Source organism: Camelus bactrianus, chromosome 33, assembly GCF_048773025.1.
Source record: "Camelus bactrianus isolate YW-2024 breed Bactrian camel chromosome 33, ASM4877302v1, whole genome shotgun sequence".
Classification (NCBI taxonomy): Eukaryota; Metazoa; Chordata; class Mammalia; order Artiodactyla; family Camelidae; genus Camelus; species Camelus bactrianus.
The window spans coordinates 4012817-4156995 of NC_133571.1; the positions used below are offsets into that span (position 1 = coordinate 4012817).

Sequence of the window (144179 nt, forward strand, 5' to 3'; positions counted from 1 at the left end):
ACTTGTTTTCCATTGGATTCACCAAGGGGGAATATATTTGATCATATAATCACCCGACATTGTGATAAATGTAGTATATATTTTCACTTGGTTAATGAGGTAAAATAACTTACTATGAGCAAAATGAAGGTTTAATAACGAATACTCTTTCAAAATTTATCGACTAGAAATATTCCAGTGTGAAAAGCCCTTTACCTATCCACAGGTGATCGTCAGAAATTGTTTTCTTTAAATGGTGCGTGAAGAAATGGATAACAAATAACATTTTAAGCAAAGCAACAGGCTTCAAATACAAGAAGGGTAATGAGATGTCCACAGAAAGTGTGACAAGCTCCAGCAGATTCCTGGGGAGCTAGTGGGATATGCAAATGCATAGGTCTGTGCATTCACCCCTGGCTCTGCTTGTGCTAAGAATGATGTAAGAAGCGCTTATGTTCTCACCACTGGCTGACCTTAAGACTCTGCACAGGTAGGAGAGGAAGGGAAAGGCAGAGATGACGGCATGCCTCAACGGCCACACAGAGCCCCTCAGCAAAGACTGTGGGTGCTTACTGATTACTGGCCTTTAAGGAAAGAAGAATTATTTCAAAAACTAATGGCTGAACACTTCTCATATTTACTAAAATTTCTTAGTCTACACATCCAATAAGTTCAGTGAACTCCACATAGGCAAAACTCAGGATTCTGCATGAAATATTCAAGAAACAGTCTGGACTGAAACTGAAGGGAAGCGACTCATCATATATAAGGGATGCTCAATAAGATGAACAGGTGGTTTCTCATCAGCAGTGGTGGAGATCAAAGGCAGAGAGATAACATACTCAAAGTGCTGAAATGAATGGGCTGCAAACGAGAAAACATTTGCCAAATTAAGTATCTAGGTAAATGGTAAGAATCAAAATATTGTCTGCATTCAGAGTTCTTTCTGAGAATCCACTTTAAAGAAACTGGAACTGGAAATTGTGGCTGATCATTTCCTTTGCAGTGCAGAAACATTGATGCAGTCCCATTTTTTAATTTTTATTTTTGTTTCCCTTGCCTAAGTAAACATATCTCAAAATTGTTACTTACATCAATGGAAAAGAGCACACTGCCTATGTTTACTTCTAGAAGTTGTATGGTTTCAGGTCCTACATTTAAGTTTTAGATCAATTTATAATTTATTTTTCTTAATGGAGTGAGAAAATCCAATTTGGTTCTTTTGCATGTAGCTGTCCCGTTTTCTCAAAGTTCCCAACACCATATATTGAAGAGGCTATCCTTTCCCCATTGTATATTCTTGCCTCCTTTGTTGTAGATTTATTGCCCATGTAAGTGTGAACTTATTTCTGGGCTCTGTGTTCTGTTCCATTGATCTCTGCATCTGTTTTTGTACAAGTGCCATACTGTTTTGATAACTATAGCTTTGTGATTTAGTTTGAAATCAGGGTGCATGGTACCCTCAGGTTTCTTCTTCTTTCTCAAGATTGTTTTGGCTATTGAGGGGCTTATGTTTCCATATAAATTTTAGAATTATTTGTTCTGAATATTACTCTTGGTAATTCGATAGATATTACATTAAATCTGTAGGATGTCTTCCATATTATGGTCATTTAAAAATATTAATTCTTCCAGTCCATGAATATGGTGTATCTTTTCATCTGTTTCCATCATCTTCAGTTTCTTTCATCAGTAACTTACCGTTTTCCAAGTAGAGTACTTTCACCTCCGTATTTACATTTATGAGGCTTTGAGGATATAAATCCTCCCACTTATAAATAGTTAAAACACTTTAATTTGGACTCTAAAGATGGATTCAAATTTACTAGAAATGTGTGGAGAAATTGTGTTAAAAAATTGTTTTAACACAAATTAAATCCTGTCTGGCAACGTCAGGTACTTAACACTGTGTTCGTTATTTGTCAGTTCCATGAAGTCACGAACCACGTGTGTCTCCCTTGCTGACTACTGAATCCTGAGCTTGCCCTTATCCTAGAGACAGTAAATATTTGGTGAAAAAAAAGTATAACTGCTGTGCTAATTAATCTCACTTTTACATATACAGTTATGTATGTGTTGTATACATGTTATACATAGTAAAATATATGCTAAATAAAGTGTAGGTGTCAAAAATTGTGAAGTGTTTACCCCATTTGCAAATTAAAAACTTAGCCTGCTACAGTCTCAAGGGCGCTGGTAGAAAATAGGGGCATGCAGGATCAGAGATGAAGGACAGAATACTACCGACAACAGAGTGTCTGCACATGTGCCAGTTCCCCAAGCCTCAGTTCCCTTCGAGTAACAGGGAGAGAGCCAGGTGACGCTTAAACACACAGTGAAGATACATGCTAAGATAGGAACCCCAAACTTGGGGAACAAGAATCTTTTGAAAAGGAGGTAAACATGACTGACACTTTGTTTGTAGAGAGACACTATCTGTGTCTACCATAGCTGATATATGTGTGTGTGTGTGTCTGTGTATATATATATAATATATATATGTGTGTGTGTGTATATATTATATGTATAAGATGTATGTCTATATTTATCAATTTAAAGTTTTAAAGAGCTGGAGTTGTCTTATTCCATTATCTGATTTTTTTTATAGGTAAGAAGACTGAGGCTCAAATTGGGTCATTGACTTCAAATCAATGTTAAAAACTAGTGTGCAACTAATTTGTCATTAGATTTAAGCTCCCCTGATACATAGTTAGCGTTCTTTTCAGGGTACACTGTACATCTGACTATTCCGTACTGATGAGTAAAATACATGTATAGGTAGAGCTGAGACTAGAGCACAGTATTGAATTAGGGTTGGTAGTCTCTTGAAAAGAAACCATAAATTAAAACAGTTGCCCCTGTTGTAAGTATGTTTTGACTGAGAAGTTCTTAATATTGATATATTATTTGCCTTTATGGGAAATATTATCTTGAAAGACATCATATTACACACTTGCATTTGCCTGAAAATTTGTAGCTTGATAAATTGATAAGATAACTGGGTCATATGTTAAGATTTTGAAAAACCAACTCAAACGTAGATCCTAATAAAAGAATGTGATACATTTCCATTTAAAATCTAAGAAAGTATTTCTCAGAACACTTAAATTACCATATTCTAATACCAAGGGAAAATAAAATCTGAACTTAGAGTCTTGTTTGTATTTTAGAGGGTCTTCTGAACAGAAAGGCAGTCTTGATGCAATGCAGTAAGCCACAGAAACACTGGGGCATTGCGGGTGAAAAATCTGCAGATGTGAGCCTTCACCACAATGTTTTACAACTGTATGCTGGAGTATTGCCTGTACAGAAACATGTTTGGGTTAACAAAGTTTCCCAAGCGTAGATCACATTAAAATGTTATAAAGTCCTGATTAACTGAATTTGTAAATTTGTAGTTTCGCAACTAGCTCCAAAATTTTAAGATATTTTAATTTTTTGGTAGGATTTCTATTATGTGAAGATGTACAGAAGCTTTTCTTTTCCTTCTTCAAAATCAACTAAAAAGCAAATACCTATAAAAATACTATTATAAGCTAAAATATTTGAAATTAAATACATATCTGTATTTCATGTTATTAGTAAATTTCGATTTTTACTTTGAATTAGACACAAAAAACTGACAAATGCCATTATCAGAATATATTTTACTTTTAATTGACTATTGAAAATCAGTTCTCCTGTATGTTCTGTTTGAAGAATTTGTTTTTTCCTGTTATCATGATAAATAACTGATTGAAATAAATTTTCTTCATGCTTAAAATGACACTTAAGTCCAGTCACAATCATAAATAGAAAACAGTCTTCTTTATTTATTAAGGCAAAGCTGGTGTTTTTGCATGTACGTTTTTAATGTTTATATTGCTGTAATTTTATCTTAATGTGTATATTAATACATAGATACACATTTATCTTAATTTCCATAATAATATGGAAAAAATTATCCTAATTTATGTAATGATATAATGTATATATACATTGCATCTTTCTGTCATGTATCAATCCACTATTTTATGCTCAATTCTCACATTCTATGTTCTAACTCTCCGCATACCTACGCTCTTCCAGTCATTAATTAAAAATTATTTCCTATCTCTTACTTTACAATTGGTTTCCCCAAGGGGGATTACATTTGATCTTATCATCACCTTGACATTGTGAGAATTGTAGTATACATTTTCACATGGTTAATGAGGTAATTAACTTTCTAATAACAAAATGAAGGTTTCATAACAATTACTCTTTTAAAGTTATCAACTATGAATGTTCCTGTGTGAAAAGCCCTTTACCTATCCACAGGTGTATGTAAAATCTGTTTTCTTTAAATGGTGCCTGAAGAATTGGATAAGAAATAAACTTTTAAAGAAAGCAACAAACTTCAAAGGCAAAGCAGGGTATTGAGATGTCCACACACATTGTGAAATGCTCTAGCAGATTCCTGGTGAGCTAGTGGGATATGCAAATGCATAGGTCTGTACATTCACCCCTGGCTCTGCGTGTGCTAAGAATGAAGTAAGAAGGGCTTATGTTCTCACCACTGGCTGACCTTAAGACTCTGCACAGGTAGGAGAGGAAGGCTAAGGCAGAGATGAGCGTATAGCTCAACGGCCACACAGAGCCCCTCAGCAAAGACTGTGGGTGCTTACTGATTCCAGGCCTTTAAGGAAATAAAAATTATTTCAAAAACGAATGGCTGAACATTTCTAAAATTTACTAAATATAGTAGTCTACACAGCCAATAAGTTCAGTGAACTCCACATAGGCAAAACTCAGATTTCTTCATGAAATAGTCAAGAAACAGTCTTGACTGAAACTAGAGAGAAGCGACTCATCATATATAAGGGATGCTCAATAAGATGAACAGGTGGTTTCTCATCAGCAGTGTTGGAGACCAAAGGCAGAGAGATAACATACTCAAAGTGTTGAAAGGAATGGGCTGCCAACGAGAAAAAAGTTGTGAAATTAAGCATCTAGGTAAATGGTAAGAATCAAAATATTGTCTGCATACAGGGTTCTTTCTAAGAATCCACTTTAAAGAAACTGGAACTGGAAATTGTGGCTGATCATTTCCTTTGCAGTGCAGAAACATTGATGCAGTCCCATTTTTTAATTTTTCCTTGTGTTTCCCTTGCCTAAGTAAACATATCTCAAAAATATTAGTAAGATCAATGGAAAAGAGCACACCTCCTATGTTTACTTCTAAAAGCTGTATTTTTTCAGTTCTCACATTTAAGTTTTTGATCCATTTTTAATTTATTTTGCTTAATGGAGTGAGAAAATCCAATTTGGTTCTTTTGCATGTAGCTGTCCTGTTTTCTCAAAGTTCCCAGCACCATATATGGAAGAGGCTATCCTTTCCCCATTGTATATTCTTGCCTCCTTTGTTGTAGATTTATTGCCCATGTAAGTGTGAACTTATTTCTGGGCTCTGTATTCTGTTCCATTGATCTCTGCATCTGTTTTTGTACAAGTGCCATACCGTTTTGATAACTATAGCTTTGTGATTTAGTTTGAAATCAGGGTAAATGATACCCTCAGCATCTTCATTTTTCTCAAGATAGTTTTGGCTTTTGAGGGTCTTTTATTTCAACATAAATTTTTGAACTTTGTGTTCTGAATATTGTTTCTGTACAGGCAATACTCTAGCAAATGTTTGTAATACCTTGTGTTGAATGCTCATATCTTCAGATTTTTCACCTGCAATGCCCCAGTGTTTCTGTGGCTTACTGCATTGCTTCAAGACTGCCTTACTATTTGGAAGAACCTATAAGTACAAACAAGACTCTATGTTCAGATTTTGTTTTCGCTTGGTACTAGAATATGGTAATTTAAGGGTCGTGAGAAATACTCTTTTAGCCTTTAAAATGAAATGTATAACATTACTTAATTAGGATCTATATTTGAGTTGGTGTTTAAAAATGTTATCTTACAACACAGTTATATTATCAATTTAACAAGCTACAAATTTTCAGGCAAATGCAGGTGTGTAATATGATGTCTTTCAAGATAATATTTCCCATTAAGTCAAATAATATATCAATATTAAGAACTTCTGAGTCAAAACATACTTACAGCAGAGGCAATTCTTCTAATTTATGGTTTCTTTTCAAGAGACTACAAACCCAAATTCAATAGCGTGATCTAGTCTCAGTTGTACCTATTCAAGTATTTTACTCATCAGTATGGAATAGTCAGATATACACTGTACACTGTAAAGAATGCTAACTAGGTATCAGGGGAGCTTAAATCTAATGTCAAATTAGTTGCACACTAGTTTTTAAACTTGAATTGAAGCCAAAGACCCAATTTGAGCCTCGCACTTCTTAGCTATATAAAATTCATATGATGGAATAAGACAACTCCAGCGCTTTAAAATTTTAAAGTGATAAAGATATATATATAATATATATACACACTCACATATATATATTATATATATACAAACACCCTCACACATATACACACATATCTCAGCTATGGAAGACACAGATAGTGTCTCTCTACAAACAAAGTGGCAGGCATGTTTACCTCAATTCAAAAGATTCATGTTCCCTAGTTTGGGGTTCCTTCCTTAGAATGAATCTCACCGTGTGTTTAAGTGTCACCTGGCTCTCTTCCTGTTACTCGAATGGAACTGAGGCTTGGGGAACTGGCACATGTGCAGACACTCTGTTGTCGGTAATATTCTGTCCTTCATCTCTGATCCTGCATGCCCCTATTTTCTACCAGCATCCATGAGACTGTAGCAGGCTAAGTTGTTAACTTGCAAATCGGTTATACAATTCACAATTTTAGACACCTACACTTTATTTAGTATATATTTTACTATGTATCACATATACAACACATATATATCCGTATATGTAAAAGTGAGATTAATTAGCCCAGCAATTATACTTTATTTTTCACCAAATATTTATTGTTTCGAGGAAAAGGGCAAGCATAGGATACAGCGGTCAGCAAGGGAGATACACGTGTTTTGTGACTTCTTGGAACTGACAAATAACGAACACAGTGTTAAGTACCTGACTTTGCCAGACACGATTTAAACTGTGTTAAAACAATTTTTTTAACACAATTAATCTGCACATTTCTAGTAAATATGAATCCATCTTTAGAGTCCAAATTAATGTGATTTAACTATTTATATGTTGGAGGATTGATTTTTTTCAAAGCCTGATAAATGTAAATAAGGAGGTGAAAGATGTTTACTCGGAAAACGGTAAGTTACTGATGAAAGAAACTGAAGATGATGGAAACAGATGAAAAGATATACCATATTCATGGACTGGAAGAATTAATATTTTTCAATGACCATAATGTACAAGACAACCTACAGATTCAATGTAATATCTATGAAATTACCAAGAGCAATACTCAGAACACATAATTCAAAAATTTATATGGAAACAAAAGACCCTCAATAGCCAAAACTATCTTGAGAAAAAAGAAGAAAGCTGAGGGTATCATGTACCCAGATTTCAAACTAAATCACAAAGCTATAGTTATCAAAACAGTATGGCACTTGTACAAAAACAGATGCAGAGATCAATGGAACAGAACACAGAGCCCAGAAATAAGTTCACACTTACATGGGCAATAAATCTACAACAAAGGAGGCAAGAATATACAATGGGGAAAGGATAGCCTCTTCAATATATGGTGTTGGGAACTTTGAGAAAACGGGACAGCTACATGCAAAAGAACCAAATTGGATTTTCTCACTCCATTAAGAAAAATAAATTAAAAATGGATCAAAAACTTAAATGTAAGACCTGAAACCGTACAACTTCTAGAAGTAAACATAGGCGGTGTGCTCTTTTCCATTGATCTTACTAATAATTTTGAGATATGTTTACTTAGGCAAGGGAAACAAAAATAAAAATTAAAAAATGGGACTGCATCAATGTTTCTGCACTGCAAAGGAAATGATCAGCCACAATTTCCAGTTCCAGTTTCTTTAAAGTGGATTCTCAGAAAGAACTCTGAATGCAGACAATATTTTGATTCTTACCATTTACCTAGATACTTAATTTGGCAAATTTTTTCTCATTTGCAGCCCATTCTTTTCAGCACTTTGAGTATGTTATCTCTCTGCCTTTGGTCTCCAACACTGCTAATGAGAAACCACCTGTTCATCTTATTGAGCATCCCTTATATATGATGAGTCACTTCCTTCTAGTTTCAGCCCAGACTGTTTCTTGAATATTTCATGCAGAATCCTGAGTTTTGCCTATGTGGAGTTCACTGAACTTATTGGATGTGTAGACTAAGAAATTTTAGTAAATATGAGAAGTGTTCAGCCATTCGTTTTTGAAATAATTTTTATTTCCTTAAAGGCCTGGAATCAGTAAGCACCCACAGTCTTTGCTGAGGGGCTCTGTGTGGCCGTTGAGGCATGCCGTCATCTCTGCCTTTCCCTTCCTCTCCTACCTGTGCAGAGTCTTAAGGTCAGCCAGTGGTGAGAACATAAGCGCTTCTTACATCATTCTTAGCACAAGCAGAGCCAGGGGTGAATGCACAGACCTATGCATTTGCATATCCCACTAGCTCCCCAGGAATCAGCTGGAGCTTTTCAGACTGTTTGTGGACATTTCAATACCTTGCTTTTCCTTTGAAGTTTGTTGCTTCACTTAAAAGTTAATTTTTTTATCCAATGCTTCAGGCACCATCTAAAGAATGTAATTTCGGACATACAACCGTGGATAGGTAAAGGGCTTTTCACCCTGGAATATTCCTAGTTGATAACTTTTGAAAGAGTAATTGTTATGAAACCTTCATTTTGTTAAAAGAAAGTAATTTTATCTCATTAACCAAGTAAAAATGTATACTACATTTATCAAAATGTTAAGGTAATAATACGATCAAATACATTCCCCCTTGGGGAATCCAATGGAAAAGCCAGAGATAGGTGAAAGGTTTTTAATTGATGACTGGAATAGATTAGTTATGCTGAAAGTTAGAACATAGAATGTGAGGATTGAGCATAAAATAATGGACTGATAGATGACAGAAAAATGCAAAGCATATATACATTATAAGAATATAAATTAGGATAATTTATTCCATATTATTACCGAACATATGATAAATGTGTATCTATATATTAATATACACATTAAGATAAAATTACAGCAATATAAACATTAAAACCGTACATGCAGAAACAACATCTTTGCCTTAATTAATAAACAAGACTGTATCCTACTTACAATTGTGATTGGACTTAAATGTCTTTTAAGCATGAAGAAAATTTATTCCAATCAGTTATTTATCATTATAAGAGGAAAAAAAAATTCTTCATACAGAACAACTGATTTTCAATAGTCAATTAAAAGTAAAATATATTCTGATAATGGCATTTGTCAGTTCTTTCTGTCTAATTCAAAGTAAAAATCAAAATTTACTAATAACATGAAATACAGATACGTATACAATTTGAAATATTTCAGCTTATAGTACTATTTTTATAGGTATTTGCTTTTTAGTTGATTTTGAAGTAGTAAAAGAAAAGCTTCTATACGTCTTCAACCAATAGAAATCATACCAAAAATGAAAAAAAAAAACGTTAAAATATTGGAACCACTTGAGAAACTACAAATTTACACATACAGGAAATCATGATTTTATAACATTTTAATTTGATCTAGTCTTCGGAACCATATTTAAACTACCCTTATTTCTGTACAGGAAATATTCCAGCAAACAGTTATAATACATTGTGGTGAAGGCTTATATCTGCAGATTTATCACCTGCAATGCCCCAATGTTACTGTGGATTACTGCATTGCATCAAGACTGCCTTTGTGTTCGGAAGACCCTATAAGTACAAACAAGACTCTACGTTCAGATATCATTTTCCCTTGGTACTAGAATATGGTAATTTAAGGGTCCTGAGAAATACTCTTTTAGCCTTTAAAATGAAATGTATAACATTACTTAATTAGGATCTATATTTGAGTTGGTGTTTGAAAATATTAACTTATGACACAATTATATTATCAATTTAACAAGCTACAAATTTTCAGGCAAATGCAGATGTGTAATATGATGTCTTTCAAGATAATATTTCCCATAAAGGCAAATAATATATCAATATTAAGAACTTCTGAGTCAATACATACTTACAGCAGACGAAACTCTTCTAATTTATGGTGTCTTTTCAAGAGAATACAAACCCTAATTCAATAGCGTGATCTAGTCTCAGTTCTACGTATTCAAGTATTTTACTCATAATTATGGAATAGTCAGATATACACTGTACACTGTAAAGAATGCTAACTAGTTATCAGGTGAGCTTAAATCTAATTTCAAATTAGTTGCACACTAGTTTTTAAACTTGCGTTGAAACCAAAGCCCCAATTTGAACTTCGCACTTTTTAGCTATATAAAATTCATATGATGGAATAAGACAACTCCAGCTCTTTAAAACTTTAAAGTGATAAACATAGATATATATATATACACACACACATATATATATTATATATATACAAACACCCTCACACATATACACACATATCTCAGCTATGGAAGACACAGATAATGTCTCTTTACAAACAAATTGGCAGGCATGTTTACCTGAATTCAAAAGATTCATGTTCCCTAGTTTGGGGTTCTTTCCTTAGAATGAATCTCACTGTATGTTTAAGTGTCACCTGGCTCCTTTCCTCTTACTCGAAGGGAACTGAGGCTTGGGGAACTGGCACATGTGCAGACACTCTATTTTAGGTAATACTCTGTCCTTCATCTCTGATACAGAATGCCCCTATTTTCTACAGGGTCCATGAGACTGTAGCAGGCTAAGTTGTTAACTTGCAAATCGGTTATACAATTCACAATTTTAGACACCTACACTTTATTTAGTATATATTTTACTATGTATCAATTATACAACACATATATAACCGTATATGTAAAAGTGAGATTAATTAGCCCAGCAATTATATTTAATTTTCACCAAATATTTATTGTTTCGAGGAAAAGGGCAAGCATAGGATACAGCGGTCAGCAAGGGAGACACACGTGTTTTGTGACTTCATGGAACTGACAAATAACGAACACAGTTGTAAGTACCTGACGTTGCCAGACACGATTTAAACTGTGTTAAAACAATTTTTTTAACACAATTACTCTGCACATTTCTAGTAAATATGAATCCATCTTTAGAGTCCAAATTAATATGATTTAACTATTAATATGTTGGAGGATGGATTTTTTGAAAACCTAGTAAATGTAAATAAGGAGGTGAAAGATCTCTACTCAGAAAATGGTAAGTTACTCATGAAACAAACTGAAGATGATGGAAACAGATGAAAAGATATACCATATTCATGGACTGGAAGAATTAATATTTTTCAATGACCATAATGTACAAGACAACCTACAGATTCAATGTAATATCTATGAAATTACCAAGAGCAATACTCAGAACACATAATTCAAAAATTTATATGGAAACAAAAGACCCTCAATAGCCAAAACTATCTTGAGAAAAAAGAAGAAAGCTGAGGGTATCATGTACCCTGATTTCAAACTAAATCACAAAGCTATAGTTAAGAAAACAGTATGGCACTGGTAGAAAAACAGACGCAGAGATCAATGGAACACAAAACAGAGCCCAGAAATAAGTTCACACTTACATGGGCAATAAATCTACAACAAAGGAGGCAAGAATATACAATGGGAAAAGGATAGCCTCTTCAATAAATGCTGCGGGGAACTTTGAGAAAATTAGATATCTACATGCAAAAGAATCAAATTGGATTTTGTCACTTTATTCAGAAAAATAAATTATACATGCATCAAAAACTTGGTGTATATCTCCTTGTTGGCCGGCTCCCTGGAGGAGGGCGAGGTGCGCTCAGGGGTCCTTCTATGGGGCGGAGGCGGGGTGTCTGCAGAGAGTGAGGCAGCGAGAGGCGGGGGCTGCGCAGGTAAGCTTTGGATTCCTCCTGTGTCCCCCTCAGCCTGCTCCTTGGGCCCCCTCTTCTACCCCAGGTTCACGGGGTGCACTTGCACGTGTTGGCCGGCTCCTTAGATGCCGGCGCGGTATTCACAGGGGGCGGGGGCGGGTGAGGGGGCGGGGCGGCTGCTGACAGGGCAGCAGCAAAGGATGGGGGCTGCCCGCGGAAGCCTGTGCATTTCATCCACTGCCCCCCTCAGCCTGTTCCGGGGGGCTCCCTCTGCTACCCCAGCTTCACTGGGTGCAGTTCCCCATGTCGGCTGGCTCCCAGGATGCTGGCGTGGTATGCCCATGGGGCGGGAGCGGGGGAGGGGGTCTGCTCAGATAAGATTTGTATTCCTCACGTGCCCCCCTTAGCCTGCTCTGGGGGCGCCCTCTGCTACCGCAGTTTCACTGGGTGCACTTCCCCGTGATGGCTGGCTCCCAGGATACTGGAGCGGTAAGCCCAGGGGGCGGGGCCGGGGGAGGGGGCGGGGCGTCTGCAGACAGGGCAGCAGCAATGGATGGGGGCAGCCCAGGCAAGCCTGTGGATTTCTTCCCTTGTGCACCTCAGCCTGCTCTGGGGCGCCCACTGCTACCCCAGGTTCACTTGGTGAACATCTCCTTGTTGGCTGGCTCCCTGTAGGCGGGTGCGGTTGCGCTCAGTGGGCGGTGAAATGCTTGGGACGGGGCTGTCAGAGAGAGGGCGCCAGCTGGGGGCCAAGGCTGCCCAGGAAAGCCTGTGGGTTTCCTCCCGTGTCCCCTTCAGCCTGCTCTGTGGGCGCCATATGCAGCCTGAGGTTCATTGGGTGCACATCTCCTTGATGGCTGGCTCCCCGGAGGAGGGCGCGGTGCGCTCAGGGGTCCTTCTATGGCGCGGGGGCGGGGCGGCTACAGAGAGTGCGGCAGCGGGGGACGGAGGCGGCTCAGGTAAGCTTTGGATTTCCTCCAGTGTCACCCTCAGCCTGCTCTGACGGCGCCCTCTGCTACCCCAGGTTCACTGGTTGCACTTCCCCGTGCAGGCTGGCTCCCAGGATGCTGGTGCGGTATGCCCAGGGATCGGGAGCGGGGTAGGGGGTGGGTCGGCTGCAGAGAGGGCGGGAGCGGGGGAGTGGTTCTGCTCAGGTAAGATTTGGATTCCTACCGTGTCCCCCTTAGGCTGCTCTGGGGGCAACGTCTTCTACCCCAGGTTCACTGGGTGCACTTCCCCGTGTTGGCGGGCTCCCGGGATGCTGGCAAGGTATGCCCAGGGGGCGGGTTCGGGGGAGCGGGCATGGCGGCTGCAGACAGGGCAGCAGGGAAGGATGAGGGCAGCCCACGGAAGCCTGTGTATTTCCTGCCTTGTCCCCCTCAGCCTGCTCTGGGAGCGCCCTCTGCTACACCAGATTCACTGGGTGCACTTCTCCTTGTTATCTTCCTCCCTAGAGGTGGGCTCCTTGTACCCTGATGGCAGTGGAAGGTGCAGGGGCTGGGCGGCTACAGGGGGGGCTGCAGCGAGGGGCGGTGGCTGCCCAGGAAAGCCTTTGGGTTACTTCCCCTGCTCCCCTGAGCCTTCTTTGAGGACGCCATCTGCTACCCCAGGTTCACTGAGTGCACTTCTCCGTGCACTCCGTGCCGGCTGCAGGGATGATGGCGCGCTATGCCCAGGGGGCGGGGCGGCTGCAGACAGGGCAGCAGCGAAGACGGGGCCTCCCAGGAAAGCCTGAGGATTTCCTCCCGAGTCCCCCTCAGCCTGCTCTCTGGGATCCTTCTACTGCCTCAAGGTGGCATTTGACATCCCTCCAGGTCAGTCGAGTCCTGGGAGGCTTCGTCCAATACACAGAGAGACACACATATAAATAGAGAGGCAGACACACTAGTCTCTTCATTCGTTTATTAACAAATAGATATACTAACCTCCTCCTCCTCCTCCTCCTCCATTGGGTAGGTACACGCATACATACATAGAAAGACAGACTCTCTCTCACACACACACACACACACACACACACACACACACACACACACACACACACACACAGAAGCCTCTTTCTACTCCTCCATTAGGTAGGTAGATCGACACACTAATCTCCTCCTCCATTAGATAGATCGTCAGACATATACACACACACACCTGCCTCCTATTCCTCCTCAATAAGGTATGTAAGTAGATAGACAAGGTAACTTCCTCCTCAAACACACGGATAGATGAAAAGACACACTACCCTGCTCGTATGCCTCCACCTGGTAGGTAGATAGATAGGTAGATAGATAACAGCGACAGACAGACTACCCTCCACCTCCTACTACAATAGCTTAAATAGATAGGCACACTAGCCTCCTCCTCCTCTAGTAGATAAAGAAACAATTAGACAGACTGAGAGACAGACACACGCAACTCCTTCAATAGAGAGACAGACGAACTCACTAGCGTCCTCCTACTTCATTAGATGCATCTGCAGACAGACAGACAGACAGAAAGTCACGCTAGCTTCCTCCACCTCCTCCTCCATTAGATAGAAAGTATAGAAATGGACAGACACACACACACACACACACGCTACCCTCCCCCTCCTCCTCAATTATGCAGATAGAGAAACACACTAGCCTCCTCTGCCTCCTTCGTTGCATAGATAGATTGACAGAGATGTAGGTAGGCAGAGAGAGAGACCGACATTCTAGCCTCCTCCTCCTCCATTAGATAGACACACAGAAACACGCAGACATGGACTAGCCTCTCCCCTCCTATAATGGATAGATAGACTGTCAGGCAAGCAGGCAGACAGACAGACAGACACAATACAGGTGGAGTGCCGCCAGGGGAACGGTGTCAGGGACAGCGTGAGGGGACTGGGGTGCCCCTGGAGAGCCAGAGGTTTTTCTCCCATGTCCTCAACGGCCTAGCCTGGGGGCGACCTCCGCTCTCCCACGTTCGCCAGACTCAAGCCGTTTAATCAGCCTGCTCTTGGGAGCGGGCGTGGTGCTCTCAGTGAAAGAGGATAGAGGTGGAGGGTGCGGAGGCACTGCAGCTAAGGGGGCTGCCCTGGCGAGTTGGTAATGTTCCTCCCACCTCCCCTTCTCCTGCCCTCGGGACGGCCTCTGCTACCCCAGGTTTGCGGGATTGAAGTCTCCTTGTCAGCCAGGTCATGGGAGGCTGGCGAGGTTCCGTCAGGGGCTGCCGTGGAAAGGCGGGGCTCCCCACTAAACCTGAATATTTGCTCCCATGTCCCTCTTGGCCCGACCTGGGTTCTGCGTCTCATACCCCAGGTTCACTGGCTGCACATCCAAGTGCTGGCTGGCTCCCTCTAGGCGGGCGCTGTGCCCTCAAGGGCGGTGGCGCTAGCGAGGGCGGGGAGGCTGTAGAGATTCCGGCAACGGGGGGCGGGGACTGCCCAGGGAAGCCTGTGGGTTTCCTCCCGTCTGCCCCTCAACCTGCTCTGAGTGAGGTGTCTGCTGCCCCAGGGTCCCTGGAGACTTGTCCTCAGGTGTCTGCTCCTGAGAGGTGGGCGTGGTGCAGTCAGTTATCTGGGGCGGGGGCAGCGACAGGGACAGAGACAGCGACAGCGGGAAATGTGAGGAAGTCCCCCGTCTAGCAGCATGGAGCAGCCCCAATCCTGCCATGTCCAGCGCTGCTGCTGCCACTGCCGCAACCCCGCCCCCCTGGCGACAGCCGGCCTGCCTCCCAGGGGCAGGCTGAAAGGGGGGACACTGCTTACAGGAAGGTCTGGCAGCAGAGGCCAGGCGGCGGGGGAGGTGAGAGCAAGTGGACTGGCTCTCCCAGGGCTGCCGCCCTCCACCTCCGCCGCCGCCGTCGCCACCGCCACTACTGCCACTGCTGCCCGCTGTCCATCCCGGGGGCCAAGGGCCGGGCTACGGGGAGGGCTGCACCCTCCCTTCCCGCAGCAGCATCAAGCAGCCAAGGCCCACTGGCGAGCGGTGTGTAGCTCAGGACCACCTGACCCATGGGTTCAGAGGAAGCAGTGGGCTTGGAGGTGGGGTAGGGGGAGGGATGGGGGCGTGGGGGTGGGGCAGAGAACTGGAATGGCCTCAAGCCCTGCCCACCCGCCCGCAGGGGCCCGTCACCTGGGACCCAGGGCTGTGTGCCTGCAGTGGGCCCCGGGGATCCCTGTCTGGCGGCTGTCGCCGCGGTGATCGAAGCCCGGACCGCCCTGCTCCTGCGAGGAGAGGGCTGAGGGGGTCATCTCGGGTAGGGGTGCATTCCGGGTGTGGGGCGATCTGGCGGTGAGGGCGGACAGGCTGAGAGGGAGGGGTTGCTGGGAGCGGAAGTGACCCAGCTGAAAGGTGGGGGGTCATTCCGAGGTGAAGGGTTAGGGGAGTATCTCCAGAAGGTGGGGGAACCTGGGGTGAGGCATGTGGGGTGAGCCTGGTTTGCAGGGGCTGTAGCGTAGGACCTAGTGGGGCGCAGAGCTGGGGCGGGACTTGGGTGTGAGGATAAGTAACTTTGTGTTGGAGGTGCAGTGGATCGGGGACAGGGCGTGAAAGGGGGTGGGGAGGCATTGACTGGGTGGGGGTCGGCGAGCAGGGGTAGTGGGGCTGGTGGGGTGTGACCTGGCCCCTGGGCCCGTGGTGGTCCTACTTGGGTGCCGGGACTCTGGAGGGGGCGTGGCGGGGCGCGTTAGGGTTGGGGACCTGGCCAGCCCTGTTCGCGGGTTGGGCGCGCCCCACCGCCCCAAGCTCCACCGGCCCACCGCCCGGCCCTACTCGCAGCATCCCTACTGCTGGAGTCCCAGCCAAGCGTCTGTGCTGCGGGCAGGGGGATGGGAGGGGGGGGCGCTCACCGCCGCTCGTGCGCAAGGGCGCCGGGACGCCGGGGCGTGCCCAGAACGTGAGGAAGCTGGGCGGGAGCTGGGTGCTCCTGGACCAGCTCCCGGAGCAGGAAGGCTTCCTGGGGTCTCGGCCTCCCGCCGCTTGCTGTCGCCTGTGCTGCCTTCGCTAGACAGGTAAGGGGGCGCGCGGGTAGGGGAGTCATCGGGTGAGGCCTGGGCTGTGCAGTTGGGGAGGCGCCCAGGGTGGGGGGAGGGGTGCGTCGGTGGGGTCCAGGCCGTGCATCCAGGTTGGGACCCTGAGGCGGGTCCCGGGGCCCCCCGCCCTGGTTGGGGTGCCTACCTCCCCCTCTATTGGCTGAGCCCCGCGGCTTTCTTGGCCGCCGCTCATAGGCGGGTTTGTCAAAGTGGGAGCAGCCCAGGGAGATGGGAAGGTGCTGGACGGCCCCGGACTAGCTGAGACTGGCCCTCAGGCGTTGCGTGGCCTTCCCGCGCGGGTGGCCCTGCCCTGGGAGTGGAGGCCGCCCCGGACCCTGTGGGGCACAGGCGAGCTGGGGCAGAAGCAGGGGCAAGGCCGGGCGTTTGGGAGCTTGTTAGCCTGCCCCCGAGATCCAAAGCTTCTGACCAGTGTATTTTCTGTCTGTCGAGGTCTCTCCCTCCTGTTTTGCACAGTGCCTTCACCAAACGACATTCCCACCGACAGTGTAGGAGGGGTCCCTTTTCTCAGCCTCTGTAGCATTGATCCTTTGTGGGCTTTGGAATGATGGCCACTCTAACTGGGGTGAGATGCCACCTCATTGTAGTTTTGACTTGTATTCCTCGGATAATTAGCAACATGGAGCGTGTTTTTTCTTGTGCCTCTCATTGGTGGCTGGTATGTCTTCGCTGGAGAATTGCTTCCTGAGGTCGTCTTCTGCCCATTTTCGGATTGGGTTGTCTTCTGTCCGTTCAGTTGGATGAGCTGTTTCTATATTGTGGAAATTAACCCCTAGTCAGTCTCGTGTTTGGCAAATATTGTCTCCTAGTTTGTAGGTCGTCGTTTTGTTCTGCTTCTGGTTTCCGTTGCTGTGCCAAAGCTGATGAATTCAGTTTGGTCCCGTTTGTGTGTCTATTTTGGGTCAGTTTTCTGTTGCTTGGGTAGACTGCCCTAGGAGAACATGGCTGAGGTGTACGTGGGATACTGTTTGGCCTATGTTTTCTTCCGAGAGTTGTGTGTTGTCTTGTCTTATGTTTAAGTCTTTAAGCCATTTTGGATTTATTTCTGCGTATGGCGTGAGGGAGTATTCTAACTTGATTACTTTACATGCAGCTGTCCGGTTCTCCCTACATCGTTTGGGGAAGAGACTGTCTTTACTGCGCTGTACGTTCTTGCCTCCTTTGTCGAAGATTAATTGACCCAAAGTTTGCGGGTGTGTTTTTGGGCTCTTATTCTGTTCCACTTATCCCTTGGTCCGTTTGTGTTTTCCTCCTCTTCCACAGTTGTTGGTCAGAAGTACTACAGCTGTGTTGCACGTACACAGTATATTGCATGTAGTTATATACTTACAGTATATTGCACATATTTTTTAAGTTTCCACGTATTTACTACTTGCTGATTCTAGGAAGAGCTTAGGTTTCTCAGCTTACATTGTTATCAGAGGAATAAAGCCAGCTACAAAATGAGAATCCACTGAAGGTGGCAATCCAGTCATAAAGGACAGTCAGATATGCTTATACATGTTCAAGAAATCAAAGTGACAGTTAGTCCTTTGGTGGCCTTATCATGTTTGTTACTAGTTTTTAGAGTCCTAGTGTAGTTTTCTTTCTCTTTCCCGTCCGCCTCCGTTAGAATGACAACCTTCAGGTCCGTCCATATCACCGCAGATGGCATTATTTTCTTCTTTTTGTGTGGCTGAGTAGTGTTCCGTTGTGTATATGTACCACGTCATCTTTATGCGGTCACCTGGCGATGGACATTTGGGTTGTTCCCGTGTCTTGGGTGTGGCAAATAGTGGTGCCTTGAGCCCTGGTGTGCATGTGTTATTTTGAATTTTATTTTCCTCGGGATATATGCCCAGGAGTGGGATTGGTGGATCGCATGGTAAGTCCATTTTCAGTTTTTGAAGGAACCTCCGTACTGTCCTCCATCGTGGCTGCACCCGTCTATGCTCCCACCAGCAGCGCGTGTGTGTGTGCAGGGGGGGGGATTCCCTTTTCTCCACACCCCCTCCATCATCTATCATTTGTAGACTTGTCAATGGTGGCCATTCTGGCTGGTGTAAGGTGCTATCCCATTGCAGTTTTGATCTGCACGTCTCTCGACAAGTGGCGATGCTGAGCATTTTTTCCTGTGCCTATTGGCCATTTGTGTGTCTTCCTTGGAGAATGCCTTGTGTAGGTCTTGTGCCCAGTTTTGGATTGGGTTGCTTGTTTCCTTGGTATGAGGGTGTATGAGCTGTCTGTATGTATTGGAAATGAGTCTCCCATCCGTCACATCATTTGCAAAGATTTTCTCCCATCGTGTAGGTTGTCTCTTCATTGTGTTGATGGTATCCTTAGTTGTGCAAAAGCTTGTGAGATTAATTGGATCCCGTTTGTTGATTTTTGCTTTGATTTCCTATATTCCAGGTGCTGGTTCAGAAAATACACTGCTGTAATGTCCGCCCTCGACTGTCATGCCTATGTTTTTTCCTCTAGGAGTTTTACGGTATCTGGTCTTACGTTGAGGTCTCTCGTCCGTGTTGAGTTGAGTTTCGTTGTGTACGTGCTGTCAGAGAATGTTCTAATTTCAGTCTGTTACAAGGTAGCCATCCAGTTTTCCCAGCACCACTTACTGAAGAGACTGTCTTTCCTCCATTGCATATTCTTGCCTCCTTTGTCATCGACTGATTGAGCATGCGTGCGTGGGTTTATTTCCGGACTTTGTGTCCTGTTCCATTGATCCCGTGTGTCTGTTTTTGGACCAATACCGTGCTGTTTTGCCTGTAGCCCTGTAGTATCGTGTGAGGTCTGGGAGGGGTATTCGTCCAGCTTCGGTCTTTTTCTTCAGGAATGCTTTGGTCATTCTGGGACTTTTGTGATTCCACGTGAAGTTTAGGATGCTTTGCTGTAGTTCTGTGAAGAATGGGGTGGGTAATTTGATAGGGATCGTATTAAATCTGTAGCTTGCTTTGGGCAGTGTGGCCGTTGGAACATGACGAATTCTTCCAGTGCAAGAACGTGGGCTGTCTTTCCACTTCCTCAAGTCCTCTTGAATTTCCTCTGCCAGGGTTTTGTAGGTCCTCTGCATAGAAGTCTTTCACTTCCTGGGTCCGATGTACTCCTAAGCATTGTCTTGTTTTGGATGCCATTTTAAAAGGGATTATTAGTTTCGTGTCAAGAAATGCCACTAATTCCTGTACGTTGTTGTTGTGTCCTGCTGCCTTGCCAAATTCTTTTCTCAGCTCTAGTCATTTTTGTATGTGGAGCCTGCAGGGTTTTCTGTCTATTGGATTGTGTCATCCAGATAGAATGAGTTCTCCCTCTTCTTTTCCACTTTTCTTGTTCTTGTTCAGTTGCTCTACGAGGACTTCCAATACCCTGTTGAGTAGAAGTAGTGCGCGTGGGCATCGTTGTCTTGTTCCCCATTTTAGCAGACAGGCTTCCGGCTTTTCTCGGTGGAGTATTGTGCTGGCTGTAGGTTTATCACAAATCGCTTTGATTCTGTTGGGGATCTGTTAACTCTATAGCCAGTTTGGTAAGACGGCGGGCTGAGTGTGGTCAGGGGGCTTGGGAGGATGGTGGCGGTAGGAGCAGCTGCGGGAGAAGGGGGGCTGCCCCTTGGGAGCCATGCGTTTGTTCCCATCTCCCCCACAGCGTGACCTGGTGGTGGCCTCTGCCACCCCAGTTTGACTGGACCCACGTCTTTAGGTCAGGCGGCTCCCAGGAGGCTGGCATGGTTGGGTCAGGGCCCAGGGCGGTGGTGGGGTGGTGGGAGTGAGGCTGCCCTGTGCAAGCCGTCGCATTGACTCCCATCTCGCCATCGGCCTGGATTGGGGGCAGCGTCTGGTGCCCCAGGTTTGCAGGACTCACGTGTTGAGGTCAGCCTCCTTCCTGGAGGCCTGCGCGATTCGGCCAGGGAGCAAGCAGCAGGGAAGACCACAGCGGCGGCAGCTGATGCGGCGGTGGCGGCGGCAGGGGCGGTGGGAGAAGAGGGCGCTGCCCTGGGCCAGCCTGTGGCTTTGCTCCCATCTCCCCCTCTCCTGGCCTGGGGGCAGCCTCTACTATCCCAGGTTTGCGGGATTTAAGTCTCCTCAGCCAGGTCCTGAGATGTTGTTGAGGTGAGATCAGGGGATAGGGCCGTCTTGGGTAGCGAACTGACTCGGGTGAGTCAATCAGTTTGCTCCCATGTCCACAAATGCCTGGCCTCAGGGTGGCCTGGCCTGCCCTAGGTTGATAGTATGCGTGTTTCCAGGGGTGACGGCCCCCTGGAGGCGGGTCGGTAAGGTCAGGGGCTGCAGTGAAGAGGTGGGGCTGCCCCAGTGAGCCCCTGTATTTGCTCCCATCTCCCCCTTGGCCAGGTCTGGGGTCGGCCTTTGCTACCCCAGATTCACGGGGTGCACATCTCCATGTCGGCCGGCTCCCGGGAGGCGGGCCCAGTGTGGTCAGGAGGCAGGGGCAGCTGCAAATCTATGTTGTCAAAGATTATCTTTTTAAATATTAATCATGAAATTCTTTGTTTTTTATTGTCCTTAAACAGCTGGTGACTGTAAATGAGGGCCAGATCTAGCCTTTTGTTTGTTGTCTACTGTCTCAGGGGCAAGTGCTGTTCTGTGTTGTGTCTGTGTGACTAGCGCAGTCACTGGGTGTGACAGCATTCTCCACACTGGGACCCTTGCCTCTGCACAATAGGATTTGACACTTCTCATGGTGTAATGTTGGAAAAAAATAGGAAGGTTTTTACTTGTAATAAGATACAAAATAATTACACAGTATCTTCTCTTTTTAATATAAAAGGCAGAGAAGTCAGACCTTTACTTTTCTCTCTATAAAGTGCATGAATAAATTTAACATACATGTCCCTGGAATTATTTTTAATATCCGTTGGGTTAATGACTCAAATTAGTAGAAACATACCTTTCTCCTGCTCTGTCGTCTAAGCAGCCCATGATGCCTCTCTGTCTTCCATTTCTGATTTCTGACTTTTAGGTCATTTGCTTTTCTGCATGTTTGCTCTGCTGTTGCTTTAAGCCAGAAACCCTTCTTTCTGACACCTCTCAGCTGTTGCATTAGGTTGAGTGTTCAGTACTGCTGTGCTATTTACCATTGGGATCATTTCCTTTATCCATATTAAGCGATAGTTACACCCACTGGTATTTCTGTAGAGAAGAAAAAATCACTTTGTGCCTTTTTCCTTTCTTCATAAAATCAGTTCTCTCCTTCAGTCAGGCTACTCTGAGTCTGATAGACGGTTTAGGGGCAGGCAAGCTCTTTTCCCTCAAGTCCTACTGAATATCCCTGCCACCTAATTAGTGATTCTGCTCTGATATTCCCTACTTTTTTGTTTTTAGTTTATTTAAGCAACTCTATTCCTTTTGGGGCATGCTTCAAATGCTTCAAGTGGTGACCTTGTTAATGAGTCCAAACTCATTCTGCTCGCTGCACGACAGGTCAATAAATCAGGAGATGAAGTGTTGGGGGCAAGGAATAGCGGCTTTATTCAGAAAGCTGGCAGACTGAGAGGATGGCCAACTAATGTCTTGAACCATCCTGCTCCAGTCAGAGTGCAGGCTCCTTTTACACACACACACAACCAGAGGTGGCGTTGTGGTTGGTAGGTGCAAACTTCTTGCTGCAGGAATTCTTTGTTCCTGCAGCTGTCCATGTGTGTCAGGCCATGGTGTCCCTGTAAACATCCAACAAAACAAAGGTTATTTTCTATTTTGCAACTTGCCATCTCTACATAAGTGCAGAAGTGCTGACATCCTTAAAGGTCAGAGCCCCGAGAATTGGCTCTACTGTGTATTTCAGGCTAAAGGCAACATTGTTTCACAAAATGTGCAGAGCTGGCAAGACTGAGCCTAGAAAACAGGGCACAGGGTTAAAGCCACAGGAACAGAGCTAATATGGTGTCAGATTTGTTCTCCTCTATTACAACCTGAAGCATTAGTTAGAAAGATAGCCCATTGTAAGGCATTCTTACATAGTCATATGTAGAACTTGGCTACTTCTTACATTTAGAGTTGAAAATTGTCCCTCAGAATTTTATACTACACAATTTACAGATTATACAGAGGAAGAGGAGGCTGTATATACTATTTTCTTTTTAGGTATTAATCACTTAGTCATGGGTATCAAGAGAAAAGGAGACTGGTCACCTTGTTTCTCTCCTTTTTTTCCCACTCTTCTATGACACTTTTATTCTTTTCTCCAACTTTGAAAATTCCACTGTTAGTAATGAAAGTTACAAAATCAGTTAAGAAAATACTTATGAAAATCTTAGATCATTATTGCCATTAGATCCTTTGAATTCTTTCTTCCAGAGTTTATTTCTTGATGGGAAGAGGAGGAGTTTAATAGGGAAGGACGAGTGAACAGTGACATCAGGTTTTCTATTGTGGATGACTGGGTGAGTAATCATGCCACAGACAAAACAGCAGATCCTGGGAGTAGAACTGGTTTTGTTGGGGAATATAATTAATTCATTTGAGGTTGTGTTAGATGTGATTTACATATAGACCAGTCTGAATGTCTATTTGGGAGTTTAATATTCAGAAAAGAATTAAGGACAAAAGACATAGATCTGCAAATCACATGCATATAGGTAATAATTAAGCAAAGGATCTTGATGAAATTATCCAGCCCTCCCCCCTAAAAAGAGAGGTTTTTAAAAGAGGGCTAAAGATGGAGTCCTGAGGTGAGCAATGTACCATAAAAGATGGAGAAGTATCCATCAGAGTGGTGGGGAGAGGAGGGCGCTTAGGGAAGAAACAGTTCCCAGGAAAGGGGCCATGTCAGATGTCTCACAGAGCGAAGAACATTATAACAGTGGAAGAAATTTAAAGGCTGGATTTGGCCACTAGAAAATTACTTTTTTGTTACAGCAGCTTTAGCAGGATATTGGAACACATATTGGATGGCAACGCTAGAGTGAATGTCAGTGGAAGAAACACAGAAGATGAGATGCTTAGTGGGACTGGGAGGCAGAGAGAGAGAGAGAGAAAGAGAGGCAGAGGAGAAACAGAATCCTTGCAAAATAATGTCACTCTGAGAAATTTAGGAGTAGTTGTATCCAGTGCAGAGACTGATTATGGATGGTGGGAAGAGACAGTAACTAGTGGAGTGAGATCTTACAACCACGTCAGGACACGTCTCTGCCTGCTGACAGTGGTTAGCGCCTGTTGTGATTTCATGCTGGTGGCCACGTGCTACCAAGGTGTGTGTTTCACTCTGTCTTTATCTCATCATATTGTCCCACAGCCTTGTTCACCATTTCTGGTAGGCTAAGGGATGACAGGTAGGCTAAGGGATGACATTAGTGTTTTATATTTTCATGTATTTGTGTGGTCATGCTAGAGATGACATTTATTTCAAAGATATTTCTTACAGACAGGAGCAGCAGTGACATTGAAGCTCTACATCAGGCTTTTGTCATGCAGCCCTTTGGAAGATGCAGATGAACAAGGAACTGAGAGTGATGCAGGGGGAAATACCAAGAGCTCAGCAAAAGGTAATCCTCAGGAAGGAGGTCCTCTAAAAACATCTACACTACGGAATCTGGTAAAAGCGTCTTCATGTGAGACCCTCTCTGAACAGTTTGCAGTGTGGCGTAATTTAAATATAATTTACTGTAGGGATTGTTTCTCAATCTGTTATTTATAGGGTTTGTTTAAATGGAATCTGGGAATCATTGGCTTAACTATAAAGTTAGAGCTGAACATAGGATAAAACTTTAATTCCTCCTATAGTATGTCTTCCCAAATTAAGAAATCACTTAGTATTTTCACATTATTTATGCTTTTCCCTGAACATATGCTAAAGTTATTTTTTAAATAGAGACGGTATTTGGGATCATCTAAATATTTAGTGTGTGTGTGTGCACGCGCGCGTGTGCGTGTGTACACCCATACTTGTATATTTGATGTATGTAGAGGGGACGGAGAGAAAATGTATAGACATATAGTTCAAATGTAAATACCTAAGAAGATCTTATGCAAGCAGGTTTACAGTGGGAAGCTGGGGTGATTATATGTGCCATTTTGTTACCTGTGTCAATTGGAGACAGTGTCATTTTGGTGGTATTAGACATTAAATTAGGCAATTTACATAACATTTTTGGTTGCTGTTTTAGCTTTCCTCCCCTCTTGGATCTGCCCATGGCAGAGGAGCTGATGAAACCTGTCAGAATAGATTCCTTTGGGGCTGGTGGTTTTGATTTACAGCTTGTCAGGTGTGAGCTTTTTGGAATGGACTGTGCAGGGTGTTTATTTGTCACTGGGAACTTTTGGCATCATTTGTTCTGTGTAGCCATCCCTGGTGAACGATTAACGGGTAGCTAGTATGAGTTTATCTGTGAGACACTCCCCTCTTCCTTTAATAATAGTCTTTATCAACTGGTTTATCAAAATTCTTCTAGTGCTAAATTTTTTTTTAAAAAAGATACTATTAAAAATGTTAGTACCATTGGGTATGTAATCTTAAAGCTTTTCACTGGAAAAATAAAATCTCATCAGCTTTAAATAGCTCAGGGACAGTTAATTCAAATGGTGAGAGAGAACATGAATTTTATTCTGTATATGAGTCATCCATTTGCTTCTTTTTAAACCAGTTAGTTTTGCACTTAGTCACAGGCCAGCCATCGTCTCCCAGGGTGAGTTCTTTGGTCACAAGAGAAACGGGCTTTGTGAAAACATTCTGGCTACAGTAGCTTTTAATGGAAGCTTGTGGGACCTTGCTGTCATTCACCAGCACAGAGTAGCATGTCAAAATAACCTTGTCGCAGGACAAGTGTCACATCCATTGTCTCATGAGATCCACATAATAAGTAGGTCAGGCATCTTTATCCCCGTCATTCAAGTGATGAAACTTGAGATGAACCAACTTAGTGGCAGGGCTCTCACAAGAACCAGATGATGACAGCTAACATTTTTACCCCTCGCTTACTGTGGCTTGATATTATGCAAGGTTCTTTAAATATTAGATTTCATTTAATCTTACAGCAGCCCCATGAGGTATATTCCATTATCATCTTTCATAGATAAGACATCTAGGCTTAAAGAGGTTAAATAAATTATTCAAATCACATGGCCATAACCCAGCAATGCACATGGATTGTCAGGTCTTTGATCTCCGTGAAATATTTTTGTGAAAAGCCTGTCATCCATTCTTGTATCATTTGTTCATTTGTGTTTTCAACAGGCAGGTTTCTGAGCCCCTCCTTGAACCCCAAGCTCATCATGAAATCTGCCTGCAGTGATTCCCTGGCCTTGTTTGTGCTGCGTGTGCTAGCTGAAAGGGACGCACTGTGGCTCACTGAGCCCCGCCTGCCTGACCGCGAGCCTCGCACTCTCCCCTGGTCTGCGGTGCTGGGGAGGGTTTCACGGGGCTGAGTGGGCTCCCTTGTCACTGCTGCTTGGGGCTACACTTGGGTCACTGAAGGGATTTTTCTACACATCTTGTGTCTTTGTTGGCATAGCTGACACCATTTTAGTAATGTGAGTTCTAAATAGAGATGTTTACATTTGTGTTTAAAAGCCGAAACAAGTATACTTACATTAAAGGCATAACAATAATTATAGGAATGTCAGTAGTAGAAAGTTGAGTACGCGTATCCAAAACCTCTTTAGTAAACCATAGGGTAAGTAACCCTAGCTGCTGTTAACAAACAATCCTTCAACTTTTAGTAGTTTAACATCATCAGCAATTTCTGTCTTACTCACATCCTAATTCCATGTGTCTCAGTGGAGTTGGGGGTGGGACTCTGCTCCACATAGTCATTAGGGACCCAGGTGGCTTTCTGTCATCAACACATGGCTTGATATCAGTTGATAAGGAAAGGAAATAGATGGTTAGCATGCTTCCTTTTAACAGCCGAATCACAGGTGTGTTACCTCCCTTCAGCCCACAGTGTGTGGGTAAGAACCAACACATCCAGCTCAACTAGGTCCAAGAGGGCTAGGAGGTGTGGTTTGCTCGCGTGCCCAGAAAGAAAAGTAAATGCATTTGGAGGCATCTAGTCAGTCTCTGCCAGAATCTCCCTTTCTAACAGCCAGATATCCTTTCCACTCTTCCTCGAACAGAGACCTGCTCAGCCCCTCCCCAAAGCAAACAGCCCAGAGTCCCGTTCAGAACGGTATCCACCTGAAAGGCCAGGATTTCCAGTTGAAGCACAGTTCTTTGTCAGGCTTCAGTGTAGCTCCTCATTGTCTACTAATCCGTGAATTGAAAGATGTTACCTCCTCACCTCACCCCAGTATGATGGTGAATCTGTAAGACTAATCCTGTTCAGAAAGGAAAAGAATGAGGAAACTGTAGCAATCAGTAGTGCAGCTTGGAGAGCCATTGAATGCCCTTACGAAGACCCCCTACCTTCAAGTTGGGCATTTTCCTATAATTAGGACATTATTCTGATCTTAAGGAGGAACTGCTTTATAAATATATTGTTCTGTGGAGCTCCGGGTTCCAGTGGTCTTGTGTCTCTTCACCATTGGCTTCAACTGATGTGGGTTTCGGGGGAGGGGATGCCCATCTTTGAGGATGCACTCTTTTCTCCACCCGCTTTCTGCCTGCAGGTAGGTGGTTCTAAGGCTGCCAGACAAGTCTCTAGCCTTTCTTTTTTTTTTTTTTTTTTTTTAAAGTAGAGCTGTGGTTTCTTTGTCATCTTTGTCATTACAGCTCTTTCAACAATTTTTTAGGATTCTGACCTATTTGGTTCCAGTTAGTCCATGTGCCAGTAACTACAATTACAGAGCATTAGGTTTTGGGTTTTTTTCTTTTCTTAGTTTAATTGCAGCTGTCTGGTTATTATGAGGAGCAATAATTTTAAGTTTGAAGATGACACCTCTAATGTGATGTTTGCTGAGGGACTGAGTCACTCTTTTCAACCAAGAATTCTCGTGAAATCTTGCTGCTTCATAGCATTTTTCAGTGCCACCCACTGAAACTATTTAAGCATCACGTAATTGATAACATACTAGACATCTCCACTTTGAGCCTTAACATGAGCAGGGTCCTCTCAGAGACCCTTTGTCCCCACCACTTCTGTCTCCTGGGTTGCAGGACCCTGGTGGGACACTGAGTAGTGGATTTTTTTTTATCTTTTGCTCATCTCCTTTCTCCCTACCCTTTTAAAAAATTCCTATTATCTTTTCTTTTCAAGTTGAACTATAGTTGGTTTACAAGGTCTTAATTTCTGGTGTACAGCTTAGTGATTCAGTTACACATACATATATACATGTTCCTATTCATACTCTTTTTCATTATAGGCTGTTACAAGGGATCGAATGCAGTTCCCTGTGGTGTGCAGTAGGACCTTGTTGTTTATCTCTGTTATATGTAGTAGTTAGTAAGTTTCTTTCTACCACCTCATTTTTTCTCTTCCGAGTTTCTTCTCCCCTGCAAATTGCATTCTTTCCACGTAAACTTCTGTACGTTTAGAACTTCCTGTTTGGTTTCTGCTGCTCTCATAAAGAAGAGGAATAGAAAACGCTTCACAAGTCTAGCAAATCAATAGTATTTTAATAGCCAGGACCTCTCTGAGTGTCTGCACAGCAGCAGATGGGCCACTATCTGCCACCTCTGCTCGCTGCCCTGCACTTCCCAATTTGGTGGTTTAGGTACTTTTCTACTTAGGTGGATGATGCCGCTTTTGCCAAATTCAGCACGATCATTGGACAATTTCTTGGAGCCCAAAGCCAGCTCCACTACACTTCTGCTTGGTGAGGCTTGGTGGCCTTGGCGTGGGGCAGGAGTTGTTGATTCATTGGGCCTTAAACTGATGATAAATCTGGAAGTTGGGCAGTAGGTCTAGGCTGCCTGCATAGAGCCGTTGCGGGGTGTGGGTGGCCCCAACACTTACGGGAAACCTACAAAAAGGGTGTTCCGTAAACTCACGTTGGGAGAGGCTCCAGAAGAATGCGGGGCAGCAGGAACGCTGAGGTCCGTGTGAGCTGGCTTCAGCAAGACCTCTGAACACTAGACACAGAACCCGGCAACCTGCAGAGTGCTTCTGCTTCTCAAGACACCCATTTCCTGCTTGTCCTTTCATCCTAAAGGTCTAATGTGTTGCATCGTCAGCGTTTTTTGAGACGATTCACCCCCCACGAGACCGTGGCAGAGCCCTTCTGCGGCGATGCACTCCGTCACTCTGATTGTGCAGGTTTCATTCTCGCACCTTTATGCAATCCTGCATCTATATATTTTTTCAATGATAATAAGATTTTAATTGTAATTTCATCTCCCTTCAGCAGGCTATAAAATGCTCCAAGAGGGCTACCAAAGGCAGCTTTGACACATCTTCCACGGAGAGTTGTCTTAGAATAGATGAGCCCAAGTTTCAAATGAAGATTCCAGGGTCAGGAGAGCCCCCCACCTGCAACGGACTGATTTTTGTCTGAGACAGAAGATAAAGGAATCTAGGAGGGAGCTTTTCAGTTCAGCCACACTTCTTTCGACCGGTTCCCTCAAAGACAGTGTGGTGTGTTCCACACAAAAAATATAATAGTCTAGTGATAATAACCATTTTCTGTGTAACATCTTTTTTTAATTAAATAAGTTATATATTTATAATAGATGACATTTAAGTTGGAGTGTGGTCACAGTAAATCTCCAGACCTACACAGGCATATTTGGATTTGAGATAATGGTGTCTTGTCTGTTATCCCTCAAGCTAAGATAAACCCAGGTCCCAGCTAGAATGTACATCCGTTAAGGCATCTTAAAAACAAACAAACAAAAAACCATGTTCTTCATGCTCAAAAGACGGAAAGGGAAATAAGTGGGAAAAAAGTCCCAAAAGAGGTGCATTTAATTCTCCCTAATTTAAATTTAAGTGGTACATCTTTAAGGCCATAACGATATCCCCCCCCCCATCAGAAACGCTTCCATCAGTGAATCTCCTTAATGTTGATGCTGGTTGTTGCAGTTCGAAGGAATCTGTATTTAATCAGAAAATGCTTCAGTAGAATGACCTACCAGACGGGCCCCAAAAACAAAGCACAGAGGCATCAAGCCACCACAGACATTTGGTGCTTAGAATAATAAAAAGACTATAAAATTAGATTAGTTGAGTCTAATTTGGAATTGGTATATTCCCCATGCACCCTCGCCGCTCTTGGGCAGGTAAAGCCTTGCGATTTAGCACTGTGTCAGAGTAGAAGGCTGCAACTTCCAGTAAAAGGGAGCCAGGGAGACAGACAGAGGGGGGAAAGAAGCATTCTGGGAGGTCACGGAGGGCAGAGCAGGGACCTCCAATGATGTACAGGCCTTCGGCTTTAAAGAAATTGTTTCAGTGGCATGACGGTAACAGCTCGTAATGAATTCGATGTCCTAATGTAATGAGATGACTCTCTTCTGCCCCCCCCTCCAAAAACACAATTAATATTTACTGAGACCTGACAGCCTTAGGAGCACTTGTCTGTGTGGCTCCCCCAGTTAGGGCACAGAGGCGAGCAGCGTGGCAGGCAGGCTGGCTCTGCATGAGCTCCTGGTGGGGACAAGCAGAACCGGGCACTCGGGGGACCGTGGCCGGCTGGCTCCTTGGTGCTGCCCTGTGCAGCCTTCATGCTCTCCCTTTGCTTTCCTGCAGGCAGCTGGACAACCACTGCATTGGCTGCATTGAAGATGGAGCCTTCAGAGCGCTGCGCGATCTGGAGATCCTGTGAGTGCCTTTTGTGATCCCTGCCTCGTGTGCGTGCACGAGTGTGTCCAGGTGAGGAGGGGAGAGGGGGAGTGTGTGTGCCGGGGGGGTCCGTGTGGACACATTTCTGTGTCTTCTGCTGCAGAGCTATTAAAACTGGGAACCGGGGAGATCCCTCCGGCTCGCCTTGGCCGAAGTGTTTGTGGACAGCAAAGTGTGGTTTCTCACCTCCCACGGTCTAGGGTTCCTGCTAACTAAGTCTCAGTTGAGTCCTTTCTCCCCCAATGCTCCCGTGGTATTTGTTACTGGGTGAAACAGATGGGCTGGAGTGAGACCACCAGCGCCTGCCAGAGCATTCAGGGAGAGTCTGCATGTGGGCTTGCAGAGAGACAGGTTACAGGTCTGGGAGATGAGAAAGGGGTTGCACCAAGGGTTCAGCTGGAATCATCCAGAATCAGAAAGAGACTTTGGCACAGGACCAGGGGGAATGCCAAGCAGCCTGGGAAAGTCCAGTCATTGCCACTGTTCTGGGGATCTCATCTCAGGTTTAAAACCAAAGTTTAAGCAGTAACCTTAAAGTGACGGGGGTGTGGGGGAGGATGAGAGGTGACGGACGCCTTCCCAGAAGACCACCCTGTGTACCTCATCTGGGAAAAATGTGTAGCTACCTTTCTGTGTTCTGGATTTTCTTTTTTTTTTTAACTTTTTTTATTGAGTTATAGTCATTTTACAATGTTGTGTCAATTTCCAGTGTAAAGCATAATTTTTCAGTTATACATGAACATATATTCATTGTCACCTTTTGTTTTCTGTGAGCTACCACAAGATCCTGTATATATTTCCCTGTGCTACACAGTACAATCTTGTTTATCTGTTCAACACTTTGAAATCCCAGTCCCTTTCCACCCCCCATCCCCCTGGGAACCACAACTTTGTATTCTATGTTTATGAGTCTGTCTGTTTTGTATTTTTGTTTTTTGGTTTTGTTTTGTTTTTTAGATTCCCCATATAAGCAATCTCATATGGTATTTTTCTTTCTCTTTCTGGCTTACTTCACTTCGAATGACATTCTCCAGGAGCATCCACGTTGCTGCAAATGGCATTATGTTGTCAGCTTTTATGGCTGAATAGTATTCCACTGTATAAATGTATGACTTCTTCTTTATCCAGTCATCTGTTGATGGACATTAAGGCTGTATCCACGTCTTGGCTGTTGTAAATAGTGCTGCTATGAACACTGGGGTGTAGTGTCTTTTTGAAGTAGGGTTCCTTCTGGATATATGCCCAGGAGTGGAATTACTGCACCATATGTAAGTGTATTCCTAGTCTTTTGAGGAATCTCCATACTGTTTTTCTTAATGGTTGCACCAAACTGCATTCCCACCAGCAGTGTAGGAGAGTTCCCTTTTCTCCACAGCCTCTCCAGCATTAGTCATTTGTGGACTTTTGAATGATGGCCATTCTGACTGGTGTGAGGTGATACCTCACTGTAGTTCTGATTTGCATTTCTCTGATAATTAGTGCTACTGAGCATTTTTTCATGTGCCTATTGATCATTCATATGTCTTCACTGTAGAATTGCTTGTTTAGGTCTTCTGCCCATTTTTGGATTGGGCTTTTTTTTCTTATTAAGTCTTATGAGCTGCTTATATATTCTGGAGATCAGGCCTTTGTCAGTTTCATCTTTTACAAAAATTTTCTCTCATTCCATAGGTTGTCATTTTGTTTCGCTTATGGTTTCCTTTGCTGTGCAAAAGCTTGTAAGTTTAATTAGGTCTCATTTGTTTATTCTTGGTTTTATCTCTATTGCTTGGGTAGACTTCCCTAGGAGAACATTGCTGAGATGTATGTGAGATAATGTTTGACTTATTTCACTGGGCATAATGCCCTCAAGATCTACCTATATTGTCACAAATGGCATGATTTCCTTCTTCATGATTGAATAATATACTCTATTGCAAATGTACATTCAGAGATTCAATATATAAAATATCAGTGGTATATATATGTATAATCTAGTCATCTTTACATGGACACATAGTCACATGGCCATTGTGAATAATTTCCTTTTCCTTCCAGTATACACCCAGAAGTGAGAGTGCTGACCATATGGTGGTTCTACTGGTAATCTGTAAGGAATCTCTACCTCCATACTGTTTTCTATAGTGGCTATACCAATTTAGATTCCCACCAGATAATTTTAAAAACACCAGATTCCCAACAACCAGATAATTTAAAAAAAAGAGTGCACAAGGGTGCTCTCTCCCCACATTCTCTACAAAAGTTTGTTATCACTTGTCTTTTTGACCACAGTCATTCTACCAGGTATAAAGTGATACCTACTTGTGGGTTTGATTTGCATTTCCTTGATGATTAGTGATGCTGAGCAACTTTTCTTGTACCTGTTGGCTGTCTGTATGTCTTCTTTGGAAAAATGCCTATTCAGGTCCTCTGCCCATTTTTTAACCCAACTGTTTGCTTTCTGCTATTGAGTGTATGAGTTTTTAATAAATTTTGGATATTAACTCCTTATCAAATAGATGGGTTTTGCCTTTCATTTAAAAAATGAAAACAAATATATGTATCTGTATGCATGACTGGGACATTGTGCTGTGCACTAGAAATTAACAAATTGTAATTGACTGTATTTCAATTTTTAAAAAAAGATGTATGGTTTGCAAACATTTTCTCCCATTCCATAGGTTGCCTCACATATACAGTCAGCTAATATTTGCTAAGGGAGCCAAGAACACTGAATGAGGGAAGAATAATCTCTTCAATAAATGGTGTTGGGTAAACTAGTAATCACACACAGAACACTGAAACTAGACCCCTATCTGATACCACTCAAAAATTAACTCAGAATATATTAAAGACTTAAAACATAAGACCTGAAATCTTTAAAACCCTAGAAGAAAACATAGGGAAAAATTTCTTTGACATTGGTCTTGGCAAAGATTTTTTTGGGTATGACATCAAAAACAAAAGCAACAAAAGTAATGTTGTTTTGCAAACTAGCCCCTGTACATGGAGAGCAAAGGGAGACCAAGGGAAAAGGCAGACCACTCCAGATTGGTAGGTGGCAGTTTTAATGAGCAAGGGAACTTACATAAGAGGCTTGGGCTTGGATGGACACAAGATGAGTAGATCTCTGCATCTGCTTACCAGAACCTTAAAAGTTTATACAGAAGCCTTAACTGGGTTCAGTCATGTACTTAGTTCAGGTCTAAACAACACCTTACTCTTCCAGTGCTATGTCCTTGAAACAGCTCCTAGTGTGGGAACAGTGGGTGGAACACACATTCCAAGGAAGTGAAGAGGTAAGGAGCCTCCAATTGCATGGGTCACTGATCTGTCACGTCCTCTCAATGACCTCTTCCAATAAGCAAAAATAGACAAGTGGGACTACATCAAACTAAAAAGCTTCTGCACAGCAAAAGAAACAACCAGATAATTTAAAAATTTCAATAAATGGATAAGACTTAGATAAAAACCTTGGTAAAAATGACCATAACAGATAGAAGGAAAGATGAACAGAGACAGAAAAATTTGGTAAGCTGGTATGAAATAAGGATATATAGATGGCATAAATTATGGTAACACCAAATAATATCCACAAACTTTGAAAATAATGTTTTTAGTTTGTTATTAAATAAAGAATGAAATCACAACAATTAATTATCCAAGGGGCACAAAAAGTAGAAAGTAATGGTTAAAATACATAAGGCTTCACAGAGAAATTGGGCATGTATCTTCAGCAACATTCTCCTGAGTACCAGATTGTATGTGAAACTAAAAGCCACACCTTCTAAGTGCTGCCAGCTTCACCATACAGTGAAAAATTGCTTTTAACTTCCCACCCACTCCCCTTCACCTGTCAGTTCCTTTAATAGAAGTTTAGCTTCCACATACATTCCCACACATTAAAAAATCAATGGAAAAACATTTTAACTAGCAATCTAATTGCAATCAATTCAGTCCAAATGTGTCGGGGGGAAAAAAAAAAACTTGCCAAGACTGGAAGACTTGACTCTAACAATTCTTTCAAATTTGAACCAAACTGTAAATTGAAATTAAAATTCTGGGGAGTTGAAACAAATATAATTTTTCAAACGTGCTTCCTTTTTTGCTCTCAGCTTTTCATAACCAACTATATTTTAAGGAAGATGACTGTCAATCTAATATGGTCTACATATAGATATTTTGGTCACATAAATGATAAATACCATTAAAATACTCTCAGTATCTCATCCCTGGGTTCCCTTACATTTTGCACTTTAAGAGACCAAACTAAAATTAAATATAGTAATTGTACAACCACCTAGAAAGAGGAAACTAGCTATGGCAAGTGATATTAATGTAACAGTATTGAAGCTTCTGTCAATAAACAATAATTAATATTACTGAACATATGTAGATAATCTTTAAAGTAAATTAAATTTTACTTTTAGGAACTCTTCCAGCTGCATAGGGCTCATTGATCTTTTTCTCCCCCCAATAACTACTTTATTTAGGTATTTCTAGAGAGAAATTATGACACAAACTGACTAAAACAGTAAGGACTGCCTCTAATCTCACATAACACAGATTCCAAGGTAAGGTTAATACAGGATTGGTTAATCTGAGGACTCAAAGACACAGTTGAAAACCAAAGTTTTATCCTGAATGGTCAGACTGCCTGTCATCATCACAAGATTCAGAAGTTTAAAGCATTATATTTGGACACAACATTACTTTAAAGAAGCTGTTTCACCTTGTATGTCTGATTTTAGATGTGAGTAAATTATTCACCAAATACCTCCCACCTGCTGGACAATTTTCTCATTAATTATTAACCAAAATTTTACCACAGCCACTTTTAAATATAATTTAATTCAAAAAGCTAATTCAAGATTAAAACTTAGCCCTGATGTAGGAGTAAAGTCAACTTCGTCCCAGCAGAGTTTCTATTAAGAAAAAACAAGAAAATATTTAAATAAAAAGTAGTATGTTTTCACCTATGGCGATTCATAAAGTTTCTAAAAATATCCAATATCATATTAAAAATCACTAACTTTAATTTCTTCTGAAGAATTAAAAAAAAATTAAAAGGATTCTGACATGGTGCCAGAAGATTTCATCCAGGATCTGCCATTCCCCAGTCACATAACCTTGATAAGGTTTTAATGTTTCTTGAAACTTATTTGCATATTTGTAAAATGAGAATAAAATTAGTAGCTCTATATAGTCTTTAGATGTTGAGGGTGGAACAGATAAGGTATTTCAATGCACTTTATAAATTATAGTATATTACATTGAAAGGTTAATTATAATCATTATTTAAGCTTTACAAACAGCAGCATTATCAGTTTTCACTGCCAGTAAAGAAACAAGTTGGCACTGGCAAAGCAGTGAAGAGTAGGCTATTCAACAGCATGTATTCAGGCAACAGAATATTATAGAATTTTTTTTTCTTTGTACCTACCTAATTGCACTGATTTCAACCCTAGGATGTGTTATCATATAAATATACTTAGCTATATCATATAAATATACTTAGCAATAATAGCACTAGTTGTTGTTACTTGTGCTTGTTGTCAGTAAATACACAAACACAGATGGAAAAACAGCATAAGTACATAGTATGTGTAAGCAGCATGTTACACGTATCCTGTGTACCTAAAGATAAAATTAATAGATACAAAAATCCGCTACGACTTACAAGAAATTTTGCAATATATTTGAAGAGAACCACGGATACATAGAATGCTTATGAAGTTAAGCACACGGAGTCAGGAAGAGCTAGATTCATGTTCCAGCTCTGGCAAAGGTGTGTTTTTAACCTTGGACAATGTATTCTGTACTTATAAGCTTTCACAATCTTTTTAATATACCACATGCTGCTCTCAAACTTGATTCCTTTTTCTTTATTCAGAATTAAGAAACTGACACATTAATATAATAAAACAGCTTGGATAAAAGAAACTATAATATATGACTTGTCAAATCATGAGTTGTTTACAAGATTCTGTATGAGTTTATAGCACTTTGGGGGAAAAAAGAACAAAATCTGTAGGAAATGGCTCTACGCATGGGCTTTCTACAATAAATAAAATTATCCATTAAAGAGCGAATAAATTCAAACTACTATCAGTATAAAACCTAAACAGTTTAATCAAATCATATATAATTAAATGTATCAACCTAAATATGTTTTAGCTTTCCTTTTGTCTTCTAAGAAATGGAAATACATGTTCACTTTTTATAGCACCTATACAAAATCTAATCATCTGCTTTAGGCTTCTTAAGCATCATTAAGTAGAGAGCTGAGATAAGAACCATTTAATGTTACTCTAACCCTGAAGCTATATAAAACTTTGTACCTTTAGTTATTTAAAAAATATATGAAAAACGTAACTATAGTACATAGCTTCCATATTGTCACTGTACAGAAAGGAAAATATATGAAACTTTACAAATTCAGTAAGATAAAGGAAAGGAAAAGGAAGCAAAGCAATTTGTGGTAATTATAAAGCATAAAATAACATTAAAGTCATACATCAAAATATATTAGTAGAATCAAAAATATAAATAGATTAAAATCATTTTTAAAAACAGCCTTAGATTAAACAAACAAGTAAAACAACTCAGCAAGCAAAAAGCAGAAATAACTAATACAGATACATACTGCTAACAAAGGATCCACAAAACAAAACTACACAAAAAATTTGAAAATAAAGAGGTGACAAAAACTATGCAAAGCAAATTACTCATCAAAGCAGCTAGCAGAGCAAAAATAATATTTCATTACATGGAATTTAAGAGAAGCAGCATTAATAAGAATAATGAGAAACCATTAAGAAAAAGTGAATAGAAAGAACTTAAATTATAAATTCTGTGTGTTCCAATAAGCATCAAAAATGGTTACTGGGTTATTGAGCCAGAGTTCAGTTTTCAAGGAAGTGATAGTCTATGAAAGATCAATAAATTGACAGTCAACTTAAAGACAGTATAAGTATTTATTTCTAAACGACTTTGGGAGAGCACAGAGTGGTACCCAATTCAGTCTTATGAGAAGGGTCAAAGAAAGCTCCTGAAGGTAATGTATTTTAAGTAGAGGAAAACACCCAAATTGAATTTAAACAAAGACTAGTCCATGCAGAAATGAAGAGGAAACAACCTTGAAAAAGGCTTGGAGAAATGGGAAAGAAAGCATAAAGCCCTCGGGCACCGTCAAGCACAACTATAGCATCTACTACAAATGGAGAAAGCTCGGAGGAGAGGAGTGACAATGAATCAGAAAAAGAGACTGAGTAGATAATGAATCCATTTATACTGAATTTGGACTTTTTTCTGAGAAAATAAAAAAAAAATTGAAGACATTTACACAGGAAGGACACAGCCACAAAGTACTGTAGAAAGGATTCTCTGGTTACAGAGTGGAAAACAAGAAGAAGGAAGCAGAGTTGTGTAACACATGTAAGAGATTAAGATGACCTAAATCAATCTTATAATTCTGCGTGTTCCATATGAAAGTGGAGTTCAGAAAACACTAAGTTCAATCTCTCATGGCAACAAAACTGAGAAGTTTATATATTCATAATTTCAAGAGTTTCCATTTCTTATCACTTGTATGCATGGCTGTCTCTAACAGAGAGCTTTCTCATTCAGAGAGATGCTTGAGACATTTCTTCTTGATAAGACTTAATGTGCCTGCAATATCTTGGCAGGTTTTCCATTTCCTCGATTAGTTAGTACATGAAAAAGTAGGAAAGCATGCATTTACCGAAGATACTAGTCAATCAGAAGGTAATGCATAAAGGGAGTAAAATACGGTATTCATATTTTTAAAAATTCATTGCTTCATGCAAATATTGTACACACATAAGTACTTAGGAAAAAAAACCCTGCTGATAACTTCTGTATCATGAAAATTATATATACATATACATGTACACATGTATGAATAACAATATAGTGAAATACAATGAATAACAATATAGTGAAATATAATGATAAGTTCTGAACACGGAATTTCATGATACATTACTTTATGGCTAAGACTTATTGAATGTCAGTGTACATTATAAAAATAGCACGACTGAGAAAAGACACTAATAAACATGATAGAATTCTAGAAAAAGCTAAATCAATATTGACACTGAGATCAAGAGGTATTAATAATGAAGAAGCATGTCAAAGATAGCAAAATAAATAATTCAGAGAACTCCAAGATAATCTTTGTACCAGTTCCCAAACAGAAAAAAAAAAACCTTTATTATTTAACAACCAGTACAATGTAACACACAATCTTACAAATTATCTGTGTTTTAGGAAGTGAAGACCAGGACTTTTTTGAAGATATATTCCCAAAAATAAAGGTAAGATAAAATAATATACAAAGCAGTATCTTGCTTACATCTGCTTTACTTCATTTTCACTCTCATTATTACCCTAATCAAGGCCAACTTAACTCTTACCCAGACACCTAAAACAGCCTTCTCAATTAAATGATTCCATCATTACTCCAAGGATAAAATCTAAATTGCTTAAAACAACTTGAAAGGCCCTTCATAATATTTTGTATGCTTTAAAAAAATCATTTCAGTTTTGCTTTTGTATCAGTATTCTATTGTAGTATAACTGATATACAATACAGTGCATATTTAAAGTAAACAACTTGATCAGTTCTGAAACACATATACTTATTTGAAACCATAACCATCCTAAAGACAATGAAATCTGCTACTCCCCAAAGTTTCCCTGTTCCTCTCCTTATCAACTCTCCTCGTAAGATCTCCCCAGTCCTTATGCAACTACTGATCTGTTTTCTGTCGCTACAGATTAGTTGGCAGTGTTTAAATTTTTAATAAATAGAATCATGTAGTATTTATTTTGTTTTGTCTTGCATCTTATACTTATCCTAGAAAATTTTTTAACATTTTTTGAGTTATAGTCATTTTACAATGTTGTGTCAATTTCCAATGTACAGCACAATTTTTGAGTTATACATGAACATACATACATTAAAAGTTTTGAGATTCAGCTATGTAGTTGAATCTATCAATAATTTGTTTACTTTTATTGCTGAGTATCAGTCTATTGTATGAAAGTACCATAATATGTTTATGCATTCACCTGTTTATGCATATTTAAATTGTTTCCTATTTTTTTCTATTTTGGCTATTTTGAATAAAGCTTCTATAAGTATTTGTTTAAAAAGCTTTGTGTAGGTGCATGTTTTCATTTCTCTTGAGTAAATACGTACGAGTGGAATGGCTGTGTCATGTGGTTGACGTATATTTAACATTTTAAGAAACCGCCAAACTGTTTTCCAAAATTGTCGTACCAGTTCATACTCCAACGAACCACCACTTCAGTTGCTCCCCATGAGTTTCCCAGGCACTTCAAAAACAAAGACAAAGACAAAATATCAAGTATACAATAAAGGTATTTCTTTTTCTATAACTCAGCTGAAGCTCTACAGATTTCAGCACAACTCTTTTTCACAGAGTAACAGCTATTGCCTCAAGATAACTCTGCTTTGTAACTCTGGTCTAGGCTGAGCCTGGTGTAGATAAACACCTCACGTTCATTCTTAGAACTGTGGATACTGGCCACGTATACTAGGTGTATATTTCACACCATCCTCATAATGCAGCTATTAAACAAACAGCACAAACAAACCTAAATCTCTTTTTCCCAAAATTCAATTTGTAGCTTTTGAATATATGTGGTTTCTGCCTAACAGCAGAAAGCAAATAATCTATTTTCAAAGACACTTAGTCAAATCCATTTAGATACTATTTTAGGTTTAAATTAATAAGGTGACAATAAATTCAATTATAATTACTCAGAAATCATGTTTCCAGTTACGCCATTTATGAATGAGTTATGAAAAACTTACATATGAGGAATTTTCACTTTCATTACATCACATAGTAGTTATTACTTTCAGTGAGGTAGGTATCACTCTGTTTTAAAGACAGAGAAATTGAAACTTAGAAAAGTACACTATGTTTTCTATGGTTATCCACTGAATCAGTGGTAGAACCAAGAGGCCTTTCAGCTATACCAGGCCCCCTTTTTCTTGTCAGGCTCTAGTTATTATAATTTAGATGACACACATTTGGCCCTGTCCCTTTTGGAAATTAGGAGAATTTTAAATCTATGCTCAGGAAACCAGAATTATAGAGTCTTGAGCAACTTGCCTAACTGACCTGTGCTTCAGCTCCTCTTTTAGAAGATAACCTGGAAAGCTAATGTAATATTTAAATGGCCTTCCAACTCAACATTCTAAGATTCTATTTTAGCAAAAGGAAAACATTAGCAAATGAGAGCAAAGCAGGAAGACATTTTATTCTATATATTTTCATCTAACAGTATTTACAAATTAGTTTCTAATAAAGATGAATATAAATGAAGAGACAATTATTTAAAAAAATAAAAGATATATGATTGACAATCATGTATGTCTACTTCAATATAGTTTAAAAGTGTGAAAAGAGGGAAACTGTAAGACTTACATGGTAAAAGGTAAGAAACAGTTTTGCCACTATTTCAAAACCAAGGAAGAAGAAGAGGCCCACATGAATACTTCCCTTAGTAAAGTGAGATTTCAATTTTTTTTTAATTGGGGGAGAGGAAAGGCATAGAGCTGAAAATACAAAGGCTTTAAATTTGGGAAAAGAGGATGTCAGAGAAGAAATGCAGGCAAATATCAGCAGTGGAGATCAGGGGACAAAAATGTCAGTCAGCGTCAGTCAGCAATCAGGAAGCTTAAGAAAAATTGGAAAATTGTTATAGGCAGTAATCTTAGCATTTTAAGAATCTGTGGGAGGCAACACTTTGCCTGACCCATATACCATGAAGTAAGGAAGACTTGGATGACACATACAACTTTTAAAAGTGAAATCTTTAATGAAAGGGGATTTTCTAAGTGCAGAGGTGAACGGTTGTATAAACTACTGTTTACAATGTGGTTCTACATTTTAAATTTGAAAATGATTCTCATTACTGAGTCATAAGATTGGTTTCTCAGAGTTGCTTACTTGTTTGTTGCATGCTAGGAGAAAGTCAAAGGAAAGAAAACCTTCAACAGTGCTCTCTAGTTTTTATAGTTACGTTTAAAATGTATTTAATTAAGGTTGTTACTGCTTCTTGATTTCTTTCTGTCAGGGGCATGAGAGAAAATGAATAGTACAATTACAAAAGGAAGAATATGAAACTATTTTCTCAATGGAAAACAGATTATCCAAGATATTAAAGTGCAGAATTTGCTGGCCTTTCCATAAGCATTCAGTTGTGTACAGTATTCCCCCAATGAAGACTTACGATAAAAGCACAAATCACGCAACACTTACGATGCCAAAATATTTATTTTTAAAAAAAATATGCAATGCAAAGATTCTCTGATTTTGTTCCCAAACTCCGAGGACTACAATCCCTGAAGAGAAGGTCAACAGAGGAGAGTAATGTTTTCTATTTCTAAGAAAATCCTTTGTGGGTAATATGTCACTATTTCAGATGTCAAGTTTTCCCCTTATCCATGAAAAATGTACAGATGTTTATACATATACATACACACATACATACCAGTTTTATGTTTACTGAACATGAAAATTTACATGTTTAGAGATATATAAAGTAGAAATACAAAGCCTCAGTTTTCAAAGGTTTCCCTAAGATGAATGAAAATATAAGAGCATATTTTGGAGAAAATGAGGCACTGAAATGACAATAATCATTAAAATTGTTTTAAAATGATGTTTGGCATCATCTTAGGAGTCCCAGAGATGCCTGCATGTCAGCACATGGAAGGAAATAACAGAGGGAACAGGAATTATTCTTAACTATCCCCTATCTCTGATTTAAAAAGCTTGCTTTAAATGTTTATATATAATGGTTCTGCAAAAGACTGGATTGATAAAAGGCCTCAAAAAACCAAAAGTTTGAAATTCACTTAACTGGATCATTTCCTTTGTTTTTTCCAACATTTGTTATTATAAAAAACTTCAAATATATAGAAAAATTGGAAGAAGTTTATGGGAAATACTCGTATGCCCTCCACCTACATTCTGTAAGGAAAACTACTACACATGCTTCGCACACATCTCTCCAGCTATCCATCCTTGTATCAACCCATTCATTTTTTTAAATTTCATTTTTCCCATTTCAAATTAAGTTGTAAACATCAGAACACTTACAAATGTAGTAGTTTAGATCCAAAGTTTACTTTGTAGGAAGTATTTAATATGTTCAATTTATTTATTAGACATAAGAACAATAGATTTTTTTTCACCCAGTGTCAGTTTGTTAAGCTATATAGGACAAGGAACTTTTCCACTTCATCTAAGTTGTCAAGTTCTCATGAAATAAAGTTGTTAATAATGTTTCCTTATTATCCTTTTGAGAATCTTTAGCGATAATCTCTTTTGTTCTTGATACTGGTAATTTGTATCTTCTTTCCTTTACCATGATGAATCAAAGTTTAGGCTTTATCGTTTTTATAAATATCTTCTCAAAGAATGAAAGTTTGGTTCTGTTAAGTTTTTTTTTAAGTTTATATATTCTCTCTTTCATTATTGTCTCTGACTTTATTCTTGTATTCTTTCTACTTACGTTAAATTTGATTTTCTAAACTACTTAGGATAGAACTCTAGGCCACTGACTTTAGACATTTCTTCCTTTCCAATTTAAGCATCTACAGCTATAAATTATCTTCTGGGCACTGCTTTAACTGTATTCCACAAAGTATGATACACTGTTTTTTAATTATTACTTGTTTCAAGATTTTAAAAATTTCTCTTTGGGTTTCAGATTTGAGCCATGGATTACTTAAAAGTATTTTTCAATTGTCCATTTTGGGGTGATTTTTCCAGAATTATTATTGATTTCCAGTTTATTTCTGTTATGATTATAAAACATACTTTAAATAATTTTAATAACCTTTTAAAATTTATTAAGACTTGTATTATGGCCAGCAGATGTTTCATATTGTTGAAAATGCACATATGCATATTGTGAACATGAAGATAACATAAATTCTACATTTGGTCTCCAAATATCAATTAGAGATAGAGGGATTCATAGTACTCTTCAAATATTCCATTTTTTTCTGATTGTTTGACAAATTTTTCTATCAGTTGCTCTGAAATGGGTACTAAATCCTCCAACTATGATTGTGGGATTGTCTATTTCTCCCTTTAATTCTAAAAATATTTGCTTCCCATGTTTGAAGCTCTGTAATGAGGTGCATAAAAATTATAAGTGACATATCTTTCTCCTAAATTGTTCACTATCATTATGTAATTTCTCTCATTATCTTTGGTAATTATTTTTCTCATGTCTATTTTGTCTGATTGTAATATAGTTACTCTAACATTCTTATGCATATTATTTCTTTTTACATACACTTAATTTCAGCCCAGATTATCACATTATCACTAATCTGACCGTCCATTGACATTAGAATAATTATTATATTATAGAGCAGTGAAAAACCTTATTGCAAATATGTTAAGTGTGTAGATAAAATAAATCAGTAATATAATAAAAATCTAAAAATATGAAAGTGATCATATTGTTATTACTTTTATCATCATTATTATCATTATCATCATTTTAAAACTATTCACTGTTAGATTTCAAACTGTTATTGACATTCAAATGAACTTAATTAAATTTTCTAATTGAACTACAGATCAGTAACAAAGGCAACTGGGCTAGAAGACTATCATCCTAGCTATTTCTTATTCTGCATGAGTGGTTCATTTCTGCCAGCACTGTCTTACAGATTTTGTTTTGGTGGCAATGGTCTACAGCTGTGCTGTTCACTGTGTTAGCCATTAGTCTGATGACTACCAAGGCACTGAGCACTTGGAATGTGGCTAGCATGACCAAGGAACTGAACTTTTTATTTTAATAAGTATTAACAGACTCAACATTAAACAGTCACATTTAAACTGGTTGATGTGGAAACTATTGTAGAAGCCCTATTTTCCTAACTTGACATTTTATACTCTTGCTTTGAGACCGGCATAGTTTCATTTCTTTTCTGCTTTTACTCTCTTCATCTCAGCATCTCTAGCAACCCTCAAACTTGCACTGGCCAAACAGCCAATCTTTGAGTAATTATAGGTATTTATTATCAACTCGAGCATCTGTCAAATAAATTATCTTTACTCCAACTCCAAATCACCTGGAATGTTACTGTGAAGGTCCGATGATATGGTAAGAGGGTTATTCAAACAAAATGGTGCACAGATGACACATCATAAATTCAGAAATCCTAAGATTGTCAAATAACCATGCATATCACAGAACTCCTGAAAAGAGTGCAGAATGGGAAGAACTGAGACTTCCATCATAGTGAAAAACATGAGTACTTTGATTTTCCTCGTATTCTACTAACTCTGTCTTTAAGTCTAGGTAATTCATATTTATTATATTAGTATATCACAGTTTAGAAGATTAAAACACAAATAACTTTCAGGTATTGTTATCATATAAACACAAATATGTATTCCACCCAAAAGTAAACTTCCTATTCAATAGTAGTACAACATGAAACTACAGGATAAACTCATTAACTTCTTAGCATGACGTTCTTAAACTTCACTGATAATCAAGTCATCTGGAAAACATATTACAAAACAAATCTTGGTGACATACCACATGCCAAATGAATTAGAAGAAGTTTATAATATTGATAATGATAGTGATAATAAGAAGGGTAGAAAATTGGTGACATCAATATGATACTATCTACTCAGAAACCTGTTTAAAAGTATTTTCTTAACCTAACATATTATATACTTTCTTACATTTGGAAAATAATTGTGTGAAAGGTGAACAGGCAATTCCAACATTAAAACACTGATTGTGGCCCTCAAGTTCCTGTCTTCCAGTATCAGTATTAACGGTAATTGCTGCCCCAAATAATATGCTCTAGTCTCTTCTTACAAGGTACTGATGATACCAGTTCACATTATCAATGTTGTTTTGAGTTTATGATTTTGTAAAATTCACAAAAAGCACCAAAAGCTGCTTTTGGCTTTTGTCTACTGAGTGTGTGTGTGTGTGTGTGTGTGTGTGTGTGTGTGCGTGCGTGCGTGCATGTGTGTACTGCACTACATCACATTCACATACTTACATGAGTAGCATAAAAACTCCAACTCTTTATTATTTCAAACATTCTTCAGAAAATACCTGACAATGCAGGAAAAAGTCCTGATAAAAATATCAGAGCAAAATATAAAATATACATTCTATTCCATATTCTGTTCCTAATATAATCCAAATTCCCCCAAGTTTTCCTATGTTATTTCCTGGTCATAAAGCAATTATTTCTATTGTAAAAGAAGCTTCTGGTAACTTAAAAAACAACAGCATAAAGATCTGTAGGACTCATAACAGTCTCAAACAGATCAAACATCTCCTGAGGCTTTTTATCTCTTGAGTGACAGCTAGAATGAGAAGACTTTTTAACAGCAGGATTCCATGCTCTTGTGGCTGTTAATAGGTAAGTGTTGCTGTGATGACTCAATATTCAAGTAACTCTTCTTATTAAGGAAAAGTCTGCCACACTCATTTTTCCACAAAGTGAAAAGGAAGAGGAGGGATAGTGAGGAAAAGAGAATGTAAGATAAACCAAAAAACCTTCAGAACAAAATCAGCATCTTTTTAGACAGCAGAATGGAATTGTGTGTTGGGATATGCCCCAAATTCTTGTATTCATTGTGTGGTTATGTTAGAAACACATACTTATTACCAAAGACATTATTCACCTATCTCCCATCTAACATGAACAATTAATTTATTCAGCTACATGATTAAGAGCAAAACAAAAGGTCTTATTTCTAGACGTGCTAACATTTTTTGGATGGAGATCTCAATTAAGAAAACAAATGCTGTTTTCAGTAACTACACATCTAAGCAGAAGAATCCTGCTATTATACTCAGAACAATCACATGTAAGGGAAAAACCTGCTGATAAAAGCTGAAAATTACCTCAAAGTGATGACAGATGTCTTTATATTTTTACCTCTCTCTTTTCTGTAAATTTATGCACAATTTGTTTAAAGAAGTAGAAAGTGCTGCAAAATATCTAAAAAGCATGTCTGATAATAGTTGAACTTACACTAATAAACTATATTAATCATGTTAATTTTAACACTTGAAACGGCTGTATAATAGTGGTGAAAACAAGACCTCACACTTCTATAATAATGCTTCACAGTATACAAGGCCTCACATATGCATTATCTATTTTTATCCTCCAAACAAGATGTGAGGCAAGTATTAACTCCATCTTAGAGTAGCTATAAATTTGGGATCAGCCAGTTATTTTGTAAATAGCCCATGGTTTCTCTCTCATTTAAGTGACAAAGTCTCAATACTAGTGATTTTTCCATTGTGCTTACAATATATTTTGTTGATATTTTAACTGAATACATGGCAATGGAAACTTGGTGGATATAAAATATTCAGAATTTTTTAAAGTAATAACATGTAACTATTAAACTATTGTATTTTACATAAATTTTACTGTTGGAACATTAGACTTATAGCACAGGACTATTCCCTATTGTTATAGATGCAGTATTTTGTTATTTAAGGAACTGGACTAAAAATTTCTGAGTATTTTGACTGCTTCCCCTGCTCTTTTGAAATGAAACTCTTCCATATTAACTGAAAATAAATACAGGACACACTTAACTTTAGGAGTGAGCAAGTGTAATCTTTCTCCAAAAATAAAAAATTGAGTATCTGAAAGTATTATTAATGCCTACCACAAACTCTTTAGGAATTTTAAGCAAATTTATGCATTAAACATAAGCATCTAAATTTTCTCTTCAAGTATCTTCAAATTTTCATTTAAAACAGATGGAGGTAAAATCATTAGGTAAATACAATGAGTATCATCTAATAAAATTAATTTTCTCATCTTTGCATACATTTGTTTTTCTTATGGTGTATGTGCCCCCCAAAACAGTTTTGAGTAAAATGCTTACATAGATGCAACCCTCTCCTTAAAAATGTGATTTTCAACAAGCCGTAGGTCTTGTAAAATCTTCATTTGTAAAAGCTAAGTTGCAGATAATGGAACATTGCCTTTTTTTAACTCAAAAAGAGTTTAACTATATTATATAGTTATATATATACACTATATTATATATTATCATATAATTATAGATAATTAATTATATAATATATACTATATTATATATATAACATATATAAACATATGTATTAACCATAATAGTTATTGCATATTTGTTTTTTACTGTTAGAAGCAGAGAAACATGTGACACTGAAAGTGAAAGGAATAAAGATGCTGTGCCCCATGTGGCCACATTAAGAACACAGAGTGGACATGCTACCAATTTTAAGAGAAAAATCATCTGATTGGAGAAAATTCACATTAAGGTATACATGACTGACATTATCTCAGCCTGTAAGATTTACTTTCATTCTTACAGGAAGATTCCTTTTAATACAAATTTATTATTAATTAGTTGGGTTTTCTCCCAAGTAATTTTTAATTTTTCAAGTTATAATTTTTAAGGTAATTTGAGAGGAAAAATATATTGGGGGTTTATGAGTTTGAAACAAGAAAGTATGTTTCTTCCTATGAGTAAAATTTTGACATCAACTGTCTGGCTCTTCCAAATTTCAGGGTTTCCTTTTTCTTTGTTTTTGACAACACACAGTTATCTTAAGATCACTGAGATTTTCCACAGTTCTCAGCATAGTAATAACTCACTTTGGCACAGGTGAGATCAGGTAGAAAACTATTTCTAAGTATAATTGCTTGTAAGTTACTCAGCTTGTATGTTGGAGCTAGGTCTTAGTGAAACGGCCACTGTCACTCAATATTTAAAGATTGATATAACTCCACTGAACAGGAGTTTCTGCCTCTGTTAATAAAGAAAATATGACAAATCTACTTTACAGGAATAGACCACATTAAATGTACTTATCACTTTTTTGAAATGTGTCCATAATTCACATATAGTCTTTGTGCAATATAAGGAACATTTATTTTCTGTAACAACTGAGTGATTTGAAATGTTAACTACAAAACAAAGCAAAAAGCATGACTCTTCCAAGAAATACCTTCAGGAAGCTCAATGGTTCACAAATAATTAACACTGTTTGATTTAGAAGAGGTCAGGGACCCTACAATTTGATATAAGCATTTTCATGAAGGTTTATCAGAAAAATTTATGTGAAATTACTGGAGGGGTCTTCAATGTTGTAGAGTTATTTTGGTGAAAATATTTCTTCTTATGACAAATATTTCCGATGGTAATGTTTTTAAAACAACGCCATTGATTGTGTAAACTAAGTGTCTCTTTATCCTGCAACATATCCTGTTTATGCATTTTGTGGGAGATTTGGATTTTGAAAAATATCATATTACATTAATTAATATGGGATTATTCAACAGAGAAAAATTCTCACTGATATGTGCAGTTGTTCTACAGCATTAAAATTAGGTGACATTCAAATACAATAACAAGAATTGTTTTAGTTATTTGACACCACAGGGATAATAAAATATTTAAAAATAATGTATACCTCTTAACTGATTCCAATGAATTTAAACCATCGTGATTGAAGCTTTATTTCTTCGTAATTGCCGTGAACTAAAGCCAAGGGCTTGGCTGTAAGGTATTGTCAATGTAGACAATCAATTGTTTTATATTAGCAATATGTTATATAAAAATGCAAATTAACTTTTTTTGAGGATTAAACAATTACTCTACTGACTCTTTTCATCTTTATCTTTTGTTGCTGTTGTTGGGCTCAGATAACATGTTAATGCAGGCTCTTGGCACAACTTCAAAAGAAGCAAGCCAATATGCCATTGAAATCTAAATTATAGAAAATGTCTTTAAAATTAAGCAAATCTTTCATTCCTTATGAATTTTTATTAACAGGATTCTCAAATTTTTTTCATATCTAGCATCGTTTTTGAGTAGGAATGTGGTCACAATCAGCAATACTATTATTCTTACACTAGTTGTGTGTGTGTATGTGTGCATGTCTTTGTGGTCCTGGCATAAGAATGCATCAATATTAAGGAAAACACTAAATTTTGTATAACAATTTTGCAATGGTATAAATTATAAGACTTGTACTGGTGACTACTATATATTAATCATGTTACATCAACTATTGGTAGTGTATGTAACAATATTAAAGCCATTCTAAGTTTGTAAACAGGTACTATTGAATATTTTCCAATACTAAAACATCTGATAAGATGTTTACTTTCTCCAAACTGTGCCTGAAGAAAAAGAAGCTCATCAAATGACTTCATCAATCTTAGCTTATGAAATCAGTACCTCAAAAAAAAATTCTGGGTATCTTGTGTCAGTGACTAAAAATGATTTAAGGAAAATTTCTGATCCACAAGAAGTTTTTGGAACCTCAATGTGTGACCAAACAAAATGCTAAGACCACTAGACCTGGGAGAGGGGAAGGAAAGCCAATTTATTGCTTGTCAGGCAAGGCAATGCTGCATCACCCAAAAGAGTTAACTGAAATTCTCAGAATTACAAGTGAAAAGGCTTAACGTAGTTTTAAAAAGAGGAAGTTTAGGGAAAGGACAGTAAATTCATCTTTGGGACTGGATGTTCTAGTGCTTTATGCCACAAAAGTGCATAGTTCTCACCAGGTCTGGAATGAGGTATTTAATACTCATGGTCACATAGGAGGCACAGTCTTACAAGCAGGCCTGAACATAGAAGGAATTTTCTCTAACAGACTTCTCATTTCTCATGCAGACAAATATAATTCCATACTCAAGGAAAAGGAGGCTGAAAATAAAAGAAGACCTGCAAAGTGATTTTCTTTTTTGTAATACACACGAAGAAGAGTGCACAAAGCATGAGTGTGCACTGCTTGGGAAATTTTTATGAGGTAGATGGCTCCATGTAACATCCTCTGAATCAAGAAATGGAGTATCTACCAACACCTTAAAATCTATCCTTATGTCACTCCACATCTGTAATACCTAAAAGGTAACTACTATTATGAGTGCTATCATCACAGACAAATTTTGCCTATTCTTAAGCTTCGTATAAGCAGAATTATAAAAGATATACTTTTGTATCAGGCTTGTTTTGCTCAAAAATGTCTCTAAGACTTGTCCACGTTGTTGCATATAGCCATAGTTAATTGTTTTGCATTGCTGTTCAGTATTTCTCTGTATAAATTCATCACAATCACTTTATCCATCTTTGCCTATTCACAAGGACATAAAAATACCTTCTAGATTTTCTTCTAAAATGCATACTATTTTATGCTTTATGCTTTGTATAAAATTGATATTTTTATATATTGGAGGGCCAACATTCACTTCTGTAAGCAAAATTCTACCACGGTTTCTCTATAAAATTCTTACAAAGTTAGGCAGACAATAAATGATTTCATAGCCTGTAACATATTAATTATATTAGTAATTCTGAAATTTTGTTGTTTGGTATCTGGTCATAACTTTTATTACCATAACTTATCAGAGGACAGAACTGGGAACATTGTGAAGCCTTGTGTCCTCTGGTCCTCCTACCTTGAGTGCTCAACCAGAAATCACATACTGCAGAAAGTTAACTGGTACATAATGCTACCCAACATACAGGAAAAAAATAAGTACTACAAAACTCGAAACAAGGAGCAGTCTCCTTGAGTGCTGAGAATCTAATGTTGGAAAATAAGGGTCTAGAAAAGAAATTTAAGAATTTTTGAGGTGTCAACAGCCATGCTGTGAACAAAGATGAATTAAAAGCTAACAAAGACAAGAGTGCTAAAGCTGTATATTGGACTGTCACCTTGCATTTCTTCATTCCTGTGACAAATTTATGGAGATATTTTTTTTCTTTTCCTTCCCTTTAGTAGATAAGAAGTAGAGGACATTCCAAAAAAGCTCATTTTGGAAGAATACAGCAGTGAGATAGCCGGATTTTTCAATTAACTAAAAACATTAATAGGAATATATCCTTGATGATACATACATTATATCTCCTGAAATGTTATAAGGTAAAGTAATTTTATGGAGGCCCCTCTGAGACGTAGAAATCTGCAAGTGAATTTATTATTATATGACTAAGAGAAGACAATATTCTCAACAACAAAAGAATATTCCAAACAAAAGAATGTAGAAATCTGTATGTGTGCACGCGTGTGTGTGTATGTATAAATTTACTATTTAAGTTCTCTATTTGTATAGTTATTTGTTACACATTCTGTAAATCACAACATTAATTATATATTTGACCATCATTTTATATCTTTCCAAGTGTAAGAAGACTTGATCCTAAGATATTTTAATTCTGGGTTATTCTAAGTTAAAGTACCGAGAACTATGTCAGACAGTTCTCAGACAATGGTAAAAAAAATAGATGTATCTCTAATGTATCTCATGCAAAATACTGCTTACAGAGACTACAAGCCTAAGAAAAACTTTTCAAGACTGAGGAAATTGAGTTTATACTCATATTGACATAGTACAAAAATTTAAGTGTTTAGTGATTTAAATAAACTGCATACACTAATTTGGATGTTATTTTTCTTTTTAGAAAACTAAACTGCTAGAAATCATGGTAGAAACTGGTGATGACAGACTATGAAAAACCATCAATAAAATAATGCCACCAAAAGCTAAGAAAACTCAAATGTTCATACAAACATCTCATCAACTCCATACCTGAAAGGATTACAGGAAGAGGTTTTACAGATCTTGGTGATTTTAAGTTCTCATGGAGTTAATTACTACCTTGTCCTCACTTTTCCTGAGGGGGTTTTAGTTTCTCTGACCATATTTAATCAAGTAATGATGTCAGAGTTTTTGTGCTTCAGAGATATGAGCCCATGGGAACATAAAAATAACCCTGGATCGAGTCCTACCGAAACATTTTATTCCAGATGGCCAAACGGAGAGTTTTTCCTATCATCATCAGAGAATAATGTTATACCTCCAAAAAACACTCTACCATCTTGCTGGAATGTTATCCATGCCCTAATTTCATTGAAATAATATATTTTTTGGCCCACCCAAACATTTTGTTACTTCCATTAGTTCTATTATGGCATTCACTGCATTGTTTCAAGATAGCAATAACTTCATTCTCTCTCCACTCTACACCTTCAGGGAAGCAAAGATGACTTATTTTTATTTATTTATTTTTTTTACTTCTGTATTCGCAATGGTATCTTATTTTTGAAAAATGAATGTTTTGGATCAATAAATTTCTAATTAATGAATAAATGGAAGTTTTTCTAAAATACTTAAATATGCTGGTTATCTAAAATCCAGAAAGATATAATCCTTGCTTAAGGAAATTAAAATTTACAAGAAGCAAGGGAGATGGAGAACTCATTTCAAACAAACTCTTACATAAAAAGATTAAATAACTGAACAGAAAAAAATGAGCAAAAAGAAAAACCAAATATGCAATTCCCTTAAAAACCACATTTAATAACAGCAAATGTTTATAATGTGTTTATTATACCATAAAAGTATTATAAATGATTTACATATTTTACCCTCTTTATTCCTCACAATAACAAGAAGTAAATAATATCACTATCATTCTACTTAATATAGGAGAAAAGTGCGGTGCAGGGAAGTTACTAGTCATGTTAATAGTCATGCTGCTATTTTATGGTGGAGTTGAGATTCAGACAATCTAACTTCAAAGCCTAAACACTGAACCATTTATTCAACGTTTTTCTAAGAACAATGAATACAAGAAAAGGTTGACCACATTTCCACAATGAAAAATGTGAAGTAAACAAAAATAGGTACCACAATTCAACTCAAACTAACACAGTTGCAAAGGCTGACAGATAGATACTGCATACAATGTAAGCAGGAGTGTAAACAGAAGGCCAGTTTGGCAAGATCAATCCAATGCACTCTCTATGTGTGCAAAGAGACATATACCAAGGAGTTCAAGACAGAACTGTTTATAAAAGGAAAAAACTACAAATCAACCTAAAAGGAAAAAGACCTAGTTATATACATGCTAGTATATTCAAAGAAATAATGTGCAGCTGTTAAAAATACCAACAGAGGTGTGTGTATACTGACACGGAAAGGCCCTTGATATAATCTCAACCAAAAATAAGACCCAGCAAATTGTTGAAAAGAGTATGTTTTAAAATTTTATCTTAGTGGTGGTAAATGTTAATTTATTAATATATTAAATACGCCTAGAAAACCTCTGGAAAGATACACTTTAAAATATTAAGTGGTTATGTCCATATAATTGGCTGGTATGCTGAGGAAAGATGGATTTGGCAGAGTTTCACTTTTTGAAATGTACCTTTCTATTCTGAATTTATTGTAATGAGTGTGCATCACTCATTTCAATCATGAAATAACATAAACCTCTTACCTTTTATAAATACTAAAGTAATACACATAATGATCAGCATCCACTGCCCAAAATAAACATAGCAGCATCCTCACTTGCAAGTAAGATCCAGATCCAAGCTGCCCATCTCCAGCAAAGCACATATAATCAGAAAACGGAGTCTGGTAACCAGTAACTATATTGGCCCCACATAGCTTTTGCGACAGAATTCCACCTGGCAAACAAACTCGGGTGTTATCAGTCTTAGAAACAGTTCCTCGGGGCTTTTCTTTTTGTTAGTTGGCATGGTAATTTGACAAAATCACAGAATAAAAGTTTCTGAAACTGCTATTAGCTTCCAGAGTGTGGGAGCTCAGGTGGCATTTTCTTTCCTTGTCTCCTGGTTCTGCACATTAATGCAGTATCTAGCTTCCCTGGAGGACCATCATAGACCTACTATCTCTTTCTTATAAACTTAAATTGATTGACCACGTGCCATCAGACCCTCAACCCACAATACCGTATTCCCCATTCATGTCAGTAGAATTTAGTGCCCACAAGAAAGACACAGATGACGAAGTGTTTACTATTCCAGCCAAATGGTACCCTCCCCACCCTTTTATCAAGGGAAACCTCATAATTCCTATACTAAGAGAAATACTTTCCTCCAACAAGGGGAAGTCAGAAGACTAGGACTTGGACCACAAAAAAATATTTAATATCTAAAATAAGCAAAAAGGTCTTTTGTTTTTCTTTGCCTTAATTTTCTGAAAAAGTTAAATTCATTAAAAGTTTCAGCAGCAGTATATACAGCAAGTACTAAAAGGATGGCAATGCAACACAATTTTTAGACACAGAGATGAAGAACAGGCACTGAAAATATAGATGTTCATAATTTTAATACGTGCTGTTATGTGTTTATTATAAAAGAGTTTAAGGTTGAATCTATTGTTGAATAGTTGAGAAATAGAGTGACTACCTACATAAGTTATCTCCCAAAACAGAAAATTATAGGGGAAATGGGGCTCCTATTGGTAATTATTACAGGATGACAGGCGTAAACTGGGACCCTCCCAGGGAAAACAACATGAGATCACCCTGTCAAAAAGACAGCCTAACCTGGTAGAATGTATTGGCCTTGATGTTAAGAAGACTTGTATTTGAATTCCAATACCCTTGTTATACAGCAGAATGTTTACATGGGCCTCAAAGTCCTTTTTTAATCATACTGACTTAATATTGACATCTTGAAAGTGGGGAAATATTAATGTACCACACAAAGAAGACATGGTGTATATATACACTGTAATATTACTCAGCTATAAAAGAGTGAAATCTTGTCATTATGCAACAACATGAATGACCTAGAGTATTATGCTTAGTGAAATAAGTCAGACAGAGAAAGACAATTACCATATAATTTCACTTATATGTGGAATCTAAAAAACAAAACAAACCTGAAACAGACCCATAGATACAGAGAGCAAACCGGTGGCTGCCAGAGGGCAGAGTGTAGGGGATGGAAAAAGTGTCTAAAGGATTAAGGAGGACAAACTTCCAATTATCAAATAAGTAAGTCACAGAAACGTCAGGCACAGCACAAGGAATATAGTCGATAATGTTGTTGAAGCTTTGTATGGTGACAAGATAGTAGATTTAATGTGGTGATCAGTTTGTAACGTATATACATGCCAAATCACTATGTTGTACATCTGAAACAAAGATAAGATTGTATGTCAACTATACTCTCATAAAAAATGTAGAAAAATAATGATTATTTTTTAAAAAGATGAATAAGATTTATCAAACCACATTTGTTTTAAAGAATAACTCTTCTGGTGTCACTGATTCTTTTGAATCAACAAGGGCCGTGTTAAATGATATGCCTCATACTGCATGAGTTCTGTGGTTCACATGAGAATGCACAGAAGAATCTGATCAAAACACCAACCTTGTCTATGAAGACCAAATGCACTGTTTCAGAGGAGAGAATTTTCCAGCTGCCGAAAATACTCATTTTCACATTATCTGATAAAAACCTTAGATGTAGCACATAATTCTGCCTTAGTAAATAGACTATATCAAGTATAATTCAACTTTTACTGATGACTCATACTAAATTTAAATATCAACTAGGTATATGATTAGAAGACATGCAAGCCTTATGACCCAATTTTTAAAAAGTGTTTGCCTTTCGTAGATTTGTTCCTTTAGAATCATAACCTTTTGGACACAAATGGAAATGTATTTTAATTTAATTTTAATTACACGTTTCCCTCACTATCCAAAAGTAGAGCAGACAGAGCATTCCTATAAAATCTTTCTTAAGCCAAAATGGCATGAAGCAAAAAAGTAATTGCCTGTTTTTATAAAACTGAAAATCCTCTTTGGATTTCTTTCAATTAGTGAAAATAGGTACTAATATAGTTCCTTTGTAAAAGCGAAGAGGTAGAAAGCAAGCTTTCAGCAAGCAGGGGATACCTGTATTTCTCAAACATATCTCAATACAATTTTGTTTTACTCAACTAAAGTAAATTCATAGTATATCCATATTTGCAAATGGCAATTTACAACACTGTTACAAATTTCTACCCTTGAAACAGGAAGAAAATTATATAAATGCTATATAGCAAAGTGCGGACTGCTAGCAAGTAATGATCCCACGAATCAATGAGAAAATGTATTCACGGTAGGCCTTAGGAGCAGCCAAGAGAACTTCACCCAGAGAAAACAGGCAATGAGGCAAAAGAGATAAAGGACCAAAGATGTTTACTGTGCTTTCAGAGGAAAAATTGGGAGGTGCATGTAAAAGAGAATTACTTCTATAAAAGAGTGCTATTAATAGAGAAAAATTAATAAATATGCAAAATGTTTTCATGAAATTTAACTGTTGGACTTTCACAGATTTTTGCTTAAATAATAATTTGAAACATTTAATAACTAAAAAATATATACTATTGTTGTAAGAATTTTGGTTCTACTCAACCAAGGTAAATTCAAAATGAAATGCTAATACCTTTCTAGACATGCCATATAAACCTCATTGTCCATAAAACTTAATTGTCAGGAGAAATATGTTTATTTGTTGGAAACTTCACAAAATGTAAAAATAAAATTACTTTATCAACTGGCGATCAAGATGACAGAAAGATGAACATAGAACTTACCTCCTCCCACAAACACATCAAAAATAAATCTACATGCAGAATTTTCTGCCTGAACACAGGCAGAAGATCTCATACAACCAAAGCTGCAAGAAAGAGCATGATGTAACCAGGTAGGATGATAGGAACAACAACAAAAGGAATCAGGATGGGACTTGCACCCCTGGGGAAAGAGGGAGCTGTGAAAGTGGAAAGGTTTCCTCACCCTGGGAACCCCCTTCACTGACTGAGAGGTCAGCCAGTACAGACAAGGAGGCTCAGAGGAGGGTGCAGCAACCAATATGCAGCAGGTAGGACAGAGACAGAATAGCACAGTCTGTTCCACCTCGCTCCATTTCCCAACCCCAGACAAGCACCTGATGGTGTGCCCAGTAGCTGGTTGCTGAAACTTGGGTTTCAGTGGACAATGGGTAGATCTATTTGTTAACATGCACACTAAGGAAGAGGTGTCACCCTACCATAGCAGCCGCATTCTCCCACTGCTCTTAGTAGGCATAGCTCAGCCACTGTGAGCTCTGGGAATATTCCAGTGCTGGTGGGTTGCCCACATGCTGAGTCAGGCTAAAATCTGGGCCAATTCCCAGCAGGTGCCCAACTTCAGCTAATTTACATGTATGGCAGTGCCTGGGGGAATGTCAAGCTGATTACTGGTGATCCTACAGCTAAGGCTGGCCTGGTGCCAGCAGCAACAGGTTTTCTGAGCACTCAGATGCAGAAGCAAGGCTGAAATTTGAGCTGATTACAGGTGCCTCCACAGCAGAAGTGTGTCCAAGGGCAGTGCAACAGATTCACAAAACCATAAAGAAGACAACACAAGCATAATATAAAAGACAACCACCAAATCACAAAAAGAAAAAAAAAAGCGAAAGAAAGGAACAAAGAGGAAATACAAAATCAACTGGAAAACAAGGTGTAAAATGGCAATAAACACACACCCATCAATAATTACCTTAAATGTCAATGGACCAAGTGACTCAATCAAAAGATGTAAGAGTGGCAGACTGGAAATTAAAACAAGAGCCTACAATATGCTACCTACAGGAGACCACTTTAGGGCAAAGGACACCCACAGAATGATGAGGATTGAAAAAGATATTTTATGAAAACAGAAATAACAAGAAACGGGTAGTAATAATCATACTAGACAAAATAAACTTTAAAACAAAGGCCTTAAAAGAAAGGCAAAGAAGGACACATTATATAATGATAAAAGGATCAATACAAGAAAAAGATATATTTGTTAACATATAAGCACCCAATATAGAAGAAACTAAATACATAAAACAAATCCTAACAGACATAAAAGGAGAGAATGATGGGAATATAAAAATACCAGATTTTAACATCCCACTGACATCAATGGACAGATCTTCCAGAAACAAAAGCAATAAGACAACAGAAATCCTAAATGACACAATAAAACAGGTAGAGTTAATTGATATTTCCAGGACATTACAGCGAAAAGAAAAGAAAAAAAAAAAGAATACATTCTTTTCAAGCACACACGGAACATTCTCTAGGACAACCACATTCTAGGACACAAAACAATCTGCAATAAATTTAAGAGGATAGAAATTATTTCAAGCATCTGTTCTGACCACAATGGCATAAAACTAGAAATCAATCACAGAAAGAAAAGCAAGGGGAAAAAAATTACATGGAGACTAAACAACATGCCATGGGGGGGGGGGGGTCAATGATTAAATCAAACAGGAAATTTAAAAATATCTTGAGACAAATGACAATCACAACACAACCATATAAAATCTATGGAATGCAGCAAAAGCAGTCTTAAGAATGAAGTTCATAGTGATACAGGCTTTCACAGAGAAATTATATCTAACATACAAAGAACTCATACCGATCCTTCTCAAACACTTCCAATAGACTGAGGAGGACAGAACATTCCCAAAGTCATTCTATGAAGCCACTATCACCCTGTTACCAAAACCAGACAAATATCAAAAAAGAAAGCTACAGGCCTGTATCTCAGATGAATATAGATGCAAAAATATTCAACAAAACATTAGCAAACTGAATTCAACAAAGCATAAAAAAGAGCTGGACTCATCCCAGAATCACAAAGATGGTTTAACATATGCAAATCAATGTGATACACCACATCAACAAAAGACAAAAAACACATGATCATCTCAATAGATGGAGAACAAATATTTGATAAAATTCGACATCCATTCATGATAAAAACTGTCACCAAAGGGAACATATCTCAACATAATAAAAGCTATTTATGGCCAACCCACACTCAACATAATACTCAATGGTAAAAAGCTGAAATCCTTCTTGCTAAAACCTAGCACAAGGATGACTACTCTCACCATCTCTATTCAACAGAGTACTGGAACTCCTAGCCACAGCAACCAAACAAAGAAAAGAAATAAAAGGGATCCAAACAGGAAAGAAGAGTTAAATTGTCATTATATGCAGATGACATGATATTCTATACAGAAAACCCTACAGACTCCACACAAAATCTATTAGAACTGATAAATTCAGCAGGGTAGCAGGATACAAGGTTAACATAGAAATCTGTTTCATTTCTTTACACTAACAATGAAATGTTAGAAAGAGAAAGTAGAAGAAGAGAAAAAAAAAACTTTTAAAATCACATCCAAAAAAAAAAAAAAAGTATCTGGGAATTCAACTGACCAAGGGGATAAAAGACTTATATGTTGAAAACCATAAAACATTGATAAAGGAAAATAAAGGTGATTCAAAGAAAGGGAAAGATACCCTATATGTAGACTGGAATAATTAACACTGTTAAAATGACCATATTACACAAAGCAATCTAGAGATTTAATGCAATCCCTATCTAATTACCCAAGACATTTTTCACAGAACTAGAAAAAATAATCTTAAAATTTATATGAAACCATGAGATATAAAATTGCCAAGGCAATCATAAGAAAAGAGAACAAAGTTGGAGGCATAAACCTCCCAGACTTCAGACAATACTACAAAGCTACAGTAATCAAAACATCATGGTATTAGAACAACAACAGACTTATCAATCAATTGAACAGAATAGAGAGCACAGAAATAAACCTATATACCTATAGTCAATTAATCTTCAAAAAAAAGAGGCAAGATTATGCAATGGAGAAGACAGTCTCTTCAGCAATTGGTATTGGGAAAGCTAGACAGCCGCATACAAACAATGAAGTTAGAACACTCCCTCAACACCATACCCAAAAATAAACTCAAAATGGCCTAAAAAGACTTAAATATAAGACATGACACCATAAAACTCATAGAAAAGAAGATAGGCAAAACATTCTGTGACATAAATCCTAGGAATGTCTTCTTAGGTCAGTTCCCAAGGCAAAAGAAATAAAAGCAAAATAAACAAATGGGACCTAATCAAACTTATAATTAAAGGAAGTCATAAATAAAAGGAAAAGACAACCTACAGACTGCGGGAAAATATTTGCACACAATACAACAAAGTGCTTAATTTCCAAAATTTCAAACTAAGTATCAAAAAACAAACAAACAAAGAAACAAACAACCTAATCAAAAATGGGCAGAAGACCTAAATAGACATTTCTTTAAGAAGACCTACAGACGGCCAATAGGCACATGACAAAATGCTCAACTCTGCTAATTATCAGAGAAATGTAAATCAAATCTACAATGAGAAATCACCTCATGCTGGACAGAATGGATATCATCAAAAAGTCTACAAATAAGAAATTTTGGAGAGGGTGTGGAGAAAAAGGAACCCTTGCACACTGTTGGTGGGAATGTTAATTTGTGCAGCCACTATGGAAAACAGTATGAAGGTTCCTTAAAAGATTGAAAATAGAGTTACTATAAGATCCAGCAATCCCACTCCTAGGAAAGACAAAAACTCTAATTTGAAAAGATACATGCCACCCCAATGTTCACAGCAGCGCTATTTACAACAGCCAAGATATGGAAGCAACCTTAATGTCCGTATGTCCATTGACAGATGAACAGATAAAGATGTGGGTGTGTGTGTGTGTGTGTGTGTGTGTGTGTGTGTGTGTGTACGTACACAAAATTACTCAACCATAAAAAAACAATGAAATAATGCCATTTGTAACAACAAGGATGGACCTAGAGACTATCATATTAAGTGAATTAAGTCAGAGAAAGAAATATCTTAAGACACAACATTTATTTGTGGAATCTAAAAAAGTGATACAAATGAACTTATTTACAGAACAGAAACAGACTCACAAGCATAGAAACAGTCTTATGGTTACCAAAGGGGAAGGGGCAGGAGCGATATATTAGGAATTTGAGATTAACAGATACACATTAATATATATATATAGAATAGGTAAACAACAAGAATCTACCATAAAGCACATGGAACTATATTCAATATCTTGTAATAATTTATAATGGAAAAGAATCTGAAAACAATATATATACATATATATGTACAAACACATGTATTTATAAAAAGCTGAATCACTTTGCTGTTCACCTAAAACTAACATTTTAAATCAACTATACTTGAATAAAAAAAGTTTTAAAGAAAATTATATTTTATTAGTTATAAATAAATAGCAATCTTGCAAAAAGTCTGTTCATAATTAATGGTCTGGAGACCTCTGTAGTATCTAATACTCAGTTGCAATGAAAGACATACAAAACAATGAACTTGATTTATTCGTTTGATTTTTCAAAAACATTTCTTATTGCCTTCCACCCTACACTTATCCATTATCATCAAAATAATTTCATAAATACCTAAGAATATCATCTGAGTACCAATATTTCTACAGAATGTTTAAAATAAAATTCTATAATTTTTATAAAATAAATTTGTTATGTGCCTGTAATCACTGCAACATATAAAACTATTAATCATATTTTATAAGTTCAACTAATATTTTTTATTACAGTATTTACTTTAATGGAGCTGTTTGTGGTTAAAATATAATATATAAAAATCAAAATTCATAAATTACATTGTATTTTTAAAAATTCAAAACACAAATCCTCAAAATGTAAGTAGAAGCCTTAAAAGAAAAAATACTAGTATCTGAACTTAAAAAGTCATCTTCATTGCAGCATATTAATTTTTTTAACCTGACCTTAAGGACATTCCACAGTCATATGGGCCCCATTAAATATACAGCAGGTGTTCAGAGATTCGACTCTTCATGATATAAAGAACAAGAAGTACCTGAGCCAAATAAGCCATGGGACTTCACTCTCTCCCTGACCATATGAGAATTTCCCCCATGGCCAAATTTGCCTTTTGCAGCAAAAGTGACCCTGAACCGAACCTTTTCAAATACACAGGCTTGGATAAACCACTAACTAAATTAAGAATCCAAAACAAATTGAGCTGCAGTTCTACTGAGGAGAACTCATGCCTGGCTTCTGATGATTATATTATAGGATGATCGGCTAATTCCTTTTGTGTATGTTTATTAAAGCCATGTCCCTTGGGAGTCCATACTGCCATCTTCCCTGTGACAAGACTTAATATGGCAGGGAGGAGAGGGCAGTTACAAGACTGCTCTGGTGGCTACCAGTTTCCCACAACCACCTCAACACAGTGCTCGCTTCGGCAGCACATATACCACAACCACCTCAACACATGACTTAGCCAGGGCCGAGCAAGTGCTCCGACCTCTTTCATTTCAAGCCATAGTGTAGCACTGAATCTGAGGTAGCCTTAACCAGGGAGAAAAGTCAACCCTGGAATGCGGAGGTCACCATGTCCTGGAGCAGAGCATGGCTGGGATGGTGGTGGCCACTGTTGGTGCTTACTCAAGCAATACATCAAAAGCAGCCCAGATCTCTGACAGTGGCCACTCCACCACAGCCAACAAGGCTGGGGTCAGTAATCAGCTGTAAGGGACAGAGGGGACTTGCACCTGAGGCCGCATCAGAGCAGAGCCAGGGAAACAACTGCAAGCACCTGCACAGGCAGCACACTGAAGACAGCTCAGACTTCTCTCTGAGGCCAGCAGGAGCTGAGAGCGCACTTGCTTCAGCACTCTCTGACTCTGGGGCAAGGGTCCCAGTGCTGAAAGAAAGGAAAACATGCACTTAAAGAGAACAGATCCAGCGTGGCCTAGTCCTGAAAACTTCTGCTGTAGCAACTTGGGGTCAGTTGCTCCCCTGATAAGGCAGGGAAAGCCAATGTGCATAGGGGGAAAACATGCCTTAAACATGGCTCCAGCTCTAACCTCTCCATCTCTAGGCTCATCTCCCACCAAGGTAACAGTTGGTAGCACACCCTAAGGAAAGACGTAACACAAAGAACTGGAAAGATACTCTGTGCTCTTGGATTGGAAAAATTAATATGGTTAAAGTGGCCAGACAACCCAAATCAGTCTACGAATTTAATGCAATCCCTATCAAAATACCCATGACATTTTTCACAGAAGTAGAAAAAATAATCCTAAAATTTACACCACAAAAGACCCAGAATTGCCAAAACAATCCTGAGAAAAAAGAAAAAAGCTGGAGGGATCACCCTCGCAGACTTCAGACTATAATACAAAGCTACAGTAATCAAAACAGCAGGTACTGGCACAAAAACAGACACAAATCAATGAAATAAAATACAGAGCCCACAAATTAACCCACACACCGGTGTTCAATTAATCTATGACAAAGGTGGCAAGAACATACAATGGAGAAAAAGTCTCTTTAATAAGTTGTGCTGGGAAAACTGGACAGCTACATGTAAAGAATGTGATTAGAACATTTCTTCACATGATATTAAACTCAAAAACTCAATAATAAAACCCAAAATGGATTAAAGATTTAAATTTAACACCTGAAACCATATAACTCCTAGAAGAGAATGTAGGCAGACACTGTTTGACGTAAATGGTAGCAATATTTACTTGGATCTGTCTCCTAAGGCAAAAGAAATAAAAGCAGTAACAAAAAAATGTAATCTAACTAAACTTAAAAGCTTTTGAACAGCAAAATATGTGATTTCCATTGATGAAATAAAAAGAAAACCCACAGAATGGGAGAAAATAGTTACAAATGATATGACCAACATGGATTAATATCCAAAACATATATATACAACTCAACATCCAAAAACAAACAAATCACCCAATCAAAAAATGGGCAGAAGACCTGAATAGACACTTTTTTAAGAGACATACAGATTGCCGACTGGCACATGAAAAGATGCTCATCATTGCTAGTCATCAGGGAAATTCAAATCCAAACCACAATGAGGTATCACCTCACACCAGTAAAAATGGCTATCATCAAAAAGTCTACAAAAAAACAAATGTTGACAAACATGTCGAGAAAAGGGAACCCTTGTACACTGTTGCAGGTAATGTAAATTGGTTCTGCCACTATGGAAAGCAGTATGGAGGGTGCCACTATGGAAAGCAGTATGGAGGGTCCTCAAAAAATTGAAAGTAGGTCTATCATATGATCTAACAATTCCATTCCTGGTTATATATCCAGGAGGAAAAAAAAAAACAAAACTAAAAGTGATTTGAAAAGATATATGCATCCCAATATTCATAGCAGCACTATATACAACAGTCATCCCAAGTTGGAAGCAACTCAAGTGTCCATCAACAGATGAATGAAGATGTAGTACATATACAGACAATTACTCAGCCATGAAAAAAAAAAGGGAAAACTTTGCCATTTGCAGCTAGACAGATGGACCTAGAGAATACTATGCTTAGTGAAATAAGGCAGAGAAAGACAAATACTGTATGCTATCACTTCTTTGTGGAATCTAAAAAAAAAGATACTAACAAATGTATATAACAAAAGAGAAACAGACTGAGAAATACAGAAAACAGACTAGTGGACACCAGTTGGGAGAGGAAAAGTGGAGCAGCAAGATATGTGAAGGGGATTAGGAGATACAAACTACTATGTATAAAATAGATAAGCAATCAAGATGAATTGTACAGTGCACAGAATAACAGCCGTTATCTTCTAATAGCTTTTAACGGAATACAATCTGTAAAATTACTAGATCACTATGCTGTACACCTGAAACTAATATAATGCTGTAAATCAATTATACTTCAATAAAAAAAAAACTTGGCAGGGGAAATGGCCAAAATTTAACAGAAAAAAAAGTGTATAGATAACTCATAAAATAAGATAAAATGTCCCTTATTGTTAAAAAAATATATATTTAATTATACTCACAATTTGAACTAAACCTACACAGTGTGTGATTCTCATCTCAAAAACTGGCAAAAACAATAATACTCTGATAATGTAATCTGTTGTCTAGGTAAAAACAAATCCTCCTACATATTGCTGGTGGAAATGCAAACCAGTGCAAAAACTTGGAGTACAATTTGGCAAAATTTATCAAAACTACATATCCACTTGCTTTTTAATTCAGCTATCCTACATTTAATAACTTACCCAAATATATATATACACAAGTTCATTCACTGCAGCACTGTATGTAACTCTAACATACTGGAGACAACCACAACAATGCCCAAACATAGCAGTGTGGTTGAATAAAAGATAGTAACTATACATTATAAAAAAAAAAAAGTGTGCAGTTTAAAACAAAAAGGAAAGAAAGGAAGATAATCTCTGAACTGACAGGAATTGATTTCAGGTTTAATTATTACAGGAAGGAAGGAAAGGAAAAATATTTTAATGCAAGAAATAAGGGGAAATAATAAATGTACATGCATCTGCTTATTTGTGCAAACAGAAACATAGGACGGTTAAATCAGAAATTAATGAAATGAAGTTTATATGGCAAGGGATCTGTAAGGGTCTACAGGGGTGTGCTTAGCAACTGGGTGGAGAGAATTAGAGAATAAAACAGGTTAGATGGAATCACAGGAAGCATACTGACACTACCCTAAATAAGTCTTTTTATGCATTTCTGACTCTTACAACTATGTTAATATTATACAAATTCAAATAAATAAATATATAAAATCAACAAGGATGGAGTTTAGAGGCCAACATGGAACAAAAAGAAAGAAATGAACCCAGCTGTACTGTAGATGAATAATATAACTCATTGAAGGGGCAGGGGGAGAATCAATGTAAATAACCTTGGAAAACAATATTTTGAATATGCTCTCAAAGGCTAAGCATAAAAAAGAACTACACACAAATACTGTACTCTAGTTGGTAGGTTTTTTATTACAGGGACATGGGTTAGCAATTTTGAAGCTACTTTATGTATATTTTAGGTTGAGCAAACACATACAAATGTAATACACAATAAAGGCCATATTTCTCAGTATTATAAAAAAAGAATTGTAAGAAAAAAACTATTATTGGGAGAATGTGCTCCTCAAATTGAATGAATAAAAAGATACATCTGGGATATAGAAATTCAACACAGATGTGACTCTAGGAAAATCACAGGGATACAGGGAAGGAGAAACACAAGGGTGAGAATTGTACACGAGGCTGAGTGATGGACCAGTGCAGACAGGAAAAGAAGGGCTCCAGGACTCCAGGAAAGATGTCTGCAAGAAAAAAATGGACATGTTGGATTATCTTATTGAGAGGAGTTTTAATCTCTAGTAAAAAGATGTGAACAAATTATTATTAGAGACATAGAGAACAAAACATATGAAAAATGAGGCTGTTTTTAACTCCAGTAAAGTCAAAAGGACACAATGAAAAGGACAAATACTCATAATTTTGACATTATGTTTCTCAATAGCAATTTAGGATGCAATATGATCATGAAACATAATTTTTAAAAAATAAAAGGAAAAAAACTTCAAACCTACAACTTCATGTCCAGCTGAATTATTATTTAAAACTCAAGGCATAATAAAAGTACTTCCATGCATTCATGGTTTCAGAGGATTAGTCTCATAAAGATCCACAGTGAAGACACTTTTAGATGAAGTTCCCAGATAAGGGAAACAAATTGAGAAGATATGGGAAAAGACAAGGTATGTAATAGTAAACAATAAGCAATGACTTTTCAATTAAGGACAATTATCATAAAATTGAAGAGTATACAATTTTAAGTTAGCAGAATAAAATTTCATCTATTCAATAGTAAGCAGAAATAAACAATAACGGAAAAGTTCAGTAAGTAGAAAATTGACAAAAAGATGACAAAAATAAGTTCTAATATAAAAGTAATTACTATCTGTGTCTATCTCTCTATCCATCAAACTCACCCACTAAAATCTAGAGGTTTCCGTCAGAAAATAAAATGAAATAATATTAAGCTGAAAAAAAGAAAAAAATATTGAATTGTATGTGGTTTCAAGAGACACATATTAAAAACAAAGATAGAACTGAAAAACAAAAGAGATGCAAAAATAAAAGAAAAAAGACATAGGCAAGAAGGAGCCAAAATCACGCCAGAATAGAAATCTTAATACCTAAAAAATGATGTAACACTGTAAGAGACAAAGACAGACATCATATGCTTCTTACAGGAACAACAGGGCAAATTGATAAAACCACCATAATTATATCTAAGTAACTAAAAATTCAGCCTCAAAATATATCAAGCAATAGCTGATATAGTGGGAAGATTTTAATAAATCTCGACCAAAGTTTGGCAAACCATGTACCACGAGCCAAATCCTGCCAGCCGCATATTTCTGTAAATAATGCTCCGGTGGGACACAGTCACATGCATATTCACATGTTGTTTATGGATGCTATAGCACTACAACAGAGTTGAGAAGGTGTAACAAGGATTTGGCCTATAAAGTCAAAAACACTTATTGTCTGGTTCTTTACAGAAAAAGTCTGCCAACCTCTGAAATAAACAATTCAAATATTAACTTTAAGCTCATAGATATTTATAGAATTCCATACCCAACAGCCAGAGAACACACATTCTTTCGAAGCACATAAAGAACATCAACAAAAAGAGACCATACTCTAAGTCACAAAAAAAACCTTGAAAAAAAGCAAAAAAAAAAAAATTTCAGTATCAGAAATTTAAATTATTCTTTTTAACATAATAACAAAAAAACACTCTGTGTGAAACCAAATAACGTACTATAAAATAACTTCAAGGTTACAAAAAAAAGGAATAAATAATTAAATAGAAACTAGTAGTGATTGAAGTTCAATATATCTGTGGCAATAAATGAAGACAAAACCAATTAAGAACAAAAAAAGGTGACTATTCAGAAATTGCTATAGCAAAAGAATCAGCTACCATATCAATTTTGTAAAGATTTCAAATGTATTGACTCAAAATTGTTCATAGTACATCTTATTTTCAAAAACTTATTCTATCTGAAATTTTGCTTTATTTTTCCATATGATTGCTGCTAAATTATGTCTTGCCTTTTCTCTCTTAATCAGTGTTCCCGAAGTTTTGTTTATATCATTAGCCTCTAAAAAAAAAAAAATTTTTTTTTTTAATTACTGATGCTATCTACTCTTTTTCTGTCATTAATTTTTGTTATGTTTTTATTTTTACTCTTCTACTTTCTTGGGTTTATTCTGCTGGATTTTTTTCTCTTCAAAATTCTTGTTACATGTTTAGCTTGTTAATTTTTCATATTTTCTTTTAAAGTGCATATTATTTAAATTTTCTTCAAGATTGCAGATTTTACAGAGTAAGATGGTAACAAATAAAATAAAGTAGCCTCTTCATTTCTGTGCCGAACCAGATGCAGCATTTTTGTACTTTATTATAAAGTTTTTTTTTTTTTTAAATCCATTCTCTTTTTATGGACATTCTGTAGCCTTGGGAAGGTTCCAGAGCATCATTACACCAGTTTCTCATAAAAGTACACAGCCAGTAGGTAATATAAATTAGTACTCCATACCCACATTTGAGGTAACAATTTTTCATTAATGTGATATTTTGAATCTTTATCAGAATTTTCTTAAAGGATCCTTAAAATGAAAATAACAAAGAAAGAAAAAAACAGAATCAGATAATTCAAAAACAAGAAGGAATTTTCTGACCAGCTTCTTTGCTTCTTATTTTGAAATATGGACAGTTAAGATCATCTGAGAAATACACAGAAAAGTAGGCCCGCTGAACAGAAGTGCAGTTCAGAGCAGGAAGACAGAGCCGTATTCTACCGTTACAGGCTTCTTGATTTGAAATAATGACTATCTCTTATTAGCTGTGTTACCTTTTCAGTCAGTCACTACGGTTCTCAAAGGCTCAGTTTTATAATAAAAATTATCATATTTCCTAGCTCATTGTTTTAAGGATTAAATTAATCCATATAAAACATTTGTTTGAGTATTTGGCAGAGGGTATCAGTCAATAAGTGGTAATTATTATTATTTTTATCACCCCATATTAGTACAAATAAATCTATATAGACCAAGCTGACAGTAATTTCTCATCTTTTAGAATTTCTTGAGTGGCCTTATCTATCCTATATTTATAGGTAGGAAGGCAGTGGTGAAGATTTTGGACAAAACTACACAACTAACTTCCTGCTTATAAATTCACAGTATTCACTATCCCAATAGTCACACGTGCCTACTGAAATTTAAATTAATGAAGTTACGTAAAATTTCAAATTCTTCTCTCTAGTTACACTTGCCACATTTCACATGCTTGACAGTCATGTGTGGTTGATCATTACCCCACTGGATCTTATCAAAGCCTCCATGGGCAGTCCTAAGAGAGGGAGGCACAATGTTAAGCTGAGCCAATCACATTCTCATGGGAGACTGACTTTTGAGTGAAGGAATATCGAGCCTGGAAGCAGTCAGGGACAAGCCCCACTGTTACCAATACCTTAGAAAGAGTGCACAAACTTCTGATGCTAGGTGTGAGTTGTCCATTTTAGCCTGCCTTTCCAAAGTATGGGTGTAGAGCAATTTCCTAAATTCTTCAATGTTCTCTGATAAGTAATAAGGCAAAGGAACTCTACTTAAGTTGAAAGGTCTTTCAATGTGTTGTTTTACTTTTAATGTTGCTTATGATGCTTTTCAGCTGAAAAAAAATTCTGATCTTTTTATTAAGTGAAATCTATTATTTTATCACTTCTGAGATTAATAGTATGCTTAGGAAATCCTACCCACTTTCACAGTTGTAAAATTTCTTCTAGTCCTGGTGGAGGCTCACATTGTTTATGTTTGTCTTACTTCTATAAGATTAATTTCCCATGGTACTGCTGAGAGTGTGTGTTTATGTTATTGTCTTAACATACAAATAACGGTAAATAACTTAAACCATGTAGAAAGCTACAAAATGGCAATAAAGTTCCCTGACACCCCAAACCACAGTCCTGCAGTTTCCTTCCCTAGAGGAAAACACACTTATCAGTTCTGTGTGGCATACTTCCCAGAGATAATTGCTTCTTTTTTTGGTATTAAGTTTAGATTTCTAATCAATTTCTAATTTATTCTATTTAGTTTAAGGCAGAGTTGCTTTTTTTCCCAAATAGACAGCCAATTATCTTAACTTCATTTATCTACATAATAGCCCATTATTTCCGTAAGGATTTGTAAATGCCAACATTTTCATATTCCAACTCCCTATTTACATCTAAGCCATTTTTAGTCTTCTCTTCCATACCACTGACCAATCTATTTTTCTATTCTTACACCATTTGTCAAATATTTCTAAAATTATGTGTGAAAAGATAAGAGTAAGATAGAATTAAAGAGAGGTTTAACAGATAAGGTAATTTTAACAGCTGGTTTTGTGGCAAGGCAAAGCTCTTCTATCTTTTCAACTTCACTGTGTCTAGAGGACTTTTGAATTGAATTTGTAAGATCTATTTAATATCCATTGGAAATTGGTTTAGGATTAGTTTGAATTCAGAAAATCATTAAGGAAAATGTATTTTCTAATAAAAAAAAAACTATGCAATATACACATAAGTACTTTTTCAAAATTGTAAAGAGCTACACAAATTACTATTACCAATTTTTGAAACTGAGAAGGAAAAAGCTAAGAATTAAATGTTAGAGCATGCCTGATACAGGACAATTTTCCTTTTGGCAGCCTACTGAATACCTCTTGTGATTACAAAGTAGCTAAATTGAATTGCAAGACTATAGTTAATAAAAGGATATAGATTGAATTTCAAAAGAATGACTACATAAAAATGTAAAAAATAAACTTTCAAACTTGGATTTTCCCCACTCATATCATCATGATGTTGTCATATCTTCATAGGTATTGTTTTAAAAGTCATGTAAGTGATTCTGTGTTGTTGTTGCTGGTATTGTGTGCGTGTGGTGACCGCATGTATCTTCATAAACTTTTTCCTCTCTCACCACTTCCAGGCAACTATCTGAACTACTTAAAAATGTTTTCTTTCTTAGTTTCTCCACATGTGAAACAATTTCCCTATCGACCTGGGTATGATTTCCATTAGTTTTGGGAAGCCTATCAAATTCCAACAATTTTTCACATTCTGATCAAAGGGTACAACTAAATAGATATTTAATAATGGAATAAAAAAAAAGCACTTAAACAGTACAGTATGTGTAGGATACCCAGAGTGTAATAAATACTATCCCCATGGAAGTATTATACAAAAATCTAGTAAATGTTCAAAACTAAATACATTTATGTATTTGGCTTTCAATTGGCATTAAAAATTGTTTGGTTATCAACTGACATTGATAAATGTCAGTTAATTCATTTATTTGTGGCCTGAGGAAAAACAAACGGTTCTGCCTTCGTGGTCTAAGTGCCAACAACAAAGGTGGACTGTGGGTGCAGACTGCAGCTTCTGGGTTCTCCTCCACCACTGGGCTTAACAAAAGCCACTGCAGACCACAAGTAAGCAGAGTGCAATGCTGTTGATACTAACACTGCTACAGGACCAGTGGCCTAGTTTGCATTGAAATTAACGTTCTCCCCAGGTGACATGAGACAAATTCTTTGGCCATCCTCCTAAAAGGACTGTTTTACTTCTTAAATGAGACTATTGGAACCAGAATTACAATTTTTCTTATCACCTATTTTATCAATTTTTGAATTCAATTCACAGAATACTTATCTTTGAGTTTTAGTTTCATGTATAATATATAGCACTTCTTAAAACATTTCTTTTAGATGTCTCAAAAATATCTTAAGATCAGTAGGTTTGAAATTCAATTTATTAACTAATTCTCCAAATCTGGAACAACAGAATCACCTAAATAAAGGTAGTCTGTAACTAAGAGTTATCCTTCTTCTCCTTAGCATCACATCCAGTTAATCATCAAGTCCTACCAATTTTGCCTTTTAAACATCTTTAGAATCTATCTATTTCTCCCAAGCACAATTGCGAGCTTGCTAACCCAAACAGATCTCAACCTTAACGGTGTCTTTTTTTTTTATTCATTCTCCATTTCATCTCATCCCCCACAAGCTAGTTATTTCCCTACAGCTAGATTTTCCTTTTTTCAATACGCAAATCTAAAAAATGCCCTCCCCATGCCCTCTTAAACCATGTCATTGGTTTTTCACTGGTCTTAATATAAAGAGATCAATGCACAATATGCTCTACATGACGTTACTGAAGTTTACCTCTCATTCTTCATATTATTCCATGAGCCCCTGCAGTTATTCTCTGAGCTCCAGTTACCATTGATTATTTGCATATGCTTTTCTTTCTGCTTACAACTTCTGTCTGCACCTCTTTCCCCACTGCAAACTTAAGTCATCTAAAATATCACTTCTTCATAGAAGTCTTTACTTACACACATCCTAGGTCAGGTCCATCTGATATATATATCACAATTCCAGGTGACTTTTCTTCATAGAAATATTCAAGCTACAGTTTTATATCTTATTCCGTGACTGTTTCATTGAGATATTGCTCTCATGTAGATGCAAAGAGGGGAGAAACTATGTCTACTTTGCTCATCATCGTACCCTCAGCTCAGTGCCTAGAAAAGCAACAGCTGTTCACTAATTGCTTAATGAATAAGTAAATACACTGGGTCCCCCTCCCTTACAGCATATACAAAAATAAACTCAAAATGGATCAAAGACTTAAACATAAAACAAGATACAATAAACATCCTAGAAGAATATATAGGGAAAACATTATCTGACATACATCTCAAAAGTGTTCTCCTAGGGCAGTCTACACAAACAATAGAAATAAAAGCAAGAATAAACAAATGGGACCTAATTAAACTTATAAGCTTCTGCACAGCAAAGGAAACCATAAGTAAAACAAAACAACAACCTATGGAATGGGAGAAATTTTTTGCAAATGATGAAACTGACAAAGGCCTGATCTTCAGAATATATAAGCAGCTCATACGACTTAAGAAAAAAACAAACAACCCAATCCAAAAATGGGCAGAAGACCTAAACAAGCAATTCTCCAAGGAAGAAATACAAATGATCAAATAGGCACATGAAAAAATGCTCAATATCACTATTTATCAGAGAAATGCAAATCAAAACTATGATGAGGTATCACCTCACACCAGTCAGAATGGCTATCATTCAAAAGTCCACAAATGACAAATGCTGGAGAGGCTGTGGAGAAAAGGGAACCCTCCTACACTGCTGGTGGGAATGCAGTTTGGTGCAGCCACTGTGGAAAACAGGATGGAGATTCCTCAAAAGACTAGGAATACACTTACCATATGACCCAGGAATCCTGCTCCTGGGCATATATCCAAAAGGAACCCTACTTCAAAATTACACCTGCACCCCAATGTTCATAGCAGCACTAGTTACAATTGCCAAGACATAGAGACAGCCCAAATGTCCATCAACAGATGACTGGATAAAGATGTGGTGTATTTATACAATGGAATACTATTCAGCCATAAAAGATGACAACATAATGCCATTTGCAGCAACATGGATGTTACTGGAGAATGTCATTCTAAGTGAAGTAAGCCAGAAAGAGAAAGAAAAATACCATATGAGGTTGCTCATATGTGGAATCTAAAAAAAAAAAAAAAAAGAAAGAAAGAAAAGAAAAGGAGAACATTAATACAAAACAGAAATAGACTCAAAAACATAGAATACAAACTTGTGGTTGCCAAGGGGGAGGGGGGTGGGAAGGGTTAGACTGGGAGTTCAAAATTTGTAGGTACTGACAGGTTTATGAAGAATAGATGAACAAGATTATACTGTATAGCACAGGGAAATATATATAAGATTTGTGGTAATTCACAATGAAAAATAATGTGACAATGAATATACATATGTTCATGTATAAATGAAAAATTGTGCTGTACACTGGAATTTGACACACTGTAAAATGATAACTCAATAAAAAATTACATTTAAAAAAATAGTGTCCCCACCATAAATTATTCACTCTATTAATGCTATGAAAAAAGTAAGAAAAATAAGTTTTTTCCTTCAAGTTTTTTTTTTGTTTTCAGTCTAACAGTCTTATAATCCAATCGTTTCCATATTTAAAATGGCAAACTCCCTTCTGGACTACACTAACACTCCTAACTCTCCTCAACTTGCCTTTTTTTTTTTTTTCCTTAACATCACTGACCTACGATAATGTAAGATTTATTTAATATTAGGTCCATTGAGAGCAGGGATTTTTGTCTCTTTTGCTGAGTGATGAGTCTCAATCACTTAAAACAGCTCCTGGTACATAGTAAACATTAAACAAATATTTGTTGGATGAAGGAATAAAAATATTTCCAAAAATAAGCATAAAATGTCTTATTCAAAAGTGCTATCTTCTCCAACACTGACTCTCACCTTAGTTCACTAAATCATACATCTATAGCAGTGGTTCTCAACAGGAGTGATTTTGCCCCACAGGGGACATTTGCCAATGTCTGGAGATACTTAGAGTTGTCACAGCTTGGGGTAGGGGATGATATTGGTATCTGGTGGATAGAAGGCATGGATGTTGCTAAACATCTCCAATGTATAGGAAGCTCCCCACAACTAAGAACTAGGGGGCACAAAATGTCTACAGTGCAGAGGATAAGACATTGTGAACTACAGTCTCTACTGATGGGTGTCCCTGCATTCTTTTCATCATTTGCATCACTTCTTTCTCCCATGTCAAATGCCTTCCTTCAGTTGAGCCATTTCTTCTCTTGCTTATTTGTACTTCAGGCTTGTCAGTATGATCATAAGCTTTGATTACTATTACTGAGCCCATTTTAAGATTATTGGCTAAAATCGGAGGAAAACATTTTGTGTGAGGCTACCTGAAAAGAAGTGTTGAGAGAAGTGGGAAATTAAGAAGGTATGGCCCCTTTGATTGGTTTTAAAGTGCTATGAATGAAGAAGAATATTTGTTTTCTACTGCTGCATAACAGATCACCACACATTTCAAAGATTAAACAACATCTATTAATAATCTGTTTCTGTGGGTTAAAAGTCTGACACAGATTAAATGGTTTATCTGCTCAGAGTCCCTTAAGGTTGAGATCAAGGTTTTGGCCAGGTTTGGGGTCTCATCTGAGACTTGGGGTCCTCTTCTAAGACCATATTACTGTTTCCAAAATTCAGTTCCTTGCAGCCATGGAACTCATGGACGAGGACTGTAGGCCAACAGGACAACCACTGACTTCTAGAATCTTTCTTAAATGTCTTAAATGTCTTATCTGATTAAGTTAGGCCCACTCAGAGTGACCCCCTTTTGATTAACTCAAAAATAACCGATTTGGGTCTTCAACTGTCTCTGAAAAATCTTCTCACCTTGCCATATAAGATAACCTAATCATAAGAATGACTACTGAATCCTATTCACAGATCCACCTTCAAGGGAAGGGGATTAAATAGGGCATGTTAACCAAGGGGCAAGACTCTTTGGAGTCCTCTTATAATTCTGCCAACCATAAATCCAGTTAGAGAAGAAGCTAAGAGAGCTGGTTTCACCCCCAATATCACTCTGGGGTCTAACAGACAAAGAGAAACACAGTCCAGGAGAGAATCATCTTCTATTAACTCTCACAGAGATCTCTGGAAAGCTAAGGGCTACTGAGGGCTAAGGATGGCCCCAAGAGGAGAAATACTCTGTGGTAGGATCACATCACTGACAAGACACACGGCAGGACAGAACTCCTTTTGTGGGACCAGCCACAGTGCCATCATGAGGTTCTCCAGGGATGGCCAAGGGTGAAGAGCCTAAGTGGGTGTAATGCCAGGTACACACTTGTAAAATATTATATAGGGAACCTAGACTTTTCCAAAGGAAGTCTGCTAGGGGTTGAGGAAGAAGTTATCTGAGTTTGGGAAGTTATCATTGTAGTGGCTGGGAAACATCAAAATGTATTCACATAGAGTTGGCTTCTGTTATATATATATATATATATATATATCTAGTTACTTACACATTGCATTAATATCAATTCTATGACTTTTGTGATGTCTGCTCTGATTAGTCACCAAAATAAACACACAAAAGCAAACAATCAACACTGAGCAATAATGCAGCACTGGAGGCTGGCCCTCCTCTGCGGGGGACACGCCCTGCAAAAGCTCGCTTCTGAGACACTGCACTCCATGGAACTTGGAAAGTTCTCTGTGCTTCAAATAGAAGAAAATCTCTTAAAGCCTGCGAACTACAGGAAAAGTGTTCTTCTATTACACAGAATTGTTGTACCATATGATTCTTTATTGTGTCCCACTAGTACATGTCCCCCTGGCAGCTGCTTTGAGGAAAAGTGATACTTTCACTTTCAGCCTCATCAGGATTTTGTGGTAAACTGCCTTATGCCCTCTTGTATTTAGGATTACCTTCACTCCTGAGTTACTACACAGCATGATGGAAATCATCACTACTTCCAAGTGGCCTGTAAGCAGCAAGATAAAGTATAACTCTAATCAACTCTCAGAAAATAAAACCTTTCTATTCTTCCTTTCACCATTCTCCTCCTTTAAAACTGGGAATAAACTTCAAAAAACACATTCACTTTTGAAGTTTTGAAATGGGAGCTCCCTTGTTAGCAAAATTACGACATCAAGCAACAAAAAGAGCATTTTCATGAGCAGAACTAAATATTAAAGTTATCAACAAAAAGCATACATGACTGCTGTTAATAAAAGAGCTTCAAACTATGGATATGTCTGCTGACTGACTGACTTCTTGAGATGGGATTCTAAAGCTAAACAAGCATTAGATAATCCTTTACACAGACCATCAGAATCAAAGGGGATTCTGACAAGCTGGAATTGCTTTTGGCAGGGGGAGGGAAAGAAAAGAGGGTATATTTTGGAATAAGAGTTTGCATTGTCTAAAATACTGAAGAATCTTTTTCCTAGTGAAAAAATTGCATTCCCCACAATTGCCTTGCTTGAAAGATACACTAAAGCCCCAATTAATTCAGAATGATACATTGCATTAATGTATGGTTTTATAATTTTCAAAGTGATATAAATATATTACTTAAGTCTCACTACAACTGTGTCCAGTCTAATAATAAAAGGGAATGAGAAAAATAAAAGTAGGGCTTCATTTTATGTATAAGGTAAAACCAAAGAAAGGAAGTTACTTTCACATTATATAGATAATAACATTTAACTATATTTCCACATAAGGCATAGTCTAATATATATATATATATCCTGTTACCCAAAAGACAAAAGAGAATCAAAGATAGTAAATCTTAAGCATTTCATCAGAAAAATTTTTTTCTTTTTCTTTTCTTTTGTATCTATATGAGATGATAGATGTTCGTTAAACTTACTGTAATAATTTCACGTTTGTGAAGTCAAATCATTATGCTATCTATACACCTGAAATGTATATAGTGCTGTATGTCAATTATATATCAATAAAACTAGAAGAAAAAGAATTAATTAAAGGAAAACCAAGAGATATGTAAGACAATAGAAAGGGCATACATATTGATGCTTGGAAAATCTATACATAATTCTTGAATTTGCCACTCTGAAAAAAAGATTCCCAGATTTCCCAGCACCAAAATGTGTCTATTGGCCCCAGGGTTCTTCATAAATCCAGTTTCTGTTGAATCACAGGTCTACTGCGTCTGTATGCAGATGATAGTCACTGTATACTAATAACTTTGTGATTTACTTCCACTACTAACCAAGAAGGAGTAATAAGGATTTAACCTCTCTGACCATAAGCAAAAGAAATACCTTAAAGAATAACAGTTTTCTGATGTTAAACAACAGCAGTGCCCCACTGTGATCTCTGAGAAAATGGAAATAACCTAAGCAGAGGCCATAATTGTATCAGCTTATTTTCTGGAAACTGGGAGGGGGAATCCACACAGAACTCAGTGATCCTGCTGAGTTATGCAGACAAAGATTAGAGCTCAGAGAGGTCAAGGTGGCTGGACTTCACAAAGAATACTGCCCATTCATCCTCAAAGCTTGAGAAGATAGTAGCATTTTCTATTTTCAAATTGTGATGGTTAGAGAATACTCCGTGTAATACTTTACCATGGGATACAAATGGCAGATCATATTCAAATACATGCCATACTCTCATGGACATATCCACGTTCTAATCAAACAAGATGACACTCTAGTGGGGAAAAAGTAAGCAAAAAAACCCTTCCCAGTTGGCCTCTACTTATAAAATTAATTGTACAGGCATGAAAATAATTAAATCAAATATTTAGAAAGATTAACAATTGGTATTCTGTAAGTAAAAATTATTAAGTGTGGCTAATATCACTTATATAGTGTTAAAATTTATTTTAATAAGTTTTAATGTTTTCAAGATTCCACCTACAATAACAATATAGTGACTAGGTATGGACAGTAGAAGAATAAACATTAAAAAAAAAAACTACTACCCAAAAATCACAATATATAGGTTTCACTGATTTCTAAGCATAACAAATACTATCATTGCTGCTTTCACCTGTATCATGCATGACGGCTTTGATTTAGCCAATGTTAACCACTGTTTACTTATTTAAGGGAATCATTTTAACAACACTCTTATGTATCTGTAAGACAGACACTTTTTCATTAACAAAAATTGTTGAACACATACTCTGTGCTAAGTAAGCACTGTTTTTAAGGAAGGAATGCACACAAAAGTCCCTACCCAGATAGATCTTATGTTTTATGGGAGGAGCCAGAAGAAAACAAGATAAATAAAATACATAGCTATTGGGGATGAGTGCCAAGGGAAAGTAATTAAAGCTGAGAAGGTGAATATGAATTACTGGGCTGAAGGGGAGGTAGAATGCAATTTTAAACAGGGTGGTCACTTCAAATAAGTAACTTCAGACAGGAGCATGACTGGGTGGTTTTTAAAATAGTAAAGAGACTATAATATTTGGAGCAGACAAAGGAGAGAGAAGTAGAAGAGTTCAAAGAAGTAATGAGGGGAAAGATTACACAGGGCCTTGGAGGTCACAGTAAAGGGTTGTGGCTTTTACTTTTAAACTTTTACTTTTACTTTTTTCTGTTTTAAAAACACAGAACGTTTTGAGAAAAGAAGAAATATAATCAAACATAATTTAAAAGGTGACTCTGGCTGCTGGACTGAGTACAGACTGGAGGAGGGCAAACATACAGTTAGCACCATTAGGAGTGACTGTCATGAGCTAAGTAAGAATGATGGAAGCTTAACCAAAGTGTGCAGCAGGGGTTGGATTCTTGGATATATGTATAAGATAGAGGTGAGAGCATTACCTGACATAGTAGAAAAAGGTGTTGAAATAAAGAACTCAATTCCTCAGGTCTTTGACCTGAACATCTAGAAGGATGAGGTTGCCAACAGCTATGGTGGAAAAGATTGCAGGAAAAGCAGGTTTGGTGGAAACTATCAGAAACTCAGTTTGGATTTATTAGGTTTGAGATGCCAACTGAACAGCCCGGGAGAGATTTAATTAAATCACTCATTTCTAATCTATCTCTGCACTCTTATTTTATAATTTACCCACTGATAAAACTTAGAAGAAGAAAAGAAGTAACCCTAGAAAAATAACTGGAAAGCTCAGCAGTATTATATAATCACTGCCTCTATTAATGACATATCAACATGGGCCACAGTAGTGGTAAGAGAGGCAGCAGATTACACCCAATTTCTGATGACCACTGTTGACTTACTCTTTTCTTTTCCACATGAAAGGTTATCAATATGTAATGTTAGATGACTGTAAAAATAACTTAAAATAGTTAAGACTTAAATCAGTACCAAACTTCAATACTTTACCTATTATTTAAAAAAAATTCATTTGAAATCTTTAACAATTACAAGTTAAGAACTGAAAGGATCAAGTGAAACCCAATCAGCGATACTTTAAAACTGCAAGGATTTTCAGACATTTTAGTGGAAAAAAGCTTTAGTTAAACATTATAGACCCTTTTATTTCCTAAGATCTATTAATAAATGTATATAAGCTGGGATCAGACTCATAGCTGAATGGTAGATATACATTTGTTCTCAGAATCATCCTTCCACTAATGCTTTGTGAAAGAGATTGTGTGACCCTATCATTCCAAAGGTTAAATTCTCTCCCAGGAGTCGTCTGTGTTCCTCATATAAATGGACTTCTCCATGACTTAGTGAATCATTCCAAAATATGTCCAGTCATAGCTCAAGTTCCACCTTAGAATCTGAATCAACAGCATGAAGAGACAGTTGTGTGTGTGTGTTTGTATCTCTCATATATGCACATGCACACACACAGATGTGAAAAGATGCAAACATATAGGGTTATGGTTTCAGACTAATGGTAGTTTCAATATTTGATCCTTCTTCACTCTGAAACTTCACTGAATGAAAGGAGTAATACAAAGAGATCGTAAATGATTCCAACTATGTGTACTAATTTACAGAGGTACTCACTGGTGCTTTAGAAGGCTTCTGCGTTGCAAATATAACTATCAATTAAAGTGTTACTTAAATATGTGTAATCACTTCAAAATGAACCTTTATATCTTCAGAAAGTTTTGCATTTATAAGAGTCACTTGGTGTCTCATAGAGAAACTAATTAGTCAACAAATGATAAGTACAGTAAGAACATAAATTAGTTCTTTGTTTACTGCTACATGATGGTACCATGTAATTTGTATTGCAATTAAAAGGTTTTATATTGCAAACTGAAAAACATTTAATTCAGGGATAGGTAATAAAAGCAATTTCAAGTGTTCCAAGAAATATGTCAACACACTTACTAGGGTTTATTGCTGAGGCATTCACAACGCAAGAAGGAAAAGGTGGGAAAATAAGTACAGACTAACCATTATCACAAGACCTCCCTCTCTTTATTACCATTGCTGGAGTTTCTGACTAAGATCCTATCTTCATAAAAGCCAGCAAGTATTTTATAAGACAGAAAACAGAAAAGGTTTAGAGAAATCTTGGCTGTCTGTCAGTTATTCATAAAAAGTAAGTACCACTATGTCATGTCATTAATCCTCTTCTCATTTAATAAAGAATTTTAGAAAGAGGCAAAAATTGAGGGGTTAAAATTTTAGTTATCTTTATTCTGCATGAATGAAAGCCTTGATTGTTTCTCGTCATTTTGGTTTATTAACAAAATGCATTACTACTGTGCTAAAAAGCCAAAACCTAAAAAATGAAGGTCTTGTGATTGTTTTCACTACAGTGATGATATATTTAAACTGTGCCTTCATGTACCAAGATTTTATCTTTTCAAGAGCTTTTATTTCATTTCCATTAATTGTAGTTGCTGCTTCTTCATATTCTCTTCTATTTCTGACTATTTTTGTTTCATTTTATATTTTCTCTTAGACCATCATTAGTAGATACACTTTTAAGTCACTTTCAGATTCCTCTATGTTGTTTTTAATTTATCTGTTTATATTCCTTCCCCTGACTTTTGATGTTGGTGATGACCATTCTTAGTGTTAATTTTCTTCATGAGTATCAAAATAATGACTTTGTAGGTTGAATTGAGGTGGGAATTTACTGGTTTGTTTTCCTCTCGAGTGTTCATCTTTTGCTGTCTAGCAATTTTGAAGTCTTCTCTAATTCCTCCAGTAATGGAGGCGTGAGCCAGATCCTGACTATTGCTTATGTCTGCTTTCTCCCACCCTCCAAGTAAAGGGATTTAAATAAGCTTAACCATAGTGATATGATAGTTAACTTCTTTTTCTCATCATGTTTCACAAACACTGAAATCTCAGTTCAGCCCCTGCTTTCTACCAATGAGATTTGCTCTGTTCTCCTCACCTATATGAACACTCCTACTAGCAGTTTCCCCTCAGAGGAGGAGCACTCATTGGCTTTAGCCCTATTCGTCACATTGCCTTCTGGTCCTATAAGTGGGACAGAGATGTGTATCTTTAATTTACCAGTTTTCCAGGGGCTTCAGACTCTATTCTTCTGAGATGACAAAAAACAGTACACCATTTCAAAGTAATAAACATGCAGAGGCTGCTAATTTTGCTCTCTATTCTTATTCTCAACTATATCATCATTGGACATTCCTTCATAATCTGGCAATATTTTGCCAAACTTAGTTTCCACTATGGTCTAGTAAGGTGAAAGTTTTTGACATAAAAATAGCAAAGTAGTTAAAGGCACCAGTTTTGACATTAGAGACCTAAGGTCAAATCTTACCACCTTAGAAAATTATTTATCCTTTAAGAATTTGCAGTCTACCATATAAAATGAAGATAACAGTATGACCACAAGATATTAGTTAGCTAGGAAGAATAAATGAAGAGTACTTAATCATAGTAAGCATCCATTCAATATTATTTTCATTACTCATATTTATAACCTTTTTTTTCACCTATGAACCATCGTCTACTGAAAATTATTAACTTCAGCTGGGAAAAGATGAAAACATCACCTTCAAATTCAAATTCTTTAGTTTATACTGAAGCTTTTAAATTTATTGGAGATACAGTCACACTCTTTTTGATTATCAGTGCTCATCCATCATGTGTCAGAAGAATGGTTAGGAATTGGAGGCTTTGATGTTACTTGTGACATTTTACACTGCTCTTTGTATATGACCTCCTAAAATAAGAGGCAACCTTGAATTTGCCATGGAGTATATGCACTCCTCACCACTGAATCAGCAAGTACTACATTTGTGCTTTTAGAATGAAAAATAGAAGTTTATACACCCACAAGGAAATCCTCTCTATAATTTGTGGAATATGAGCTATTTGCTACTATAGTAGTAAAAGCTCAGATACTGAGGAAAGGCCTTTTTTTCTCACTGACCATATCACTAGCTGACGGTGTGACTTTAGATACATTATTTAATATATTTGACTCAGTTTTTCAACTGCGAAATGAAGAAATAGTATTTTGTAAGTTCATTGTGAATATCAAATGAAGTAATATATGCAAATTGTTACCAAAGTTTCTGATAAGCTACTAATGTAAAATTCACTTTGTATCTTCTCTCCCCTTCTTCAACAAGTCTATTTTCAAGTTCCAAGGAAAAACTATCATAACAGTTGGCTAATCCCAATAGTATAATGGCTTTTAAAATTTACTCATTATCATCTTCATTCTCCAGTAAAAATTCTTTCAATCATGAAATCTGTAACAGAGAAATAATTACCCGATCCTACTTACTCCAAACACTTTCCCTTGTGTCTGATTTTTTGTTCGAGGCTGTAAGAAGAAAACATCCAATTTTCTAAGTTCTCATGCAGCTAGGAGTGGCCATGTGATACAGTTCTGGCTCATGAAATATATGTAGAAGTCTGCCTTTGCCTCTCCCCTTACTCCCTTCTTCCCATCTGTAACACCAAGGGAATAAAGAGCCATCTTTCAATTGCCAGAAGTAACAGAGAAGTAAGAGTATCACCAAGCTTCTATACCATACTTGTATTACCTCCTTCCAGAATTTTATGAGAAAAACCTAAGTCACTATTTGATTTAACACACTTGACTGTTTTTCTGGTATTTGCTGCTGAATATACTACTACGTGACTCATCATCAAAGCCTTGTGCCTGAGCAAGTGAGAAACTGGAGGAAGCAATGTTGCAATAAGAAATCTAAAAATCTATGGTCACTCAGATAGTAGTTACAATCTTGAATGCTAGTTATTTTCTCCATATAACCCATTTCTTATCCTTTTGTGCCACATAACCCATTCCTCCCTCTATCCATATTATTTAAATTCTAAATTAAAATAATACACATTAGATAAATAGAATAGCACAGAAATAACTTACAATGCAAAGATAGCCATTCCTTGACCAGCTGAGGAAATCCCTTCTTTTTACACTTTCTTTGCTTATTTTTCTTCTAGTTTCCTTCATATTTCTACTAAATCATACTTATGATGTTCCTTGATTTATAAATATTAGACATTATTAATTTCCCATTATTATAGATGATGATTTAGCTCACATTCAATCCCATATCCCTATCTTTCCGATATGGTTACATCATTCGTCTTAATGAATTTATTAACCATACTTTAAAATACGAACAAAATAAAGATACATGCTTGTATTTCATCTTTATGCAGCTTTTCCACCTACAATTTTCATTTGCCTTGAAATTTTAGAGGATGTGCTTAATGATTAGTGTATTTCATTCATTTTACTGAGCTCTCAATGGTTCCATTCATTCAAATGACTGATATGCTTATGTTCTGAAAATTTTTCTATCATATTTGCTAATTACCTTTGTTCTCTTTTCTCTGTTCTATCCATTTGATGTTGAGCCTCACAGAATCTCATCTTTTCAGTTTTTATTTTTCCTCTCAAAGTTGCTATCCTTCTATTATACTTTATAAGAGATTTCTTTGATGTTTATCTAACCTTTCTTTTGGATTTCTTTTTTCATTTTAGCCATCATAGCATAAACTTCCAAGTGCTCTTTCTTGTTTAAATAAGATTATATATTTTTAATACATGCAACTATTTCATATACCTCTAAAGTATATAAGAATTGAATTTTCTTAAATCTTTGTAGGGTAGAGAGGATGGAAGTTTTCCTTTGTTCTGAAAGATAGCAATGTTTCTTCCAGGTTCACATTTTTCTGTGTTTTTTTTTTTTTCAATTTCCATTGCTCAAGTCCAAAGTTTTATAAATGTCTGATAATCACTGAATCATCCATTATATTTAGTAATAAAATACTGAAACAGAAAAACTGATTAGAAACTCTGGGGAAGAAAGAAAAGGTCTATATAAAGTATGTTTGAGAAAAAATTTCTTTTTCACTGAGGAACTTTTCAGATGTCAGTTTTTCCAGAAACTCTGGAAAGAGTAGATACCAGGCTGCTGGTGTTTTGCTTGAGGACTGAGGGTGTGGATCTCAACAATTAACTATTTTATATAGATACTTTACTTCGTCCTCTATTTTCACCTCCATACGCCAAATTCTGCCTTCAGTCTAACTTGGAATCTCTGATTCAAGAGCTTCACTCTTTATTCGCATGAGAGTGGAGATGTAGCCATTTCTGTCCCGTCACTCAGTGAGTAGGGGGAAGGGAGAAAACATTGATTCTTCCAAATACTGACTTCCAAACAATCCTCACGTTGTCATTTAATTTCTCCTGCCCTCTGTTTTAAACAGCATCTTAGACGTGGGAACATCTCTTTGATTCAGTGAGTCTAATCACCTTTATTCTCATTCACATCAGTATGAGAGTATTTTATACCCTTCTCCTCTCTCTAGCTGCATTTATTTGCACAAAAGTTTATATAGTCTCTTATTTATGGAACTCACTCCCATTTTATCTTTGTGGACTTTCATCTTTTCAGTTCTATTAAGTAAGCACTGGTAAACTGAGAAACATGTGGTCAATCCACATAACCAGAAAGCCATGTATTTTAAAAGACATATGGTATATTTATACAGTATACAAAAACTAAGATTAGCTGAGGGCATACCAAAGATAGCAATTAAGAATGGGTTCTGAAATGCTTGTCTTTCTATAAATATGGATTAGAGAGTGCTCTCTCTAAAGAGCCAATCAACTGGTAAAAGAAGAGTAGAATAACGAGGAAGTATTTGGAAAATAATGCCAGTTACAATGGCTTAATGTAATCGGGAGCATTTGGCCTAGAGGTGATACGCTGGCAGTGAGGGATGACTTAGTGTTCAGATGTCTGACTAGTTCTCCTTCTGTCTTCCATCTAAACAGACAGACAAGCAAGCAAAGTATAAATGCTTGCCTCAAAAGAAATTTTAAAGAATCTTCCCAGTATCAAAATACCTATTTAGTCAACTGTGGAATTTCTTTCACATTGATTGAGATGATTTAGACAAGTATTACAAATTCAATTTCTTTAAAGGAGTATATGGACATAAAAAAAGAGGTCCAGATTAAAAGAGAAAAAAAAAGTAATAACAAAAGCAGTCCTCGATTTTGCATGGTATCTTGTAAATGAAGCTTTTTGTATTTGTTTCCTGTGGATACCATAAGAAATTACTACAAACTTGGTTGCTAAAAAATTAGAAACTTATTTTCTCATAGTTCTAAAGCCTAAAAGTCCATAATCAAGCTGTAAGCAAGTCTACACTCCTTCTGGCTCCAGGGGAGAATCCATTCTTTGGCCTCTTCCAGCTTCTGGTGGCTGTCAGCATTCCTTGATTTAAAGTCACATGATCCCAATCTCTGCCTCCATAATCACACTGCCCCCTCGTCTCTCTGTCCTCTACTCTGTCTCAAATTTACCTCTGCATCTGTCTTATAAAAACATTCGTCACTGGATTTAGGAACCACTTGGATAATCCAAGATGATCTCCTCATCTCAATGTCTATAATTTACAATGGCAAAGTCAATGTTTCCAAATAAACTAACAATCACAGGTTCCAGAGATTAGGACATGGACATACTTTTCGGGGGAACCACCATTCCACCCACTAAGCTCATGCATATAGGAACCATATCTTCACACTGATCTCAGTTACCATGGAACTGTGCAAAATGAGACCAGCCTGTAATTCCTATCAATTATTTGGGTTTTCAAGGTGAAAAGTTAAAACCTGGAAACAGATCTCAGATTATCCAGCTAGCTTATCATGACAAAAGAGAACATGACAAATATGAATACCTAGGACACAGTATTTTAAGTGCCAGTACCCTATCACCAAAAATGTGAGGACAAGGCTATAAACTATGTACAGTAGGGCTTCTATGACCATCTACCAAAGTAGAGCCAGAAGCCTCAAAATGATACCCAATTTCCACAAAAATTATTCTAATGAGTCACTGATCCATCTTCATAAAGTCACATAAGATCTAAAACATGCAATGTAACATTATTGTAGTAATGTATGTTTTTAAAGGTTTTTATTCATATAATATATAATTATTCATTTCTCCTTTATATTTCAATATATTATTAAAGTGATATTTATGCCACTACTCACTTTAAATCAATACTGATTTTATTGTCTTGTTGGTTTGCAAATGAATCAAGGGAAAACACATATCAAGATAATAGAGAATAGGTAATCAACTACAGAATACACAATAACTTAGTATGTTCTTAACACAAATATGTCAGAGTATTTAAAACAAACAAAATGAATGTTTGTAAATTAAACTTTATGTGAGTAATCTGAAAACCAATAGGAAAAGTACACATTATAGCGAAGACACTGAATGACAAGTATCAAATCACCAAAATACGAGAGTACTGTGTTTGTTATAGAAGTGGTGCTCTTAAAATATGTGTTAATTCACGCAGCCTTAATTTTATGATTTAATTAAGCAAACAAGGACATAATTAACAGAAGGTATTACTCCACTGGAGCAAATGACCTAAATGTTCTGGCCAAATATTTTCAGAAATTAATCAATCTAGTATCAGCATTTCAATGGTAAGAAAATAGCTCTATAAGTGGATTTATTTTACAAGTGAAAAATGTTATTCATTCTAAGTGCGTTACATAGATTTAAAGTAAACTCATTAATATTAAAATGGGTTCAATCTTAAATTCATAACTTATTCACTATGACCATAAGTTTTTTAATGTCTCTGTATCTCAGGTTCCTAATTTACAACACAGATAATAATGCTTTCATCAAGATATTGTTAAGAGTAAGTGAGTGAACATGTTTTAGCAATACCTTCTCAGGTATAAGCCAGCAAAAGCTATCAGTTCTAGTTCTTAGCTAATTATAAGCACGAGAGACTAGAAGTAAGCTAAAATACTGTACCCAATGGCTTTAACTAACTAAATCAACTTTTAAATGTTTATTAAATGCCTCCTTTGTGGCAGTTATTGAGCTGGATAGTGATTAAAATACAATGATAAGTAAATACTAGTTTCAGCTTTCAAAACTTTACAGTTTATTTAGCAATGCAAATTATCATATAATACTCGATACAGTATTACAACACTGCTACAAAGAAAGGGCCTAGAATGGGAAACGGGGAAGTTATTAATTTTTCCATGTAGGTTTTGTAGTTCTGTGATAAAATGGATTACTGACGCTTCTTAAAATGGACTTTGAAGTCTGAGATTGATGGGGATGGCATACAAGGCAGAGTGTGTCCACAAACCTGGGAGTAGTGCAACTGGAAGCAAAGGGCATGTATAACGAGATGAGGGTAAGGAAGGAAGGAGTATTCATTTGAAGCTTTATACATCAGGATGAAGAGTCTACATTTTCTTCCACGACAAGAGGGAACTGTGAATAATTTGTTTTTCTTTTTTGAGCAGTAGAAACAGCATTATTTTAGCTATATTTTAGAAAGGTGTATTTGATTTATAAATTAGGATGGATTAAATTTTTTAAACAATAAAAGGAAGAGAATCTATTGCAAAGATCTTATATACAAATATCAGCCTACGTGAGAACTAATGAGAGCCTAAGCAATGCATATGGGAATGTGGGTGGCAGATATAAATGACATTATGCAAGTCAAATCAACAGGGTTTACTGGTTGCCTATAGGGGAAATCAGAGAAGTCGAAGACATCTCCAAGGACTAAGATGCAATATGGAGAGGAATAAAATCTTGTGGGTAAGAATGAAGTGTGACAGTGATGCTAGGTGAGTACAGAGTCACAGAAATAAAGGCAAGTTTTTCACATAAGGGAAAGGTTGCTTATCACTACAAATGCCACTAGGAATTTCAAGAGTGAAGCCTGAGAAAAGGTTATGGCAAATGAGTGGTCATATATATACATACCCACACAGAGCACAAACATATGTTATATAAATGATGGGATGCCATGAACAATAAAGATTCATAAAAGACAGAGAAAGAATTTTGAGTGGGGGGGATGAGCCTTGGAAAGCATTAAGTTTGTTTGTTCTCAAAAATTAAAGATTGAGATAACAAATTAGAAATATTTTAGGAATACGATGTTGTAAAAGTAAGACAAATTTAATATTTTTGTGAGGGAGGGTACAGTGGAATAAGAATGAGCCCACTTCCTGAAATAAGAGCTAGAGACTGGAACAAGCGAGGGCTTGAGTAATACACAATAAGCCTGGAAAAGCTGTGAGAGGGAATACAATTAAATCTTCATGTTGATCATAGCAACATGAGCTAACTAAGAGCATTATTCAAATACAATGAGGACATAAAACAATAAATATAATGTCCATGATTTTATGACTTCTAGCTATATTTATCTGCCCAGAAGATGAGTGGGACAGAGAAAGCAACAACAGAATGAGTACCAGGGCTGCATCTTCACAGAGCAGGAATGATGGCTATTCCGCATAAAGTGATTTAAATATTCATAGCAATTTCATCATGAAAGTGCCTAATCATGGCTAGGTATAGAAACAAAAGAAGGTGAAGAAAGTGATGGACTGAGAAAGAAACGTACAGGGACAACAAAATCAGGCAGGAAACTGAGTCGGCAGTGGTAAAGAAATGGGAGACATAAAAGGAAAATCAGAGTGGTTCTTTAAAGGTAAGTTATAAGATGCTAAGGAACTGACTCGCCACCTCTGCATTGACAGTATTGAGTAACAGATTGTTAAAACATGTTTTCTTCCTGTCCTTTAACAGAAAAAAGATATCAGATCAAACCACAGATCAGCAGCAAATAATATGCAAGGGAAATTCAGATCAATTCTATCCACAGAATGCATTAAAATAATTCTAAAAGTATATCATAGTTACTGATTTACTTCTTTTAAATAAAATATCTGGATAATCCTGTGCTTTTGCATGGTTTTGATTTCCATTATTGTCAGTTAAGATGATTCCATCATTAATTAATTCATTCATTCATCTACTCATCCATCCATCCAACAGATTGAGTATGTACCATATTCAAAGCACTATGCCAGAAAACATGGACAGGATACAGATATTACTGTCATACAGTTCACTGTATAGTTACAAAGACAAACACAAACTAAATGATCACAGAGATAGAATATATGAAGTTTCCATGAGAGCTTAAAACAAAAGAGGTTGCCTGGTCAAGGAAAAAATTACTTAGGAAACAGCACTTGACTTGAGAACTGCAGACAAGAGAGCAATAAATAAATGTATGTTTGTCAGGGGCAAGAGGAGGTTGGTCATAAGCAGGTATGTGTTCTAAGAAGAGGATGTGTGTCACATTAAATATTTCAGTCTTTATTCTAAAAGCAACTGGATACCAAGCAACCCACTTAGGCAAGAGGTGTCACAACCAGATTGCATTTTGATACCACTCAGGCAGCAGGGCGGAGAAGAGGTTGTACAGCAGTCAGTGCAAATAAAGATCTTTAAGGTATTGCAATAGACTAGAAGATAAGAGGCCAATTTAATCAAGGGTTGGAAGTGGGAGAGGTGATGAATTTATAGGATATTTAGGAGGTTCAGCTGACTGATAGGGTTGAGTGATGGATGACATGGAAGTAAAGGTGAGGAAATTGTCAAGGAATTATTTTTTTGGCACAGCTGGATAAATGATGGTATCATTTATTGAGACAGGGAACTCAGGAAGAACATCATGTTTTGGAGCAAGTGAATGAAGTGCTCTGTCTTTGAGCTATCACATTTGATATTCCCTTGAGATTTCTTGGTGGCAATGCCAAGTTAGTAAATGAATATTCTGTCCTAGAGCCCAGTGGAGGGCGCTAGGTCCATATCGTGAGGCTTCTAACAGCTGGATGGAGAAGAATAAAATACTGAGTGTTGTGAAAACAAGGGAAGGAAGATTTATTGTTGTTTCATTTTATTTTTGTTTTTGCTTTTTCCCAAGGAGGGAGATGGTAATCAAAAATGCCTAACCCTGCTGAGAGGTCAGGTCAATTGAGAAGTGAAACAATGCAAAGGGGTTTGGGGGATATAGAAGTCATTTAATAATCTTAGACAAAACCATTCAGCAGAGTGAGAGTGATCAAAGTGAAAAACAGATTAGAGTAGGTTTAGGTGAGATTGGGAAGTGAACTAAACATTGAAAAAATTAAAAATCTGATCAAGAAGCTTATTTTAAGAAAAGATAAAGGGAAGGAACTCTTCTTCCAGCTATTATGAAGTAACTGGAACTAAATTTACCCCCATGACATAAACAACTAGAACACCAGAGAAAGCATACGGAACAATTATCCTCAGATATTGGTGGGCAGGCAAGTTGGCACTGTGACCCAGAAGAGAATAAGGTAGGTCTGTATTTACTTTCCTTTCTACCTAGAGATTCCTTGGCAAGATCAGCTATCCTAAGACATTCACGGAATTCTGAGAGAAATGAGGAGATAGAGATGAGTATTCAGCAAAGGATGGTGGTGAAATCTGGAGGACAAATTAACAGAAAGAGAAGCTACACAAAGGAAAGAGTTCAAGAAATCAGCACAGGGGCTTTCTTGAATGTGCTGCTGAATATTAAACCACAAATGCACAGGTGGAAATTCCATGAGGTTAACTGAAAAAAATTTCCAGGGAACTTTAAGAAAAGCAACTTCCAGAGCTAATGCAGTACGAGAAGACAAATTTCTGGCCAATATAAGAGAACTCTTCTAATACTCAAAAGATTCAGTAGCATAAATACAAAACAGAAACAGACCCATAGAAATAGAATACAAACTTGTGGTTGCCAAGGGGGTGGGGGGTGGGAAGGGATAGACTGGGATTTCAAAATGTAGAATAGACAAACAAGATTATACTGTATAGCACAGGGAAATATATACAAGATCTTATAGTAGCTCACAGAGATAAAAATGTGACAATGAATATATATATGTTCATGTATAACTGAAAACTTGTGCTCTACACTGGAATTTGACACAACATTGTAAAATGATTATAAGTCAATAAAAAATGTTAAAAAGAAAAAAAGATTCAGTAGAAATGCTAGAAGGATACTTTACAGGAAGAACTAAAACAAACTCTAAAACAGTAGTTGTCAATCCAAGGATGATTTGACTTTCCCAGAAGACACTTGGTAATGTCTGGAAACATGTTTGGTTGTCACAGCTGGGGAGACAGGAATACCAGTGGTATCCAGTGAGTAGAGGTCAGGGATGCTGATTAACATCCCACAATGTATGCGACAGTCCCCCACAGAAAAGAATTATTCAGCTAAAAAGTCACTAGTGCTGAGGCTAGAAGCTCTGTAATAGCATAAAAGAAATACTGTCCTCAGATATAGGCAGTGGCACTGCCCCTGGCCCCTGCCTCCAGGGGTTACCATGCTTTGCTTTTTCAAAGGAAGGTTCCCTGATTGCCTAGGAACAGCTGAGACTGGTAGTGATATATGAATGGAGTTCGTTGAGCCCTGCCCACAAATTGTGTGAGACTCAGTCCTCACTTCTTCCTTCAGGGCTCTACAAAACTTCCCATGCATGGGATCCACTAAAAGCCACAAGGAGTTCCTGTTAGGTAGTTCAGACAGAAATGAGCACTGGGCAGAGGGAGAAGGGGAAAGGAATCATCCAGAACACAAGGAACCTGAGCTGTCAATCAACCAGAGCTCAGGGAACCTGAGTTGTCAATCAGTCAATCACGAAATCAGGATATAAAAACAAGAAAATGAGGGAACGGCACCACTTTTCCTCTCGGATTGGCCCGCTCCCAATTCTCGGGAGTGTACTATCTTACACTATTTTTTTTTTTACTTCACTAATAAAAATCTTGCTTATATCACACTTGTCTCTAGTCAAAAAAATTTTTTTTGGGGGGTGACTAAGAACCCAGGTAATTCTTATTTCCCTTTTCCCAGTAACATTCTGATACTCATGTTTATTAAACTGTCTAAGGGCTGCAAGATTCTATAAAGGAAGCCTAACACACTTTTTGCTCCTGATGACTGGCACAGTATTTCTTTCACTAGATTGTGTGAGAGTAGGTCACCAAAATGGTAGCTACATGTTGATTTGTTGTGACTCTCACTCATGTTGAACACATGTGAGTCCAATATACTCTAAGCTGATGAGATTCCACCACCAACCTTTGGGCCTGAGAAGTTCCACAAGCTAGTGAATTGACTCTTTCAACCACATGCCACCACCTCTACTCTTCAGCAGTTTACCCTACTCATTCCACCATCACCTCTGGCACCCAAGGCTTTCATCACATCCACAGGAATGGAATAGACAGTCCTCTAGGAGTGGCCATGCCCTAACCTCCAAGATTTTCAAACCATTGCTCTGTAATACCAAAGGGTTCTTCTGATTATGCCCTCTTTGACTCCAGTCTATATGGTGGTGATGTGCTTTTCTGGGCTGGCAGTATGCTGTTTCAGATGAAGAATAGTTATTCTTTGAACAAATGACACTACCATTAACACTCCACCTACAGACCTTCACCCATCCTCCCCATTGATGGCAATGAATGAATTTAAGGCTGCTCTCAACCTTGAAAAAGATTACATTTTAGGAATGCAGTCACCGCAACCTAAGGAATTCAAGAGAAGTAATAGCTAGATGTACTGTTCTACATTTACGCTACAAAATTCTGAATGGTAAATTTAACAGAAAAATAAATAATTTGCATTTTCCTGCACAAAATGAGACACAGATTTATACACATCATCAATAAAAAGCAACCTTATAACTATTATAGTTGCACAGCTAAGGAACAATTCACAAATGGGGTATGTAAGTAAATGCATATTAGAAACATACAATAAAAAATCACCATGCAAATTCACACTTGAACCTAGCAGGCGTTCATAAATACATTGTATTCACCGTGAAGAACAGCTCTGAATGTAGATTCAGTGAGTTATTGCTAGTCTATCTTGCGCCTTCTATAAAAATTCCTTTAAGTGGCATTTATTTAAATTCACCTACATTAAAAGGCTGTCCTATCGTTTATTGCTTAATGTAGAATAAGCACAGCTTGGAGTAGATTCACAATATTGTGTATTGAATTATAACTAAAAGCTAAATTTTGAGATAATTTGGCACTTCTTCCATTTAGTTTTAAAGCATATGAAAACATTAATGCATATTAAAATTGATGAATCTTATTACCATTATGAAATTAAATAGCAAAAGTATCTAGATAAATTAGAAAAACGTTTAGTAAATATTTTGAATTAAAGAATATGAAGGACTTATCTTCTTTATTTTAAATATTGTCTTTAAAGGAACTTAGCCTTTGGGGTAAAATGAAAGAGATAAACAGTAACTTCGTGGAGCTTTGTATTCTTGGATGTTTTCAGTTTTCACCATTAGAAGACTTAAAACAGGAAGCTTTAACATACCTGTGAAACGCTTCGGACGGTGTCCGGAAATGCTTGGGGCTGCTGGAGCCGCAGGCACAGCGGTGAAACCAGGCCCCCAGGACTGCGGGATTGCGGGAACCTGCGGAGGCCGCCACCTGGTCCATGCGAGAGGCACGGGGCCTCGGGGCCGGCAGGCGTTGCGGTGAGCTGACTGTCTGGCAGAAGGCCACTGGGGCCTTGGGGCCGGGGAGCGACCTAAGGTCCCTGGAGCTGGCCGCCTCCTGGCTGAACCGGACGCCCGGATTCGCTGGAGCCTGCTGAGAGCCTGGGGCCAAGGAGCCACCTGAGGCTGCTTGAGCGGCAGGCAGACAAGGGGCGAGGCCTGCGGGGAGGCCTGGAGTCGTGAGACGCAGGGTGAGCCAGTTTCCTGATTCACGGACAGCGGTCGTGGGCCTGGTCTCAGGGGAGCCTCCTCAGGCGGCTGGAGCCAGCAGGCGCCGGATGAGACGGGGCCTGGTTTTCCAGGAGCCCCCAAAGAGCTCTGTTTGGAAGCTGCCGAGGTCACTGAGGCAGCAGGAGCCGGAGTCGGAGAGGCTGGGTTGTTGGGAACCCGCATTGAGTCACTTCGCACCTGGGGTGTCCGCCGGTGCTCCCGTCAGGCGCTCCCTTGATTCCCCTTGGGGTGGGGGGAGGCGTCTCTCCATGTGCGCATGCGGGCCGCTAGGACTTGTGGGAAGGGTCCTCGGGGTGATGGGAACCTAGCTTTCCTTCCCTCCTTGTTTCCACCCTTCAATTAGGGCCTGAAATCCTTCACCTGGAATCCTTGGCTGGTGTGAAGGTATTTTCTGAGCAGATAGTTGAGGGTGGGGGTGGCTGAGTGGTAGAAATTCCTGTGCCGCCATTTTGCTGATGCCCGGACAAGGACTTGAAAATAGTTACTGTAAATCTTTGGATTTATTCAAAGGAAAAATTGGCCGTAATGAAAAGAGAAATTTAAAGAAACATAAAAATCAAGAGAAATTTAAAAAACATAAAACATAAAAATTTTATAGATGAGCAATATCCTGTCTGAAGTGAACATTTCACTGCAAGGTATTACCAGCCAACTAGACATTGCAGAAGTAAAATTGAACTTGAAGGTAACAGTGAAACTTGTAAACAGTGAAAACACTGAACTTGAAGAAACAGCAACAGAAACTATCCGAAATGAAGCACAGAGAAGGAAAAGACTGAAAAAATATAAAAGTTTCAGTGATCCAAGTGACAACATCAAGCATCTTAACGTCGTTTCATACTCTGGAGGTAGGGAGGGATTCAGGGGAAAAAAGTATGTGAAGAAATACACGCTAAATTGGGAAAGTGGAAACAGTTTTTCCAACAAACACAAACACCCGTACTAAAAATATCATAATTAAATTGCTAAAAAATAAAAATTGGAAAGCCAGAGAAAAGTTCTTACTGTGTAAGTACAGCAGAGCAAAGATGATAATGACCACAAACTTTGCATGAGAAACTGACAAGCCAAAAATCATTGGAATAGTATTAATATGTTAAAAGAAAGAAAACTGCAAACTTAAGAGTTTTTATCCAGTAAAAATATTCTTAGATTTAGGCAAAATAATAATCTGTTTTTTCAGGAAAGCAAAAGCTAAGTAAATCCATGACCAGCAAAACTGAATTCCCAAAACCAAATTTTTTAGTTTTGATGAGAAACAAAAGGATATGTACACACAAACACATACTAACATTTTAGGTGTTATACTGTTTATCTTCTGCTTGCCTTGTGTAGGTGGAGTTTTGACATGGCGTTCACTGCCTTTATTTATAAGCATGATGACTAATGCTTTTTACTGAAACTACCTAAGTGTATTTCCAAATGTGCCTCTCAGCTAATGGACAGGTCTCAACTTAGTAACCATAGTATAAGACAGCCTAGACTAAATAGCCATGGTTAGTATCCCTCAAATTTTGTTAATTTATGCTTCAGACTCACTTAAAAATTTTTATTATTAACAAACTTGACTTTAAAATGCAGTCCATTTTCAGTCGTCCTTGCATTATTTTAATGCATTATTATTTATTTGGAAGAACTTTACTGTATTCTGCACATTTTTTTCACATTTAATATCTTTAGTTTGGTAAAACTGGAATAAAAGCAGTTGTTTGGTAGGATAAACTCATGTGTGATTTATACTAATTTTACTTTTACTTGAAGAGTATCTTCAGAATTATCTATCTATTACACCTTATTCAACCCACAAGAGAGTTAATTAAAACTCTGTAGATGAACTGGGCAGATTTCAAGTATTTTTAAGTCTAATTTATCCTCTGTTATGTTTAACTTATGCTGTAATGTGAAAGCCAATTTGTTGAATATGCTAAAAGATTTATTCATTCTTTCAACCAGTATTTATCTTAAATGAAATAATTTTCACCCAATAATAAATATGTATAGGAAAACTGTATCAGCAAGAGAGCTACATAACCCTTCCTAAGAAGGAAAACATCGTTTCATTAGAAAATCAGATTGAATAGGAACCTACTTTTTATATTTTTATTCACCAAACTCAAGAATATTTTTTATCTAAAATATGTTGTGTCATGTGCACATCACTTAAATATAAAGAGTTTAAAAAAAAACTCATTTCATCCATTCAAACAGTTCTCACAGGAAGAATTTACTGTCATCTCGAATGGAAATAGCTTAATGTGATAAATATTTCTTAGAATTGAGCCCGTCCACTAAAAGTAGATTTATAAATTCAGGAAATCCCATGCATATGTATTCAAACTGCTGCAAGACTTTGACAATAACAAGTATTGTTTTAAATAAAGATTTCCTTCAATTCAGGAAGTTATTTTTATGAGTATGACTTTATTAAAAAAAAAAAAGACTTGTAATTGCTTTCTTATTTTGTTTCCCAGTTAAGTATATAGATGAATATATTACATTCTTAGTATTTTATGACACACAGTGATCATAGTCTTTTCCAACATGTAGCACATGAGTGACCCAAAAATCTATCTTTTGTTGTTAATAATATATTTTGCATATATCTGACCATAGGCAATTTGGTCACCTGCATGGAAACCAAAAATTGCACGCAACCACCAGTAAGAACAAGAAAAAATGCACATGCAAGCACATATATGTATCATGTACATGTGCATAAACACATATTCACGTGCATACACACTCTACACACTTCCTGTAATAGAACCTTAAACCACGAGGCATGGCAAATAGGCGGAAAAACAGGGAAAGCATGTTCGTGTACCACTTCCAAATGAAAGTCACAAAGGGAGTGAGGCACAGGCCCTGAAACTGATGATCAGAAGCACTTACGGACAACGGGAGAAGACTACAAAATTTTTGTATCAATCTTTACAGACATCCTCCCTTACACTGATAAAAACATATCCAGTATTGCCAGAGACATTTCCATTGATATATCATTGGTAGCATCCATCAACCTACAAGCTGCATTGAGGTATCAGTGAAATTTGACAGTCTTCTGATTGCACTTTCTGAGGCCCGAATCCTTCTGCTTTTGATCCTTCCTACATCAGTCTCCAGCCAATTTTACCTCAACATCTTGCTCCACCGCTTTTTGTAACTACTTGATATATCTTTGTGTTTCCTTTTATTTGTAAATTAATGCTTCCTGTTTTAAGCCTCGTAATGAAGAAAATATAAAAGATCCAAGAATATAAACTTCTACTAAGTTACTAGATTTCTTTAAAGAAACCAATGTTTAAAATAAGTCCTTTATAGTCTTTAATTCAGAATACATGTTTTACTAAACATTTTTCTAATGTTTTCAGATAACTTTGCCATTTATTTTTATAATGTTAAGATTCATCAGTTTGTTTTAATATGCCTTAAAACCAAGTGCCAAATTACCTTGAAATTTAGTTTTTAGTTAAAATTCCGTGCACAATATTTGAATCCACTACAAGTTGCACTAATACTACCTTAAGCAATAAACGTAATAGAGCAGTCTTTTAATGTAGGCTAATTTAAATAAGTGAAAGTCAAAGGAATTTTTGTAGAAAGCACCTTTGCAAGATAGACTAGCAATAACTCAGTGGATCTACATTCATGGATCCCCTTCACAATAGAATTACAATGTATTTATGAACACCTGCCAGGTTCAAAAGTGAATTTGTATGGTGCTTTATTACATATTTCTAAAATATAATAAATTCCCCCTTTATAAGTTGTTACTAGAACATGTAACAATAATTGTGAGGATGATAACAGCTAATATTTACTGAAATCTTACTATGTACCTGGTCTATGCTTTATGCAAGGTTTTTCATCTAACTCTCACAAGAGCCTTATGAAGTAAGTAGTAGTAGTAGTATACTTTTTTTTTAACAGAAGAAACTAAAGTTGAGAAAAACTAAGAAAATTATCCTACTATATGCAGAATATATGAGAAACATTCAGGGGATAGCGAACTGATTGACTTATCTGAAATAAGTTAATATAGGACAATAACCAGTAGAAAATCAGTTTGAACCAAATACAGTTATTGGGAGGCAGAATAAGGTCTTTGGAAAGAATGTAGAGAATGTTTAACAGTTTAGTTTGGGAATCAGACCAGGAAGGTTCTCATCTTCATCACTTACTAGTTACATGACCTTGGGCAAGTTTCTTTGGGTGTCAAAAAGGTTATTACGAATACCTCAGAGGACTGTTGCAAAGGCTAAGTGAGATGGATAGTGGATGGAGAAAGCAACTAATACATGCCCAATAGCTTCTAGTCATCAACCATGATTCTATAGGTTAGAGGGGATAAGTTCATGGAAGTCTTCAAAACATCTCTCTGTTACAAATAATAAATTGAAACAGACAAAAGTTGGATGTAGAAATGCCCGTTAAGAAGCCAAACTGTATTAATTGCTGGAATTCTTTCATTTAGGGCTGGGTAATGGCAGTGAAATGGAACATGATGGAAAGCAAGAAGGGGAAAATAAAGGAAAGGAAAGACATTTGTGAAACATCTGCCAGTCTTGGACAAGGTCTGAAAAGAGTTCAAGTTTCCAAATTTAAATAATTGCAAATTTTAATAGATGGACTTCTATCTAGACTCACCAAATGTTTTAATTTCATCTGCAACATTCCTGCCAAATAATTATAGATCATATATTGAACAAACTGTTAACATGAGTAAACTTCTTAAAATAGATCATTACTTCAGGCAAGTTTAACTGTATAAAAGCAAACTCCTTTTTATAGTGACCTGAAATATATCTATCTCGTGTCCCTAAAAAGTATCTGAATCTATGAAGTCTGATCCCATTTCCACATACAGAGTCCTTTAGATAAACTAGCCCCTGCTAAATTCTCTACAAATAATGTCCCCCAGTCCATTCAATTGTTTACAAGCTGAGGATTGGGTTTTTTATTTTTTTATTGACATAACATTGGTTTATAATATATACATTTCATACATACGATATTATATTTCTACATTTGTATACAATTATAACATGCCCACCACCAAAAATTCAGTTTCGGTCTATCACCATACAGTTGATCCCTTTGCCCATTTCACCCTCCCCTCATCCTTTCCCCTTTGGTAACCACTGCTCTGTTCTCTGTATCTGTATGTTTGTTTTTGTTTGTTCATTTATTGTATTTGTGTTTTATACTTCACATATGAATGAAATCATATGGTATTTGTCTTTCTTCATCTGACTTGTTTCACTTAGTGTTAATACCTTCAAGATCCATCCATGTTGTCAGAAATGAAAAGATGTCATCTCTTTCATGGCTGAGTAGTATTCTATTGTATATATATACCACATTTTCTTTATCATTCATTAAAAAAAAAAAAGAACAAATCTGAGAGGGTGGGAAGGGATAGACTGGGATTTCAAAATTGTAGAATAGACTACACTGTATAGCACAGGGAAATATACACAAAATGTTATGATAACTCACAGAGAAAAAAATGTGACAATGAGTGTGTATATGTCCATGAATAACTGAAAAATTGTGCTGAACACTGGAATTTGACACAATATTGTAAAATGATTATAAATCAATAAAAAATGTTAAAAAAAAAAAGAACAAATCTGAGTTTTTTAATCTTCTTACTATCCTATGTTTCTCTTCCTTAATGAGCTCTGTCCTTTCTACTTGAATTGTTCACAGTGCAATGTGGTGTAGGGAAGCTGAACACTTCCAGCACACATAGAGCAGTAACAGGTGTGCTCAAGGTGCTAGAGACAGAGAAGTATCAACTCACTCTGCCAACAGAAAAGTGACTTCTGTGAAGGCAGAAATCTTCACAATGGAGTGATATTTGAACTTAGATGGTTAGGAATGTCTAAGTGGAAGAGAATGACATCAGTCCATGTCTTTCAATGCATGAAATTTGAAGAAAAAGTACAGCATGCTAAAGAAAAACTATGAATCCATGAAGGATGAATGAATTTAGAGATCATGAAGAATAAATTTAGAAAACAAAGTTGGCAAAGAAGATGAGGACAGACTATGAATGACTCTGTGTATCATGCTAATACTGTAGCAAAATAAGATATTTGTAGCAAAATAAGATATTTGTTAATTAAATGGTTTATTATTATTGCTCTTAAGATCACAAAAAAATTACTAATTTATTTTTTGTCCATACTTGTTTCTGCTACCAATTCACTTAATTCACTGGATCCAACATATGTCATCAGGCAAGCTTATTATAACTTTTTTCTATCATGATTCTATTACATATTTTTCTTATCTTTCCATTTTCCCATGCTCCCTAAATTTGCTTATCATATTATAAAGTATAGTGACTAGAACACAGTACAGTTGATCCTCGAATAATGTGGGAGATTCGGGGCTGTGACCCTCCACACTGTCCAAAATCTGTGTATAACTTTACAGTGAGCCTTCTGTATCCGTGGCTTCTTATCTGCAGATTCAACCAACAAGGCAGACTGCAGATCATGTAGGACTGGAGTATTTCTTTATTGAAGAAAAAAAAAATCTGTGTATAAGTACACCCCTGCAGTTCAAACCAGTGTTGTTCAAGGGTAGAATGTGTTAGGAATTCTGGCTATTGTATCACATCTCACGTATAAAAATTAAATCAAGACATACCATAAACCTAAATGTAAAATTTTAAACTGTAAAAACATCTTAAAGAAATTACAGGAGAAAATCTCTGTGACTGTGGGGTATGCAATAGCTTTTTATATGCAACTCCAGAATTAAAAAAGAAAGCAAGACCAACCAAAAAACCCCTGATAAGTTGGACTTCATCAAAATTAAGAAAATTTTGTTTTCAAAAATCACACATTCAAGCAGCATATGGAGAGAAAATAATTACAAATCACCTATCTAATAAAGGAGTTGTATCCAGAATACATAAAGACATAAAAAGTGGGCAAAAGATTTTGAAAGACACTAAACCAAAGAAACACATGACAAATAATCACTTGAAAAATGCCCAGCAGCATTACCTATTAGGAAAAAGCAAATTAAAAGTACATGAAGTACTAATATGTATCTATTTGAATAGCTAAAATTAAAAAGTCTGACCATATCAACTATTGTTGAGGATGTGGAGAAATGGGAACACTCATACACTGCTGGTGGAAAATACAACACTTTGTGAGACAGCTGGACAGCAACTTACAAAATTAAATATGTATCTACCATATTATCTATGTATTGTACTTCATAGGTATTTATCCAAAAGAAATATAAGCATATGTCCATACAGAGATATATACATGAATATTTATGGCAGTTTCATTTATAATCACCCCAAAATGGAAACAACCCAGAATGGATAAATAGTGATATATCCACACAGAATATTATTAATTACAAGACATGAGCTACTGATACATGAAAATACATGGATGAATCTCAAAATAATCATGCTAAGTGAAAAAAACAGACAAAAGTGTACATACTATTGATTCCATTTATATAATATTCTAGAAAATGCAAATTAATATATCAGTGGCAGAAAGCAGATGAGTGATTGCTTGGGGATGAGGACAGGTGGACAGGGAGGAGCAGGCGGGAGGCATCACAAAGGAGCAGAAGGAGAATTAAAGGATGATCATGTATTCATTATTGCGATTCTAGCAAATGTTTCACGTGTACATACCTATATCAGAATTACCAAGTTGTATGCTTTAAATATGTGCGGTTTATTGTGTGTCAGTTATACTTCAATAAAGATGCTTTGAAGATATAATCAGATGAACCTTTTCAGTGTCAATACAGCATCCAGCAGTTTGCTGCATGACACATGTCCTTGATCTCTGAATCCTGTTTCTGTGTGAGTCATAGGGCTCACTAATAAAAAACAAAATTGACATTTCTCAGGCATTTCTGAACAACCCAGAAAAGAAGAATTATAATTTAATGGAAAGCATCTCTTGAAGCCTGGGAGTGAGGACTTGGATAGGAGAACTGACCGGTCATAAGGAGGAAAACATCCAAATAGCTCTGGGAAATCTATTATTGTAAAGAGTATGGTAAACTTGTGGATACTTCAAATAAAGTAAAAGCAGCAAAAGAAAAGCAATTTATTATGACAAGGGAACCCTCATAAGGCTGCCAGTGGACTTTTCAGCAGAAATTTGCAGGCCAGAAGACACCTCTCAGGATGATATATGTTCAAAGAGCTGAAAGAAAAGACTATCAAACAAGAATCCTCTACCTGGCAAAGCTGTCCTCCAGAATTAAAGGAGAGATAAATAGTTCTACAGACAAACAAAAGCTGAAGAAGTTCATCAACACTAACACTGCCTCACGAGAGATGCTAAAGGGAGTTCTTCAAGAGGAAATGATGCAAATTAGTAACAGGAAAACATAGGAAAGTATTAAACTCACTGGTAAAACTAAAAATAGAGTTACATTCAGGATACTCTTCTCTTGTAACGTTGGTGGTGGTGAAATCTCTTAGAAATCTAGTCTGAAAGTTAAATAACAAGAAAGGCTTAGCAGAAAGGCTTTCTGCTCTTTTGGTAGGGTATTCTGGTGACCGTAGGTTTGTCATAAATAGCTTTTATTATGTTGAGACATGTTCCCTCTATACCCACTTTAGTAAGACCAGGGGCACAGTGCGGCCAAGGGGCTGGGAAGATGGCAGAGGCTGTAGCCCTGGTGGTGGTGGCAAGGGGAGGGGGACTGCCCCTTGGGAGTCAGTCATTTGCCCCCATCTTCCCCTCAGCCTGGCAGGGTGCGGGCTCTGCTGCTCCACATTCATTTTTAGGTCAGACTGCACCCTAGAGGCCTGTGTGGTCCAGTCAGGGAGCAGCTGTGGTGATGGCAGGTGTAGCAGCTGTGGAGGTGGAGTAAGGGGGGATGCCCTGTGAGAGCGGGTAGATTTGTTTCCATCTCCCCGTGGCCTGGCCTAGGGGAGGCCTCTGCTGCCCCAGGTTCACAGGACGCATGTCTCCTGGTTAGCTTGCTCCCAGGAGGCCTGTGTGGTGAGGTCAGGGCTCTGGCAGGGGGCGGAGGGGCGATGGAGGCGGGTGTAGGAGGCCTGCCCTGGATGCTCCTCTCTGGTCATCTTGTTCCCATCTGCCCCGCAGCCTGGCCTGGTGGTGGTCTCTACTGCCCCAGGTTCACGGGGTGCAGGGTACAGGTCAGCCTGCTGCTGGGAGGCAGATGCAGTGCAGTCAGTGTGGAGCGGTGGCAGCAGCGAAAGCGGGAAGTGGGAGCAAATCTCCGGGCTCACACGGGGCAGCCCCAATCCCGCCATTGCCAATGCTGCCACCCTCTGACCACATGGCGCCTGCCTCCCAGGAACAGGCTGACAGGGAGACATGCGTTCCGCAAAGCTGGGGCTGCAGAGGCCGCCCGAGGCCAGGCTGCAGGGGCGATGGGAGGAAGTCGACTGCTTTTCCCGGGGCAGCCCCCCTTCCCTGTCTCAGTCGTCTTAGCTGCCACAGGCCCTGCACCCTGCCTGCACTGTGCCTGCCTCCCAGGAGCGGGCAGATCAAGAGACATGCACCCCAAGAATCCAGGGTGGCAGAGGCCGCCCCTAGATAGGGCACAGGGAAGATTGAACCAAATCCACAAGTTCACACAGGGCAGCCCCCCTACCTGCCGCTGCCGCCTACTGAACACACCCCGGCCTGTGTCCCAGCAGCATTCTGACATGAGGAGGTGCCTCCAGCCTCTGCTGCCCCAGGGCATGTCGCAGGGGAGATGGGGGGGCAAATATACCAGTTCGTCAAGGGCAGCGCCCCTCCTCACATCGCTGCTCCAGGTTCCTGGGACACTTGTTTCCAGGTAATGTGGCTCCTGGGAGCCAGGCACAGGGCTTTTGGGGGCAGCGGCGGCCAGGGGAGGGAGGTTGCCCTGGGGGAGCAGGTGGACTTGCTCCCATCTCCCCCGTGGCCTGTCCTGGTGGGGGCCTGTCACCCCAAGTTCACTGGGTGCATGTATTCACATCAGCCTGTTCCTGGGAGGAGGGCATAGTGCACTCAGGGGGCAGTGGCGGTGGGATTGAGATGGGGCAAGGACTTGTGAAGGACTGGGCTCCAGCCCAGGATAACTAACTCTCCTCTGTTTTCTCTTGCTTCTTCAGGTGGTGGCTGTAGTGCTTTTTCTGTTATAGGTTATTAGGAGATATTGAGCAGAGTTCTCTGTGTTATACAGAAGAAGCTTTTTTAAAAAATCTATCTTTATATGTAGTGACTTACATTTGTAAATCTCAAACTTCCAAGTTTATCTTTTCCTACCCCTTTTCCCTGGTAACTATAAGATTGTTTACTGTGTCTGCAAGTCTGTTTCTGTTTCGTAGATGAGTTCATAGTGTCCTTTCTTTTTGTAAGGTTCCACATATGAGTGATATATGGTATTTTTCTTTCTTTTTCTGACTTATTTCACTTAGAATGATGATCTCTAGGTCCATCCATGTTGCTGCAAATGATGTTATTTTATTCTTTTTCATGGCAGAGTAGAATTCCATTGTATAAATATACCACAACCTCTTTTGTTTTTATTTATTGTTTTTTTTTAATTTAGTGGGTTTTTTTATTGACTTAGTTAGTTTACAACGTTGTATCAATTTCCAGTGCAGAGCACAATTTTTGTTTTACATTACATATATTCATTCTCATTCTTTTTTTGTTAACATTTTATATTGAATTATAGTCATTTTACAATGTTGTGTCAATTTCCAGCTTAGAGCACAGTTTCTCAGTTATACATGAACATACATATATTCATTGTCACATTTTTCTTTCTGTGAGCTACCACAAGATCTTGTATACATTTCCCTGTGATATACAGTACAATCTTGTTTATCTATTCTGTGTGTGTCTATCAGTATCTACAAATTTGGAAATCCCAGTCTCTCCCTTCCCACCCTCTGCCACCTTGGCAACCACAAGTTTGTATTCTATGTCTCTGAGTCTATTTCTGTTTTGTATTTATGTACTTTTTTTTTTTTAAGATTCCACATATGCGATCTCATATGGTATTTTTCATTCTTTTTCTGGCTTACTTCACTTAGAATGGCATTCTCCAGGAGCAACCATGTTGCTGCAAATGCACTGTCTCATTCTTCTTCATCGTGAGCTACCACAAGATCTTGTATCTCTTCCCTGTGCTATACAGTATAACCTTGTTTATCTATTCTTCATAAACCTGTCAGTATCTACAAATTTCAAGTTCTCATCTGTCCCTTCCCACTCCTCTGCCCCCTGGCAACCACAAGTTTGTATTCTATGTCTATGAGTCTGTTTCTGTTTTGTATTGATGTTCATTTGTTTTTTTCTTTTCTTTTCTTTTCTTTTTTTTGTAGATTTTACATATGAGTGATCTCATATGGGGTTTTTCTTTCTCTTTCTGGCTTACTTCACTTAGAATGACATTCTCCAGGTTCATCCATGTTGCCACAAATGGCATTATTTTATTCTCTTTTATGGCTGAGTAGTATTCTATTGTATAAATATACAGTAACTTATTTATACAGTCATCTGTCAATGGACATTTAGGCTGTTTCCATGTCTTGGCTATTGTTAATAGTGCTGCTATGAAAACTTATGTGCAGGTGTCTTTTTGAAGTAGGGTTTCTTCTGGATATATGTCCAGGAGCACAATTACTGGGTCATATGGTAAGTGTATTCCTAGTCTTTTGAGGAATCTCCATACTGTATTCCACCATGGCTGCACCAATCTGCTTTCCCACCAGCAGTGTAGGAGGGTGGTTCCCTTTTCTCCACAGCCTCTCCAGCATTCATCATTTGTGGACTTTTGAATGATGGCCATTCTGACTGGTGTGAGGTGATACCTCATTGTAGTTTTGATTTGCATTTCTCTGATAATTAGTGATAGTGAGCATTTTTTTCTGTGCCTGATGGCTATTTGTATGTCTTCATTGGAGAAATGCTTCTTTAGGTCTTCTGCCCATTTTTGGATCCGGTTGTTTGTTTTTTGGTTATTCAGTTGTATTAGCTGTTTATATATTCTGGCAATTAAAGCTTTTGTCAATCGAAACATTAGCAAATATTTTCTCCCATTTCGTAGGTTGTCTTTTTGTTTTGCATATGGCTTGCTTTGCTGTGCAAACACTTGTAAGTTCAGTTAGGTCCCATTTGTTTATTTGTGCTTTTATTTCTGTTGCTTGGGTAGACTGCCCTAGGAGAACATTGCTGAGGTGTATGTCAGATCATGTTTTGCCTATGTTTTCTTCTAAGAGGTTTCGAGTATCTTGTCTTATGTTTAAGTCTTTAAGCCATTTTAAATTTATTTTTGGGTATAGTGTGAGGGAGTAGTCTAACTTCATTGATTCACATACAGCAGTCGAATTTTCCCTATACCATTTGCTGAAGAGACTGTCTTTACTCCATCGTATGTTCTTGCCTCCTTTGTCAAAGATTAATTGACCAAAGGTCTGTGGGTTTATTTCTGGGCTCTCTATTCTGTTCCGTTGATCCATATGTCTGTTTTTGTACAAATACCACGGATGACTGTAGCTCTGTAGTATTGTCTGAAGTCTGGAAGGGTTATTCCTCCAGCTTCATTCTTTTTCTTCAGTAATGCTTTGGTAATTCTGGGTCTTTTGTGATTGCATATAAATTTTAGGATGATATGTTGCAGCTCTGTGAAAAATGTCCTGGGTGATATGATAGGGTTTGCATTAAATCTGTAGATTGCTTTGGGTAGGATGGCCATTTTAACAATATTAATTCTTCCAATCCAAGAGCATGGCTTATCTTTCCATTTCTTTAAATCATCTTTAATTTCCTTATAATGTTTTATAGTTCTCTACATATAAGCCTCTCATTTCCTTGGCCAGATTTATTCTTAAGTATATTATTTTGCGGACACAGTTTTAAAAGGGATTATTTCTTTACTTTCCTTTTCTGATATTTTATTGTTAGTGTAAAGAAATGCAACCGAATTGTAAGTTAATCTTGTATCCTGCTACCTTGCTGAATTCTTTTATCAGCTCTAGAAGTTTTTGTTGGAGCCTTTACAGTTTTCTATATATAGTATCATGTTACCCACATATAATGACAATTTTACCTCTTCTCTTCCAATTTGGATCCCTTTTATTTCTTTTTTTGTCTAATTGCTATGGTTAGGACTTACAATACTATATTGAATGGAAGTGGTGAGTGCGGACATCCTTGGCTTCTTCCAGATTTTAGCGTGAAGTCTTTCAAGTTTTCACCATTGAATATTATCCTGGCTGTAGGTTCATCATAAATAGCTTTTATTATGTTGAGATATGTTCGTGCTATACCCATATTGATTAAGAGTTTTATCATAAGTGGGTGTTCAATTTTATTAAATGCTTTTTCTGCATCTATTGTCAACCCAATCCAAAAATGGGCAAAAAACCTAAATAAGCAATTCTCCAGTGAAGACATACAAATGGCCAATAGGCACATGAAAACATGCTCAGTATCGCTAATTATCACAGAAATGCAAATCAAAACTACAATAAGGTATCACCTCACACCAATCACAAATGGCCATCATTCAAAAGTCCACAAATGATAAATGGTGGACAGTCTATGGTGAAAAGGGAACCCTTCTACACTGGTGGGAATGTAGTTTGGTGCAGCCATTAGTATGGAGATTACTCAAAAAACTAAAAATAGACTTACCACATTATCCAGCAATCCCACTACTGGGTACATATCCAGAGAGAACCTTAATTCAGAAAGACATATGCACCCCAATGTTCATAGCAGCACTATATACAATATACAAGACATGAAAACAACCTAAATGTCCATTGACAGATGACTGTATAAATAAGTTACTGTATATTTATACAATAGAATACTACTCAGCCATAAAAGAGAATAAAATAATGCCATTTGTGGCAACATGGATGAACCTGGAGAATGTCATTCTAAGTGAAATAAGCCAGAAAGAGAAAGAAAAATACCACATGATATCACTTACACGTGGAATCTAAAAAAAAGTGAAATGAACTTTTTTACAAAACAGAAAGAGACACAGACATAGAAAACAAACTTATGGTTACCAGGGAGGGAAATGGGTGGAAAGTGATAAATTGGGAGTTTGAGATTTGCAGATACTACTATATATAAAACAGACAAACCACAAGTTTCTACTGTATAGTACAGGGAACTATATGTTCAGTATTTTGTAGCAAACTATAATGAAAAAGAATATAAAAATGAATATATGTACGCATACATATGACTGAACTACTATGCTGTACACCAGACATTGACACAACATATTAAACTGATTATACTTCAGTAAAAATAAATAAATCGAATAAAGGCAGACTGAGTAGTAGAAGTCAGAAGTCAATGATGAGAAACCACACAATAACATTTATCCTGCTGGGGCTGACTGATGATCCACAACTGAAGATTGTTTGATTTTCATGTTTCCATTTCTCACCAACATGTTGAGTGTACCTGGGAACCTGATCATTATCTCCCTCACCTTCAGAGATTCTAACCTGAAAACTACCATGTACTTTTTCCTACAAAACTTCTCCTTTGAAATTTCATTTACACTTACTTGTACTCCCAAATATTTGTACAATGTATCAACAGATGACAAGAGATTCACATATGATAACTGTGCCATTCAAATATTTTTTACTGTCTTACTTGCTGCTACACAATATTTCCTCTTAGCCACCATGTCCTACAAGTAGCCATCTGCAAAGCCCTGCATTATGTGACCATCATGTACAACAGGGTCGGCAGAAGACTCATCCTTTGTTGCTGGATGGCTGGCTCATTAATCATAATCCCCTCGGCTAGCCTTGGCCTAAATCTGGAATTCTGTGACTCCAATGATATTGACCATTTTGCCTGTAATTCAGCCCTTCTACTAAAGATCTCATGCTGAGAAACGTGGCTCATAAAGCAGATGGTCATAGCCTGTGCTGTGCTCATCCTTCTCATGACCCTTGTATGTATAGTTCTCTCCTATGTGTACATCATCAAGATCATTTTACAATTCCCTTCTGCCTAGTAAAGTAAAAATGCATTTTCTATGTGTTCTTCCCACATGATTGTGATTCCCACCACCTGTGGAAGCCTTCCCAAATTGATGTCTTTTCCACTTGCAAAATTTGTAACGAGGTTGGGAAAGAGTATGTTGGTAGACATCTCTCAATGGGCAAAAACATTTAATTGCTTTTGTGAAAACTGCCAAGATTAAACTAAAATTTATATGGAAATCCTAAAGACCAAGAATGCACAGGAGAATTCGGAAGATTAGTAAAGTTAAGAGAATTACTTTGTAAATTATCAAGATTTAATATGAAGTCATCGTAATAAAATGGCATTGGTGTAGAATAAAATATAGATTAGCAGAAAGAATAAAGAGTCAAAATATATTTCTATATGTGATAAAACAGTACAGACAGAGTAACATTTTCAAAATGATGCAGTACCAGATTTTGATTTTTATCCTGGTTATTTTGGTTGCTTATTCCTGGTAAACTTCTGCAAATCTACTTAATATTTATGTGATATGTAAATTTTAATATACATGTTACAGTTCAATACAAATGTTTAAATTAGTGCAGAATGAAGAATATGCAGCTAAGATCATACCTAATGGTAAAAAAAACCCTCAATGTTCTCTACCTAAGTTCAGAAATAAGGAAAAGGTATCCTTGCAGATATTCATAAAAACCAAAATTAAGGGCCTAGAGATTTTTAGAAACTCTCTTTATTGGCAATAACATGTTTGTTTATCCACAAAATAATACCAGAAAAACTGCTAGAACTAAGAAAACAAAGGAAGAGCACAGGATAAAAGGTCAATAACCAAAAATCAATTGTAGTTTTATATACTAGCTACAAGCAATCTGAAAACACAATTCTAAATACTTAAAGTAGCCTAAAATGTTTTGGGAATGAAGTTAACAAAAGATGTCTAGACTGCCACATCGAAAATACAATACATCACTGGGAGAAGTCAAACTGAAACAAATGGAGATACAGACCATGTCCTTGGATTGAAAAACTGCATGTTTATCTACAAACTCAATGCAGACTCACTCAAATTCTAAGCAGGATTTTTGTAGAAACTGACAAAGTTATATTAAAATTCATATAGAAATTCAAAGGACCTGGTACAGTCAAAATAATTTTAAACAAGACTGACATACTTCGAGGATTTACACCACCTGATTATTATGAGCTACAGTAACTTCACAGAAAGGGGAACTTTCAGAAAAGCTGTGTGAGAAGGTTAGCAAAAATTCCCCCTGAAAAAGCAATAAAAACAATGGATCAAAACTGGCAGACTTTTGTCTAGCTGATGCTTTTTAAATTATTCAGTTCCCTGCCACATGGACATCTCTGCAAGGTTCATTACAACATGAAAACTTGCTGCTGCAAAAGAAGGGCTCTGAAAAAGCAGAGAGAAAAGATAATGCAATAAAATGTTTAAAAAATTAGGGAATCTGAGCAAAGGTATATGAGAGTGATTTGCAAATATTCTTGTAACTTTTCTGTAAGTCTAAAATTTTTTCAAAATTTTAAGTTTTAAAAAGATTGAAGGAATATACTCCAACTAAATTGTGAGGATTTAGTTGAAAGATTGTGAGGCTGAGCTGAAAGACAAGACTCAACCATATGCCATTTACAGGTGACACTCTTTAGATAGAAAGAACGTGAAAGTAAAATATGGATAAAAAGATAAACCATGCAAATGCCAAACAATGAAAACAGATTGAGCTACGTAACCATGAGCAAGGGCAGACTTTAAAGCAGTGTGACAAGCAACAGAGGGATACTTTTCATAATGACACAATGTGCAACTCAAAAAGATAACATAAAATTATGTTATGTTATTTTATAAACATTATTTTCTGCAGTTAATAACATCCAAATATATGAAGTAAAAATTGACAGCACAAAAAAGAGAAATAGGAAAATCCAGAATTATAAAGTTTGAACAAGATTTATAGCTCATGAAACATACCAAAAAAATTCAGAACAGATACAGAAAATTTGAACAACACTACAACCTACTTACTGTGATTGACATTCATAGAACACCCTACCAACAAATACATGACATACATTATTTTTAAGTACACAAGGAACTTCCACAAAATAGAGTATCTGCTGGACCATTTGTCTTCACAAATGTCCAAGTACTGAAATAATGTAAAGTACATTCTATAACATCAATGCAATTGAACTAGAAATAAAATTTCAGTGAAAGACTACTAGAAAACCAAGAAATGTTTGAATTTGTATAACCACTTCTTCATAACCTATGAGTCAAAAAAAAAAAAAGGGAAAATACAATGAACTACACGAAAATTCCACATTCGGAAGAAAATTGTAGTTTCAAATGTATATATTTTCAAAAAGGAAATAATACATGAAACAAATACATAAACTTCTACCAACCATTACACTGGGGACTGTCAATGTAACAGGCTAGCACAATTGTCCTCCTGCTGTCGGATATTTAACTACAAAACGCATTCCCTCCCAGTATTAGGTCCGATATCCAGACTGACCAAACTTCACACATAAAAACAATCTGAAGTTTTACTCACACGTGGGACTTGTGGGGACAGAAGGATGGGTGCAAATGGGTCCAGGTTGAATTGAGGGAGGCAGAAGTGAGTTGTACCCATATACTGTCTAGGGGCTGGGGCTGGGGCAAGTCTCTGTGAATGGGCTTGAGACTGGCATGTTTTGGTGCTCCCTTTGGGACAGCACTTTGCAATATGAAATAAATAATGCTGCACACTTAGTGAATGCCATTGGGAAAATTTATGATAAATTTTCGTGATGTTTTCTAAATTATTCTTTTGGTAGAGATTTGATAATTGTCAAAAATCAGGAATAAACTTAGAGCAATTAGTAACATAGATTATAAGCCCATACAATGGAACAATTTGCAGTAATTTTAATGAACTGTAAAAATGTATTCAAAACCAGAGATTGCTTTAAAAAGTAACAAAGCATTCATAAAATGAACACTATATACAGGAATTTTTTATGCGAAAGCTTATATAAATTAATGAAGTGACCCTTAGTTTCCTTTTTTTTTTTTAAATCTACAGATTAGCACTTCATCGTTCAATTTTATAAAATGCTCTTCTATTTTAAATGTACTTAATAAATGTGCCCAGGGATATACAAAATTAGTAGGTCTGGCTATGCCTGTATCAATATTAACAATAGCCATCTCTTTACTATGTGTGATTTTACACATATTTTCCTTTAATTATTTCATTTATTTTTATAATTTAAATGAACTATTCATAAAAACTAATACATAAGGAAAATTGTTCTATATAATTCAAAAGGGTCTACAATGAAGTTTCCGTTTATTTCTGTCTCTGAAAACACTGTCACAACTGTTTCTTTCCGGAGCATTTCTTTCCCCAAAGTTAATTTTACACATTAGTTTCCTTGATGAATCTTGAACCAGTCACCAAGGACATAAGTGTTTATCCCCTTAGTTATGGTACATTAAAAAAATGACAGCATTTCAAAGGAATCCTATCATCAAGTTCTCTCAACATCAGAGAGAGGACCTGCACACTCTAGCCTTTCTACTTAAAGAGAGGATAAGAGAATATTGTGAAATTTAAAGTGAGATCAAGATCTTTTTAAGAAAAAACCCCAAATATTTTAGAGACAGAAAACTCACAAACTCTTCCTGTGAGTGTGTGTGTTCATAAAAATGAGTGATTGGCAGTGCACCTACCCATTTCCACTGACACGTTCCTGGTCAGCTTTTGTTACCCTAGAGAATTTGGGGGTGAAATGACTGAAGCTATGACAATCGAAGAGTAAGTATCTTCATATTGGTCACTTATCTTCTACTTACAAAGATAAGATGCTACCTGCCTCTGAGAAAATAAGATGTTTTGATATCTTACGAAAAGATCTTTTTAAGAAATTAAAGCAAGTAATTTTAAGGAATGAAATAAATAATTAAAATTGTGTCAGCCTGCTTATTATTCATTAGTAAAATTATCTCAATAGAGCATGCTTTTTTGAACGCCCAGAAGCAACCTTTCTTAGTATCTCATTCACACCTGAAAAAATATATGTACCCAGACACATACATTACAGATAGATTCACTTTCCTGAATATGATGGCATATTTGTTCATGTTCCCATAGTTTCTTACCTTACCCACTTGTAAATTTCACAATAAAAGTCATCTCTGCAAGAAAGATAGAAATCATGCCCCCCTACACTTTACTATAAATTAGTTTGTTGAACTTGGTCTTTTTGCATCCAGGCAAGATAATGATCAAACAAGTGGAATAAAACTGACTCAGAGACAAAGTATTTTTGCAAGAAAGAACACTGTTCTGCAAACAGTGTGCCAGCAGAGGGAGCAGTGTGAGCTGAGAAGAGGTGAAAGCAGAGGAGGTAACCAGGCAGCAGCTACATTTCATACCCGTAACTGCGTGTGATCTATCACACTTGCCCCTTCGTGGCCTTAAAGTACCACCTCAGGAATCAACTTAGTTCCATCTCTTTAACGTGGTATTATGAACATTAGGTGTGGAACCGTGGAACCTGAGCACAAAGTGGGGGCTGACTCCTGCCTTCACCGCAGTAGGAAGAAAATAAGAGAACCAACTGAAACTATTCATAAGATCTTCAAGAAACGCCTTTCCATTAAGCAATGTAGGGGAAAAAAAAAATGACCGTCCTTGAGATATTGATTGCAGATTGGAAATATGTGAATAGCTTCAAGGGTAAGTGATTTAGGTCCAATTAGGAACCAACTAGTAACAGAAACACAGAATTACAAATCCTATATTATGGTTTTTATATCTCAGTGAGGTGTGTTGAGAAGATATAAGTAACATCAAAAAAAACCAAAACTCTGAATAGCAAATTAGAAAGAAGTCAGTTATAACTTTGGTCATCAGTAGAAACTTTCAGCAAAAAAAAAAAAAAAAGTCACTGCATAGTGAAATTCCAGAAGGATTAGCAATAACTCCTTCACCAAAAGCAAAAGTAACTACATCAATAGCTCCCATGTTCAAAGATATGGGACACCTCTGCTAAAAATGTTTTAAAAGGGAATGCCAATTACAGCGAATGAGAAAGCTAAACGAGTGTTTGAGATTAGTAGGTTAAACATAAGATTTGCATGTTTTTTAAGAGTAAAAACTTTGAGTATTTGATAGTAAGTCTGGAACTCCACTTAGTGTATGATATAATCTGAACAAATCATAGTCCCTAAATCTCAACAAAATCATTTCTTTCTGCTGAATGCAAAGATAGTATAAGCAGAGTATGTTCCAAGGGGTACATAAGAGGCACTTTCCCTAGACAAAGATGGTTCAAATGATTTCATGAAGAAAGTGACCTTTGCTTGAATGAAATATATTATCAGTATTACCTGCTGGAGACAGTAGTTGAAGGGACTCTAACTAGACATACCTCTGCACTGAGATGTACCAATAAATCATTTTGGTTTATGGCAGGTAAATGCTCTCCCTAGTGGACCTGATTACAAAAGTTGTTGCACGTGTAATCTTTTATATAAAATATTATAATTAGCAACATAATAGTACTCTACTGTTAGGGATCATATGTTCATATGAGGTTTTCTATTCATCATTACTGACTGCAACAGTTTTGACTTTTAAATGAATTGTCTGAAATTTGATTAATCAAACTCATTCTTGAATCTGGTTATACACATTTCAAAAAAGGATTTTCATAAGATAAGACAGAGAATGAAACACAAACAATTGAAGAAGTCTCCAGACAAGAGTCCATGTAAGGCAAATAACGTAATAATATTCAGTACTTATTCAACCAGCTCTTTTTTTTTTTTAAGGAAATACAAAAGAATGCTGTGGAACAGGCTGTGAAACTTTGATGTGAAACTAGTGGAAATGCTTTTTTTTTTTACAACTTGAGAGAAGTAAAGAATGATTGGAAGAAAAAGGGTATCAGACTACCAGTGAAATCACCTACGTCAAGGGTCTCTTCTGCTTCTGGGGCTAAAATTGAATTAAGCACGTGTATTCACAATGGAAAATCAACTGAAAATAGGATTTGAGAAAGTGGGAAAAGCTATAAAATAAGGTCTCCGGAACAGTAAAAACAATTTTGAGAAAACATTCCTTCAGCCGGCCATGGAATATACATCAGTTAGAGCTGAGGATAGCCATGTGTTCACGATTCACTGCTGAGTCCAAGATGAAAATCTATGAGAACTGCATTCAGTAAAGTTTTTTGCTAGTATCCATTGATAACATGATTTTTGGTACAACTTTTTTCAATATTAATCTCAATTTTATAAACAGATTGAGCTGAAGTCAGGAACCCACGATGAGAAATCTTGTAAGACCAAATAGGTCCATCTTGCTGGGATTGACCCATGACCCACAACTTCAAGTTCTGGTATTTATGCTTCTGCTTGTCACCTATACCTTGAGCATAACTGGCAATCTGACAATCATCTCCCCACCTTAGTGACTTTTCAACTTAAGTCTGCCATGTACTTTTTCCTCCACAATTTCCCTTCCTTAGATATTTCATTCACTGCAGTCTCTATTCCCAGACTCCTCTGTAGCATGTTTACTGGAAACCAGAACACTGCATACTGTGCTTGTGCTCATCAACTGTTTTCTGTCATCCTTTATGGGGCAACAGAATTTTTTCTCCTGACCCCGATGTCCTACGATCGCTATGTGGCCATCTGCAAACCGTCACACTGTATGACCATAATGAGCAGCGGAGCATATTTGACTGAAGTCATCGATGATAAAAAAAAAAAAATACAGTAACAACTTTTGTTCTGCTGGGACTGACAGATGACCCTGAGCTGCAGGTTCTGATTATTATCTTTCTATTTCTCACCTACATGCTGAGTGTATCACACACACTTTTCCAGATTCCCACCTACAACACTCATATCCTTTTTATTTTTTTTAACAAAATATTTTATTAGAGATGTCATTCACATCAGCTTGTATTCGCAAATATTTGCATAACATAGCAACAGGTGATAATAGCATCCCATATAGTAGCTTGTTTCATCCAAGTATTTTTTACTGACCTCTTGGCAGCAACAGATTTTTTTTCTTTTGGTCATCATTTCCTAAGACCACTGTGTGTCCATCTGCATTACCCTGCATTATGTGACCATCATGAACGGTAGAGTTTGCCAGAGACTTGTTTTTTGCTCTTGGTTGGCTGGACAGTTGGTCATAACCTCCCAACTTAGCCTGGGGCTAAATCTGAAATTCTGTGACTCAAATTGATCACCTTCTCTGTGATGCTTTCCCCCCTCCTCAAATATCATCTTCAGACACATGGTTCATCGAGCAAATTGTTATCATCTGTGCTTTGCCAACCCTCACTTTACTCTTATGTGTGTAATTCTATCCTATGCTTAAAACATCAAGACGATTTTAGGATTTCCATGTGCCCAGCAAAGGAAAAAGGCCTCTTCCACCTGTTCTTCCCACGTGATTGTGGTTTCCATCACCTGTGGTACATATATGTTCATCCATATAAATCCTACAGCCAAGGAAGAAGTGACTTTTAATAAAGTGGTCTCACTACTCGTGTCTTCCATTTTGCCTATGTTAAGTCCATTTATTTATACACTGAGAAATAAGCAAGTGAAGAAAGTCATCAATGACTCAATCAAAAGCACTGCATCTCTCTTCAGGAAGTCAAATAAAATAGCGGTCAGTAAATGAAGTTAAAGTAAAAGGAGAATGGCTACTAACCTTTCTATTGAAGCTTATAATTGTCTGTCTTTAATAATCTGTATTTCAGTTGTATTTTTCTGTTCCTCTTCAGATTTGCTTTACACTGCACCTTAATCAACTCAATTATCTCCTTTGGTTTTTACTCAAATTCTTAAAGGAGATCTGTCTCAGTGAACAAAATGAAAGAATATTTACTATCACTTATTGATAAATAAATATAACCCCATTTAATTAAATTGCACAGTTTAATAAAAACCATTCTTTAGTCATCCACAAAACTGGCAGCATACTGCTGATTACTGTATACAGATTTGCAAAAAGTTTTACAAAAATTCCAGTAAGAATCGAAACTGTATAATAAAATACTGAATAGGATGATTGAGGGTATGATGTCATAATACAAGGAGCAATTGAGAAAGACAATAACATTTCTAATACTCTAGGAAAATGCATTAAAAACAAAAAACTATTCTGGGTAAAATCTGACAAATACTCTTTGGAATATAGCTAAGAGAGAAGGTTAAAATATGGGCAGTCACAAGGTATCTGAGATACAGAAGAATCAGAAATGAAGAAAAATAAACCTATTTATAACCCATGGATTTCTAGGAAAGTACTAAATGGAGGACGGAGAGGGGCAAGTTATTGGATTATGAGTTAGAGGCTTGGGTTTAAAAGCCCACATGGAGATGAGAGATGAAGTGTCAGGGTCCAAGTGGGGAAAGTACATGGAACTGACATAACAGCATAAAATCAAGACTTTCAAAATGTGATTTAAGAGGAAAAAATGGCCACCCTTGTAAAAGGAAAACAATTTTCTCTTAGAAATTTTTCTGTCTCTTCTTGACTTAGGTACAAATGAGGACATGGGGATCATTAATATGTTCCTCTTTCTAAGAGAGAGATTTCACAGCCCAAATTCTATAATTTACTAATACTATGTATAAAGAATTATGTAGTGAATCCAAATTAAGTCTTTGAAAGCTTACAATTACCTATGCAATGAGATAGAGACACTTCATAACAATTCACCTAAAGCACAAAAAAGCTATACTCAGAAGAAATCAAAGAATTTTTTATGCATACATAATATTCATTATTTTTAAAAAGTAAACTGAACAAAAAATAAAGCAACTCTTGCTCAATATTAATTTTTGTAAACCATAAAATACAAAGCATGTGCAACATAAATTTTAGATAGAAGATGAATAAAATTTAAATGATAAATAAATCTAAAAGTTGATTCTTTGAAACATTTTATCATGAAAATTGATAAATTCCTCAGAAACATGAATAAATACAAAACAAAGAGAGCAAAATGTGTAAGGTTACCAATCTTAAAATATAAATACCGAAGCAGCACGAATTAGAATAACTTGATGGATGAACCATAGCAATTCCACAACAACAAAATATATATGAAGACCCAGAGTTAATGAAAAAAAAAATACAGCAAAACAGAGTTTCAAAAATTAATTCAAGCTGTGGAAAACAAATATACCAATCTCCATAAAATATTAAGGAAGGAAAATAAAAGTAATTTTTGAAGAAATAAAAGGACCAGATTACTTTAAAACTAACCATCGTAAAACACTAGAAAATCCCATCACGCTTTCAACCACACAAATAATTAAAAAGAAAAAAACCTCTCCCTATGAAATTTTATGAAAATGTCTTAATATTTGAAACAAATCTGATGAAAACATTGTAAGATAAGTGATTAAACAAATTCACTGCTGAATGTAGGTAGACCATTTCAAATAGAATCTAAAAAAAAAAGTCAAAAACTATACTACGATCAAGATTAATGTAAATACAAGAGTGGAGATAGATGATAGATAAATAGATGATAGTGATATAGAGAAATGTATACGGCTATAGAAACATATATGTGCACATACACATATATATGAAAAATACACTAGTTTTGTTATAACAACAAAATAAAGAAGGAAATTTATACATGGATTTTGATTAATGGATTAAATGATCACTGGAAGAAAAAAAAATCAAAAATCTCTCCTAATAAATTTAAAGTAAAATAAGAATATACTGAACTACTAAAATAAGATTAAAATTTCTAAAGAAATAAAATTTACATACTTTTATAGTGTCTTGTATTCTTCTTAATTAAAATCAAGAAACAAATGAAAAAAAAAAACAAATGAGGATACCCATTTTCATCATTGATATTCAACATTTCATTGCCATCTTGAAAATGCCGTAGCATAAATAATAAAATAGTTGGATTATTAGAATGAGCTATGAAACTAGTGTAGGTAGAAATTATGAAAGCCATATTTTTTCAAGTTTTTACATCTTTGAACGGTAGATGTGCTTTCCTAATATAGTGCGTATGTTAATCACTAACATTTCTCATAAAAATACATAAAAGTCCATGAAATAATGACATGCACTTAGAGTCAATGAAATATATTTACTTCTTGATAACATTATTATGTACCTGGAAAACAACAAAATCTAATAGGAAACTAACAGAGTTAACAAGAGCATTTAATAACTTGGATAAAGAAAGAATGCATTCAAACAAGTCAATTGACAATATTTTAGTAGTAATAAGCCCCTGCAAATCAAAACAATCATTATGACTGCCAAGGAATAGATTCTATTATGGGTTCAATGCATTACATCATAAAAATATCAATTTGCCCACTATTAACATATAAATTTAACAGAATTCCAATTAGAATCAGCTTATTGCATAAATTACCACTGAATTAGTATGGAAGAACTAAATCTCATGAATGTAAAACACATACATGAAAAATAAAAATTAGCAAATAGAAATTTATTTTATACAATATCAAAACATATTATAAGTCAATGAAATCAAATTAATATGGTATTGGCGTAAGAAAAAATAAAATGTTCAGTAGAACATTTGAGATCATGAAAGTATAGACTAACAGCTTTCAATTTTATATGAAAGTTTATTTTGCTTGTTATATAAAAGTGGGTTATTTTTAGTTCATTAGGAAAATCATGGTTCAATTAATAATTACTTCAGTCACAAAAAACAATACCGAATCAAAATGTTTTATCTTTCATTCACACAGCAAACAGGTTATACTCTAAATGGTTTAAAATATTAAGTATAAAAATAAACCAATAAAAGCTTATTAGAAAATGTATGAAGTGACAGTAATATACAGGAGTAAAAAATCTTCTTACTTAAGAATTTAAAGGTAGACAGTGACAAAAGAAAAGGCACCTGTCTGATTATTTATGTACTAACCATTTTGACTAGCAAAAGATAACACTGAAAAATTCAAGTTAAATAATAACATTGAAAGTAAATGTATAACACTGACAAACAAGATGATTTCCCAAGAATACAAAGAGCTCTTATAAGTGAACAATAAAAGTGAAAAAAATCTAAACAAAAAGTAAGCAAAAAACAGAAATAAGCAATTTAGAGAATATTAAATCCCATTTCATAAAGAAGTTACGATTGTCAACTGCTCTTAACATCACCTTAATGTCAAAAAATTTATACTGAGGAAGAAAATTATACCAACCAAACAACCAGTTTTAAAACTCCCTTTGACCTGCTGGTGAAAGGGGATATAAGCAAAAGGCTTACTTTCCTATACTGCACGTGGAAATTTAAATTACTAAAGATTTTAGACAAGCAGTCAGAAAATTTCCAGTTTGAAAATATACTCTAACATGGCAACTCAATTCTGCAACTCTGTTTCATTGAAATTAAAGCACCATTCTGAACAGATATACAGTATTAAAATCATAGTATGAAAAAAAAGAGTACAGAATGCAGCATTTCTGGTAACAAAAAATAAAACTCAAAGCAAAAAAAAAACACCAATTAATGGAATGCCATGCATATATTAAACCTAAATATATTACAGTTAAATCTGGAGTATATTAGAGTTTGATCTGGAGTAACTTCTGTGAATAGTTTTTTCGAAAAGAGGTAAAGGTGGAAAAGTACATTTAATATAATCAAGTTTTCATAATGGAAATCTTGGCAAAAACCCTTCAATGTGTGTACCTATTATATGTGCACATATATATATGCTGATAGATATATGTGTACAAAATACATGTATGTGTAAACAAATATTTTAATTAATCTTTACATATTTATGCATATCAAGTTTTTTAACATTAATAAAATTAATGATGTTTACTAGGGAAACTAAACTAAAAAAATACTAAAAACTAAATAAATAAAGCAAAACAAAACAAGCAAACCAAAATGTACTTTCCTGGAGAAACAGCTGTTGGAAAGGCTGGAACAGGGAAGGCAAGAGAGGAGCCTAGAAGACCTCACTGTGCTAGAGCATAATGTTGGCAGGACCAGGTTGCTCACAGCCTGCACATTCCAGACAAAGACCTGTGTAAGACTGGCCCTTGATGACCTGCTGGGAGATAACCTCTGAGCCCTTGGAATACTCTGCCTGATCAGAGTGGGTTTTTTATCACCTGAGGCTCTGGCCATCCTGTATCAGTCTGGCTTCTGGGGGACTGGACACTACATAGCCCTGGTCAGTTCTGGGGGCCCTGCAGACTTGTGTGACTGACCACCAGTAAGACCCCAGGGCCCCAAGGCTCAGGGGAGCTTCCCAACCAACTGTACTTTGCACATGCAGTCACACATTGTTGCTGGAGAATTAAGTTCTTCCCTATGTGATTTCACTGTGAGGGGACTCCTGAGAGCTTGTGCCTGGTTTCTCCTGGACCTTGTCCATCGGATGGTGGTCTCCATTTCCTAGCTCGCTGTCAGGCAGCAGCTACTCTCCAATCCTAGAGGTAGAGTGCCTCGTGACCTCCTCCGACATCAAAGCCAGAAACAGACAGTCTTCTTCATGTCAAGTCTCTTACATTTTTCAAATCGCTTTCACCAGTAGATGCCTCCATCCTTTTCAAGGGTTCATTTGATTAAGTAAGGCTCACCAAGGATAATTTCCTTGTCTTAAAGTCAACTATTTTGACCCTTACTATGTATGCAAAATCCCTGTACAATAGCACTTGTAATCTTTGTGATTGAAGGCAATCAATCAAAGTGTGTGTACATCACATTCTGGGAGTTCGATTATTTCCAAATTAATGTATAGATTCAATTCAGTCTTAATCAAAATCCAAGCAAAATTTTTTGGTACAAATATTGTCCACTTGAGTATAAAATTATTCTGGAAATTCAAAAGGCCTAGAATAACCAATTCAACCCTGAAAAAGAACACAGCCATACTGCCTACCTTATTCAAACACATATCAAGCTAAGTAATCAAGACAGCACGATACTGACATAAAGTCACAGAAATGGATCAGTGAAAAAGAACTAAGACTCTAGAAGTAAACCCTTACATTTATGGTCAACTCATTTTTGAATGAAATGCAAAAAACAATTGGATAGCCATATTTGTAATGAACTTTGATATGTATCTTATACTATTTATAAATAAATTTACAAAAACTAACTCAAAATGAATCACAGACCTATACATAAACTGTAATACTTCTAGGAGAAACATATGAAGAAAATTGTTGTTCAATTAGGCAAAGATTTTTAGATAAAACAGTAAATACCTGATGCATTTTTTTAAAATGATGAAATGCCATTCACAAAAACTAAAAACTTCTCCTCTTAAAAAGACACTGTTAAGAATATGACTAGCCATAAACTGGAAGAAAATAATTTTGAATCACATATCTGACAAAGGTCTTGTACCCAGACTATATAAAGAATTATCAAAACTCAATAACAAAACGTACAACCCAATTTAATAAAGACAAATGATTTAGCAACTAAACACAAATGATTTTCCACATAACTAGCTTTAGATATATCAAAATTACAATCATAAAAGGAAAACACTACATGCTTACTAGCCAATATTATTAATAGTGAATACCTGGGAAGTTACATGATAAATTAAGATATGTTTAAATATAGAACAGTTTATCTTTTTATTGTCATGAAGTGTACATAACAAAATTTACCATTTTGATCATTTTTAAGTGTAAACTTCAATGGAATTAACACACTCATTTTGTTGTAAAACTACAAAAGCTTGTTTTGTATCCAATTATCAGATGTGGTTGCAAATTTTTATGTATTCATGAAAAACACAATAAACGTATTTACAGAAAGCAGTACCTGGAAAGATAAGGCCTCTAACGTGAGCAGTAACCTTGTATAATGTTATAAACTATTACTTTTTCTTATCTGATTGAAATTTTCCAATAATAATGACATTCATATAATAAAGAATTTTATTCAAATATTAAAGAATTACAATATTCAAAATGTCTTACCACATGTGAGGTTTTTTTTTTTTTAATGAGCTGTGTAATTGAAATGCTACAGCTGTCCTCCTTACCTGTGTCAAATGCTGCTGTAACATCCTCCTGTCCCAAGGACCCAGTCCCCACTGAAGACGGCATTACTTGTGTTTTTGCCACACTTCATTACCCAGAAAATTAAGTAATGGCTCTTGATTGCAGGTCAGTAAGGACCATTTTTTTTTTCACTTAGTGGCATTTTTGGCAAATTAAAGTAAAAGTCACATTGCACATTGGAAAAGCATGTCTCTCTGTCCTGGTGGTTTAAAATGCATCTCCTCCACCCAGTGGGGAGACTTCCTCAGCCCTTAATATGATTTATTTTTGTTTTAGCGATGGAGACAGCAAGAAAATATTTGGATATTTATAATAGCACTAAGCCAAGCATATGCAAATCTTTCCAACTACTTGGAGATGCTGAACAAAGGGAGATATATGTATTCCCAGACATGCCCTGAATGTGAAGATACAAATACCTTTATTAAAATATGACTTTAACATTGTAATCTTAAATTTGCTGTGTTTAAACAACCATTAGAAGCTCTGATTTACTAACAAAGGAGTAAGCATAATAAAGTTTATCTCTTTGATTGTAATTCTCTTTGTAGGATCTAGGTTATATTTTCCTCTGGAAACAAAAATGAATTTTGGTAATAATTCATATTTTTAATGTATATAAGATACATTTTTCAGATGTCAAATTTTAGAATGAATTTCCCTTATGTAGATAAATATCACTGCCTGGGAGATTTCTTAAGATATGTAAAAAAATCTCTATCTCACTAAATATAAGAAATACACAGTGTATTCAACCTCAAACTAAAAAGAATGTCTTCCTGTATAAAGAAGTATACAAGCATGCCCTTTCATTCCTCTTTCCATCCTGCCTACAAATAACACTGTGACTGGAATGAACACCTCTTACAGATCCCTGTGTTCACAATCAGCACTCTGAAAGAAACAATACTCAGAAAATAGATACTTACACTTTATTGTCAATCTGTTTACTAACTTCTATTATAAAATAAGTTGCAATGTCTTATAGAAAAAGATATATTTCAAGAATTGAAAAATGGTCAAAGTTTGAAGAGTAGAGTAAATTTCATAAGGATGCACATATCAACTGAGAGATTAGGAGAAAAATGAAAGGAAGGTAGGTAGACTGAATATGAATATATATATTCCTTCTACATCTCAATTTGACATAAATACTTGAATGGCAGACTACATTTACCAAGAGAATTTTAACTTTTGAGTAGCCATAATCCTCAGCTAGTAATTTTTCTCTATTTTGGAAACACTGGACGCTGGGTACACAGTCACAACCAAGACTGCCCAACCTCAGGAAGAAGAGATTGCAGTAAGTTTAACAATAAAGGAAAAATACTCATAAAACAAATGAACCAGGTACACAAGAGGAAAATAATTTTTCTTGACTGATGTCACAAAACTCCAAGACATGAAACACAAATTGCACATTAAAAATATTTGAGTCTCTACTAGTGTAGCATCAATGAAGATAATTCATTGACTGGAAGGTGCAGAAGGGAAGAGAGGGCAGTCATCACATGCGTCAGCAGGAAACATACACATATTCAGAAAAGGTAATGCAGAAACAGACACGTGAACTACGTGGCAGGGGTTGGTGGGCGAGCATCATGGCTTAGGTGGTTTCTAAGAATTAAGCACACTTAACCTAAAAACCAGAAAACCAGCAAACAAAATTTTCTCTTGGAATAAAGACCTCAAGTTTTGCTCTAGAGCCTACACAGTGAACACAAGTTGTATCAGCACTGCTTTAAGAAAGACTCAAGGTGTCAAGAAAGGATAAGAAATCAAGGTTGCAATTTTCTAATTTCATTTCTGAATAGGGAAAAAATCTTGAGAGACAAAAGACATTCTAGCTCCCCACTGAATTACGCCTGCTAAGCAACTACTTCAGTCATCACGATGAAAACCCTACACGCATAACAGACGTAAAATGTGACTCTGTATTTATTTATAGACAATATTATATAATAAAATATACAAGCTTAAAAAATTAATTTTAGATCAGTTAAAATAATCTACAATCTATAAGCAAATTTCTCTGAATATCACACACAGATTGGAGAGAAGTCAGAAGTCAGTGATAACAAATGTTTCAGTAACAACATTCATTCCACTGGGACTCACAGATGACCCTGAGCTACAGGTGCTGATTTTTATCTTTCTATTTATCAACTACACACTGAGGGTAACTGGAAACCTGACCATCATCACATTCTCACTTGTGGATTCCCATCTTAAAACACCCATATACTATTTTTTTAAAAATTTTCACCTTCTTGGAGAGCTCACTCACATCTTGTATCCCCAGATACCTGCATAGCATAGCAACAGGTGACAAGGTCATCACCTATAATGCTTGTTTCATCCAAGTGTTTATTACTGACCCGTGTGGAGTAACAGTTTTATCAGCCGGCCGCCATGTCCTATGACTGCTACGTGGCCACGTGCAAACCCTTGCATTATGTGACCATCATGAGCAGCCGAGTCTGCAGGAGTCTCATCATCTCTTGTTGGATGGCTGGTCTGTGTATTTTAATCCCACCACTTAGGCTGGGTTTAAATCTAAAATTCTGTGACTCTAACAAGATTGATCATTTTGGCTGTGATGTGTTTCCCTTAGTGGAAATCTCATGCTCAGACCCATGGTTGATGGAACAGACCTTATAATCTGTGCTGTGCTGACCCTGAATATGACTCTTACTTGTGTGGTTCTGTCATACACTTACATCATCAAGACAATTTTTAGGTTCCGTTCTGTTCAGCAAAGAAAAAAGGCTTTTTCCACCTGTTCTTCCCACATGACTGTGGTTTCCCTCACCTATGGCACATGCATTTTCATCTATATGAATCCTACAGCAAAGGAAGAAGTGACCATTAAAAAACTGGTTTCACTGCTCATGCTTTCTGTTGCACCTACATTAAACCCGTTTATTTATACCTTGAGAAATAATCAAGTTAAGAAAGCCTTTAAGGACTTAATTAAAAGAACTGCCTTGCTCTCATCTTAGTAAGAGAAAATAATATTTTTAAAACATTATGTCAAGACTGGGAGTTCAAAATTTGTAGATACTGACAGATATATGTAGAATAGATAAACAAGATTATACTGTATAGCACAGGGAAATATATGCAAGATCTTGTGGTAGCTCACAGCGAAAAAAATGTGACAATGAATATATGTATGTTCATGCATAAATGAAACACTGTGTTCTACACTGGAATTTGACACAACATGACTATAACTCAATAAAAAAATTTTTTAAAAATAATTTTAAAAGATAAATGTGGCACCTCATCTGAAAAAAATCAAACAAAATAAAATAAAATTCAAAAAACATTGTGTCAAAAACAAGAATAAATGGCTACAGAGATTTATTTTTGAAGTTTGTAATCTTCTTGTTTTTTAATAATACACATGTGAGTAACAGTAAATTTCTCAACCTTTCTTTAACTGAGCTTCCATAGAGCCCCACTCAAGCCATTTTTGTATCTTCATTATTCAAACCAATACCTGATAGTTTTGCATGTCAACTTCTTAAAAAATCACTTTTGAAAAGAAAGTAACTTTATAAAATGACTTTAATATATAATAAAAGTCACTACTCTGGGTGTAAGGGTAAATATAGGGTAAAGTTTCAACAGCTCTTCTCAAATATAGACAATAATTACATGAAAGGCATGTAAAAAAGAGTTATTTTACATAAAATGCCTATAATGAATGATCACATAATTTAAAATAAATGTGAAAGAGAATACTACTTGCAACATTGAGAAGAGAGAAAATATGTATTACTACAATGAACACACATAAACAGTGGGTGAAACTGAAGAAATATTCTTTTGAATCTATAGCTGAAATCATCGCAAAGTGTTGAATAGAATGGATTAGAAATAACGATTTAATTTAAGGTAGAGCAATAATCTATAAAATGACATGTCTACTCAAGAAAATACAGACAGGGTATGGGAACAAGTTTTGCATAATGATCACAGAGACTTGGGTCTGAAGTCTTAGGATAAGTTTAGTGAGAGCACTTAGTGATGCATTAGGTGCACACTCAACAAAAGTCTGAATTAAGAAAAACCATGCTCATTTTCACAGAAAGTTTACATTTTTTCCTGAAAAGTATTGTCTACTGCTTATAGTAGAACAGTGAGTCAAGCCAGAAACATCCCCCAGTGTATCTGATACCTGTGCCAACATCTAACGCAAATTAAGCTTTTAGAGTCCAAATTTGGTCATAATAATCTCAATTGTTAGATACAACAAATTGAAAAATCCACACAAATAAAATTCCTTAGAAATTATGGTACTTACACCAAATCAACTAATTGCTATCTGGAATGCAATGAAATGCAGACAAGGCTTCACAAATTACTTGGAACACTGAGAAAGCTGTATTCACTAGGAATTCTGTTATCTTACATGTATTCATTACTTACAAAAATGTAAACTAACCAAAAAGAGAGAAATTTATCCTGATAAATTTGAAAACTAAAAAAATAACAAAAGTAAATGAAAAATGTAACTTACTAAGGGTAGAAAATGAAATCAATTAAATAAGCTAATGAATTTAAAAGCTAGTTCTTTCAAAAGTCCAACAGCATAGATAAACCCCACCCCAATGAATGTGATGAATACATAACACAAATGTTCAATATTCTGTTGGAAAACCTTGCATATGCAATAATATAAGAAATAAAAACATCAGGATAAATATGGGAAGGGATAAATAAAACTACTGAATTGATTTTAAAGACATCCATATTTTGCTTTCTGAAATGGGAGGTATGTCATACAATGGATGATATCAACCATTGTTCATAGTTTAATTGGCAACTTTTTTTCAAAACTGATACTTTATATAATTATATGTCTCACAATTGAGGATATCTTAAAATGGATGCAATTTGACATATTTCTTTTACCCTGAGGATATTCTTCCATATCCAGAAAACTGAAGATATTCTAATAGGAAAATAGGGGAATTAATAAGGAATTTATTGCTTTTGTGGAAAAAATTGGTGTTATTTAAAAATCAGTAGACTGTCATAGCAATAAGCAACAGAAAATCAATGGGCAAATATTATTTCAGTCATGACAGCCATGAAAATGTAACAACGAGAATAAATTTAACATAAAAGATCAATAGATATGTAAAGAAAGTATAAAATCTCTTAAAAGTAAAATATAACTAGAACAAAAGAGACATTATCAATATACTTGGTTGCAAAATTTTATTATGAGTATGCATATGTGTATAATTATAAATTATTCATGTATTGTGGAAACACTTTTTTATCTATTTACTTGTATGTAGTCACTAAGCAAGCAGAACATTAAAAGAAAACAAATTTTAATGCAGGTTATCTAAAGTAGAAATAAAGTGGTGCAATCAGGAAGAAGAATGGGTAGAACGAGAAAAAAAGAAATCAAAATAAAACATTGACCATACAGTCCAACGAAATGTGCAGGTCTGGGCATACATACATTGGGTGTAAATAAAGAAACTTTTTATTCAAATACATTTCAATCTACAAAATGATAGCTGATCAAATTTCTGTTGCCAAGTGAAAGAAATTAAATCAGTTTATTTTACACTAATTCAGTAAAAATAAAAAGTGCAAAAAAGAAAAACCCCTTGGACTATAAATGTTTCACATTATACAATGGAATATTATTCACCGATAAAAAAATAGGAAATTATGCCACTGGCAACAACATGGCTGGAACTTAAGGGTATAACATTAAGTGAAATAAGTCAGACAGAGAAAGACAAATACTGTAAAATCTCACCTGTATGTGGAAACTAAAAAACAAACAAGCAAAAAAGACCAATCTCATAGGAAAAGACAGCACATCTGTGGTTACTGGAAAGGAGAGGGTAGTGATGACGGGGGACAGGGATGCAGATAGCTTGGAAAAAAGTAGTCAAAAGATACAAATAACAGTTATAAGATAAACAAGGATCGGGGATGTAATGTAGAACACGATGATTACAGGTAACACTGCTGTGAGGTATATTTGGAAGTTGTTAAGAGAATAAATCCTAAGAGTTCTCATCATAAGGAAAAAAATTTTTTCTATCTATGTAAGATGGATGTTAACTAAACTTACTGTGGTCATCATTTCAAGATATATGTAAGCACAGTCATTTTACTGAACACCATAAACGCCATGCAGCACTACTGTATGTCAACAGGCTCTCACAAAACTGGGAATATACATACAATTCCCATAACAAAGAAACCATCAAGAGAAGAGAATGCTAAACTCGAAACAAGCAGTATGAAGAATATCTAAAAAGATTAGAGGAGAAATAAAGAAGAAAATTTAAAAATATATGAAAAATCAACAAAACCAAAAGTTAGTTATTTCAAAGTATCAACAAAATCGGAAAATATTTATAGTTTCATTGAACATGACAAATAAAGATTCAAGTGACTAAAATTAAGAAGAAAAAGGGACATTACTAACATCACAGTAATAAAAAGAACTATAAGGAAATACTAAGAACAACCATAAACCTGTGAAGTTACCTAGAGAAGATGGACAAATTCCCAGAGAGATACAAACCACCAAACTTGACTCAAGAAGAAATAAACAATTTCAATACATTTATAGAAAGTAGAGATATTGAATTAGTAATAAGAAAAACTTCCCATAAAGTAAACCCAAGATCTAGATGTCTTCAATGGTGAATTTTACCACATGTTTAAAGAGTAAAACATCAGTCTTTCACAAACACCTGGAGAAAATAGAAAAACACTTCCTAATTTATTCTATGAGGCCAGGATTACTATGATCCCAAACTCTGACATACACATCACAAGTAAAGAAACCCACAGACCTTATGAATACATATTCCTTGTAAACAGACATCAACATCTTCTACAAAATACTTAAAAACAAATTCAGTAACATAAAAAAAAAAGATTATACACTGTATGTCTGCTTTCAACACTTCTATTCAACACTGTACTGGAGGTTTTTACAAGTGCAACTAGAGGCAGAAAAAATAAAAGGAAAAAAAAGAGACAGAAAAGGAAGATGTGAAACTCTCTATTGGTAAGTGACATGATCACGTATATAGCAAGTCCACAAAATGCACAAGACTATTTCAAGTACTACATTCAACATGTTTGGAGGGTACAAAGTCAATAAAATAAATTAACTGCACCTCTATACAATAGTAATGCACAATTTGAAAGTGAAATTAAGAAAATAATTCCATATAGATCAACATTTAAAAGAACAAAATACTCAGGAATAAATTTAACAAAATAAGTGTAAGATTATAAAACCATTCTGAAACTAATTACAAAGCATTTTGAAAGAAATTACAGAAAGCCTCAGAGTGGAAAGATATCCCATATTCATGGTCCGGAAGACATTTAATATTGTTAAGATGACAATACTCCCCAAATGAATCTACAAATCCATTGCAATCTCTATCAAAATTGTAGCTGCCACTTTACAGTAAGTGGCATACTGACACTACAATTCACATGGAAATAAAGGGATCAAAAATAAGTCAATCTTGGAAAATAAAAAAATTGGAGGACTCCCACTTCTTGACTTCAAAATCTTACTATAAAGCCACAGTAATCAAAACATTATACTATATAAGGATAGATATTTTAGACCAACAGATTAGAACTGTGGATCCAGAAGGAAACCCTTACATTTATGGTCAACACATAACAACAAGAGTGCCAAGATAATCCAATGAGGAAAGTACAGCTTTTCAACAAATGGTGCTGAGGCAACTCTATAACCACGTACAAAGTTATGAAAATGGACACCTATCTCACAACATACACAAAAGTTAACTGAAACTGGACCAAAGGCTCAAATGTAAGGCTAAAAATAGAAAACTCTTGGAAAAATACATTAAATCTTTGTCACTCTGGATTAAAAAAGTTTCTTAGAAATGACACCATAATCACAAAATAACAAAAAGAATGCATAAATTGGACTTTATCAAAACCGAAGCTTTTGTGCTTTAAACAACACTATTAACAACTGAAAAGACAACCCATGGAATGGGAGAATGTTTGAAAATCATGTACCTGATAAGGGACTTCTAGAGAATATATAAAGAACTCTAACATTCCATAACTAAAAGACACTCAATTTTAAAAGAGGAAAAGACTTTGAATATACATTTCTACAAAGAATATATATAAATGGCCAAAATACCCATAAAAAGATACTCAACACCATTAATCATTGATGAAATGCAAATTAAACCACAGTGAGATGCCACTTTGCACCCACTACGATGGTCAAAACAAAAAAAGGCAGACAGCACAAGTGTTGGCAAAGATGAGAAGATACTGAAACAATGTTTATTTGCTGAATATTCATAATAAGTGCATCACCTTTGGAATACAACTTTGTAATTCCTCAAAAATTAAACAAAGAGTAACCAAATGACCCAGCAATTCTACTCCTCAGCACATACCAGAGAGTTGAAAATATATGTACACACACAAATTTGAACCTGGATGCTAGTAGCATGATTCGCAGTAGTATCCAAAAAGTGAAAACAACCCAAATGTCCACTAACAGATGAACGGATATAAAACTGCGACACATCAATACGATGGAAGAGGACTTGGCAAAAGAAAGAGAAATGAAGAAATAATATACACTACTCCATGAACGAATCTTGAATACATGCTAAGCAAAATAAGCCAGTCACATCAGACCACATACCCTAATTTCCCACTGTATGAAAAGTCCAGAATTTACAATATATAGGTTATATGACAATACATAAATTATTGCTTGCTGGTAACTGGAAGAAGTGGGGCATGGAAGTCACTAATACTGGTTTTGTTCTGGGGATAATAAAAATGTTCTAAAATTAGATAATGGTAATGGTTTCAAAACGCTATTAATATACTGAAATCCACCAAATTTTTTATTGAGTTATAGTCATTTTCCTACACAGTAAAGTACACATATTTCAGATGTACAATTTGATGAATTTTGGAATTTGCATCTCTTGGGGAGTGATGGTAATGTAGCTATCTTGATTGTGGTGGTAGTTTCATTGGTGTATATTCACCCTTTTAAATAAAGCTTTAATTTTAACATGAGTTACTAAAATCAACTTTTCATGAGTTACTTATCATGCAATAACAAACAAGAATTTCTAAAATTTTATGCTAAGTGAAAGATGCCAGGCTCAATAGCATACATACTGTATAATTCAACTGTACAAAACTCTAGAAAACACAATAGACTTTTAATAAACTGAACCTATAATGACAGAAAGTACATGGCTGGCTGCTTGCAACTAGAGAGGGGGTAAATAAAAGATGGAAATGCTCTGTCTTTATTAGGATTTTGGTTTAGAGGTGTACACATTTGTCAAAATTCATCAAGTTGTACAAGTATAATGCATACATTCTATGTGATTTATACCTTCAAAACAATCTGGAATCTAGCCTTGACATAGATAAATCCCTGGTTAACTTAAGGTAATAATCCTCATACTCTATAAAGGGAAAAAAGATGCTAATAATAACATGAATGTCTATCCAAAGGTACTCTTATACTAGTGACTTGGAGGGTAATTTTAATTACTTTACCCTACATGATTAGCTCATTATCTTTCTAAAAATAAACTTCCAATTTATTGAACAAGTTTTACTTCTAGCAATTATTCTGAAAATATTCCAATAAAAGTTATGATTCTTCTTGTAAAACTTTTTTTATAACTGTGAAAAATAGAAAAGTATTTATAATCAAAAAAATTTTTAATTAAACAACATTTATCCTTCTGGGACTGACTGATGATCCACAACTGAAGGCTGTGATTTTCATGTTTCTGTTTCTCACCTACATGCTGAATCTAACTAGGAACCTAACCATCATCTCCCTCACATTCAGAGATTCTCACCTGAAAACTGCAATGTCCTTTTTCCTACAAAATTTCTCCATTTTAGAAATCTCATTTGTATCTCCTTGTATTCCCAAATATTTGTACACCCTATCAACAGGTGACAAGACAACTGAATACGACAATTTTGCCATTCGAGTATTTTTACTGGCCTCTTCGCTGATACTGAATTTTTTCTCCTGGCCACCACGGCCTATGATCAATACATAGCCATCTGCAAACCCCTACATTATGTGACTATCAGGAACAAAAAGGTCGGTAAAAGACTCATCCTTTGTTGCTGGACCTCTGGCTTGTTGATCATAATTCCCCCACTTAGTCTAGGCCTAAACTTGGAAGTCTATGACTCCAGTGTTGTTGACTACTTTGTCTCTGATGCAGCCTTTCTCCTAAAGATCTCCAGCTCAGAAACATGCCTTATAGAGCAGATGGTCATTGCCTGTGCTGTGTTGACCTTTGTCATGACCCTTGTATGCGTACTTCTCTCCTATATGTACATCATCAACACAACTTTACAATTCCCTTCTGCGCAGCAAAGGAAAAAGGCATTTCTACATGTTCTTCCCAAATGACTGTGATTTCTGTTACCTATGGAAGCCTCCCCAAATTGATGTCTTTCCCACTTGCAAAATTTGTAACAAGGTGTCAGAAAGAAGTATGTTAGCAGACCTCTCTGAACGGGCAAAAATATTTAATTCCTTTTGTGGAAATTGCCAAGAGTAATCTAACATTTATATGGAAATCATAAAGGCCAAGAATGCACAAGACAAATCTGAAGACTAGCAAAGCTAAGAGAATCACCCTGTAAATTATCAAGATTTAGTATGAAGGCATTAATTAAGTGGCATTGGTGTAAGAATAATCAAATAGATTTGAAAAAATAATAAAGAGTAAAGAAACATTTCTGTGCATATATGGTACATTGATGTAGGACAAAGCATACAGATAGAGTAACATTTTCAAAACCACTGGGGTACCAGATTTTTTTTTACCAACTCTGGATTTGTTTTGTTCTTGATGATGATATAAACAAAATGGATGCCTCTCAGTTTACTGCTTCTTTAACCCATTAAAATGTAGCCAAAATTGACCTCTCAAACAATACTATTGAGGCAGCATGGAATCAATCAATAACAAGTAACCTCTCCTGTGGTTTGTGAAGACAAAGAATAACAGCATCTAGTCACAGAGGGTTTAATATATAAGCTTTCACAATACTGAGAGGAAACTGGTGAGCTACTTTCACTAAGCCCTCATGAACGAAACTGCTCCTTCTGCTTTCAGGACAAAGGATGATCACATGGTCTCCTCACCTGTGCACCTATTTGGCCCTGGGAAACTAGCAGGATTTTCATTCATCACTTTGCATACACAACAATGAAATACAATCATACAATCATGAAAACTAAAACACAATAACTACAGTCAGGGTGCACTGATTTAAATCATAATTTTACCAATTTCTCATTGCAGGACATGAATGAAGTTGTACAACAATACGAATTTGATATTCATCTGCAAAAAGTAGTAACAATTGTAGCTGGAGCTTAGTGTGTGAAGATATGAGATAACCCATATAAATAGCTTAGAAAACGTTTTGGCACATAGCAGATACTATTATTACGAATTCCCAATTTAGACACTATTGTGACAGAATCTTCTCCTGTCACAGCCACATCACTCCTATAACAGGATTAACTTGCAGCCTGCATCTTTTTTCATTGAATCTCATGTTCATAGATAACTTTTATCCTGTCTTCTAATTTGCATAATTTCTTTTGAGGAGTCAGTAATTACTCCTATATCTGTCCAAATACCTGCTTTTTTGCGTTACTGATATTACCTATTCTGAGTAAATTAATTAATATGATCCTTGGTGTGGTTTTCCATTGTCTTTATATCTGTTGGTGAAAACTAACAAATTTTACCATAATCTAATATTACACATTTTCGTACTTTTATATATTTATTATTTCCCTGCCCTAACTATATTCTCTGTTTCTACTCTATTCCAATCATACATGTTACATCCCTTCATATTTTCCTATACATTTATAATCAACTTCAGTCTTCAGTATCTTTCAACCTCTTCTTCATCTTACCTTCTATCTTTACAAATAAAAATTATTTTATTCTACACAAATAATAAATTTCTAAATATAATCAAGTAGATTTCTTATATGAAGGACTGTATTCCATTTCACACACCAAAATATTTCGTTTCTGCATAAAACAAAACAGACCAAACACTATCCCACGAACACCTCAGCCATGTTCTCCTAGGGCAGTCTACCCAAGGAACAGAAAACTGACCCAAAATAGACACACAAACGGGACCAAACTGAATTCATCAGCTTTGGCACAGCAAAGGAAACCAGAAGCAGAACACAACGACGACCTACGAGCTAGGAGACAGTATTTGCCAAACACGAGACTGACTAGGGGCTAATTTCCACAACATACAAACAGCTCATCCACCTGAACGGAAAGAAGACAACCCAATCTGAAAATGGGCAGACGACGACCTCAGGAGGCAATTCTCCAGCGAAGACATACCAGCCACCAAAGAGAGACACGTGAAAGAACAGGCTCAATGTTGCTAATTATCCCAGGAATACAATTCAAACCTACAATGAGCTGGCATCTCACCCCAGTTAGAGTGGCCATCATTCCAAAGCCCACAAAGGAGCAACGCTACAGAGGCTGTGGAGAAAAGGGAACCCTCCTACACTGTCGGTGGGAATGTCGTTTGGTGCAGCCACTGTGCAAAACAGGAGGGAGAGTCCTCAAAAGACGCAAAATACACTGGTCAGAAGCTTTGGATCTCGGGGGCAGGCCAACAAGCTCCCAAAGGCCGGGCCTTGCCCCTGCTTCTGCCCCAGCTCGCCTGTGCCCCACAGGGTCCGGGGCGGCCTCCACTCCCAGGGCAGGGCCACCCGCGCGGGAAGGCCACGCAAGGCCTGAGGGCCAGTCTCAGCTGGTCCGGGGCCGTCCAGCGCCCTCCCATCTCACGGGGCTGCTCCCACTTTGACAAACCCGCCTATGAGCGGCGGCCAAGAAAGCCGCGGGGTTCAGCCAATACTAATGAGGGGGAGGTAGGCACCCCAACCAGGGCGGGGGGCCCCGGGACCCGCCTCAGGGTCCCAACCTGGACCTGCGGCCTGGACCCACCGACGCACCCCTCCCCCACCCCGGGCGCCTCCCCAACTGCACAGCCCAGCCTCACCCGCCCGACTCCCCGACCTGCGCGCCCCCACCAGCGCCCCCTTACCTGTCTCGCGACGGCAGCAGAGGTGACAGCAAGCGGCGGGAGGCCGAGACCCCGAGCAGCCTTCCTCCTCCGGGAGCTGCTCCAGGGGCACCCAGCTCCCGCCCAGCTTCCTCACGTTCTGGGAGCGCGCCAGCGCCCCGGCGTCCCGGCGACCGTGCGCGCGCGCGCGCGCGCGCTCGGCGGTGAGCGCCCCTCCCCCTCCCGTCCGCCGGCCCGCAGCATGGACGCTTGGCTGGGAATCCAGCAGTAGGGATGCTGCGAGTGGGGCCGGGCGGTGGGCCGGTGGAGCTTGGGGCGGTGGGAATCGCCCAGCCCGCGGCCAGGGCTGGCCAGGTCCCCAACACCAACGCGCCCCGCCACGCCCCCCTCCAGGGTCCCGGCACCCAAGCAGGACCACCACGGGCCCAGGGCCAGGCCACACCCCATCAGCCCCACCGCCACTGCTCGCCGACCCCCACCCAGTCAATGCCTCCCCCTGCCACGCCCGGTCCCCGATCCACTGCACCCCTGACACAAACCTGCTTCTCCTCACACCCAAGTCCCGCCCCAGCTCTGCGCCCCACTAGGTCCTACGCTACAGCCCCTGCAAACCAAGCACACCCCTCATGCCTCAACCCAGGTCCCCCCACCGATCGGAGATACTCCCCTAACCCTGCACCTCGGGATGACCCCCCACCCTACAGCCGGGTCACTTCCGCTCCCAGCAACCCCTCCCCCTCAGCCTGTCCGCCCTCACCGCCAGATCGCCCCACACCCGGAGTGCACCCCTACCCCAGATGACCCCCTCAGCCCTCTCCTCGCGGGAGCAGGGCGGTCCGGGCTCCGATCACCGCGGCGACAGCCGCCAGACAGGGATCCCCGGGGCCCACTGCAGGCACACAGCCCTGGGTCCCAGGTGCCTGGCTTGGGAAGGGGGCGGGTGGGCGGAGCTTGAGGCCATTGCAATTCCCTGCCCAACCCGCATGCCCACTGCCAGCTCTGAGCCCATGTGTCAGGGTGTTCCTGGGCTGCACACCGCTAGTTAGTGGGCCTTGCCTGCTTTATGCTGGTGCGGCGAGGGTGGGTGCAGCTGCAGCCCGCCCCCCGGGATAGACAGCAGGCAGCAGTGGTGGAGGTGTGGGAGGGGTTGCTGCCCTGGGATAGCCAGTCCACGTGCTCTTATCTCTCCTGCTGCCTGGCTTTGGGGCAACCTCTGCTGCCATATCTTCCGGGTAAGAGTTTCCCCCTGTCAGCCTGCCCCTGGAAGGCAGCCTGGCTGTGGCCAGGGGGGCAGGGTGGCGGCAGTGTCAGCAGCAATGCTGGAGATAGCAGGATTGGGGCTGCCCCTTACTGGATGAGGGATTTCCTCCCATTTCCCGCTGTCGCTGTCTCTGTCCCTGTACATGCCCCCATCCCGGCACACTGTCTGCACCACGCCTACCTCTCAGGAGCAGGTTCACCCGACGACAAGCCTCCAGCGACCCTGAATAATATTCCATCGTCTGATATACTACACTTTATGTATTCATTCACCTACTTAAGGATATCTTGCTTGCTTCCAAGTGTTAGTAATTATAAATAAAACTTTCTTGATCCTCAGTTGCACGTTTTTGTGTGGACCTAATCTTTCAGCTCCTTTGGGTAGATACCAAAGAGCACAATCACTGGATCATATGGTAAGAGTATGTCTAGTTTTTTAAGAAAATACCAAACTGCCTTCCAAAGTAGCTGTAGCATTTGCATTCCCACTAGCAATGAATGCGTTATTTCACATCCTGATCAGACTTTAGTGTTGTCACTGTTCTGGATTTTGGCTGTTGTAATAGGTTGGTAGTGGTATCTCATTGTTGTATCAATTTGCATTTCCCTGGTGACATATCATGTGGGAGATCTCTTTTTATGCTTATTTGCCATCAGTATATCTTCTTTGCTAAGGTATCTATTAAGATCTTTGGCCCAATTTCCAATTAAGTTCTTTGTTTTCTTATTGTTGAGTTGTAAGAAGTTTTTGTATTTTGGATGATAGTTCCTATCAGACGTGGCTTTTGCAAATATTTTCTCCCAATCTGTGGCTTGTCTTCTAATTCTCTTGATACTGTTTTTTTCCCCAGAGCATTTGTTTTTAATGTATTAATTATTTCTTTTATGGATCTTGTCTTTGATGTTCTATCTAAATCGTCATCAGCATACCCGTGGTCATCCAGATTTTCTCCTATAGTTTTGCATTTTTTTAGGTCAATGACCCATTTTGAGTTAATTTTGTCAATGGTGTGAGGTCTGTGTTTAGATGAATCATTTTTCTTTTTGTTTTTTTTGTGTGTGTGTTTTTTGGCATATGGATACCTAGCACCACTTACTGAAGAGACTATCTTTGCTCCATTGTATTTCCTTTGTCCTCTTTTCAAAGATCAGTTAGCTATATTAATGGGGGTCTATTTCTGGACTTTCTAATATGTTTCATTGATCTGTCTGTTCTTTCACCAACACCACACTGTCTTGGTTTCTGTATCTTTATGCTAAGTCTTGAAGTCGGGTTATGTCAGTCCTTTAACTTTGTTTCTTCAATATTGTGTTGGCTATTCTGGGTTTTTCACCTTTCCATATAAACTTGAGAACAAATTTATTCTTATCTATAAAATAAGCTGCTATGATTTTGACTGGGATTGCACTGAATCTATAGATCAAGTTGGAGATAGCTGATACGTTGACAATATTGCCTTCTTATCCATGATAACAGAATATCCCTCCATTTATGTAGTTCTTTAATACTGTTCATCAAAGTCTTACAGTATTCCTCATATAAATCTTGTATATATTTTGCTAGATTTATACCTAAATATTTCATTTGGGGGTACTAATGTAAATGTTATTTTGTATTTAATTTCAAATTTCACTCAGTCATTTTTGGTATATAGGAAAGCCATTGACTTTTTTATATTAACCTGGTATCCTGCAACCTTGCTATGTCACTTATTAGGTCAAGGGGTTATTTCATTGATTCTTTCGATGTTCCACATAGATGACCATGCCATTTGCCAAAGAAGAAAGTTTTATGTCTTCCTTCCCAATCTGTCTACCTTTTATTTCCTTTTCTTGTCTTATTACATACCCAGTAATGTTCTTATAAAACTGTATTAACATGTTAACTATATAGAGGCAGAAGAAAAGGTCAATCAGAGATTAAGCAGGGCTTGTTTTAACTGCAGAATATTTCAAAGATTTAATATAGACATTTTATAATGTACACTAGGACATCAGCTGTATTTCCCATGGAACCCTCAACTTTGGAACCCTTCTTTTTCTAAAAGCATCTTAAGAAACTAGTGTTGCATATGACATGCTTTGGAAAATATGTTTTAAAATAAACTTCTTTCAGTATGTTTAGCTCTAACTTCTTTCTAACTTCTTTTTTTTGACACAAGCACTATTCAAACAAATAAGCCATATATTTGTTTAATTATCAGTACCGCTTTCTGTTATTGTATACTACAAATATGCAACAGGTGATTTTCATTTATAATTCAAATAGGATTTAAGGGAAAGAATTTAAGTCTCACAGTTTTGAGAGTAACAACTGGACTAGAGTGCCGTTCCACCACTTATTAGCTGAGCAATCTTGCACAGCTCACTGAATCTACTCACGGACTGAGCTCCCTAATAACTCTGCCACATTAGCATAGACAGTAATCAACTGTGCAGCAGATCTAGCAGGGAAATAGGAGTATAATTAAAAGAGCAAGTTTCCAGAGATCTCTGGAGAGGATTATAACATAAACATGTAGACAGAGCTAAAAAAAAAAAAAATGCAGTCAATTGAAATGCCTAAAAAAAAAAAAAAAAACAAAGAGGAAGAAATTTTTAAAAACCCAAAGTGATTTGTTGGGGAGAGAGAAGTGTCAAACATTGTGCTTACCCTTGAAGAATGGGCACGAGCACGAGGCATGTGGTAGACAATAAATGATGATTAGTTAATTAATTAGGTCTGGCTCAACAGAGCAACCTAAACTTCGATGGAAAACAGACATTCCTCGTCCTTTTTGCTGTTTCTTATTAAAATATCAAGTTGCTTTGTAAAATACATTTTTTAAATGATTAAGCTAAGCCTCTGACCAGCAAGCAAGCTTACTGTAGACAGAGCAGAAGGGATCATAACAAGTTTTATCTCACATGAAATGGATGCAACACAATTTATGCACTCATAAGGAACTAAAATAAGACAATACCATTAAATGCAGGGGTTAAGAACATAGGCTATGGTGTCCTGGGTTTGATCCTGGCTCTTGGACTCAGTAGCCATATAATTTCTGACAAATAGCTTAGTATCTCTGAGTACCAGGCTCTTTGCGTAGTGGGCATAAAACTACAAGCCATTAGAGTTGTTTTGAATATTTTAAGTGCATAAAATGCTTAGCACAGCATTTGACTACCTAATCCATGTTTCCATGTTTCTAGAGGCCCGGTTAGTGACACCGGCCGGCGAGCCCCTTCGGACGGGACCCACTGGGCATCGCGGACTGAGAAGGTCAGTCAGTGGCCGGTGTCCTAATGTATATCTAGAAAGGCGGGCGGCAGGCCGGGCCGCCGTGGGGAGGGCCGCGGCCAGAGGAGGGCAGCCGGGGGCGGGCCCGGCGCAGAGGGGCGGACCCCAGGCGGGGCGTCCGCCGCCTCAATCGCCTGCAGCCACGCTCCGGAAGGGGGGCGGCGGTGCATGGCCCCGAAGGGAGGTGCGCGGCGTGCAGTCTGAGCTCCGCGCGCCTCCTGAGCGCGGCGGCTGCCTCGGCGCTGAGCGTCCTCGGCCGTCCGGCCGCCGTCCCGCAGACAGGACTGCGTAGCCTCCTCTCAGGCTGGGATTTGCTTGAAAGTCTTCTTCCTGGAAGCGATGTCCCCCCAACTGCTGCTAGGGGGGCAGCCGAGGCGCTCCTCTTCCCTGACAGGAGTGTCTCTGATCGCGGGTGGCCCCAGCACCAAGAACGTGAGGACGCCGAGCGGAACCCCGCGCCCGCTGCCGCCGCCGCCGCCGCATTCTCGGCGCGCGCCCTCTGCGCCCGCCGCCTCTGCGGGCTTTAACGTTCCAAGCTCGCGTTCGGAACCGTTTGTTCCAGGCCATTCCCGCCTTACCCGCCCTCACGCCCGGCGGCGCCCCCAGCACCTCCTGGCCCCTTCGCGTCTAGTCTTACACTCGCTCCACACAGGACCCCGCGGCAGCCCATCCACCGCGACCCCGGCGGCCCCGCTCCCGCCCCCGGCGGGGGTGAGGGCCGAGAGCCGGGCAATGCCTTTCCCCGTCACCTCCTGGCGCCGGATCTTGGCGCCCCGCCCGAAGTCCCCCGGGCACTCACCACTTCTTGACCGGGTCAGCTCCGACGTCGTTCAGGCCGGCCGCGTCTGGCCGGGCGCGGCTACCTCGCCCAGTAAGGTAGGCGGCCGCGCTGCGGCGCCCGCGGGGCCCAACCCCTCACCCGGACCCCGCGGTGCGGCCGCTCCGCGCAATTTGCGGGGGTCGGGGAGGGGGTGCGCGCCCCGCGCTGCGCTCCTGGAAGGACTCCGGGTCTTCGAGGCTGTGGGCAGCCTCCTAGGTGTGCTGGGGATGCTAACGGTCAGCGCCACGGAGGAGCCTGGGACCGTGCTGGGTGGGGCCGGTGGGCTGCAGCGGGGGGTCGTGAGGTCCGCGGTGAAGGGCCTTGGCCCTGCGCTCGGTCCCGGCTCCGGGGCTCGGCCGGGCTGGGGAGGGGCCGGGTGTAGTGTGAGCGTGCGGACAGCGCGCTTGGTCCCTGTGAAAGCTGGGAGGAGGGATGCGGGCCACAACTTGCAGCGTACCATGCCGATAAACACAGCCGCCGTGCGGCGTGTCCATTCCGATCGGGTCAGGTTTCCTTGGAACCGTTCCCTCCGCAAGTGCACGTGGCCGCGAGCGGTGGCCTCTGCCGCTTGGCTTTCTCTCCGAGTGATTGATTTGGGTGTTTCTAGCCTTGCCTGCTCTCGCTCCTCCCCTCCCCCAAGACCTTCTGCTATTTGGCCATTTTTACTCTGTGTCCTGGTGGTGCCCTTCCAGCTTCTGAGGAACCAAATTGGGATTCGAGGGATAACCTAACTCTTCCTTAAGAAATGTCTTGAGGCATTGTATTTATATCTTTGGAGCCCTAAGGGACCGCGGAGGCTCCCTGATGTCAGAATCTTACAGCCTTTCATGACTCGTCCGACCAGGATCCGGGTGGGCTCCAGGTCAGTGGCCGAGCGGCGAGATCCGTGCATCCGTGCGCCGAGTTCAGAAGTGTATGTGAGCTCCCAAGGACCATGACCATGTCAGCAAGCCATCTAGGTGTCGGTGAACTCGATGTATCGCTGTAGTGCAGGCTCAGCCTTTGACGTATTGAGGCTGAGGTTTGTCCTTCTTGCTTGTCCCCTTCAGAGATGGAGGGGAGGAGGGACTCACTAGGTTAGAGCTATATTTGGGAAGGTACTTGAATGTTCAGTAATTAGCATTTTAAAGCATTTTTATTCTTGTAAACTTAAGGAATTGGGAAAAATCAAATATTTCTATTCGTGAACAGATCTCTTCCTTTTTTACTAATGGTAATTAGGCGTACTGGTGAGGGGAGAACGCATTGGAGGAGCTTGCTCACGTATCAATAGTACTTGTCCAATAAATGATAGGTTGCTTTGCATCTTAAGCCATTGTCCTAAAATGCTGTCCTTCATCATAAAACATAATGGGTTGTCTCGTTACCAATCCAGTCTTTACCTTTTCCTTTTTAAAAAAAGTAAATGGATGTTGCCAGTCTGGTCTTTTGACAGCATTTTACTGCCTATAGCGCAGGAGTAAGGTTGAAGAACTGTTTCATTTTGCTTTTAACTTTTTTTTTCCAGAAAAGTGCATCTCCGCCTGTTTCAAATATTAGTAGGCATGTCTGTTTGATTTCAGACCCCCAGAGCAATAGAAAGTAATACTAATAAAAGATTATTTACAAAAGCATAGCTGAGAGAACACTCCCATTTACACTCATGGACCACAGTCTTCATGTATCCCAAATACTCAACAGACTGATCTTTTTTAGATTTCATCTCACCATTCTAGTGCTTGGTAGTCCGAGTGAGTCATGGGATTTATTTCTAAAAAGTCTACTATGTGGTTGTAATGTTAATTACTAGGATTT

General features: G+C 37.4%; 1 protein-coding gene and 4 pseudogenes across 1 annotated transcript; 4 read left to right on the forward strand and 1 right to left on the reverse strand.

Annotated features, from left to right (window-relative positions):
* Window positions 1-22322: 22322 nt before the first annotated feature.
* LOC123614350 (uncharacterized) lies at window positions 22323-94980 on the reverse strand. The gene is made up of 2 exons (XM_074356844.1): window positions 94349-94980; window positions 22323-22549 (listed from the first exon to the last, which is right to left on the reverse strand). The coding sequence occupies exons 1-2, from the start codon at window positions 94923-94925 to the stop codon at window positions 22323-22325; spliced, it is 804 nt and encodes a 267-aa protein (XP_074212945.1). The 5' UTR covers window positions 94926-94980.
* Window positions 94981-109099: 14119 nt separating this feature from the next.
* LOC105061933 (olfactory receptor 6C2-like) lies at window positions 109100-109964 on the forward strand (annotated as a pseudogene).
* A 6131-nt stretch (window positions 109965-116095) lies between these two features.
* Window positions 116096-117474, forward strand: LOC105061932 (olfactory receptor 6C2-like; annotated as a pseudogene).
* A 7478-nt stretch (window positions 117475-124952) lies between these two features.
* LOC105061931 (olfactory receptor 6C2-like) lies at window positions 124953-126869 on the forward strand (annotated as a pseudogene).
* A 6777-nt stretch (window positions 126870-133646) lies between these two features.
* LOC105061929 (olfactory receptor 6C68-like) lies at window positions 133647-134439 on the forward strand (annotated as a pseudogene).
* Window positions 134440-144179: the final 9740 nt, after the last annotated feature.

Bases quoted from the DNA above. Each gene is read 5' to 3' on its own strand.
- LOC123614350 (XM_074356844.1), bottom strand. From the start codon at position 94,925: ATGCGGGTTCCCAACAACCCAGCCTCTCCGACTCCGGCTCCTGCTGCC. The intron at 22,550-94,348 runs GTATGTTAAAGC...GGATGTTTACAG, and splicing joins CCGTCCGAAGCGTTTCACAG to GGACACCATGGCCTGACACA.